The sequence below is a fragment of the Hemicordylus capensis genome, chromosome 1, assembly GCF_027244095.1.
Source record: "Hemicordylus capensis ecotype Gifberg chromosome 1, rHemCap1.1.pri, whole genome shotgun sequence".
Classification (NCBI taxonomy): domain Eukaryota; kingdom Metazoa; phylum Chordata; class Lepidosauria; order Squamata; family Cordylidae; genus Hemicordylus; species Hemicordylus capensis.
In genome coordinates, this window is record NC_069657.1 from 341,354,719 (window position 1) to 341,477,323 (window position 122,605).

A 122,605-nucleotide genomic window follows, 5' to 3' on the forward strand; every position below is an offset into this window, starting at 1 on the left:
TGACTGTTTAAAAACAGTTGCACTGGTTGCTGATATGTTTCCGTGCGAAATAGAAAGTGCTGCTTATTACCTTTAAAGCCAATGGCTTGAGTCCATGCTACCTTAGAGAGCATCTTCTCCTGTATGTCCCCCATTGCACATTGAGATCATCTGTAGGGGTGTGCACGGAACCAGGCCAGTTCAATCCGGCCCCCATCGAACGGCCTCGCAGAGGGCTTATGCACGTGTGGTGGCCGCTCGCTTGTATGGAGGCCCAAAAGGGCCAAAAAGGCTTTCATTACCGGCCACGGCGGTGATAAGAAAGGCCGGCGGGGGGAGAGGGAACCCGCGTGGACACATACACACCCCGCGGCTACAGCAAGCCCTTCGAAGGGGCTACAGGTACTTCCTTAACATTAAAAAAAAAAAATTAAAAAAAATGTGCGGATGTGCGGTTCCGGTCCAACGGAATGATGGGATGGTTCGGTTTGATCACAAACCTCCGGACCAGACCACCAGACCGGTTCCGCACATCCCTAGTCATCTGGAGAGGTCCGTCTTCAGTTATCACCAGTACGTCTGGTGGCAACTCGGAACCGGGCCTTTTCTATAGCTGCTCCTGGCCTATGGAATGCACTCCCGCCAGATATCTGCAGTTTAGGCTCACCGTCGGCCTTTAAAAGAACCCTAAAAACTTACTTGTTTAGCCTGGCCTTCCAAGGTTTTTTAATTGTTTTTTTAAAGTATTTTAATTGTTTTTAAATGTTTTTGAATTGTTTTTAAATTGTTTTACATTGTTTTGAGCACTGTGTTTCAAATGGTGTGTGTTTTGTGTCTTTTAAAACTTGTTGTACACTGCCCAAAGCCTTCAGAGGGGGGGGGTTATAAATGTAATAAAATAAATAAATAAATATGGACAGTTCACATATTCCCCAGTAAGAAGCAGTAGTGATGTCAGAATAAGCCAACATCTGCATATAGACCCTAAACATAGTTTGAAAAGACACTACTTTTTCATGGCAGCAGATGGCGCTGAATATACATAACATACTTTGACCATCATCTAAGCAACCCATTACATATCCTGTTGAAATTTGCACTGATGGAATAAATTAGTCTGGAAGAACCCCCACTCCCCTGGGACAAAAGAGTTCGTTTGAAACAGCCAGGGAACATTTGCAGGGGAAATTATGTGGCATGGAAGGGATGTGCAGTTCCATCCTAACCCCTAGAGGTCAGTGTAATCCAAGAAATGTACAGTACACTTATTTTGCTGCTAACCCTCTTTAAACTGCACTCCGATCTGAATGGAAAAGATTTTTCATTCAGCATATCAATTTGCAAATGGTATCAACCATTGTCTTAGATATTTTTGTGTTCTGAATATAATCCTAGATGTCATTTATATACTGAAAAGCTGCTCATACAGAACAGCTGTAGTCTAATGCATCAGTAAAGATGAATTCTTAGTCTTTTCAGTGTTGCAATTATTTCCATGACAACAACTAACTGGTTTCTCACACCATCTTTACACTGTGCGAGGATGAAGTATTCTTAAAAAAACAAAACAGAGCTATGTTTTTGATAAAATATAAATGAAGTCCCAAATTCATATGTTTTGAAGCTAACTAACCACGTTCAAATGACTTTGAAATACATATGATATGGAGAGAACAATTCATTTAAAAGCATAGCCTTGAGAAGAGAAATAGATTACTGATTTCTATGCTTGAAGGTTATTCCTTTGTTTTCTGAGTACTGAATTTCTTGTAAGTACATGCAGTTGCATAAAATGTACAACACACACACACACACACACACACACACACACAGAGTGAAGGGCGTTCTTTCATAGTCATGTCAGAAGGCATGATTGAAGTACAGTATTGACTCTTCAGAGACTTACAGTAATTTGCTTCAGTAAAGCCAACATCCTGTTGTGAAGTTTTCACCTACAAAATGTTTTCCCTTCGTTTCCCCCTACAATGTAAATCTTTCATTCCAAGGTAGAATGGGCAAAGATGATAAGACCCATAAAACTAAAACCACCACATATACTAAACAGCACAATCCTATAAAACTAAACAATATAAAACTAAAGACTAGATGTGTGCTTTGGAGGCACCGAATCCAAATAAGTTGCATTCTTGTGCAGGAGTTGCATGGGGGAGGCCTTTTTTGCACACTACTGTGCACTTCTGGTGTGGAGGGGCTCCTTTAAGGGAAACCAAGCTTCATACAGCTTGGTCTAGTGGTTAGAGTGCTGGACTAGGACCGGGGAGACCTGAGTTCAAATCCCCATTCAGCCATGATACTTGCTGGGTGACTCTGGGCCAGTCACTTCTCTCTCAGTCTAACCTACTTCACAGGGTTGCTGTGAGGAGAAACTCAAGTATGTAGTACACCGCTCTGGGCTCCTTGGAGGAAGAGCAGGATATAAATGTAAAATAAATAAATAATAAATAAATAAATACTGACCTGGCAACTATTGGGGGGGAATACTTCCTTCCTCCAACAGCCCTCCCCCCCACTCTCCCCCACCATTTCTAGAGGGTTCCTCCAAAACTCAAGAGAGACTTTTCAAGGGGCTGCTGTGGAAGGGGATATGAAGAAGTTGCCTTCTGTAAACTTGCTTGCACCTGTGCTTCTCTGGCTGCAAGCTACAAGGGGCACCATGTAGCTATAATCAAACAAAGGGGTACAAACATCCATGGGCTCCTGAGGAAGAGGGGGGTCCTCCAGCTGAGAAACTGTACTTTTGCCCCCTCTCAGGAGTTTGGCAGGAGCCCATCTGCACTTCTTGTCTCAGGGTCCACTACAACCTTACTATGCTCTTGCAAGCCGCTATTTTTATTCATCCCATATCAATAACATCTAGTAGGAATCTTAGTGAGGTATTTATATTTAGTAAGCAGTTGGCCGGAAATTGTTCTTCATTGTACATGTGATCATGTTGAGCAAAAGCAGAATCTTCCTATCTTCCTCTAAACATCATTTGACTTTATGAGCATCGCATCTAACACACATGTTCAACTGGAATTTTCTCAGAAGCAAGTCAGGTGTGGCTGAAAACATGCTAATGTCTGGTTTTCCCCAATTGTAATTTTAATTGTTTTCATTTCAGTTTAAATAGTGGTTGTTGTTATTAATATTAGTATTAGTATTAGTATTAGTATTAATTTATTTACACAGTCAGACAGGTGTTATTGACTGATTTGTTTTATCCAGACATCAAGTCCTTCCCAAGGACCTGGGATGGCTGAATTTTATTATCAATGTTGTTGCTGTTATTATAGATATTGTCGCAGAATATAGGCTGTTCCCAGTAAAGTTGCTTTTTGTAACTGGCTGATGATGATTTCTGTGGCCCCTATGGTGTTGAGGTGCTCTTCAAGTTGTTTTGGAATTGCACCTAGGGTGCCAATTACCACTGGGATTATTTTGGTCTTCTTCTGCCACAGCCTTTCAATTTCAATTTGTAGATCTTTGTATTTTGTGACTTTTTTCTATTTCTTTTTCTTCAATTCTGCTATCTCCTGGTATTGCTATGTCGATTATTTTAACTTGTTTTTCTTTCTTCTTGACTACAGTTATATCTGGTGTATTGTGTGGCAGATGTTTGTCTGTTTGTAGTCGGAAGTCCCATAATATTTTTGCATCTTCATTTTTGACAACTTTTTCATTTATATGGTCCCACCCATTTTTGGCTACAGGTAGCTTGTATTTTTTGCAGATGTTCCAGTGTATCATCCCTGCTACCTTGTCATGCCTTTGTTTGTAGTCTGTGCGATCTTTTTACAACAGCTGATTAGGTGGTCCACTGTTTCATCTGCTTCTTTACAAAGGCGGCACTTGCTGTTTGTTGTTGTTATTTTACATTATATATCCCGCTCTTCCTCCAAGAAGCCCAGAGCGGTGTACTATATACTTAAGTTTCTCCTCACAACAACCCTGTGAGGTAGGTTAGGCGGTTGGTTACATCTGTATGCAATGTTTTCTGTGCATAATGTGTATAAACACAAAACTCTTAATTGTGTTGCATATTCTAACATCAGTTCTTAACCTATTGCATGGATTTTATTTATATACTGTATACAGTACCTCTCCAAGTGGGAGAATATTTATTTTGAAGTTAGGTTCTGCTCTTAACAACACAAGGCATCTTAATGGAGTGCAGTAGGATTGTGGACCAGCCTCAAGTTGCCAGTTGTCAAGACGTCTCTACTTATTTATCCCAGCTGAGAATCCAGCAACTTGCATGTAATAACATATGCTGAGAGATTAGTGGTATCTCCTATACAAACGAGCTCTTTATTTGACAAAGGCATGCGCCTAAAAATAGGAAGTGGAATCTGGATATTTTGGGCGATGGATTAATAGGTCAGATTGTAACCAAGACAGTTTAATTCTAAATGGCCAGGCAGCGTTGCGCCTGATTGTCAAAGCTGAGTTTACATACAAATATCAAGTCCATATGGTACTCAAATTAATCTGTTTTCTGGATACTTTTTCTCAGTTAACTAATTAGATTCTTACAACTCTCCTTGCTAAGTGTATATATTAATGAATATAGTTTTTCCCCAAATTTATGCATGCCAATTACACATATGTGCTAAAATCAATAGGCTGCACTTGACAGAAGTAAAAGAAAAGAGTTCATCTTATGGTAGCAAGCATGGCTTGTCCCCTTTGCTAAGCAGGGTCTGCTCTGGTTGCATATGAATAGGAGACAACATGTGTGAGCACTGTAAGATATTCCCCTCCTTGGCATCTCCAAGATAATGCTGAGAGAGACTCCTGCCTGCAGCCTTGGAGAAGCTGCTGCCAGTCTGTGTGGACAATACTGAGCTAGATGGACCAATGGTCTGACTCAGTATGTGGCAGCTTCCTATGTTCCTAAAACTCTTTACTTCTGGTCCTGGGAATTCTTCCAAATTCCAAAAGCAGCTTGCCATGAGGTACAGAGGATGGTAGATACATGGTGGGGAGAGAGTCAAGAGCTTTGCTGGACAAATAGTTGTTTAGATCACTGTAGGACGACTCGTTAAAAAACATTCCTCTGAACTGAAAAGTCTACATGTCTATTTAAAATGTCAAAATACACCATTAATTCCTGACTTCTAATTAGGATGTGGTGTGATCCTAAGTATGATTATTCAGAAGCAAGTCTCACTGAGCTCAGTTAGATTTCGTTCTTAGCAGTACAGGTCCAGAAGGTTGGGGGCTGCTGGGCAAAGCATCCTCAGTGGGACCCCATAACCTGGAGGAACACACAAAATAAGAATCCTCCCATGCTGCCTCTGAACCTTTCAATACTTTGTGAAAAGTGGGAGGGGCAGCATCATTGGGATGTGACCCTCATGTCTTGGAGCCCTGGCGAAGAAAGGAAGCAGTGATACCAACACAGAAGAAAAGGGAGGAGCAAAATCTGATGATTGAATAGAGTTTCAAATTATGATGCACAAACACTATCCACTGTAGAAACAGTTAATGAAATGCCATCAAAATAGCTTGCAGGATGCCCTGTGGAACTGGGCCTGCTCTAGTAATTGTACATAGAAATCCAGCACCAGTTTTGTTCATATTATGGCCTGCCAGCAGGATTTATCTTTAGAATACCTTTTTGTGAGTGCATTTGGTACCGTACCTTTTCTTCTCAGTATGAATTCTGGAATATGGTCTCCAGCCTTTGGTTATCAAGAATCAAGCTGACAGCCCTCAGATACTTCTTTCTGGATGCAATCTGCTCGATTATATAATTAACCATGAGCTGCTATATTCTATCTGCAAGGCACAGAGTAGATTATGCTCTTCCTTTACTTACCTAACACTTTGTCAGCATCAGTGAGGAACATGTTAAATCCATGCAGAGACAGTAAATCGTGATAAATGACCTGTAATCGAAAAGGTGGTGGTTCTTTCATCTGAGGCAAGGTTGCTATAAATGGTTAGCTCAGCTGTAGCTATTTGTGACAGAGACAAACACCATATAGAAAAGTTTAGCCAAAGAAGTCAGGTACACTATCTTAAGGAGCAAACAACAAGGTAGCATAGATCTGTTCTTTCTTGAAATTGCATCAGCACCCCACCCCATATTTAGTACATCAGCCCCTTTGGAAGTATATCAGTCCTGAGTAACCTAAGCCCAAGCAGTCTATATTGTATCCATACAACAGAAACTACAGGAAAAGCCCCGATTCTAGAACTGGGTGTGTGTGTGTGTGTGTGTGTGTGTGTGTGAATCTTTTTTATATCTGCAGTAAATATCTTGCATTGCATTTTGGACGTCAGTCACTTAAGACAGAAACTGCAGAAAGGGCTGTTCATGATCATAGAACTTGGAGTTTTGAATACAGTGTCTATACCTGAATCTTATTCTTTGTATCTGCTGCTAATGCTTTGCATTGCATTTTGGACATCAGTCACTTAAAATCAATTTCTGAAATGAAAAATCATTCATGAGATTTTCCCATATTTGAGAGGCTTTTGTAACTTTCCCACAAAGGTCTGCTTCAGGCATTCGAATGCATGGGGGGAGGGATAGGAGCATGCCAGCTAGCCACGCCCCCCTGGAGCTGACATGCTCCATTCATGGCCATGCTCTGGCACTCTCCACACATTCAGCCCCTGATGGCAGAGGCAAGTGCTCAATGCAGGGAGAAGAGCTATAATTCACACATATTTTGTTTAGTTGTACAAATTCTGATTATTTCACATTACTGTAAAATATGTGGATTTTACTATTCACATTCTGAGAATATATATTCCAAACAATGTATTTTTCTGTGAAATGTTTTGTTGTAATAATATTCATATTATCAATTTCTAAGTTGTTTCTCTGTGTCTGTTGCAATCCTTGTCATAGCTCTGTGGTTAGAATGCTGAACTAGGAGTCAAGGTCACATCCCCACTCAGCCATGAAGTTCACTGGGTGAGTTGGTGTCAGTCACTAGCCCTATGCACACATTATGTTCAACAATATCACAGTCTGTGTACAGAGTACCCAGGTACAGAACTGTAAGCAGATACAAGCCCTGTTCAGGCATTCAAATGCAGAGCGTGTGAACACGAGCTCAGAGCTTGAAATGGAGCTGGAAATCCCACCCCCAATACTGACAATCATTCTCCCACTGGGTTCCTCACACTTAAGATGTTTGAAGAGGCGAACACCCCCAGCATGTTCATCCCCATTTCTGTGAGCAGCAGGCTGGAGCTGCTGATTCAGTGCCTGATGTCACCGAAGAACATTCCAAGGTGCTGTCAGGGCATCCTCCAATTGCACAAGAGTCATCCATCTTGACACGCTCCTCTACATGCACCCCCAAACCTCTGTTTAAACAGAGCTTAGGCACACGTGCACAGAAGCGATTCAGATGAATGCCCTCTCACGTGACTGGACACGCCAACAGAGCGTTGGAGACTTCCTTCAGTTATGTCAGGGTAGGCACAGTCTTGGCACATTCTCACTCTCTTCACAAACCCCCACTGAGGTTTTCTGGGACCAGTATTGTTGGAACTGGCCCAATGCCTGAATAGGGCTACATTATCTCAGCCTAATCTCCATTATTGGGTTGCTGTGGGGATAAAGTGGAGAAAAATGTGTGCTGCCCTAAGCACTTTGGGAGAATGAGCGTATGGAAAATGCAATAGAGACATTCTACATTTCACACCAGCACACTCTCATTTGCAGTTGTTTTTTTAAAAATGGTTATTGCTTTCCGCGTACTGGTCTTTTACATTGCTCAAGTGTTTCAGCCATGTTCTATCCAGATAAGTAATAATGATAAGAACTCAGTAACATGTTTTCTTATGTCTCACACATATTACTAGGGATGTACAAATAGATTTGGGTACAAATTGATGTGTACCCAAATCTAGCTGATCTGGGTTATTTGGAGACAAAACAAATCACTCCTGTGGTCCATTGGCTAGATTCGGGTACAAATCTAATTGTGCCTGATTTGATTTGATTTGAATCGAATCAAGATTTGGATTCCTCCTATTAATTCCCCCAGATTCCTAGCTTTCATTAAAAAAAAAAAAAAAAAGCTAAGCTCTAGCCCATGTAGAAGTGGAATTATGGAGCAAAATGTGTGCCCACTATTTCCCAAGTGTTTGGATTCTTTGTGTATAATAACTTTCCCTCAATGAATCCCTATGAGGATTCACTACACACCTTTATTTCTTCTATTCATTTTGACTGTCTTTGTACAGTGCCAACTGTCAACTGCCATGTGCCAACTACATCCCACTCCCACCTGCAAGGCATTGGGGTACTACTCAGTTTATGTTCTAGGATTTTTTCCCAAGTGTTTAGGCTCTTTGGTGTCTAATAACCTTTCCTCATAATGAATCCCTATGAGGATTCATTACACACCAAAGAGTCTAAACACCTCAAAAATTCCTATAATATAAACTGAGTACCCAGTGGCTTGTGGGTTGCGGGGTAGTTGGAACATGGGATGCCACTAATTCCCCACCCCCACCTGCAAAGCAATAGGGTTAAAATGAACAGAAGAAAGGAAGGTGTGTAATGAAGACACCAAAGAATCTAAACTCTTCAAAAATACCTTAAAAATATAAACTGAGTACTCTAGTGTGTTGCATGGGGGGGTGGAGGGTGTAGTTGACAGTTGACAGTTGGCAGTTGACAGTTGGCATTGTCTAATGGTAGTCAACATGAACAGAAGAAATGAAGGCATATACAGAATCCTCATAGGGATTCATTATGAGGAAAAGTTATCAGACACCAAAGAATCTAAGCATTTCAATATTCCTAAAAATTAAAATGAGTACCCCACTGCCTTGCAGATAGTGGGGGGGGGATATAGTTGGCACATGGCAGTTTACAGTTGGCACTGTCCAGTTATAGTCAAAATGAACAGAAGAAATGAAGGTATGCAATTAATCCTCCTAGGGATTCATTATGAGGAAATGTTATTATACACCAAAAATACAAACACTTGAAAAATAATGACTGCACATTGTGCTCCATAACTCCAATTCTACAAAGGCTAGAGCTTGGCTTTAAAAAAAAGAAAGAAATCTGGGTATCCGTTGTAGGGTTAGGATATGGCAACTTCGAATCCCCATTATTTCCTATGGTGGAAATGTTCAAAATCAGTAAAAACTAAAACAATTCATTAAATATTAATCAAGTGTCCCACTGCCCTGAAATTTGGGTGGTAGGTGGCACCCATAGGGACCTATGCACCACCCAAATCTGGTGCCCCTAGGACCTTGTTAAGTGGTCTAAATCCAAATCAAAGCAAAGCAAACAAATCAAATCTGGGGTGATTTGGACAGGGTAGATTTGGATACAAAACAAATCGGGGTATTTTGTTTTGGGCACAAATCAAATTTAAAAAATCAATTTGTGCACATCCCTATATATTACCAGTCATCCACAGACATGCACATCTGGCAATCACACACAGTAGTTTAATTGACTCTGGCTTCTAATAAACTTTTTTCCAGCAGATTTGATAAGGGGCTCATGAATACTTTTAAATACATTTGTTTCAAATTATTTGACACCTTTCTTATTATCAAGAAGAATCAAGCCATATTCAGCCATTTCTATTAGTGCACTCAGCTTGAGTAGTTAATTAATCCGAGTTGGTTTTACATTAATCAAAATTCAATAGAATAGAAATAATAAAGGCACCCCCACCCCACCCCAAAAACCCTTACTGTATCTACTATTTGCTAGGAAGACTGAGCTGAGGTGATGATTATACTAATTATCAAAGGATCTGTTTGGCTCTTCATCATAGTAATCGTTTAAAATGCATGTCTTTATCATTAATTGTGCTTCCAGTTGACATTCTAATTGTTTGCTCCCTGTTGGGAACCTGTTTTGAATGTGGCTGCAGGCACACTGGGAAAACGACAACTACCACTCCATTGGCCCCAGGACCAGATCCATTCATTCAACACCACAAGCCTCATCCAGCAAATAGTCATCACGAAGTCCAACTGAAAGCAACAAATTTGTTCCACTGCTAGTGCTTGGTCAATCTGGCCCCATCAGCCAAGTGCTGTTGTGGGACCTCCCTGCTTAGTGGTGAGGCAGCCAGGCCAGTGGTCACCATGTTTGTTTACCAATAATATAATTTGCTCATCCCTGATGCCGTGTCTAGTCACAGATGGGAAGGGATGAGTACATTGCATTACTGATAAGCAAAAAATGGCAGGTGCCAGCAGCACAACTGTGCTGGGCCATGGCTGCCACAAAGGAAAGCCCCCACAAGGAGAACCTTGTGGGGGAAGGGCTTGCTTTAGTGGCAGTGATAGTCAGAGGCGGTCTTACCCCTGCACTTCCAGGACGAAGTCCAGGGCCTCCACAGCCCCTGGGGGGCGGGCCACAAATCCCCTTTAGTCTGTCCAGGGTGGTGTGGTCACCTGGCCGAGCATGGTGATGCTTAATTTGCAGGGGTGGGGGGCTCCAAAAGGCCTTTAGTTCCAGGCTCCAAAATTACTTAAGTGTACCTCTGGTGACAGTGGCACCAGCTTAGTAGCAGCAGCTCAGACGGCTTTTCAGTAGCCATTTTGCTGGCACCTGCCACTTTGCTGACACCTGAGAGGAGAGCTGGTCTTGTGTTAGCAAGCATGACTTGACCCTTTTGCTAAGCAGAGTCCACCCTGGTTTGCATTTGAATGGAAGATTACATTTGAACACTGTAAGATGTTCTTAGGGGATGGGGCCAATCTGGGAAGAGCATCTGAGGTTCCAAGTAGGGATGGGTCCGGACCGGTCCGGAGGCCATTGTAAAGGCCTCCGGACTGTCTGGACCGGTTCAGACCTGGCCGGTCCAGTCCGGGTGGAGGGGGTTCCTTTAAGGGCGAGGAGGGTTTACTTACCCCTCCCGCCGCTTTGCCCCCTCCAGCGCTCGTATTTTCTGTAGAAATTGGGGCAGCAGGATACCTCCCTGCCGCCCCTTCTTGCTGCTCAATGCAAAAGGCTCCGACAAGCCTTCTGCGCATGCACACGCCCCGCGCAAGCTTCACGTCTCCCTGACGCCGGAGGCCCGGTCTACCCGGCGGCAGGGGGCGAGGCCGGGTAGACCGGGCCTCCGGCGTCGGGGAGACGTGAAGCTCGCGTGCGGCGTGAGCAGAAGGCTTGTCGGAGCCTTTTGCATTGAGCAGCAAGAAGGGGCGGCAGGGAGGTATCCTGCCGCCCCAATTTCTACAGTAAATACGAGCGCTGGAGGGGGACAAGTGGCGGGAGGGGTAAGTAAACCCTCCCTGCCCTTAAAGGAACCCCCTCCACAGTGCCGGACCGCAGCTGTGAGGTTCCGTGCACACCCCTAGTTCCAAGTTCCCTTCCTGGCATCTCCGGGATAGGGCTAAGAAAGACTCCTGCCTGCAACCTTGGAGAAGCTACTGCCTATCTCTTTAGACAACACTGAGCTAGATGGACCAATGGTCTGACTCAGTATATGGCAGCTCCCGATGTTCCTCTTTTCAACAGGAGGTCAAGAGCGTCAAAGAGCTTTTGCTCTCTTAGAACATAAGGACATCCTTACTGGATCAGGCCCAAGGCCATCTAGTCCAGCATCCTGTTTCACACAGTGGCTCACCAGACATCTCTGGGAAGCCCACAGGCAAGAGCTGAGGGCATGCCTGCTTTCCTACTGTTATTCCCCTGCAACTAGTATTTAGAGGCATCTTGCCTCGGAGGCTGGAGATGGCATATAGACTTCAGACTAGTAGCCACTGATAGGCCTGTCCTCCATGAATTTATCTAAGCCCTTCTTAAAGCCATCAAGGCTGTTGGTTGTCACCAAATCTTGTGGCAGAGAATTCCATAGGCTGATTATGCATTGTGTGAAAAAGTACTTCCTTTTTTTGGTCGTAAATTTATTGGCAATCAGTTTAATGGGATGACTCTGGGTTCTAGTGTTATGCAAGAGGAGAAAAATTATCTCTGTCTACTGTCTCCACACCATGCATAATTTTATAGACCTCTATCATGTCTTCTCTCAGTCATCTTTTTTCTAAACAAAAAGTGCCAGATGTTGTAGCTTTACCTTGTAAAGAAGGTGCTCCAGGCCCCTGGTTGCCCTCTTCTGCATCTTGGTTGCCCTCTTCTGCATCTTCTCCATTTCTAATGTCCTTTTTGACCAGAACTGTACACAGTATTCTAAATGTAGCCTTACCATCTATTTGTATAAGGTGTTGCTAGAACAGCCTCTTTGGGGGCTACAAACAGTACCCCACTATGTGATTTGGAACTGCAGGCTTGCAGTCTCCATCTTGCTTATGGGCTCATGGGATCATGACCTACACTCATGCCCATATTTGGCAAATTCTCAAGTCAGTTACTTAGCACAAGCAGCATGGGGTAACTTTACCGCAGGTCAAGTATGACGCATGACTGCAAGGTATTTCCAATAGCACCTCTTTAATTACATTATAGAGAAAGAGGCTGGCTGAGCAGACCTGAGTTAAGGAGAGGGACTATTTCTCAAGAAAACAGTAAAGCTCCCTCTTTTGGCATGAAGGATTAGTTTCACTAATTGTCTTCACAGGAATTCTGATAAGGTTGAGCACTCCCACCCTACTATTACTGCGTTAATGGTCTGGCGCGGACCAGCAGGAACAGTCGTTAGTTTCCGAAGAACTTTTATCTCCACACCTGGAAGGTCTTCCTGGTGCACCAGATAAGCCTTGAACTTGCCCATTTACTCCCGCCCATACAGGTTGCCCTAAACATTTCACTTTATTGTCCATTGAGATAACACCTACTAGCAATCAAATCAAGCAATATGAATTATATTGTAAACCATGGATGTCAGCCCCAACAGCAAGGAGGAGTATCCTGTGGATGGCCCAAAGGCACGATTTTGCCTATTTCTAGCCAAAACACCAACAAATGTTGTGTGTGTGTGTGAACACAATAGCATATGTGTTACCTATAGCTATGCTATCAGTGACAGCTTTTGCTGCAGCCTTGATTCCAGCTCAGATCCCAGCTTCTGATTTGGACCTGTCTCTAGACCCCAAACCATGCACCATGCTTGTCTGCCCTAGAGAATTGGGCCCGAAAGACCCGACCGCCTCTTGACTTTTTTTGGAATCAGACCCTATCCTGGTTCTCTGGCTTGCGTGAGTGGCACACTTGCCTCTTCTTTTCCCCACCTTCACGTCTTGTCCCTGCGAGCAGATCCACCAATGTCCGCTGCCCTGCAAGTGTGACAGGCACACCACTGGATATTGGATTAGGTATTACTAATTGCCTATCTTTCTAAATAACCTTCTCTTTAAGTCCAAAGCTGCTTTTCAGGCCCCTTTCTCTAGCCAACCCTGAGCTGATTTTGTTATAATTTGAACTTTAAGCTAAAACACCTCTAGGTAAGATTCCAAATTAGCATCATCAGTTAATATCTTCTTGCCTTCTTGCCTGTACCCCTAAATACCTAAATAAATCTGATTGTACCTTATTTCTGCCTCTTCATCATTTCCAGACCAAAACTTTGCACAAATTGATACTGTAACAGCCTGTTCACTATAGTCTCGCTAATTACCCACACAAGCCCAAAAGTAGCCTTGTGGTGGTCTGTTAACAAAGGGCATTATGATATTAGCAGTTTTATTTTCAATTCCTTTCCTAATTATACCAAGCATGGAAATGGCCTTTTTTTTTTTTTTTTGGTACAGCTGCAGCACATTGTGCCAACACTTCTAAAGAGCTGTCCACCTTGACCCAAAGTTCTCTCTCCTGGTCAGTCACTAACAGCTCAGACATTATCAGTATATATGTGAAACTGGGGTTTTTGCCCCATTATGCATCACTTTACACTTGCTAACAATGAACCACAGCTGCCATTTTGTTGCCCACTCACCCAGTTTGGAGAGATCCTTTTGCAAATTTGGCCACCTTGCTGCTTACCCCAACTTCTAGTTCATTATTGAATACATTAAAAAGCACCAGACCCATTAGAGATTAGGGATGTGCATGGAACCGTGGCAGGGAGGCTCAAAGGCAGCAGGGGTGCTGCTTTAAGTGTGGGGGAGGGTGCACTTAACCCTCTCACTGCTTTCCCCCCACCGCTTCCGCTTCCGTAACAGCTAATCGGGGTGGCAGCGTACCTCCCTGCCACCCTGTTGGTCAGATATGGCCGGAGGTTCCAGACCCGCCTCCGAGCCGGTTCTGTGCACATCCCTATTAGAGATCCTTATGGGACCCCACTTCTTACTTCCCTCCATTTAAAGAACTGTCCATTTATACCTACCCTGTTTCCTGTTTTTCAACCAGTTACCAATCTGCACATGAACCTGTCTCCTTATTCTGCGACTGCTAAGTTTTCTCAAGAGTCTTTGATGAGGAACTTTGTCGAAGGCTTTTTGAAAGTCCAAGTATACTGTGTCAACTGGATCACCTTTATCCATCTGCCTGTTGACACTCTCAAAGAACTCCAAAATGTTAGTGAGGCAAGATTTACCTTTGCAGAAACCATGCAGGTTCTCCTTCAGCATGCCCTGTTCTTCTATATGCTTTACAATTTTATCCTTGAGAATGCTGTCCATCAATTTTCCTGGTTCAGAGGTTAAGCTAACTGACATCTAATTTCCCAGAACTCCCCTGGATCCCTTTTTGAAAATTGGTGTTACATGTAGCTCCACACGTAGTTCATTCTGCAAACCCACAGAAGCTAACACAAAAAGGTCTTCAGTCTGGAAATACCCCAGACCTGAAACCCAGTTTGGTAGTGAGCGGGGGCTGAATTTCTCCATCATCACTGGTGCTCGGCACTACAATTCCCAGGAGACGGTGCAATGATTTATAGTTACATTGCACCATGTAACTAACATTACAAATGAGGAGAGAACCCTTGAAAAACCAATGAGTTTTTTCAGACTCTTGTTGGTAGTGTTCATGTTTAATGAACCATTTCTAACAGAGCAAGAATGGTTTGCCCATTGTTGAGAATTTTTAAAATATGTCCTTGTTGCTCTGCAGTTTTGTGATTCTAGTCCTTTTTGTACTCTGATCCTACCATAAATATGTACAGAAGTGTGAGAGGAAGGGCAATAGAGCTAATTTTGGAAGTATATACTTCGAACAGATGCTTGAATAAAGGCAATGCAATTTCTCTTCCTCTTTAGAGCTGTCAACTTTGTTTAATTGGTTCTGCTCTTCTCCCTTTAACAGCAGCCTGGCACTCAAAGCAGCTGGATCAAAGCAGAACTGCTTACAATATCCTGATGTTGCAAATTAAGGCTGCAAGCTTACTTGAAAGTAAGTCCAATTGAATTCAAGTAAAGGGAATAATTGGGCTGTAAGATAAACTGTAATAAACCTGAGCTGATCTAAAATTTTGTGAGCAGTCCTCATCTTGCAAGTGGAATGACTGCAAAAATGTCACTTCCTTGCCAGAAAGCTGAGCAAAAGATCCCCACGTTTGAATGTACTGTACAATATCCTCTTGGCTCTTAAATCAGTGAAAGACAGTTTGCTTCAGTGTAAAATGAATGCAACATACAGCAGCAGGAAGGGAGCTTTTGGCAATGTATAACTGGCCAGGCTGTGGGCAGTGATCCTTGGTATGGGGAAAGAGATATAACAGGTGTGTCCCTATGTTCATCTGTGCAATGTTGAGAGTATTGGAGTCAGAGAGAATGTGGGGGCTGGGGAGGGAGAGAGCTGTGAGTTGGCTGAAGGCGAAGCAATTTGGGGGTGCTGCATGCTGTTTCCCTTTGGGGAATCTGCTGCCTTGTAGGAGTGCCTACTATTGCAACCACTTATGTTCCACTTGTATTATCATAAGTCAAGCAAATATTTACAAAGCAGCTTCAGTCTCCACTGCGCGCTCTCTCTCTCTCTCATTCAAAGGCAACTGAATCCTGTAGCTGTGCAACTTCTCACTGTGGTGTTCTTGGCTAATCCATTCCTTGATCCAGGCTGGCTTTTGAATGGGGCTTCAGTTACTTGCATTGCAGTCCTGGAGTAGAGACAAAGCTAACACAAAGCCAGCAGCAAGAGCACTGAAAAGCAGTCTGCATGTGCCTCCCTGTACATAATATCTATTTCATTAAACTATTAATATTCCTGATTCCACTCCACTGCCTTGTCCTTGCATACCACAACTCTTTCCCTTGGATTCTACACTCACTACTCAGGGAAGTGGAAACTCATAACAATAGAATGCTAATGTAATAGAGGGCAGGTTCTCCTCCTCCTGAAGTATATTCTTAAGGTCTGCAATGAAAGGATGTAGGACTGCTCAGTGCTGCCTAAGAATCACACCTGTTGATTCCCCTGCTTCCTAATCTTGTGTGTGTGGGTCACTGGTGAAGGAAAAGCATTCTGCAACTGGGCTGCAATGTTTAATTGATTAATTAGGTTGACTTGATTTCAGCATAAGCTTCATCAGATGCATGAAGTGTTATTCTCAGTTGGCAGTTATATAGAAAGAGCTGTGTATACAGGTGAAACTCAAAAAATTAGAATATCTTGCAAAAGTTCATTAATTTCAGTAATGCAAATTAAAAGGTGAAACTGATATATGAGATAGACGCATTACATGCAAAGCGAGATAAGTCAAGCCTTAATTTGTTATAATTGTGATGATCATGGCGTACAGCTCATGAGAACCCCAAATCCACAATTCCAGAAAATAAGAATATTGTGAAAAGGTTCAACAGTCTAGGCTCCAGGTGTCCCACTCCAATCAGCTAATCAATCCATAACACCTGCAAAGGTGTTCCTGAGCCTTTAAATGGTCTCTCAGTCTGGTTCATTAGGAATCACAATCATGGGAAAGACTGCTGACTTGACAGTTGTGCAGAAAACCATCATTGACATCCTCCATAAGGAGGGAAAGCCTCAAAAGGTAATTGCAAAAGAAGTTGGATGTTCCCAAAGTGCTGTATCAAAGCACATTAATAGAAAGTTATGTGGAAGGGAAAAGTGTGGAAGAAAAAGGTGCACAAGCAGCAGGGATGACCTGGAGAGGATTGTCAGGAAAAGGCCATTCAAAAGTGTTGGGGACTTTCACAAGGAGTGGACTGAGGCTGGAGTTAGTGCATCAAGAGATACCACACACAGACATATCCTGGACATGGGCTTCAAATGTCGTATTCCTCTTGTCAAGCCGCTCCTGAACAACAAACAACGTCAGAAGCGTCTTACCTGGGCTCAAGAAAAAAAGAACTGGTTTGTTGCTCAGTGGTCCAAAGTCCTCTTTTCTGATGAGAGCAACTTTTGCATCTTATTTGGAAACCAAGGACCCAGAGTCTGGAGGAAGAATAGAGAGGCACACAATGCAAGATGCTTGAAGTCCAGTGTGAAGTTTCCACAGTCTGTGTTGATTTGGGGAGCCATGTCATCTGCTGGTGTTGGTCCACTGTGCTTCATTAAGTCCAAGGTCAGCGCAGCCGTCTATCAGGAGATTTTGGAGCACTTCATGCTTCCTTCCACAGACGAGCTGTATGGGGATGCTGACTTCATTTTCCAGCAGGACTTGGCACCTGCCCACACTGCCAAAAGTACCAAAACCTGGTTCAGTGACCATGGGATTATTGTGCTTGATTGGCCAGCAAACTCGCCTGACCTGAACCCCATAGAGAATCTATGGGGCATTGCCAAGAGAAGGATGAGAGACATGAGACCAAACAATGCAGAAGAGTTGAAGGCCGCTATTGAAGCATCCTGGTCTTCCATAACACCTCAGCAGTGCCACAGGCTGATAGCATCCATGCCACGCCGCATTGAGGCAGTAATTGCTGCAAAAGGGGCCCAAACCAAGTACTGAATACATATGCATGCTTATGCTTTTCAGAGGTCCGATATTGTTCTATTTACAATCCTTGTTTTATTGGTTTCATGTAATATTCTAATTTTCTGGGATTGTGGATTTGGGGTTCTCATGAGCTGTACGCCATGATCATCACAATTATAACAAATTAAGGCTTGACTTATCTCGCTTTGCATGTAATGCGTCTATCTCATATATCAGTTTCACCTGTATATGCACAATATGTGTGTGTGTATGTGTATATATATATATATATATACACACACACATACATACATACAACAGGGACGGAGAAAGAGGAAAAGAAAAATGGTACAGATGAGGTCAAAGGGGTAGAAGTGGTATTGTCAGTTACCATCATCATGCAAAGTTAAAATGTAAGGTATAAGTACAGTGATAATTCACAATGGCAATAATAGCAGATAAAGCATTCTTCCTTCCTGAGACAAGAACATGGTTTTCTATATTAGAGTCTGAGTGTTCAGACCCATAGCTGTGAACAAAGGGGGACTAAATGGTCATGGAATGCAAGAGGTACAGTGGGTGACTATTCTTATAGGAAGCTAAAAAGATAAGTATCAAGCTAATTTATATCAGAAATAACAAGTGATAATGTAGTCTTCATGGATGCACTAAGTTACTTAATGTATGTGTGAGATAGGAAACACCTGTTTTTTGTTTATGTCAAACAAATAGAGTCAAACCACCTGAAAAATTCTAATTTTTCACCACTGGAGTCTCCATTTGAAATTTCTTTGTTAAAGAATCCTAATTTTGGCATCAACAATAGGTATGCTGAGACACTGAAATGTTTTACTGGTTTCTGCATGTTGCTATTCATGATGTCTGATTTGTGTCTGTTTACCATTTTGTAAGGAAACTGATGTGTCTGCCCCATGTAGATCGCAGCAACCTATTGATGGCAGGTGATACTATCTATCATATTGGAGGATGAGCAAGCTACTGTGTGAAACAGGATGCTGGACTGGATGGGAACTGGGCCTGATCCAGCAGGGCTGTTCTTAATGAACCCCTCAAGGTTTAGCTGATGTTATTCATCCAGTAATGTTGCCTGAGTGGACATGGGGACGAAGTTGACATCTTGTCTAAGATGATGCCTACTATGACACCTACACAAGCATCTCTTAAAAAAACAAACAAATACATTCAAGATGAAACAGAAGTCAGTAAGGGTAGCACTGTAACCATCATAACAATTTCAAAATTAAAAGGTCTGGAAAAAGAAAGAAAAAATTGCCTAGTGTCAAAGTGACATCCAAGCTGATGAAGCAAGCAGTCTAGCAATGGGATGCTACCACTGAAGAGGCCCTTCGCCTGTTGTCACCCTGCCTCACCTCAGATGGTGGAGATACCAGAGCATGATCTCCAAAGATAATCCCAGTGGATGGGGAAAAGGACCCTTCAAGTACCCAAGCCTCAAACCATGTAGGGCTTTAAGGCACTCCTCTTTAAATGTATGTTCATTTAATCAATAAATAACCAACCCAAACACATATGGTTAACTACTGAGAGATAACTTGATTGGTATATTCCATGGTAATTCCTTGCTTCTAAGCAGAGACACAGTTAGGCATAGTGTTGGGGGCCCAGGTCAGTGTGCCCACTCTCCTAGACAGCTCCATGATTTCCCTAAGGGAAAAGAGGTCCACTTTTATATTTCTGGAATGGCTTGGCTTGGCCTAGAGTTCTGAAATTGGATGCAAATATAGAACAGGTTATCAGGACTCTGTGTATTGATTTTGAAGCAGATTGGTCAATTGAATGATTTTTAATGATTTTTTTTTTAAAAAACCAAAAAAGTCATAAGTGGCTTGTTTCATGGCAGAAAATCCAAAAACCTCTTGAACTGAAGCCCCTCCCCTCCACCCTTGGACCATGATTCCACCCCCATGTGGAAGAATTTTCTCATTGCCTTCATTTAAAAGTACAACATGCCCCCCCCTTTGGCCCAACCCTTTCCATTTCCAGAATGGCTGGGCTTAAGAGTTCTGAAATTGGGCACAGATGTAACCCAAGATGGGAGGACTCTGTGTATTTTTATTCCAAGGAACTAGATCAATTGTGTGATTTTTAATTTTCCCCCTACTGCAGTAAAGTGGTTCCGTTCTTACCTTAGTGGGCGTGTCCAGTTGGTATGCATTGAGGGCAGATGCTCTGACCCATGGCCACTTCTTTATGGAGTTCCCCAGGGTTCAGTTCTTGCCCCTGTCCTCTCTAACATCTATATGGAGCCGCTGGGTCAGGTAATTTCCCAGTTTGGTGGGGGGTGATTTCATCAATACGCTGATGATACTCAGCTTTATATTGCCATCCCAGACGACTCTGGGGATGCTGTTTCTGTGCTTACTCGATGCCTGGAAGTTGTTAAGATCTGGATGACTCAAAATAAGCTCAGACTAAATCCCACTAAGACTGAGCTGCTCTTATTTAGCCCTCGTACCCGCCAGCAGTTGGATCCAAACCTATTTTTGGATGGGGTGGCGCTGCCCTCAAAGGAGCTTGTCCGTGACTTGGGAGTTCTTTTGGACTCACGCCTCCTGCTTGAACAACAGGTGGAGGCTGTGGCTAGAAGTGCATTTGCCCAGATTCATCTGGTTCACCAATTATGCCCTTATCTTGATTGGCAGGCACTAACGACAGTGACTCATTCCCTTGTCATCTCTTGCTTAGATTACTATAACACACTTTACCTAGGGCTACCTTTGAAGACGATTGAGAAGCTTCAGTGGGTCCAGAATGCAGCAGCTTGCCTACTTATGGGTGCCAAAAGACATGATAGGGTAACATCTCTTCTGCAGTCGTTGCACTGGTTACCCATTCACTTCTGAATTCTGGTTCTTCAAAGTCCTGGTTCTTACCTTCGAAGCCTTGCGGGGCTTGGTGCCTGTTTACCTACAGGATTGCCTCTCCTATCCAGTTATGTCCCATCCTGTGAGATAATTTCCCTCATGGCCCTTTTGTTGGTTCCTGATTTTTGAGAAGTTCGGAGTTCTAGGACCCGCAAAAAGGGCTTTTTCGGTTGCTGCCCCACTTCTTTGAAACTCTCTTCCCCATTCAGATTTGTCTAGCCCCCTCTTTACTGGTCTTTAAATCCTTATTGAAGACCTTTCTTTTCTGCTGGGCATTTGCCCTGTAGTTCACTTTATTTCCTTTCCATTATATATTTTAGTTTAAAAATTTTAATGTAATTTTTGATTGTAATTTTTAATGTAACCTTATTTACATGTCATTGTATACTGACCAGAATCTTTGGAGTGGGTGGTATATTAAATGCTTCAACTAAACAAACAAACAAGCAAAGCTGCCAGAAAGAGTTTTCTCTATCTATAGAGTATGTCACACCTAGTGAAAGTAGATCTAACTGTTAAATTGTTGTTGTTTTACAAATGCACTATGCTCAAGTTGGTTTGTGATCCAAACGGTCTGCATGAGAACTGTGAAGCAAGGGGCATGTGTTGTGGTTTTAATTTTTCACCTTACGAATGCACTATATATCCAACTTGATTTTGTGTTTGAACTATGGAGCAAGGGGCACATGTTGTGTCCCAGTTAGTTTGTGAATGGTCAATATTATAAGCTGTGTGAATCCATTGGGGCTTGTGTAGTCTTTTGTGGGTTGGGTGGGAATGTACCCTGGCACCGATATTTGGATGTATGGTGAAAGATCAAGAAGATGTATGGATCCTTTTTGGGTTGTATAGTCTCCCCCCACCCCCTGACAATGCACGCTGGCCCAGACCTGTGGGTTTGTGGTGAAATGTATATATACAGAAAGGATGCTTATTTGGGGGTGGGGGGTGGGCAGGGGGCCTAAGCTGATTAGGTCTTCCATGGCCCAAAATTACCTAGCTGCACCCCTGCTTCTGAGAACAGTATGGCTGTTCCATAGCAGGCTGGAATGAGGCCCTAGAATGAGCATAAAATTGCACTTGTGCTCAGGGGCTGATCCACAGGGGATGCAAGGGTGCAGTTGCTAGGGATGTGCATGGAACCAATTTGGAGGCCATTTATGGGCCTCTGAACTTGTTCAAATGGCAGGCTGGTTCAAATGGCAGGCTGATTCAAATGATGGGGTGGGTGCATCTTTAAGGGTGGGGAGGATGCACTTATCCCTCCCTATGCTTCCTCCCCCCGCCAATGCTCCATTTTTCTAAAGTCCATCAGGTGGCAGCATACCTCTCAGCCACCCTGTTGCCCTCTTTATGGGAAGTAACCAGAAGTATCCGACACACCTGCATGCACCAGGCACAGGCACATGCACGTTGTGGGCAGGTGCGCATACAGTGGGCATGTGTGAGTGATGGGTGCACGCCCATGCCTGGCGTGAGCAGGTGCATCAGATACTTCTGGTTACTTACGGTAAAGGGAGCAACAAGGTGACAGGGAGGTATGCTGCCGCCCCGATGGACTTTAGAAAAATGGAGTGCCAGTGGGGGGAAAGTGGAGGGAGGGATAAGTGCACCCTCCCCCACCTTTAAAGATGCACCACCCCACCATCAAACCACCCCTGCCTGGTTTCGTGCGCATCCCTAGCAGTTCAAAATCCCTGTGAATTTGGATCCAGATAGGCAGTTCCTTGGCAACAGCAGAGTTAAAAAAAGGGGGGGGGTAACTTCATTTTGTGCTGCTAATCCTGTCCTCTCCTGGCAGCAGGAGCAGCCTGATGTGTTCTCCTGGGTCTTGTGCCCCTCCTTGGCTCTGGCCAGGCTGTGAATGTACTGCAATTTGCCACGAGGATGATGGAGTTGCTGGCTGTTGAGATTATCTTCCCCCAGGAAAGTGAAACATTAAAAAAAATACCCAACCCTTATCTGTTTGTTGTGTGTGTGTGAGAGAGATTTTTTCCCCTTGCTTAAGCCACTCTGTTTGTTCCCACCCACCCACATGAACTGTGTATGTGTATATCTATATCTAACAGTTTGTGAGTGAGAGAGATAGAGAGAGATATTGTTTTACACTTAAAAAGATCATTTTCAAAGTATAAGCCTCTAGAGAGGTCCGGTTACAGTTGCCACTGGCTCATCTGGTGGCAACCCTGGACTAGGCTTTCCCTGTGGCTGCCCCGGGGCTTTGGAATATGCTCCCCGCTGAAATAAGAGCATCTCCTTCTCTGTTTGTTTTCAGGAAGACCCTCAAGACTCACCTGTTCCTGCAGGCTTTTAATTATAACAATTAATTTTAAGTTGTTTTTATAATTGTTTTAATAATTTGTTTTTATGCTATTGTTTTTATTGTGCTTCTTGGATTTTAATCTGTGACTTGTATATTGTTTTAAATTTTGTACACCTCCTAGAGATTTATATATCAGGCGGTATAAAAATATGATAAATACATAAAATAAATAAGCCAGAACTGTTCTAATACAAAGTTGTAAGAAAAACCCTCTCCATCCCAACAATATAGCTTCTTGTGAAGAAATGTCAGTTCAAAAGTATTAAAACCTTTAAAAAGAATGAGAGAAGAAAAAATGCTCTAACAAAATGGATCTGTTTTTGTTCCTGCCTTTTGTTTCTGAAGATACTAAACTGCTTATAGCTTTAATCGGGTCTCTGTGTGGGGGTTTCTCTCTCTCTCTCTCTCTCTCTCTCTCTCTCTCTCTCTCTCTCTCTCTCTCTCTCTCTCCCCCACTCTCCCCCACCCCCATTAAAAATATTTATATGTTGCTTTTTTAGCAACCAAGTTATCAAGATGGCTTAAATAGCTAAATATGGAAAAATGGTTCTTGTTCAACATGCTTCCATTATAATCATTACTATTTTACTTTGTTTTGTGTTTGTAACAGTAGCTCATATATAAATAACTTACATATTGTCTTTTTAATAAGCTTGTAATGGACTAAAATACCCCAACTTCTTGAAAGTAGCTAAATTTGTTAAGCAATTCACAAATTGCTAAAATGAACATTAAATATTCCCCCCACTAAAAGTCTATTTTTATATACTTGCTTCAAAATAAGGTTTTGCAAATCAGATCACAAGAAACTCTTTTGTGTTTCTGCCTTGCCCATGAAATGCTTGGTTGTCTTTAAATCCTAAAAAATTGGGGTAACTCCATATATGACATTCTGCTGTCCTGTTTGAAATCAAATTGGTGGCTTTTCTTTCTGTAGTGTATAGACACATACTATACATTGTATATACACTGTAGTTTATAGACATACACATACTCATTTTGCTTAAATGAAATGTGGTTCATAGAGGAGATCAAACTGGGCTGCTTGCTGCTATGATAGGTGCTAAAAAAGCTATTTGAATTTGCTTCTGAGTTTACATGTTGAGGATTGGAGTGCATGTGGCTAAACGTCAATATAAAGATGTATATGTTATAGGCACATATTTTATTATAACACATATCCTGTTCTTCCTCCAAAGAGTTCAGGGTAGTGTACATAATCTTCCTCCACACCAGGGATTCTCAAACTTGGGTCCTCAGGTGTTATTGGACTTCAACTCCCATAATCCCCAGCCTCAGTGGCCTTTGGTTGGGGATTATGGGAGTTGAAGTCCAATAACACCTGAGGACCCAAGTTTGAGAATCACTGCTCCACACTTTTATCTTCACAGCAATCCTATGAGGCCAGTTTGGAGGAGAGAGAGAGAGGGAGTAATGGCAGGAGAGAGGGCATGCCCTCAACTACTGCCTGTAGGCTTCCAGAAGCATCTGGTGGGCCACTGTGTGAAACAGGATGCTGGACTAGATGGGCCTTGGGCCTGATCCAGCAGGGCTGTTCTTATGTAGAGTGTGTGTGTGTGTGTGTGTGTGTGTGTGTGTGTCTCACCTAAAGTCCTGCAGTGGGTTTCATGACTGATTGGGGAATGCAAGCCCTCCAATCCTAGTCTTAACACTCTAATCACTACACCACACTGGTTCTAAACTGAGTAGGTATTGATTGTAGGAGAAACCTGAAGCAGGAGAAAAAGGAGATTAATTTTTAGCAGTGAAGTAAACTAGTGGGTGGAAGAATCAGGGCTATTTTGCGCCCTATGCAAGGCTAAGTACTTGCACCCCCACCCCACCCCGCCCCCAGTTTCAACTTTGATTTTCAAAAACAGATGTTTTGGAGAGAGAAATGAAAAGCACAAAACTTGAAACTGCTAAATTTATTTTAAATTGCAAAAATAGGTAATATATCATTTTTTAATTATCTTTCTCAAAAACAAAAGAAAATATTTTGGTACACAAATCATTTAGATTGATTTGATACACTCTGCGCCCCTCTGAGGTCTGCACCCTAGGCGGCTGCCTAGTTGGCCTGTGGTAGCATCGGCCCTGGGGAGAGTGTTGAATACCTTTTAGAGAGCATGGAAGGATTTAATTATCGAAATGTGGGGAGGCTGTGGGCCTCAGGCAGGCCCTGTGGTCCCAAGTCCTGGATCTTTCAAATACCTAGCAACACCTCTGCAAGGGAGAGTGGCAGGATTATCCATACAAAATCTGGTATCCACAGGTATATTGTTCCGAATTTCTTCTAAAATTAATTTTTTAAAAATGCACTTTTCCCACAAGTGTGTTTTGGTGTAAAAAGTAGTGTATTCAGATCATTTAAATGGCAGGGCAAGGGACGCTGCAGAGATAAAGGGAATGAGAGAAGAGGAAAACAGAAAGTGGTGCAAGGAGGTTTTCCTCAATGGAAGGAGGTAGGAAGTGGGGTCCCCCAGGGATTGGTACTGAGACCAGTGCTCAAGGGAATGAGAGAGAATGAGGAGGGGAATGAAAGGGAATGGTGTGGGGGATGAAAGGGAATTAGAGGAGAGGAAGACAGAAAGTGGTGCAAGGAGGTTTTCCTCAATGGAGGGATGGAAGGTTTTCACAATGGAGGTAGGTAGGAAGAGGGGTCCCGCAGGGATCGGTACTGGGACCAGTGCTCTTTAACTTGTTCATAAATGATTTAGAAGTTGGGGAGAACAGCAAAGTGGCCAAATTTGCAGCTGACACTAAACTATTTGGGGGTAGTGAAATCCACAACTGATTGTGAGGAACTCCAAAAAGATCTCTCCAAACTGGCGGACTGGGCAACAAAATGGCAAATGTGGTTCAATGTAAGCAAGTGTAAAGTGATGCACATTGGGGCAAAAACCCCCAACTTCACATATATGCTGATGGGGTCTGAGCTGTCAGTGATTGACCAGATCTTAGGGTTGTGGTGGGCAGCTCATGGAAAGTGTTGTCTCAGTGCGCGGCAGCTATGGAATCATTGGGTGTGTGTGTGTCAAAAATAAAAATGCTAATATTATAATTTCTTTATACAAATCTATGGTGCAGCCGCATCTGGAGTACTGCATATAGCTTTGGTCACTGTATCTTAAGAATGATATTGCAGAACTGGAAAAGGTGCAGAAGAGGGCAACCAAAATGACCAGGGGCCTAGAGCACCTTCCTTACGAGGCTAGGCTACAGCATCTGGGACTCTTTACCTTGGAAAAGAGGCGACTAAGGGGAGAAATGATTGAAGTGTATAAAATTATGCATGGAGTGGAGAGGGTAGACAGAGAGAATTTTTTCTCCCTCTCTCACAACACTAGAACCAGGGGTCACCCAATGAAACTGAAGGTTGGGAAATTTAGGAGTGACAAGCGGAAGTATTTTTTCACACTGTGCAAAATTAATCTATGGAATTCCTTGCCATGGGGTGTGGTGATGGCCACCAGCTTGGATGGCTTTAAAAGGGGCTTAGACAGATTCATGGTGGACAGGTCCATCAATGGCTACTAGTCTGGTGGCTATAGGCCACCTCCAGCCTCAGAGGCCCTATGCCTCTCAACACCAGTTGCAGGGGAGCAACAGCAGGAGAGAGGGCATGCACCAGGGGCATAGCCACCATTGTGCAAAAGAGTTCAAAGAACCCAGGTTGCCAATAGTAGGAGCCACCGAAGAAGCCCCTAGGGGGGCGTGGCTCGGGCTCCGGAAGAGCCCCGAATGAATGCCCCTGCCCAGACTACCAGGAGCCAGCAAGCGCTTGCCGATCTAAGTGTCTATTCCCCTTTCTCTCCCTCAGGGAGGGAGAGAAAGGGAGAATAGATGCTTTCAGGCAGCAAGTGCTGCCTGAAATGAAAGGGAAGGGCTTGCTTGGGCTCTTCAGAGCGTGAGGCCATGCCCACTTTGCACGGTGGCCTCGAGCTCCGAAGAGCCCGTGAGCCTTTCCCTTTCATTTCAGGCAGTGCAAATGCTGCCTGAAAAATATCGGCAAGGGCTCGCTAGCTCCCGGTAGCGGGGGGGGGGGGGGGGCAGGGGCGAACGGATGTCAATAGAGGGGCTGCCGGGTGGGGCTGAACACAGGCTGCCACTTGGCTGGCTTCGCGCCTGGCATGCTCTCAGCTCTTGCCTGTGGGTTCCCCAGAGGCATCTGGTGGGCCACTGTGTGAAACAGGATGCTGGACTAGAAGGGCCTTGGGCCTGATCCAGCAGGGCTGTTCTTATGTTCCGTGACAGATGGTGGTGTAAGACTATGTGTAGCACCTCAAAGGTTCATTGGAATCCAATCTGGCCCACCACCAGATTTGAGTTTGACACTCCTGGCATAGTGTGTTTGCAAGAGAGAGAAAATCCAAGCCTCAATATTTTTATAAAGGGGGTTGGGGGGAATTCCTGTTGCACCCCCTGTAATTTCCTCTTGCATCCACACCTGCGCGTGCTTTAACAGCCACAAACAAACTCTGATCAGATTCTACTGGATGCGCCTCCCCCCAATCCTCTCGTTTGTCATTCCATGATGTTCACCCATTATCATAGTGATAATGACTAGAGCGCGTAAATCTTCCCTAACCCAGTAACGCGTTTAAAGATCCTCACTAACACGCCTCTGTCCGATCCCGCCCACAAACAGGTTGGGATTTACTAATCGACGGTAGAAAAGGGGAGAGGCAAAGCCATAACCAGAGAGCCAAACAAAACGTCCTTAGAGGCGGCAAGAGAGCTGCGGATCCGTCCCCAACTCCCTTATTGTCGCATATGGACTTGTGCAGCCGCGCCGTGCTTGAAGCCGGAAGGCAGGACGCTCCGTAATCCCTTTCCCTCTGGGGACGGGCAGGACGGATTTCATAGGAGCTCCTAAAGAAGCCACAGAGAGACGGAGCCCGAGTTCCCGCCTCCTTCATCTCCTCATCCATTCCCATCACCAGTGGCTGGCAGGCACACTATGAGCGGCTCCTTCCTGGTTGTTCGCTGCAAGCCTGCCTGCTTGGACGGCGAGCGGTGGAAGCTTGACGCTGCCGCCTGAGCCCGGCGAAGAGGCGCCAAGCCGGGGAAGGCGTTCTGCGAGCGCCGCTCGGCGCTGCTACTGCTGCTGGTTCTCCTCCAAAAGCAAAGGAAAGTGCCTGGTAAGTTCAGGGCGAGGCGGGGTGGGTGGTTCTCTGGGCTCGGCCGATCCAAAGTTTTGCCCTTCGCGGACCGGGCGAGTCGGATGCGGCGGGGCTCCAGGCGTGCGAGAGAGGGCGCCATAGAACAGAAAAGGGCCCCTCCTTGCTCGGTTGCGCTTACGCAAGCTCGCCGGTTCTCGGTGGGGCAGAAGTGCCTTCGCAGACCGCTTCGTGGCTCTGGCTCATCGCCCTTTTGGCCCGCAGAAGCGCACGCCCTGGCCTGGCAAGAAAGTGTTTGCCCATTGCCCCAGGCTTTTCTCCGTGCAATGCTTTAGTAACGCTTCCGAGCCTGCCCGCCTCAACGAGGGCAAAACAACTTGAGATTGTCCTGCTTTCCCAGAACTGGCGCCGGACGGCGTTTGGCATCAGAGCAAGCCACTTAAGGAGGAAGTTTGCCCCCACCGGCATCTCAAGAACACCCCCCCCCCCGGGGTGGGGTGTAGGGCTGATTTCACGCATCCCCATGATCCCGCCTTCATACCGTTTGTGCATAAAGTAAGGGCCCTGCAGAATCAGATCAAAGCTTCATCCAGTCCAGCGTCCTGTTTCACGCAGCTGCCAACCAGAGGCCTCTGAGAAGCCCTGAAGCGGGACTTCCAGGAAAATAGTTCTCTCCCATTGTTACTCCCTAACAGCTGATATACAGAGACATCCTTCCTCCAAATCTGGAGACAGCATGTAGCCATCTGACAAGTTCCAAGCACACGTGAATGCTGTTAAAGGCAGGATAAAAAGCAGAAGAAAGTCTGTTTTGAAATCAGCTGTACTTTCTAGCTGGCATAGGCATTATATTTGAATTGCAAGCGTTGGAAATGTGAATCCTAAGACTGCTCCCTACAACATCCACCTTAGTCAAACCCCACAGTTGTGCAACTCAGTTGGTGTGCTGGTAATCCACTAATCAGAGGTTGTTTGTTTTTTGCTGTAATCTCTTTTGGTGTAAAAATGGCTTTGCTAGATATCCTCATAATAACCCTATGAGGTGGGTTAGACCCAAAGCCACCCAGTGAGCCTCATAGCTTGACAGGCATGCTATTGTGTTTTTGTGAATGACAGTCTTCAGCATCTGACCTGGAAACCCTTATCAGCAGTGGCTACTTAGTGGCAAAAGAGAGGGACTCTGCACATGCTCAGAAGCACTCCTTTTATTTCATAAGTACACTAAAAGCAGATTTCAGATCAAAGCCCTGCTGAGACCAACTGATGACGTTATGTGTTGTAGTGGCTAAAAATGGGTACTGGAAAGTCCCTGGCTGTCACATTTTACCTTGACATAAGCTCACTAGGCAAATTGCTATTTCTCAACTTCCTTCCACTGCAATATGAGGATAATTATATTGTCTTACCTTTCCGGTCAGGATTACTGAGATAATGCACTTGGAGAGGGTTGAGCAGTCTAAGACCTATAGAACTGCTGTGTATTAATCATAGTAATGCTTATTGTTTAATGATTAGTGTGTTGTAGGGCTAACTTGTGAATTGAGACTGAGTCTCATACAGCCAAAGATAAACCCTGTTCACAGCTGTTCAGTGGGACATGGGGCTCTTGCATCCCAGCGAAAAATGCTCCTTGGCTGCCTGTGATATCATCTTCTATATGCAGTCTATGAAATCTTGAACCCCGCTAGTATAGGGCAGTGAGGATGGGCATTAAGGAGAGATCCTGATCCCACAGTATCCAGGTTTCCAAGGCTGATGGGAAAGATAACCTCCCCTTCATTGATTTACACCCACAAAATCATGTCCCATCTATCTGTCTGTATAGATTTCTACCATCGTTTTAGCTCTGAGAGAATGTTCCAGGTAGCTTTCTGGTGTGTCAGACAAAATAATGTTCCAGGAGAAAGGGCTAATAGCTCTCAATGGAGGTGTTATTCCCCGCAGGGTGGGGTGGCAGGGAGCAGAAACAACAACAAGCACTGACACATCCTCCTTCAGCCTCGAAGGTTAGTTGGTAACGGATAGGGAGAAGAAGAGAGAACATAATTATTTTGGCATGTTGGACTGTCACAGAAGAGTTCAGCTAGGATGAAGAATTGTGATTGCCAGTACCATAAATACTAATGTGATGAGTTCAGTTGGTCCGCCAACAGTGAGGCTTCTCAAGGAAGGCATCAGTTTGTTCATAGTACTCTTCAGAAATTGTTATAAAATGGGAGCTAAATTTTCCTAAAAGGAATGGTTCCAGGGGGGCTCAAGTCACCCTCTGCCTGGAAACTCTGAATTGTCATCCCAGAATGGAGCCGGTTCTGTTTACTGAGTGGTGAAGAAAGGCAGTCTGTTCCCCAATGATACTTCTTCCTCTGTATTATTTCTGCTCCATGATCCAACACTGAAATGACCTAAGCCACTACCCCTGTTTAGATGTTATATTGTACGTGTGTACAATTGTACCTGTTTTTTTGTACGAATGTTTGTACTTGCATACATTTTTAAACTTTAGCCTGAGTACTACAGATCCCTACAGATAGGAAGTGTACTGCTGTACATGTGTTCAACATAATGTGTTAATAACTGTACCTGTGTACAGATCTATACCTCTTTATAATGTGTACTTGTTGTACAAGTATTGGACATAACGTTTGAATAAGGCTCCTGTATGGTTGTAGTTAAGGCTTGTGTGTAGTCTCTGGTAATCTTTTCTTACATTTTCAAATCCTGCAGGGTGCTTCCAAGTATATGTTGAGGAGTTGGTGTCATTTGCTAGGATTACAGTTACATTATTCCTGGAGATTTAAAATGCTTCGGTGACATCTGGATGCGTATCCAATCTGTATGCAGGTTCTAATGAAGCAAGGATCTGCATTCCAGGGACAATAAAATGAATGATAAGCAACCCAGATTTTAAAAATTAGGTTTTTATTTTTTAATGTTATAATTACCTTAAGACAAGCAGGATACCGTCTTCAGGATTGTCAGATCCCCCAGATAATAGAACAGTCGACTTATCTGTTTAATACAAACAATCATGTTAAAGTTTACAGCTTGTTTCTTAAAACTAAGCAATGATCCTCTCTCAAAAACACTGAATTAAAACCTGCTTTTCTATGCAAAGGTATAATAATTGACGGGGGCAGAAGGCAACACCTACCTTCTAAGGCTAGGCAGTGTAAATATGAGACAATAGGTCATGTGTTGTATTCATTATTGTCACAAACTTTCCATATTTATGACCCTGTCAACCAAACAGTGTAGCCATTTACTCTCTGTCATAGAAAGACACTATTCTGCCCAATCATTAATAGCCTTTGCTCCCGGAAAGTTCTAGTCCCTGGACCACAGTTCAACATATTTCATTCTGTTTTCAACTAGAGAGACCTAATCTTCAAGAGATCTTGCTTAGTGTCCTGGCATACTCGTACAGTGAGAGCCAAAAAGTCCATTAAATTTGCAGTATTATATCTCTTCCTTGTCACCTTACCTCTGAGCAGATATAATTGTATAGAGTGAAAGGCATGTTGGCAACATGGCCGGAAACTTTGGATTATTCCCCTAGGTAATCTATAACTTCTGTTTACTGGCAAACTGATATGTTTTAATTGTTTCCACAACCAATTAATATCCCCTCTTCTTTGAGGTAGTATGTGAGTTTAAGAATAAGAAACTTCATTGACTTTCATTGTGAATGAAATCTGCCTTATTTCTTGGTGATTTAATTCCGGATTTAGATCAATCTGCCTTGATGTGCATGCAGGCATAAGCTTGTGTGCTGCACATAGACATTCCTTGCTGAATGTCTTGGGCCAAACATTTGTTCAGACTTTCCTTGGCAGTGCAGGGGAGGGAGTAGCTTGCTCAGCAAAGTATTGGTCATGTTTCGTTTTTCCCTTGTAAAGGTTGTAATGATAGCCTAACTTGCCCAGTAGAAATTCAAGCATTTATTCAATTCTGTGAAGAAATTCTGTAAGAACAGAGGAAGTCCATACTTCTTCTGTGTTGCCATAAAGCTCACAATCAGCTTCGATCATTCGCCTGCACATGGGCACTCCGTGCACCAGGCCATTACAGGGAACGAGAGCCTGCAAGCTCAAGCTCCTGTCACGTGACTTAGTGGAGGGAGGAGGCTGGGCAGGGATATGGGGACGAGTGTACAGGCCTCTCATGCCTCATAAGGATCTGGGGCAGTGCCTGGGAGTGCCTCTGCACCTGTACTTGCAACGGAACGGATCACGTCCAATGTATTTCTGAAAATAGATTTTTATTGCAGCCATTCAGAATTGTGTTTTCCTCAAACAATGAGATTATAGGGCTGTAATCTTCCAGTATGATCTTTTGGTGACCTGAAGCTTATCTCTCTCTGCTGGCTTAATGGATATCTTCACATGGCTACTATGTTTGATATCCCCCCGCCCCCACTTTCGCTGTCTCATAACCAGGCAGAAATTCAAGAAGCACAGTTTTTCTTGGCTTGGAACTGCAGCGATGCAAAAGAAAAGAAAAAAGATGTACCTTGAATTCCTGCTTGTTGTGCATTTGGAAAAGGCACAAGTATATTCTCTCTTTCTTAGCTGCTCCAGGTAATCACATTGACACAAGTTAGACCATAAGACGCTGCCTTATACCAAGTCAGACCATTGGTCTACCTGGCTCAGTATCATCTGCACTGTTCATGGCTCTCTAGAGTTTTAGCCTGGGGTCAAGCCCTGTGAGCCACCTAATGGTGCAGCGGGGAGGCAACATTCCTAGAGAGCAGGAGGCTGTTGGTTCGAATCCCCGTTGGTGTGTTCCCCAGAATATGGGGAAACTCCTGTATCGGGCAGCAGCAATACAGGAAGGTGCTGAAAAGCATCCTCTCATATTGTGCAGGAGATGGCAATAGTAAACCCCTCCTGTATTCTACCAAGAAAACCACATGGCTCTGTGGTCGCCAGGAGCCGACACAGACTCCATGGCAAAACCCTTCCTTTCCATGCCCTGTCTGGAGAAAATGGGGATTGAATTTAAGATTTTAAGCAAGCAGATTATGTGCTCAGCTACTGCCTATTGCCCCTTCCCATTGTCGTAGTTTACTTAGGAAAAGTTACTTTTTTCTTGAAAATTTTAAGCCAGTTCTTTGTCAAAGACTTTTCAGATAACTGGAGATCAATGAAAATATGCATTTCTTTTTAACTGGGAAGCAGAAAATGAATTTGCTTACTGTGGCTTTAATAATGAATGCTCAATTATTCTCTTAATAAATAATCATTGTTCTTGGTACTTTGTAGATTTAGACCACAGTTTGCACTCCAGCCTTGCTACAAAATGCAGAATCTTGTTACAAAGTGCTATTGGGTATTGTAATTTCCTGATAAACATTGTGAATGTGAAAATTCCACATGTGCAGCAACTTGTTAATCATATGTTCAAAGCCTGATACAGCCTATACAGTGTCTTCAGAATCTGCAAATGCTAAGATTATATGCGTTTGTTCTGTTCAGTACAGATGCCTTAGGGATCAAGCTTTCCCTCATTTCAGTTTTATTTGAATTGCTAATATTCCCTTTGAAATGGCTAGCTAACTCACGAGTATCTGTATATGTTTTGACATTAATGGCAAGCTGGAATCTAAGACACAAGCTCTTTAAAACATGAAAAGAATTTTCTCTCTAAATCCCATCCACCAAATATATTTTTAAGGCATAACAAAAACAAGTGCCCTTGTTTTTCTTAACTAAAACAAAGGGTGGGTGTTAATTTTTATGTGTTGCGTACAGGTGGTCCTCGTTATCTGCAGTCTTGTGGATTGTGGTTTTGCGAATCTGCAGTTGGGTCTAAGAGACCAGTTTCTATTCATGGTTTTGTTGTTTTGTTTTTCTAAAGGCAAAATTCACCTAGGTTCCTGTGTGGCCGGAAATGATTTCTGATGTCACTTCTGGCTGCCATTTTGGAGCACCGAGCCATTTTGTGGCTCTTTTTTTTACGTCCACAAAAACTTATGGAGGATTCATGGGTTTGGGGGGGCCTTGCTGGAGAGCTGGAGGCCTGGAGAGCAAGGTACTGTGCTTTACTCCTTTTATTTCTAGGTGGGGTTTCCCGCTCCCCCTCTAAAAATAGCTTAAGGAACCTAACTGCTGGATTCCCATAGGGGTAAAGTTTTGTTATTTGCAGTTTATATAGTCATGCCTATAGGCCAGAACAGAACCCCTGTGAATAATGAGGGCCACCAGCATTGAGTTATTTCACTCTAGTTTAATCTTGTTAAAGGAGCTCCAAACCCCAAAGCTATGCAAAATACACTATTTTCCGGAAGTACAATATCAGAACAAATAAGCTTTTAGAAATCTGATGTTAAACTATCTGTAGCTGTGTTGCTTTCACAACATAGGAGACAGTAGTCTCAATCCAGCAAGGAACAGCTATTCAAGGACAGCTGGTGGCAAAAGACCCTCTACATTTAGTTATCTGGTAAACCCCCCACCCCGCCATGCATGAATGTGTCATATGTTGCACAGCCGTTGCTGTGCTTATGGGTTCCTCTTTTCTCCCTCTCTTGCTAGGAAACCCCACTGCAGACATCTTCTTCCCACTGATCATCTGTTCAATGGGGGAAGGAGGTAAAGATCCTCAAGCATTGCTGTTTTCACAGACTTCTTGACTGATACAACAAAGTGTGTCAAATGTTGCAATGACAATTGGTTTTTTAAAACCCCAAAGCATTGAAAATGTCACAAGTTCTGTTTCAGCACTGACTTTAGAGTAAAAATAAGGCTGAGTATATATCTGCCTCGCTTGGCCTATGGCTGTCCATCAACTTACTTAGAGAAGAAAGGGTGGTTTGGGCTATTGGCAGTGAACATGTAGATCTGATACCAGAAAAGGCCTGTTAGTACAGCCATGTTTTCAAGACTTTTGTGGCAGTGGCCAACCTCTAGACCAACCCTACACTAGCACACTGGACCTTTATGTTTTGCAAGGGTGCGATTATTAGAAATCTTGCTTTCTTTCTGCAGCCATCTGTGCCGTGTTGAAACTATGTCTCTGAGGTTGCGGAACCCCCAGGGAGGTAATTTGGGGAGGCACAGGTGACTGGCTGCAGAGGGAAGGGGATGTCACCAAACATTGTGCCCACCCTGTTGCTTGAAGAAAACCCTGGTGCATCAGCACAGGGTTAATCTGGATGTCAGCCAGTATGTCTTGTTTATATCAAAATAACTCTTGTTTTGAAAAAAATGTATTACTGTGGTAGTTATTTGTAATGTTGCTTTGATGTATACTTAGAGTTTGCATTTGAAAATGATAAAGCAATGCTATTCTTTCTTTCATGGTTCACCTACAATGAGTCATCGAAATGTAATCATTTATGTTCTCTAGGATCTTTACACTATGGCCTGACTGAAACATGATGAGGCTGCGTTGAAAACATTTGCCTGTGTAGGTGTTTGACACAGCTGCCATCTCATGTAACAGATACTGCATGCACAGAGCCATTTGTTCACAGCTTTGTCACAGTAGCAGGTTGCCTTCTTGAACCCCAGATTGTTGGTGTGAAGCTTGTGATTAACCCAGTGCATGCAGTAAGCATCTGTAACAATGAGACAACCATTGCATGGGACACCTTATTTTTTATTTATTTTATTTATTCAAATAAACAAACAAACAAACAAATAAATGCTTTCCACTGTCCCATCTAAATCTAGTCTTAGTTTTCTGTGACTGTGCTCCAAATGTGTGCACTGATGCTATTTGACTTCTCATTAGTGATGCCCCTCTGACTTCCCCTTGGAAGGCAAGGGGATCCTGTAGTGGTGTACCCTGAATCCCAGCAGTTTTTCTTCATCTGCCATAAGAAAACTTGCCAATTTGGGATGCATCAAAAATGTTGACTGCTGACGCTCTATAGGTTGGTCATCTTGGCCTACACCACCCCTCCCTCAAGTTTCCTCTACAACTGAGAGTGTGCATTCATCCCCAAATCCTAGGGATCTGGAAATTATTTCTGGGATGTTTTGGTCCCCCAAAGCCAAGCTGCTTGAGTCTTTTGCATCCCATAAAGGAATTAATAAACACAATGGGCAGGGGCATACTAAGTTAGTTGTGGTAAGTAATGGGACTTAAGATAATCATGATTAACGTGTCTCATTGATTTTAATGGTGTTTAGTTATGACTAACTTAGTCTGCATCCTGTCCATTGAAAATTCTAACTATAAGATGCGAGTAGAATGTTCCATCTCAAAAAGTAGTGATTAACTAACTGAGACCGTGTTCTGATGACCATGGGAAGCACGGTTAAAGAGTTAACCATGATTGCCGAGCCCTGTGTGATTCCTCTGAGCATGCCATGAGAACCTGGAAATCCCAGTCAAACTGCTAGAGCTTAGAAGCATTTAAAAGGGATCGATCACAAGGATCAGATCCTTGTTATCGATCCAGGTTAAATGTTGTTTAACCACAATGGTTTGACAGGGATTGCCCAGGAATTCTGGGTTCTCGCATCACACTCCACTGGAGAAAAAGGGGCTTGGCGATCCTGATGAGCTCTTTAGCTGTGAGAATGTGCCCTGGGTAATTTCCAAAACAAAGGTGCAGAGTTCACTCTGAGTAGCTTTGCTTCCCCTTGTCTTGGCCAGAGTGGAGGGGAAATGTTCCTTCCCATACTGAATCATTGGAAAACTCCTAACTCGAAAAGTCTCACACCTACAAGCAAAGAACGATGAAAATGATTATTGGCAATATTTCTCACCGTTGCCCTCAGGAGCATTCATCAGAGACGTGGCAGATGTAGTGGCTGAATAAATGTAGAGTTTTAAATAAACAAGTCTAAAGTACACTGTGTTTCCTTTTAGACTTCCACTGCCTTGTGGGCTTTTATGTCATGATGTATATATTCTCCAACAGTAAAACTCAGGAACTTTTAATTCAAAAAAGTTCACAAATATTACTTCTTATGATAATATTCGGCATCATCACAGTTCAATGTCATTTGCAAGTTTCCTTTCTTGTCTCCTTTTTAGCAAACAGATAGAGAAAGTGGGGAAGCCAGCTTTAAGACCCATTCCATTCCTGCCTCTGCAGCCTCCTCCTTTACCTTTGATCACAGCCCTTTGTTTCTAGTCCATCAGCAGTTCTAACCAAGCTGATTAGAATTAGATTTAGGGAATGGCTTTTATAAGGCACTGAATCAAAAGCTTAACTGAAGTAGAATACAATATATCTACTACTTTCCTCGCTGCTGCTAATTTGATTGTCTCAGAAAAATGTGTCAGATTTGTCTGGGTAGATATGTCTTCTGGAAATCCATTTTTATTATCTCTGATGGTTTTGAAATCTCCTAGATATCTGGTGACTTTTCTTCCTCGGAGTAGAGTTGGCATCCTTACGGTATGTTGGAATTGCCAATACTTCTCTTTCATCTTTCACTCCCCCGCCCCCTGGTACTCTTCTATAGCTTCTGGTGTAGCATCTTACACTATCTTCTCATCCCAGATCTTCTGGTGAAAAACTAGACAGTTTGGCTATCTGCTTTTATCCCTGCTGAACAGGAATTTAACTTTTTAATATTATTATCATGGATATGCTGATATATGCAAACAAAAGTGCAAATCTATTTGCTGAATTGTGCTACTGATTGGTTTCTCCTATCCCCATTATCTATATGGATCACATTATGCTTTTTTTATCCATGCATTAGAAATGGTTCAGATTAACATCTACATACTGCCCTTTTCACTTAAAGAACACCTGTGTTTACCACAAGAAAGCATGACATAATTCTCCTCTGACTTTAGGTCTAACTAGACTTGATAGTGGGAGGTTCCATTGTTTATCAGGGTGGACATTAGATAGCCTGGGAATTACTGGTAGCTTCTTACCATCTGCAGTAGATCTCCCGATGTTTGGGTTTGCTTCTCCCTCCCCTCCCTTCCAGCCAACACTGCAGAGCTGATTGGCTACTAAATGGGGGGCATAGCTGAGTCACTTCTAATCTCTCTCTTTTGGGGTGCTCAGGGTTGCTTTACTTTTTCTCCCATTAATTTCTCTCCAGTTTCTTCCTCCACAAAGCAACCTCTCTTGCTTCTCTCCTGCCCTGCAACAAAATTCTCTCGAAAATCAGGGGTCTGTTAGAATCCCTTCTTTTGTTGAAGTACATTTTTGTTCAAGCCATCATTTTGCAACTGGTTCTGCTTCCCCAAGCTGCCATTTTGTGACTGTCTCCTCCAGCCAGCATTTCATGCGGCTCATTCCCAAGACTCCTAGGGTGGTGGTGGAGGAAAGTAGCTCCTGGAAGCCTTAAGCCTGTTCACTCCTGTTTTAGAACTCAGATTGTTGATGAAGAAGGGAATAGCCCAAGGGAGTTTGAACCCTTTTCTTTAATGCAGTTCTTGCTCTCCAAACTATTCCCTACTGTTTTCCCACCCCACCCCACTCCTTGACTGGGCTCTCAAATCAGAATTAAATACATCTGGGAGAATAAATATTGGGGGAAGTAGTTTGGGATGGTAAAAGTGTGAGCCAGAAAACCGTTCAGTACCTCCTGCCTACCTTGTCTGAGCTTTAAATGGCCGTGTACACACATACCCTCTTTAATAGTGTTTGTGTGCATGTTGTACCCCCATAATACTTAGTTAGGTTGTTAAACATTAGTGTTTACAGACTTATACTGTTCAGAGAAGACAAAGCTGTACAAGGCTACCTCTCCCTCTGAGTGCCCCACCATTCAAAAGCATTTGCATCCCCCCACCCACCGCCACTTAGGAATGAAATTGAGTGGATCAGAATTTCCTTGCTATCCATTATAGTCAATTTCACTATTCCTTCCACTTCTTCTGATCTAGAGGAAGATTCTGGAACTTGTCCCAGTTGCCCATTGCATTTGTATAAGCAACCAATACTGAATCAATGCTAGTGCCACAGTTTAACAATAAAGGGAAAATCCATACAAATAATCATCTGTGTGCACTGTGCAGTCTGGCAGGTGTTGAGCATGAGTGAAAGAAATTGCTTGACTTTATGAATGTTTGTACGTGAACTGAAGTCATTGGCAATTATATTGCTGAGAGAGATTGCTCTATAAGAACTCCAAAGCCAACACCATCATGATTTGGTCCTGCTTCAGAAGTAAAGTGTAATGAAAATAGGAAAGCATACATCTCTCCAAACTATGGATTTCAGGAAATGATCCTGTCTAAATGTAATTTCCCTGATTCTCTCTACTCTACTCTAACTGGCTTGAACAGTATAAAGAATCATGTTTAAATACAGACTCTGGAAAAAGACTCCCAGCTTCTTGTGATTCCTGATAGCAGATCAGTCCTGGGTATAGAAATAGCTGAATGTACTATAGATGACCATTTGCTAGAGGAGTTAAAGTGCAATGAAAGTAATGAAATTTCAGTTGTTTCACATGTATTAACCTGGGAAAATAAAATATAAGGTCATTCTCACTACCTGCTCTATCCAGGTAGGGCTACCCTAGCCTGGGAAGAGCCTGTTGTGAGAGTCCTGATCTTGGTGCTCTTGGTCCGGTTGACTCAGCCTTCCATCCTTCCGAGGTCGGTAAAATGAGTACCCAGAATGTTGGGGGCAATATGCTAAATCATTGTAAACCGCTTAGAGAGCTCCGGCTATAGAGCGGTATATAAATGTAAGTGCTATTGCTATTGCTATTACTATTGCTAAATGAACCAAGAACAGTACTAGTGAGCTCGCTTTTCTGTACCTACTAAAGTGGTTTCTAATGTTGAAGACTTTATAACTGAAGGTGCTTGTACAGTCTTGAATTTTAAAAATGAAAGTTGCAGTCTTTAACTTGTCAAAGTCTTTGAGCTATCAAGTTGTTGACGACATTCACTACTTGGCTCCAGTCTGCAAGATCTGTCTGTGCTTCCTGGGACACAAACGTGTATGTCCAAGTTCCAGTATTCTAAGGAAATTTTATTTTGCTTTGAATTTTTTGTTCTCTTTTCCCTCCCTGCCACCACTTTTTTTTTAAAGGAGAAAGGAGGATAAAGATGGTAAGTGGAAATAGCATAATATTAAAAATAACAGTAATCCTGCCTACATTTGTGAACTGCATCCTTGAAAATCAAAACTGCAAACAGAATACCAGAGAACTCCTTTAGGTGTTCCTAAAGACTTAGGCAATACTTCATTAACTTTTCAGTTTGTATCACACATTTAGGAATCCTCTCCATTGTGCAGAGGGATTGTACGACTTAGGTGCTGTTTGAAAAAGAACTTTAAAAAGACTTGACGAGCCCATGGAACTGAGTCTTGGAGAGGAGAGCTGGTCTTGTGGTAGCAAGCATGACTTGTCCCCATAGCTAAGCAGGGTCTGCCCTGGTTGCATATGAATGGGAGACTTGATGTGTGAGCACTGCAAGATATTCCCCTCAGGGGATGAACCCGCTCTGGGAAGAGTAGAAGGTTTCAAGTTCCCTCCCTGGCTTCTCCAAGATAGGGCTGAGAGAGATTCCTGCCTGCAACCTTGGAGAAGCCACTGCCAGCCTGTGAGGACAATACTGAGCTAGATAGACCAATGGTCTGACTCAGTATATGGCAGTTTCCTATGTTCCTAGTCTTGTAGTTCTCTGGACTGTAATTCTAATTCATATTTGGTATCTGATTTATGCCAAGGTAACATCTACATCCAAGATTGCTAGCTGCGGGTTCTAAGGCTGAACATAATGCAACAGGCATTTTTTATCCAAATCTTTTATAGTATTAGCTATATTTTTCAGCAATATCATTTATTTCAAGTTACTTAACAACTTGGGTTGTGTTGCCTTACCTTATTTGTTTCTTTTTTCTTTTCCTGTGTGACAGGAACAGAAACAACAAGAAAAATATTTGCTGGGCAACATATTTATTACTCTGAGCTGTCATGCGTCAAAAGCTGGAAGACTGCAACCAACGATCATGTTTTGTTTGCACATAGTGAGCAGTTTATTAAATAAGGTGGACCAAGGTCCTGGGTAGCAGTTGTGTGGTGTTGAACAGAATAGAGGCAGCTGGGACCCCACTGGCCTGCCTGCTTCCCTGATTGGCCCATCCGGGCCACGTGGAGGGGAGAGCAAGATGGTGGCCAGTGCCTGCCTCATGTGACAGGGGCACAACCCTGCACCCCGCCTCATCGTGCTGGCATAGCAACAGGGACCGGCATTGTCTGTGAAGACTCTTTTTTAAAAACATGTATGCATAAAAGAGAGGTTTGATTTATACACATTTCATGCTGAGATTTCCCTGATGTTTGCTCAGCAGAATTTGTCTTTCAAGTTCGTGGTAGTGCATAATGAGGAAGCAATTGCCTCCCTGTTACCAAAGGATGGCTCCTACCAGTTGAGGCCCCTGGCAAGCTGAGACTACAAAGAACTCAATTGTTGCTCACTACCCATGTTCAAAATTATGAATGAGCCTTTCCGAATCATGAACTGGCTTCGAAATAATGAGATGTATACAATAAAAATACATGGGGCTTCCCAAGCTTTTTGGGTGCAATTTCTGTATCCTCAGTTTCTTTATAACCATGCAGGATAGGACCGCGTGCCCCCCCCCAATTAAAAACTAAACAAAACTACAGTATAAGCTGTAATTCTTGGGACTTTGGTGAGACCCGGCAATCTCTGCCTTCTTCTTCAGTGAAGTGAAATACCATTGTTTGGGGTGTTTTTTTAAATTGTAACTAGTATGTTGTGGCTTTCACAGTCTTATTCTTTAAGGTTTGTTTACTGTCAAATTGACATTGAACATTCCTCAACAGTAAAATACAGAATGCCCAGGCTTCGCCCCCCACCCTTGCTTCTGTCCAAGCACAATCCAGCGTTTGAGTATCTCTGCATCAAAAGACAAAAACAAATAATGTCAGCTTTGAATCATATAACCCTTAAGTATAATGGCATCTTATCTATATATTTGAAAAGGTCTTTTCTCTTATGAGATTAAGGCTTTAAAAAAAATATCAGCCAGATGTTTTTCTACTGTGAGAAGAGCAAACATTAAAAATTCAGCAGCACTAGTATTCGCCTTTGCTCTTAATGCATGGTCTTTAAATGGCTTCTCAGGAGTGCTGGAATATAGTGAAAGCTCATGCTAATGAAGTCTCCAGAGGAGATGGAGTTCTTTGCTAATCTGCTATTAGGATTTCCTTTAGGCTGCCTTGAAAGATGGATTGTGTCTATTACTGATCTGGCCATGCTTAGGTAAACAGGTGGAAAGCTCGTCTCCTTTATTGGCAAGTTGCAGAAAGTAGCCATGGGCTTTTGAGCCTTTGAATGAACATGTGTCCCTTGCAATGTGTACAAAAATCCACATTGCAGAATCGGGTTATATTTACACTTCTCTCTCCTAGGTTAGATTCTTTTCATCCCTGGCTGTTTGTCTTGACGGAGTTTAAAAGCTTAAAAGGATTTATAGGTGAGGCTTGTTAGGTAGGTATATATCTTGAATAAATAATGATTTCTTTACCTTGTCTTGGCAGAATCTTGTGCATATTTGCAATTCTCCTGAAGAAACCTAGACCACTTCTGATTACTCATTCCATTCTGTTAGCATAAGGTTATTAATCCAAACAGGGCACCGAAATAGGGTACCGTGGAATATCTGCAATAGAATATGCTGTGGCTGTGAATAGGATTTTTTTTTTTTAGAGAAACAGACGGCCTCGTTCTCCTTATTCTCTTTCTGATGTTGCATTCACTTTTAATCCTTAAATAAAAGACTGATCCAGATTCCATTTTCTGTAGAGATTAATGGCTTTCAAGATTCTTACCACAAGTGGTAGAAGAAATCACTGTGAATATGAGATATTTTTACATGACAGGGGCTTGTTAGACTGACCAAGTGTAGTGTTGGGCTATAACAGGAGTGGCCAACTTGAGGCTGTTCAGCTATAGTTGGACTACAGCTCCCATCCTGTGGTGGTGTGTGTGTGGGGGGGGGGGGTGAGAGCTGTAGTCCTACAACAGCTGGAGAGCCTCAGGTTGGCCACTCCTGGACTAAAGTGTGCTGTCCAATTATATATCAGGCTAGCTTTATTTTTCCCTGCATTATTTTTCCCAAGATTTGCTGACGGTGGTGGCTCCTCTCCCTTCCACTTTCCTTATTGATGCCATGGTGGTGGCAGCACCTTTTCCTCCCCTTACCCTTGGAGCCTGGAAGAAGGAGGAGAAGCTGCTGCCACTGTTGTCACATCAGTATGGAAGTGGGGAGAGTTTCATCATTTTATAGGGCTCTCTAGGAGAAAGACCCTTTGAGGAGAGGGTGGGCAGGAGGATTCAGAGCTGCCAGGACTCTTTCACACCACTGCTGCTTTGTCTCCCCAGTGTCCCTGTTTTGCAGATGGGGTGGAAGGAGGGCAGTGGCAGCACAAGAGACTTGCAATGGTGCTGCCTTCAACTGGAACCCCGCCATATGGACCCTCACCTCAGGGGTTGGTGATGGGCCTTTGGGCCAGTGCCCAGTTTGGATGACCACTGATGGAATCCCCGAGAGTAGAGATGTTAGTGGGGAGTATTGGAAAGGGGTGTGGTCTGCACTTCCAGGTAGGCTGATAGCCTGATCTCATCCCCTCCTGCATTCTTTGTTGGGCAGGCTCTGTCCCAATGTACAGCATGCATTTCCAAGAGAGACTGCAACAGGCCCATGTACCTACCTGCCAGCCAGGGGTGTAGCTATAATTGAGCGGATGGGTTCAAAGAACCTGGACCTCCGAACTCCTGAGGACGCCCCCCACCCCCAGATCCACCCACCCTATTTTCTTCATTATCTCCCTCACCCCGAGGGGCTGGCAGAGAGAGGAGTGAACAGAGGCCCCCTCTCCCCTAGCTGTGCCCCTGCTGCCAGCCTACTCCATGTTCCCAGTGCTTTTCCAGTGGCTTGATCCCCAAAGTCAGGTTGTGCTCACAGGGTGCCTTCAGACCTACTGAAACCACCTCAGCCGCGCTTCCTCCGTAGATCTGCCCTTGAAATGTACAGTGAAGGGTAACGTTGAGCTGGCAGAAGGGCATACAGCAACTTATCTTCCACCAGTCCAACCCAGGCTCCCACTAATCATCCCCAGACTGAGGATTTTCAGCCCTAAGGTAAGTATATTGGGAGCTTTTTGACCACTGTGTGTTGTACCTCCCCACTGATAAATAGGATGAAAAGAGGGACACCCTTCTTAGCAAAGGGAACAATTCATGTTTTCTATTGCAAGACCAGCTTAATCCCCTATGGCTGCACTGTGGTGTGCGTGTCCATGTTGTGTTATGTATGTATGCATGATTGAATAAAAGAGACACCCAACTGGGGGGAAACAGTTTTCCTTCCCTTGCTTGGCATGTCATATAGATATTTTTTTCACATGATAGGAATGGTGTCTTAGAAAGGGAATTTTTTTAAAAAAATTATCCCTGCCACAACAGGGCAGCCATTTACCACATGTGCTTTCTGTTCGCTTTCTCCTCAACTCTCCCATCTACTTGCTGTGAAGCAGAATTGAAGGCTTTTTTTTTTTTTTGCCAGAAGTGGCAGGGGAGTTGGAGGAGAACCCTCCAATTCCTGCCAATAGAGACTCAAGAGATGTCTGGTGCAGTGGGCTTCTTTTTGCAGTTGCTAGCCTATAATGTATGCCCATGGTTGCAGATATGTTAGCGGTTTCATGACAGCCCTAAAAGCAGCCTTATGTTTTCTACCCACTGAGTTGGGTAGTTTATCTACCCAGAGAAGCTTTGGGGACCTGATTCATGGTGGTTGACACTCTGCATACATCACAATGGCTTTGGGTCAGACTCGGTAAAGCAGGACTGTACAACTTTGATGTTGAACTACAACTCCCATCCTTCCTGGTGGTTTGCTGCTGAGGATGAGTTGTAGTCCAGCAACAGCTGGAGGGCCAACATTGTGCAGCCATACAGTAAAGAAAGGAGGAGAAATAACAGCAAAGATATCTTCAAGTCTTTGAGCTCTCTTTAGTCTCAGACAATGTGTATGATCTAGCCAAAGTTTAAGCATACTTTCATTACATTAATTTCAGTGGGAAAGATGTGATTAACGCTCTCCTTTGACATTGATGGGAGTTAAAATGTGCTTCACTTCACTTACAACCACTTGGCTGTATTGTATGGTATGTAATTTTCTGCACAATTTCCTTATCTTATGGTTACCTCAATTCTGTCATTGCCACTTAAAGGTTTTCCTTGTATCTTGTTTTCTCTCCCCCCGCCCAATTCTCTTACTTTCTTTCTTCTCCTTTACTCATGGTTGTCTTCAGTAGAAGGGCTATACAGCCTGGCACATTTAGGAATCGAGAGAGAGAGAACATCCATCTTTTAAAAAACACAGTTGACATGGTAAAACAATTGCAGGGTAGATGATAAATCTGTCCATTATGTCTCTAGATGTGGGTTGATTGATGCTGTGTGTGAAGCCTTTACCCTTAATAACTTGAATGATAAATGCCAAAAGGAAATATGTAATGCAGAATTTATTGTGGCAACAGAGTAGGAAAATCACCTTTTAGTTCTAGTCCTCTCTCCTCAAGAACTGTTTCTTAACAGTGTATATGGAAGTCTAACATCCTTACAAATTAGGCTGTAAGTTATGGAGCCCACTTTAGATGAGACATCATAAACACAACAGAAACTTCTCCCATAAAGTAGATACCAGCTCTTTGGTTTCCAAGAGTCATTGTGTTAAGTGGAGATTGGTCAAGAACAATAAGCAGGGAGGAAGACCCTTTTTATGGAGAGTTATGGACCTCCCCATTGCACTCAAGCTTCTGTACTTCACATTCCTTACCCCTTTTGTGTCTTGTTGATTAGATTGTAAACTATTTGCTGAGAAGTTCTTAAAAAATTGCACATTTCTTGTTGAAATTGAAACTGTGGTTTCACAACTGATAACAGGGACAACTTTTACCTTTCCCAAGCTTTAAGTAAAAGGGACAGGCCTTCTCCACTGCTGCCCTGAGGCTTTGGAATGCGCTCCCTAGTGAAATAAGAGCCTCCCCGTCTCTGATAATTTTTACAGTCTTTAAAGATGCACCTGTTCACCCAGCTTGTAACTTATACTGTTTTGATTGTTTTTAATGTTTTAGAATATTGTTTTTAAAAAAATTAAATTGTCATTTTAAAACTGTTTTTTGTTTTGTGTTTAACTGTTTTAATGTTGCTTTTATTTTGTTGTTAATCACCCAGAGACGTAAGTTTTGGGCGGTATAAAAATGTGTTGAATGAATGAATAAATAGAGTTAACATCAAGAAAGGATTTTGCAACTTATTCTAGCCAAGTAATGCTGCAAAAACTCTGCTGCATGTATGAAATTGAGATTTCTCACTTAATCAAAGATTTGTCACTCATTATAAGCCTATTCACACATTATGTTCAACACTTGAACAATCTGTGTACAGTGTACACAGGTTAAGACCATCTGTACACAGGTACAGTTATTCACATACTGTATTGTGTTGAATATAGATACAGCAGTACAATTCCTATTTGTGTCCTGCAGCCCCATTCATATGTTATGTTGTACGGGTGTAGAAATATCTGTACACTTGTACATGTTTTTGTGTGAATGATTGTACCTGTGTTAAGTGAACCTGGGGTACAGCCTTCTCAAATGCATGGTCCACATAAACATGTTGTATTGCATTTATGTTCAGCATATCATGTGTATAAATGTATCTGTGTACAGATCTGTACCCAAATACATTATATACTCATATGAGTGTTTCACATAACTTGTGAATAGGGCTGCAAACAGGGCTCATATCTGAGGTCACTTTTTAAAATGAGTGCATGCACAATCGCTCAAACAAAATAAATGTACGTGTGTACAAACATTTGAATGCAGGAATGAGAGCTGTGTACAGCATGATGTCTGAATAGGGCTAGAAAGCCTTTCTAAGAATAGCCAAAGGCAGGTAGCCAAAGACACTTGACTGTACAATTCCATTCTCTCAGTTCAGGAGCAGTGAGATTCAAGCAAATGGTTGGACAGGCTTACTTTATGGAAAAATTTGAGACCCATGAAAAGTCAGCACTGTTTTTCTGTTTGTAATACATGTGTCATACCCATTCCCAACTGAGACAACCCATCCTTACATATACACCACTTATATACCCTGTTCACACACCACATGCTGTTCATATGCTCCATTTACATAGTGAAGGCACAGCTAGATGTGATACCAGGAGACACATTACAGGAACTCTGTGTTGGATAACAGCTGTGGGAGAACTCTGAATCCACCCAGCACCAAAAGAGACTTTTTCTCACACTCTGCTTACCCAGTAAAAATCCCCAAAGCTGTTACTTGCCTTCAGGACAAAATATACAAGGACGTGTGTAGTACCTAGTAGGGATTTGAACCAGGGTGGTTCGATGGTTTGAATTCGAACCAAACCAGCCATCAGGTTCGAACTGCAGGTTCGAATTCGAACCAAACTGGGGTTGGTTCGATACGAACCAGTTCAAACTGGTTTGAACTGGTTCAAACCTCCAAAAATGGGTGGGTGTCAAAAATGGGTGTCATTGAAAATCTTATATGCTGCCAAAGAATCTATACTCAGAATACTTCAGAAACAACAAAACCCAGTACCCCATGGGTTTGCAACCTATGGGGGTGGTTAGCACCCTCTGTTCACTACACCACCACTCACTCTGGGCCACCCCAGCACCCCACAAGTGGCTTTAAGGTTTTTCTCCATAGGGAAGAATGGAGGTTCAGCAGCCCCATAACTGCACTTGGGGGGTGCTGGGGTGGCCCAGAGCGAAGGTGCCAACCTCGCTGGGTTTTGTTGGGTACTGGGTTTTCTTGTTTCTGAAGTGTTCTGAGTGTAGATTCTTTGGTAGCATATAAGGTTTTCAATGACAAACCATGAATCCACTTTCATTGCTAACCTTAAAGAGACATAAACTTCAAAAGTCACTTAAAAATCAGCCCTTTGCCCAATTCCTTTCAAATAATTCTGATAGCTTCCTGGCCCCTCTTGGGCACTACCACCCACCACACTCTGCTCTAGGCCACCCCTTTGCCCCCGACATGAAGCTATACATTTGCTGCAATCCTCATTATACTCTATGAGGAATTCCAAAATAGTTTTAAAATTCACCAATAATCAGAGGAGTGTCCGATTGCTTTGGAGCTTTGTGGGTGGTAGGCACCCCTGGGTGTCTATCACCCACCCCTCTTTTGTGCCCCTAGGTGCTCCACAATAGGGGATATGGGCTGGTTTGGGTCCCATTATACCCTATGAGAAAAATAATTGAAAATATTTCAAATATTCATAAAAAATTATAGGGGTGTCCAATTGCATCGGGGTTTATGTGGTTTTTGGCACCCATGGGTGCTCCACAATAGGGAATAATGGTCTGGTTCAAGTTCCATTATACCCTATGAGAAAAAATATAAATAAATTTCAAAAATTCATAAAAAAATTGTACGAGTGTCCGATTGCTTTGGGGTTTGGGTGGCAGATACCCCTGGGTGCCAGCTACCACCCTACAAATTTCTGGAGGTCTGAACCAGTTCAAAACGGTTTGAATTCAAACTGAACCAGGGGGAGGTTCTAGCAAAATCAAAATCGAACCACCCCCTCCTGGTTCAAACCTGGTTCGAATTTGAACTGAACTGGGCAAACTGGTTTTGTGCACATCCCTAGTACCTAGGGAGCAAGAGGTTGCTGGTTTGAATCCCTGCTGGTATGTTTCCCAAACTATGGGAAATTCCTATATCGGGCAGCAGCGATATAGGAAGATGCTGAAAGGCATCATCTCATACTGTGTTGGAGATGGCAGTGGTAAGCCCCTCCTGTTTTCTACCAAAGAAAATCACAGGGCTCTGTGGGTGCAAGGAGTCAACACCGACTTGACGGCACAACTTTACTTTACTTTACTTTACATAGTACCTGCCTTTCTTCCAAACTGACCCCCTACCTCTGCAGTTCTGACCAGATTTGGGAGGAAGGGGGTATGGCTGAAATTAAGCTCTTTGGAGGGGGAGAGTGTAAGGTCTGACTATTGCTCTCCTGACATCATGTTGAGTTTTTCCCTCAGCATTATGCCTTTTCAGTTCTCTGAGCCTTCTATCAACAGAGAACACAACCTCTTTAGTTCCTGTTTTTGGTTCTGACAGTCAAATTCCTCACCACCTGGGATCTCAGTTGTGACATAAGGCTGCAGCTTCCTAAGTAAACATCAGCCATAGTCTCCAATTCAAAGGGGCTGGGGAGAGGAAGACTCTGTTGTGTTCTTCTTACCACAACACAATATACTTGCTTGCATTCTACTTCCTGCTAGACTTCATCATTTTGGGGTATTGACATCTTTGTGAAAACCTAACAAGAGAAAGTGAGCTAGGGACAGAAAACCCTTCTTGAATTGCTTAGCCTTGAGTTGTGTTGCTAGCAAACCAATGTGATATAAAGTACAGTTTGGGAACCACTGAGGACTATCGTGAAATGGAGAAGCAATTCTCCGTCCATAATCTTAAAACTTAAAGGGATTCATGAGGGCAATGTCGGTTCACCGGTTCCCTTTGAATTAGCATCCTATCAACCCACCCACTTCCCTGCTCTGCTCACATGTAATCACGTGTGCGAGGCAGTGAGCCAGAGCCAAGGCAGCCTTGTGATTCAGGTGAATTAAACATTCTCACCATTTAGCGGTTTGCAAATGGGAGCTGTGACGGCACTGCTACAGAGATAAGTGCTGCTTTCTTAATTACATGTCAAGTGGAAGACTGCCACTCAGCAGGCAACCTCACTTACAGAGGGACTTTCAAGAGCCAGAACTTTCAGCTGAAGACACTGAAGTGCATTAAGTTAGGTACTTGTGGATAGCAAGTGAGCGGTCTGTAGGAGAAAAAGAAGCATCATGATAACAAGCAGAATCATTCATTGAAGGATAACCAAGACACTAATTTATATATTGAGCTGGGCTCAGTGCAAAACCGACTAAACAAATAAACCAAAGCCCTTTACTACAACTTGAAGTAACCCCCCAAAGTGGTATAAGAATATATAAGGTGTTAGGATTCTGTATACAATGGATAGATTTAGCTAGAAATCTGATCAGAAACATGATTTGATAGCCTCTTATTTTCCTTTCATATGGTGGAATCTTGACAACCTAAGGTTTGTGTATCTATAGATACAAACACATATATTCACCTTAAATAGTTTATGCAGATCTTTACATTTCAGCTTTATCTCCAAGTGGATAGATTAGATTATCTGTTGTTACTTTGTTGTTTAATAATGTTAAATCTCTCAGCGGTTTTCTTAGATATATTTTGTGATTTTCTTATTATTATTCATGTTATTGAAGCTAATATATCTTACATTTGTCATTTGTATGATTTGAAAGTCTCCTGATATTTTCTGGATATTTTTTAATTTTTAAAAAGGTTTAAAATTACTGGCTGATATCCTGACTAAATTACTTTATGGAAATCTTATTGAAATTAAGTAGTCCTTTTTAAGAAAACTCCTGAGTAGTACCTGAGTAGTACTATTGAGTAACCTAGCCTGGATGTCAGCCACTGTTTTATTATTGTTGTTGTTGTTGTTGTTGTTGTTTACACAGTCAGACAGGTGTTATTGACTGGTTTGTTTTATCCAGACATTGAGTCCTTCCCAAGGACCTGGGATGGCTGAATTTTATTATCAATGTTGTTGCTGTTATTATTATAGATATTGTCACAGACTATAGGCTGTTCCCAGTAATATTGCTTTTTGTAATTGGCTGGTGGTGATTTCTGTGGCCCCTATGGTGTTGAGGTGCTCTTCAAGTTGTTTTGAAATTGCACCTAGGGTGCCAATTACCACTGGGATTATTTGGGTCTTTTTCTGCCACAGCCTTTCAATTTCAATTTGTAGATCTTTGTATTTTGTGACTTTTTTCTATTTCTTTTTCTTCTATTCTGCTATCCCCTGGTATTGTCGATTATTTTATGTCGATTATTTTAACTTGTTTTTCTTTCTTCTCGACTACAGTTATATCTGGTGTATTGTGTGGCAGATGTTTGTCTGTTTGTAGTTGGAAGTCCCATAATATTTTTGCATCTTCATTTTCTACAATTTTTTCAATTTTATGGCTACACAATTTTATTTCAATTTTATGGCTACACCCACCCATTTTTGGCTACAGGTAACTTGTATTTTTTCAGATGTACCAGTGTATCATCCCTGCTACCTTGTCATGCCTTTGTTTGTAGTCAGTCTGTGCGATCTTTTTACAACAGCTGATTAGGTGGTCCACTGTTTCATCTGCTTCTTTACAAAGGCGGCACTTGCTGTTTGTTGTGGATTTTTCGATTTTTGCTCTTATTGCATTTGTTCTTAGTGCTTGTTCTTGTGCAGCCAGTATTAAGCCCACTGTTTATTTCTTCAAGTTGCCATTCTTAAGCCATTGTGTATTATTATTATTATTATTATTATTATTATTATTATTATTATTTTAAGCATTACCATTTTTAAGTCTCTTACCTACTTCTGGATTCACAATTTTCTTACCTTTTTGCGATCAGATGCCATTTAATTGGTGCTTAATTACAATATGGAATATTAACATGGTTTTTGGGGTGCATGATAAACTATGACTATATCAGAGGGGTTTTTTTCATGCGAGAATGCATGTGTAAGAGGCCCCATTTGGAAAATTCAAGTTACCCCATCATGATATGCTGCTTTCCTGGGGTTTTAAATTAAAATCTTTCTGTTCCTTTCAAATGTTTCATTACTGCAATGAATACACAAAGGCCTAATCAAGAAGGTTTACAGAGAATAGAAATGTAAAGAGTACATGGTTTGAGCTGTGTTGTTTCTTGGTAGAGAAAAGGTTGGCAACAGGCTGTTTACATAATAGCAAAGACATGAAGCAAAAGGTCACACTAATGGGGATTTTGAAAACAGTCCGTGATGGGCATCCTAAAGATTTGATTTGTCAGGATCTCACTGCACGTGCTGCCGAGGGAAAGGACTTGTAAGCAGAGGGCTTGTATGACAATTTTGCCAGGATAGGAATTACATAATTTCTTTCCCTCATGGAAAATGTTGAAAATGTGCTATGTGTCCAGTGTCAGGGGCTACCATCATTGGGCAGCAACGGAGGATTCAGGGCTCTCAGAAGAGTCCAGTGCTGATCTCCAAGATCACCTCTATGCCCATAGCTTTCATATGGTAATGTTAAAGCAATTCAGAGATCACCCAGGTAGGAGAAGGCTCCTGAGGGCAGTTTGTTGAGGCCCCCCTGAAACCTGGAGCCTGCCTTGGAATACTACCTTTATATGACATTGTTATCAGATTGTTATACAGACTGAAATATGTGCATATTCTGGGGAAGAGCCAATGTTCAATGGGGTTACCTCATCAAGGACCTCTAAGTATACCTGTTGAGCAATTTTGTAAAATTGAATCAAATGTAGAGTGGCTCACAACTAATTATTTCAATCCCTCTAAATATCCTTTTAAAAAATCAGATTTTGTGATGTACTTTTTTCTTTGCTGTTAGAAGGTGCTATCTTTTAGACATCATGTCTTATAATGTGGCACACTCTGATGGCTCTACAAAATTGCTTCCATTCTGCAGTCATTTTACCAAGAGTACACAACCCAGCAGACATCCATGTATCTTATCACATTTTCTTCTACCATATGGGAGCCTCTGATGTAGTGTACAGCTGTATATGGTCTTACATGCTTCACTACTAGAATAAAAAATGTCACTAAAAGCAAACAAGCACAGTATCCATCAGATTAAACTGGATGCTGGAATAGTTATTTTGACCATTTGTAGATAAGTGCTGTCACTAGAAACGGTAGGATAGTTTATCAGTCCATTGCCACCTGTTTCTTGGAATACATTTAGAAAATATATTTACAGTATGGATCTTAAGCATACTGAGATATTCTCAGAAGGTCCTCACAACATTGCCATCATGGGTTGGAAACATGCTACTGGTATGTCTGTTGGTACATCCCATATCTAAACACAAATGTTCTGATGTATTAAGACTCAGGTGAGAGTTATTGCTCCTGCTCTTGTATTGGTCTCTCTTCTCCATAGCAGCTGGTAGTTTCTGCTTTTTCAATAGCACAAGTCCTCAGGTGTGTTCTCTGAACATTCTACATCGGGGTGGCCCACCTGAGGGTCTTCAGCTCTTGTTGGATGACAATTCCCAGCATCCCCTGCAGCTATTGCATTGGGGATTGTGACTTTGGTTTGGGGCAGTATATAAATGTATTAGATAGATAGATAGAGGGAGTTTTAGTCCAACGATAGCTAGAGACTGTCAGGTTGGCCATCATCCTTGTTCCACATGTTTCAATATCTTACTGGAAGGAAATGTTCTAGACATCTCCAAAGGAATACAGATCCACACCTAATTCCCTTTTTTCTTTTTTCTTTTTACCCCAGTCACTCCCCTCCCTTTTTGAGGATCAAAAATTACTCCTCGGCCCATGCCAGGTGCTTCTTCAGGATGTCAAGGGAATAATTAACAATTGCAGGAGATGCTTTCCATCTCAGAAGTAGCTGAGAATTCATTTATCCGTTGCTGTATATAACTACCAAAACTTCCCCTGTCTCTCAAGACCAAAATGGCCAGCATGGTATGAAGCACTTTCTGGGAAGGAAGAGATAAGTCATGCTTATACAGTATTAGATGGTCATGCTTAGATTGTAATTTTGTACACCTCCTTGAGATTTTAGGCAGTATATAAATTAATTAATTAAATAATATAGAATTTGCCATTGAGGTGTCCCTACAACTGTACCTGATTTTTTTCTTATTGATTCAGGCATTGCGAAATTGATAGGAAACACACACACTGACACACAGACACCTCCCCCGCCCCCACACACAGAATACCGGGTGATCTCATAAGCCTACTAGGAAGTAGGCTAAAAATCACTTGGTGGCTTAATCTGACAAAGTATAGAGAAGAACTGAGTAGTAAGTAAGAAAGGAAAAGATTGGCAAAGGAAAATAAAGGCATTATTCACTTCTAAATGCCAGGCTCTCCGGTGGCTCATTTCTTTCTGTATAAATTGTAATTTTCTCCTCTCCCAGAAGTATATGCAAATTTCCAGTCACAAAATCTTACTAAACATTACTAAATTCTTTTAACACAGGATGTCTCATACAATACAAAACAGATATACTGCATGCATATAATGTATAGCCATGGGTACCCTGCAACTTCAAAGATGCCACACTTTTTTAAAATAAATCCTGCATATGTTGTGCATATATAATTCACAGACCCAGAGCTAATTGTAGTTCCCAGCGCTGGGTGCACACAGTTAAAAAGTTATTTATTTACTTTTTATATGCAATGCTTGCTAATCCTGTCATGTGAAATAGTCCCGAATCTCCCTGAGCCAACATGGGGCAGGACACACACCAGTTTTGAGCATTTGGGATGGGAGACCCATGAATGCCCCCTTCGGGGGTGAGGCCATAGCTGTCTGTCTGCTGGAGAAGGTCCCAGATTCAATCTCCAAGTAGGACTGACCTAGATAGACCAATGGTCCGACTCCGTATAAAGCAGGTTCCTATGTTCCTATCCCTATGCCTGCATCAGACTTCCAATACAAAGTGTAAGTGTGTGTGTGTGTGTGTGTGTGTGTGTGTGTGTGTGTCTAAATAGATTGTGGTCCCCATGCAGCATGCTTCCACGTACTCCTCAAGCCTTATGTGCAGTGCTGTTTCTAGGGTACATATGCGCTTCCTCCTGTGTGCATTATTGCACGTTAATGTGTATATTGATGAATGTGTGTAAACACAGGAGTGACTCACAGGAGCTATTTGAAGTCTGACAAAAATGATGTATGAATAACCAGCCTTCAGTGCTGCTCCTGTTAGGGGCATAATGTATTCACAGCAGCAGGCCTTTAAAACAAAAGTGCTATCCAAGCTAGAGTGTCATCTGGTTTCCCTCTTTCCTGCATTTCTTTAATAAGGCTGTTGAACTAGTTTTGTATTGTTTCTTCACAGGAAGGGTTTCTCCCCTCAGGTCACTTCATATTCAATTTCTCTGTTTAGTGAGATCATATTCTTCAGTAACAATTGAATGACTATTTGTTGCAGATTAAATAGACTACTGTTGAATAATACCATAATCAGGGGATTAGTGTTCTCATTACTGTTAGCCAATTTAAGGGTTAGTTGTTGCTACGCTTGTTTAGACCCATGTCCTGATTCACATGTGTACCTTAGTTGCACTCTGTGACTGACACCTAAACCAGTTGTGGGGGGATTGCTCTTAAAGCAGAGAAATTACTTTAGTGCTAGGGAACCCATTTCCATTCTGTAGCACTCAGAGGCATCTTGCCTTTGAGGCAGGAAGTGGCCTATAGCCCTCCGACTAGTAGCCGGTGATAGACCTCTCCTCCACAAAGTTATCCAAATCCTTCAAAAAGCCATCCTGGTTGTTGGCTGTCACCACATCTTGTGGCAGATAATTCCACAGGTTGATTATGCGTTGTGTGGAAAAGTACCTCTGTTTGTTGGTCCTAGATTTCCTGGCAATCAATTTCATGGGATGACCCCTGGTTCTAGTGTTATGTGAGAGGGAGAAGAATTTCTCTTTCTCCACTTTCTTCACACCATGCATGATTTTATAGACCTCTATCATGTCTCCCAACATTCGTCTTTTTTCTAAACTAAATAGCCCCAGGTGTTGTAGCATTGCCTCATAAGAAAGGTGCTCTAGGGATCATCTTGGTTGCCCTCTTCTGTACATTTTCCAGTCCTACAGTGTCCTTTTTGAGATACAGTGGCCAGAACTGTACGCAGTACTCCCAAGTGTGGCCACACTATAAATTTTATAAGGGCACTATAATATTAGCAGTTTTATTTTCAATCCCCTTCCTAATGATCCCTACCATGGAATTGGCCTTTCTCACAGCTGCCACACTTTGAGTCGACACTTTCAACAAGCTGCCCACCATGACCCCAAGATCCCTCTCCCGGTCAGTCACTGACAGCTCAGATCCCATCATAGATACTTGAAGTTGGGGTTTTCCGTCCCAGTGTGCATCACTTTATACTTGCCAGCATTGAACTGCATTTGTCATTTTGTCACCCACTCACACAGTTTGGAGAGATCCTTCTGGAGCTCCTCACAATCCGCTTTGGATTTCACAACCCGAAAGAGTTTGGTATCATCTACAAATTTGGCCACATCGCTGCTTACCCCTACTTCTAGATCATTTATGAGTAAATTGAAAAACACCAGTACCAGTAGAGATCCCTGGGAGACCCCACTTCTTACTTTCCTCCATTGTGAAAACTCTCCATTTATCCCTACCCTCTGTTTCCTATCCTTCAACCAGTTAGCAGTCCACACATGTACTTGTCCCCTTATCTCATGACTGCTACGTTTTCTCAGGAGTCTTTGATGAGGAACTTTACCAAAAGCTTCTTGGAAGTCCAGGTATACTATGTCAACTGGATCACCTTGATCCACACACTTGTTGACACTTTCAAAGAACTCCAAAAGATTCACGAGGCAAGATTTACCTTTGCAGAAGCCATGCTGGTTCTCTCCCAGCAGGGCCTGTTCTTCTATGTGCTTTGCAATTTTATCCTTGAGGATGCTTTCCATCAATTTGCCTGGAATGGACGTTAAGCTAACCAGCCAATCTCCCAGATCTCTCCCAGATCGCCCCTGGATTCCTTTTTGAAAATTGGTATTACATTTGCTAATTTCCAGTCCTCCGGTACAGAGCCTGATTGCAGGGATAAGTTATATATTTTAGCAAGGAGGTCGGCAATTTCACACTTGAGTTCTTTGAGGACTCTTGGATAGATGCTATCTGGCCCTGGTGATTTGCTAGTTTTCAGTTTTTCCAGACAATTTAGAACATCATCTCTTGTCACTTCTATCTGACTTGGTTCTTTAGTTTCCATCCCTAAAAAGCCTCGTTTAGGAACAGGAATATGCTCAGTATTCTCTGCTGTGAAGACAGACGCAAACAGACTCTGCTAACTTGTCAAAGAGGCACTTTTTAATGTGGTGATTCTCTTTATTTACCAGGGGGAGAGTAAGTGGCCCTATCCACTACCAGCACAGTACCTCCAGTGACTGTTGCTGGTGTCTATCTTGTGTTTCTTTTTAGATTCTGAGCCCTTTGGGGACAGGGATCCATCTTATTTATTTATTTATTCTCTGTGTAAACCGCCCTGGGCCATTTTTGGAAGGGCGGTATAGAAATCGAATAAATAATAAAATAATAATAATAAATAAAAAAACTCATTTAGCTTCTCTGCAACCTCCATTTCCTTCTTAATAATCCCTTTCACTCCCTCATTGTATAATGGTCCAACCGCCTCCGTGGCAGGTTTCCTGCTTCTGATGTATTTAAAGAAGTTTTTGTTATTCCCCTTGATGCTTTTAGCTAAATGTTCCTCAAACTTTCTTTTTGCATCCCTTATTGTCACCTTGCATTTATTTTGCCAGAGTTCCTCTCTGTTCTCCTCATTTGGGCTGGCCTTTCAATTTTGGAAGGATGTCTTCTTCCCTTTTATGATTTCCTTGACTTTACCTGTTATCCATGCTGGCATCCTCCTGGACTTAGTGGTACGTTTCCTCCTACAATCTAACTGGGCTTCTAGTATTGTGGCTTTGAGTAAATTCCATGCATTCTGGAGTGAAGTGACTCTCTTGATTTTCCCTTTCATCTTTCTTTTCACCATACTCCTCATTTTGGAGAAGTTTCCTTTTCTAAAATTCAAAATGTCTGTGTTAGACTTCTTTTGTGATTCTCTCCCCGCGTGTATGCTGAATTTGATTGCACTATGGTCTCTGTTCCCTAAAGGGTCAATGACACTGACATCGCGCACCAGGTCCTGGGTACCACTCAGGATTAAGTCCAAGGTCGCCTTCCCTCTGGTTGTTTCCAAGACCAACTGTTCTAGGGCACAGTCATTAAGTGTATTTAGAAATTTGACCTTTCTGTCATTATCTGACTGTGAATTTACCCAGTCTGTGTGGGTAATTGAAGTCATCCATTATTACATCCCTGCCTCTCCTTGATGCCTCCCTGATTTTCTTCTGCAACTCCCAGTCACTGTCAGCATTTTGATCTGGAGAGCAATAGCATGTCCCTGATAGCACATTTCCTTTCAGGCCTTGCATTGTCACCCACAGGGTTTATGTGGAGGACTCCAATCCACCTAGGTTTTCCACCTTCTATCTCTTCTTTAAGATACAGTGGTACTCCACCTCCAAGGTGCCCTTCCCTTTCCTTTCTATAGAGTTTATATCCAGGGATAACAGTGTCCCACTGGTTCTCACCATGTTCCACCCGGTTTCCATTATGTCTGTGATATCTATTTCTTTGTTAGCAACCAAGCACTCTAGTTTGTCCATCTTGGCTCGTAGGCTTCTGGCATTGGCATATAAGCACCTATATGCTCAACCTCTTCCCTGGTGTCTGCTATCTTTATTTTGGCTCTTTGATCTCTTTGACCCGCTGGCAAAGTCTCCTGTCTGCACTTTATGTGGTTCTGCTCTGTCCTCTTCTGTTATATCTGAATCCCTTGCACCCTCACACTTTAAAGGATGGCATTTGCTGAATTGGATACTGCTCAGCTCCTTTTGGCTATTCCCCAGGTGTCATTTTAAAAACTGCTCTGCAACCTTTTTAATTTTAAGTGCCAGCAGTCTGGTTCCATCTTGGTTCAAGTGCAGCCCATCTCTTTTGTACAGGCCTTGCTTGCTCCAAAATGTATCCCAGTGCCTAACAAATCTAAACTCCTTTTCCTGGCACCAACGTCTCATCCACACATTGAAACCCCTCAGCTCTGCCTCATTCACTGTACCTGTGCGTGGAACAGGTAGCATTTCTGAGAATGCTACCTTGGGGGTCCTGGACTTCAATACGCTACCTATCCAACTAAATTTGGCTTCCAGGACCTCCTGACTACATTTCCCCATATCGTTGGTGCTGACATGCACCATGACAGCTCTCTTCTCCGCAGCACTGCCTAACAGCCTATCTAGATACTGTGTGATGTCAGTGACCTTTGCACCAAGCAGGTAAGTCACCATGCGGTCAACACGCAGGTCACAAACCCATCTCTCTGTACCTCTAATGATCAAATTGCCCACTACAAAGAGGCCTCCAGAGGAGTATCCCCTGTGTGAGAGGATGTGGGCTCATCTTCCACTGAAGAGGTCCCTTCTAAAGGAGCATTTATCTCTTCCTCAGACTGATGTCCTCCTTGCCTGAGACCTTCCTTGTCCCTGACAGCAGAGGAGTTACCAGCCCTTGAGTGGGTTGCCTCTACCACATCCCTGACAGTCTCGTCCGCATGCCTCTCTGAGCTTCTCCAGATCCACCACCTTGGTCTCGAGGGAATGAACTTGTCATGGGTTTGTGCACTGAGCACACACCCATAACTTCTGCCCATGGAGCAAATAGTCATACATGTGGCACTCTGTGCAGTACATGGGAAGTGCCCCCTCCTCTGCTGACTTTCTACCTTCATACTGGTTTTGTTTGCTGTTTACAATATCTAGAGATGGTTTATTAGAAGGATAGGTCTCAGCTGTAATGTTCATATATTTACCTGTCCAAGCAGCCCTTCTCAAGAATATGAGAGAGATCAGTAATTATATCAGGAGGTCTGTTTGGTCAATGACTGTAAATAAAATTACATTACATTACATATCAGGAGGCCGAGGATTGTTGTTTAATCCTAGTTATCTTTGGTGCAAGAGTCCTTTTGAGACTATGAGAGACTATGATCTCTGGTACAGCGTGGGTTCTTGTGTCACACTCCATGGGAGCACACTTGGCTTGGTGATCGTAGTTAATCCTTTAACTACAATTGTGCAGGTTGTAAGAACCAGCCCTGTGACTCTGTTAATGCAACCCAAGATTGCAGTTGCTTTTTTTCGCAGCTGCATCACACTGCTGGCTCATGTTGAACTTGTAGTCCATTGAGACACCTAGATGGTTTTCACACATACTACTGCCAAGCCAGTCTTACCCATCCTATATTTGTGCATTTAGTTCTTCTTTCTTTTATCACTGTTGAGCTTTATCTTGTTGGCTTTGGTTCAGTCTTCAGGCCAGTCAATACTCTGATTTATTTATTTTTGCACTGTATTATAAATTTTGCACTGTATTACTTTATAATACAGATCATATCACATAATACAGTGATATGATCTCTATCCAGCCAGGAGATTAGCATTGTGATTATCCTTTCCCCAATAAATAACTAAAATTTGATTCCAAAATTATGGAAGATGCCTCAAGAGTAGTTTTGGATGTAGTATTTGTGTGATAAACAAAAATGTGTGTCACTTGCTCAGTGTGTTTTATGCTTTCCTAGTAACACATTTCCCTCAAGGGAGATGAGCAAGCCAAGCCATCTCCCCCCTGCCCCCGCCACTGATAGCATAGGCATCTTCTCAAATATGATCTCTCATTTCATACATTACTGGGAAGCCTGAATCACTCATATAGCCTCTCTACACATATGTCACTATGGCTGGAGCTTCTGTCTATAGAGCAGAAGGGTCCCCGAAGGAGTTTAGGATGTAAGCAAACCTGAAGGAGTGAAGTGCCCTACATTCAATTGCACCAGACTAAAGTCATTAGAGATATCACAATACTTGTGATAGCTTTGGAATGCATAAATAAAATATTACATAGGAAGCAAACACACTGCCAGGAAGTGCCTTTTGTTCTCTTACTTGATATATGGCAAAGAATTGTCATCTCCCTTGATCTATTCCATTTCCTTCCTAATGAGCAAGCCAGCTTTAGAGGCTCATAAATATATCTGTCCAAGAGTAGGCATCTTTGTGTGTGTGTGTCTGTCTATCTGTCTGACTGAAACTCTCTGGGGAATCGATATCTATTTGTTTACCACCTAGTTATTCTACTTGTTTACTTTCTTTGTGTTTTAGTTACTGTATATATGATTCCAAGTAGTTTTCCACTTCTAAACTTTCATCAACATAATTCAATATCACCTGGATGTCTCTAGTACCTATTTGGACTACGTTCTACAGTATATAATTTGGTGGGACAAGAACACCATCCCAAATCTTAATTTCCAAAAGCTATACAGCTGTATCTCATTATCTGTGGGGGTTTTGTTCCAGCATATTACAGTGGGTAACGAAACTGTGGATAATGAGGTATTGAGTTTATGGGATCACGGGGTTTTTCTAGACTAAAAACAAACACATGCACCAGAAATGTGCCCCAAAATGGGCCAAATGAAGTGCCCTGCCATGTTCTGTGGACCTTCAGGAGTCGTAGGATGCTTCTGCCTAGGGTTGCAAATATTGTGTTGGCCAAAATTGGGACACTGAGGGGGGCCTGGGGCCACCTGGGGCAGGACATGCATTACTGCCTCCACCCCAGGTGGCAGCCGCAGGGCACACTTACCTGGTGGTGGCTGGCGACTGGCTGTTCCTGCTGTTGCTTGGTGGCAGCGGAGCAAGGACTGCGGTGAGAGCTCCTTCCACTTCTCAGTGGTGAAGTTTAGCACTAGGTAAGTTAGGCAATTAGGCAGGGACACACGCAGCAGGCACATGCGCACAAGCCTGAAATTGGCTTGGATCACCTCATTTGGGGGAGGAAGGCGGGCCAACACTTGGCCACCTTCTCCCAAGCCCCGCCTGCATTGCCTTGGGTGTGGTGAACACGCCCGCCCAGAGCAGCAGCCTGCTGTATGTGTCCCTGCCTAATTGCCTAGCCTACCTAGTGCTAAACTTCACCATTGGGAGGCGGGAGGAGCTCTCACCACAGTGCCTGCTCTGCTGCCATAGAGCGGCGGCTTTAAAAGTTTGGTTTTTTTAATTAAAAGTGGGAGAAGTTTGGGATGAGCATTTCCCCACTGTAATGTGGGAAAGTTGGCAACTCTACCTCCAATGCCAATTCCCAGGAAATCTGTGAAAAATTGCTTCTACATTTTAGAACAGGAAGCACTCTTTTGGATTACAGATTACCCTTGCAATATAAATCATTTTCAAGGGGAAGCATCCAAACTAAGTAGGTCTCATTGGCTAACATGCCCTGTAGCTTAACATGGGCGCTACAAAACCACCCATGTTGTTGCAGGGCTCTAAATCACCCAGTAATGATGCAGAACAAGAGCAGCACTGGTACTGCTGACTCTTGCATGATCACATGTCAAGTGTGACTTCGATTGAGATGAATGCAAGCAGTGTGCAACATGCTATTGCACAAGAGTTGGCAGTATTGTCCTCCTGTGCAGCACAATCACTGGGTGATTTGGAACTCTGCAGCAGTACAAGCAGTTCTGTACCACCCCCTATATGCTGCTGGACATGTCAGCCACTGAAATCAATAGGACTTACGTTAGTCATCATGGCTTGCTTGTATCATAGATTTCAGTGGTGCTTAGTTATACCTAGTTAGGCTGGATGCTGCCCAATAAATCTGTTATTGGTCAGGACTTGTTTAATAATTCCTGAACCTCAGGGTCAGCTTCAGGTTCTAGGGTACACTTATTCAAGTGCCTTTATGGGTTCCCAGAGCCCTAGTGGCAGGGCAGCAGGCAGAATGGCTTCATTTATGGTGGTTGTGCTGGCAGATGCTATCTTTCAAAACAACTGTAAGCCCCAAATTGGGATGATTTTCAAGTGCCTTTCCCATTGTAAATGGGCTTTCAGAGACTCCTGCATCAGCCCCAAGGGTGTTTTGCAATTTCTCTCAACATGGTGGCACAAAAGCCACCCTATCTTGGACCTCTTGAGGTCATCTAACTACCGAAAGACACTTTATCCTGGATATCTTGTTTCAAGGGCTCCGTGTGTGTCCATAGCCCTCACTAATTTTACAGGTTTTCATGTGGGGACTTTTTGTAAGCTGAGATAGGCCCTTGTTCTTGCTTAAAATAGAGAGCATTCTAGGGAGCAGAGGGAGGAAAGCAGCAACCTTGTGGCAAGAAGCAGGAAGGAAGACTGTTAATCAGGGATAATGAGGATTAACTGTTACTGAAGAAGCAAGCTCATGAGGAGATAAATGATAAAGCTTGCCATATTACAACCTCCACTTCTACTTGATGCCTGCTTGCTTTTATAATGTAGGACTAAACATTTTTAAAAAAACAAAAAATAAATAAAAAAATAAACCCAGTAAGACAGACATTGGTTTCTTCAGTGATTATGCAAATACACTGACATTTTACATATTCTTTGTCTGACATTTTGTAAATTGGATCTCATTTCATCACGACTCACTGGAAATACTATTGATAACTGCCACACATTGTACAGCAGCAACTGTGAAAAAACTGAAACAGGGCACAGTTGCTATGGAACAGTAACTCAGTCTCCCTCCCTCTTGGAGGTCCTCCATGTGGTAGCCTTTAGCCAAGGGGTTAATCTTTCTTATTCCGGCTATAGAGCTGCACTAACTTAACTGCTGTATCTATGCTGCTGCTATCTTGTGTCTTTTAAGCATAGTTTTTTTTATGTTGGCCTACTTCTCCATTATTGGTGCAGTGGTGCTGTCCCTACTTCACCCTCACAGACTACTGTCACAACAGCCATGAGGCAAGTCAGGCTGAGCACATATGTCTGAAGGTCACGTGTTGGGGAAAATTATGTACTATATTTTTCCAGATAGAAAATAAATGTGAGACTTTTGAATGAATACATAAATGAGCAAGGATGGTAAGCCATTGCTTCTTTCCACATGTATTCTACCCACACACCCAGACTGATATGGGGGGCTTTGCTCTAAGTCCTCCCCAACCACGGTCTGAAATACGGTTGGTAGCTACACATGACAGAGGTTTGCAGCAGTTGTGGGGATTCCTTCTCTTGTGAGGCCTGCCTAGCCCCAACACTGCTTGCCATTTGACAAACTGTGAAAACATGGTTGCTTCGGAGAGCTTGGGGCAAAGTGAAAAGCAATTTAGGGGGAGCTGGAGTGTAAATATTAAATTTATGAATTCATAAATAAACCTAGTAGTTTGGGAAGAACAATACTGATTTGCCCTGAATGTTTGCAAACTTGCAATTCTTTCCTATTTGCAAGCCACGTCTGATTGGCAATAAATAGCGGAGGAAAAACTAAATTAAGTTTTCCTGAGAATCCCGCTTGCAGAGCATTGATTATTAAAGCAGGTATCTTATCTTACTTTTGACAAACATGATGTCTCTTTGATCCAGGATAAAAACATAAAAACAGCCCAGCTGGATCAAGTCCAAGGCCTACCTAGCCCTGCATCCTGTTTCACACAGTGGTGCACCAGATATCTCTGGAAAGCCCACAAGTGAGAGGTAAGGACATTGTCAGGCTAGTTTCAAGGACCTGGGTAGGCAGTTCTCTCAATGGGGTTCGCCCCCCCCCCCAATCCAAGAACTCAAGATTGGGCAAGGACAGGCTGAGCCCAAGGTCTAGGGAAGCACAGGTGACAAGACTGCCTGCTTCCAGGCTTCAAGGGACTAGACTCAGCAGTAAAGTGAGCTGTTCTTCCAGCAAGTGCTACTTGCTTGTGTGAGGCTTATAAAGGCTCAGAGCCTAAAGCTGGTAGCTAGCCCATTAGTGTTAGCAGGGGCTGGTGGATCCCTTGCTTCAAGGAGCCCATTACTCCTGAGGAACCCTTTTTTGAGAGAAGGCAGGCTGAGAAGCCAGACGGGCACTTCTCCGTCGTTGCAACTCCACCCTCGTCCACTGGGATCGACGGGTGTGTGGACTGGGGCCCTCTTCAGTGTTGTACTCAAGGAGCAGGAACTTCCAATCAGTGGTCTCTCTAATTTTTTTCATCTCTGTGCGGAATGAGTTTTGTTCTGGGCGGCAGTATCAACACAGTGTGTGCACATGTGCATTCAGAATGGGGCCTTCCTTATTCAACCTGAGTGGGGTCTAAAATGAACTGAGCACACATCCAAAAACCTGTGAGCGTGCACATGTGTGCATGCCTTATAGGGGACACTGCTTCCAGTGCTGGGGTTGGGCTCCCCTCTGGCTCATAGGGAGCTTCACAGAGAGCCCCCTGGAGTTCTTGTACCTGTCCTCCCTCCGTCATTGAGATTGGGATTCTCAGGTTGAGATGTTGCTTTCCGGGGTGATCGTTGGAGGATGTTGGGCCCATCACTGGCGTGTGGAGCTGGGGGGGGATCTCCTGCAAGTAGGGTGATCTCGAGGAGCCCCTCAGTCTCAGGCTCTCCTCAGGTTGATCCAGCTGGATCATATCAGGCAGGCCCTCTCTTCTGCTGTTGTCCCCCTGTGATGGGTATAAAAGGCATCTTGCCTCTTAGGTTGGAGGTGGCCTATAGCCCTCAGACGTATCCACTGATAGACTTAAGAACATAAGAACAGCTCTGCTGGATCAGGCCCAAGGCCCGTCTAGTCCAGGATCCTGTTTCACACAGTGGCCCACTAGATGCCTCTGGAAGCCTACAGGCAGGAGTTGAGGGCATGCCCTCTCTCCTGCTGTTACTACCCTGCAACTGGTACTCAGAGGCATCGTGCCGTGAGGCAGGAGGTGACCTATAGGCCTCCGGCTAGTAGCCGTTGATAGACCTCTCCTCCACAAAGTTATCCAATCTCCTCTTAAAGCCATCCATGTTGTTGCTGTCACCACATCTTGTGGTAGAGAATTCCACAGGTTGATTATATGTTGTGTGAAAAAGTAATTCTGTTTGCTGGTCCTAAATTGCCTGGCAATCAATTTCATGGGATGACCCCTGGTTCTATTGTTATGTGAGAGGGAGAAGAATTTCTCTCTATCCACTTTCTCCACTCCACGCATGATTTTATAGATCTCTATCATGTGTCTCCGCAGTCGTCTTTTTTCTCAACTAAATAGCCCTGGTGTAGTAGCCTTGCCTCATAAGAAAGGTGCTCTAGGCCCATGATAATCTTCGTTGCCCTCTTCTGCACCCTTTTCCAGTTCTACAATGTCCTCCTTGAGATCTGGTGACCAGAACTGTTTGCAGTACTCAGAATGTGGCAATTTCACATTTGAGTCCTGTAAAGAATTTTCCCAGACAGTTTAGAATGTCATCTCTCCTCACCTCAACTCAGTATCTGCTCAATATCCTCTGCCATGAAAACAGATGCAAAGAACTCATTTAGCTTCTCTGCAGTCTCTCTAATCCCTTTCACCCCCTCATCATCTAATGGTCCAACCGCCTCCCAGGGTTCCTGCTTCTGATGTATTTAATGTTTTTGTTATTCCCCTTCGGTGCTTTTAACTAAATATTGCCAAACTCCTTTTTTGCACCAATTATTGCCTCCTTGTGTGTGTTTGGCCAGAGTTTGTGTTACTTTCTGTTCTTTTCATTTGGGCAGGCCTTCCAATTTCTGAAGAAATTCTTTTCCCCCTTATAGCTTCCTTGATTTTACTTGTTAGCCATACTGAAATCCTCCTGGACTTGGTGGTACCTGTCCTGCTTTTTGGCATACATTCTAACTGAGCTTCTATTATTGTGTTTTTAAACAAACTCCATGCAATCTGGAGCGAAGTGACTATCCTGACTTCCCCTCTCGGTTTTTCTTTTCAGCAAACTCCTCACTTTAGAGGTTCCCTCTTCTGAAATTCAAAGTGTCTGTGATAGACTTCCTTGGCAATCCTCTCCTTGCAGTTATGCTGAATTTGATCACACTATGTTCACAGTTCTCTAAAGGTTCCACGAAACTGACTTTTTTCACTAGGTGCTGTGCACCACTCAGGATTAAGTTGCCTTTTCTCTGGTTGGTTCCAAGACCAACTGTTCTAGGGCACAGTCATTCAGCGTCTCTAGAAATTTGGCCTCTTTGTCATTTCTTGAATGTGAATTTACCCAGTTTATGTGTGGGTAATTGAAGTCACCCATTATTACAGCTCTGTCTCTCTTTGACACCTCCCTGATTTCCTTTTGCAACTCCCAATCACTGCAGCATTTTGATCAGAAGGGTGATAGCACGTTGCTACATTTCCTTTCAGGCCTTGTATTGTCACCCACAGAGTTTCTGTGGAAGACTCTACTCTTCCTAGGTTTTCTAGCTTGTTGGATTGTATCCCTTCTTTAACATAAAGTGCTACTCTACCCTAGATTTGCCCCTCCCTGTCCTTTCTATAAACACAGTTCTACCATGTTTCCGTTATGCCCACTATATCTGTTTTCATTGGCAACCGAGCACTCTCGCTCACCCATCTTGGCTCTGGCATTGGCATATAAGCACCTATACATTAAACCACCAGGTAAGAGATTCAGCGTATAGGCGCTTATATGCCAATATAACCAGGTGCTTGCTATCTTTCTTATGGCCATTTGATCTCTTTGACCAGCTAGCACATCCTTCTGTCTGCTCTACCTGGTTCTATGCTGTCCCCTTATACTCTATCTATCTATCTGTTTAATACATTTCTATACCACCCCAAACACAAGTTCTCTGGGCACTTGACAAAACAATTAAAAAGCCAATAAAAGATTAAAACATTTCTACAGTTAAAATTAAAAAGTTAAAACTATTAAAACAGTATCTAATTAAAAGTCTGGGTGAACAAATGTGTCTTGACTGCCCTTTCAAAAGTTGTAAGAGATGGAGAGGCTCTTATTTCAGCAGGAAGTGTGTTCCAAAGCCTCGGGACAGCAATGGAGAAGGCCTGTCCCCAAGTAGCCATCAGAAGAGCTGGTGGCAACTGCAGACAAAGCTCTCCAAATGATCTCAATGGACGGTGTGGTTCATATCGAAGAAGACGTTCTCTTAAATACCCAGGGCCCAAGCTGTTTAGGGCTTTATAGGTTATAACCAAAACCTTGTACTCTGCCTGGAAACTTACCGGCAGCCAGTGTAGATGTTTTAAGATAGGAGTGATATGGTCTCTCTGAGTTGACCCAGAGACCAATGTGGCCGCCGCATTCTGGACTAACTGCAGTTTCCGTACTACGTACAAAGGCAGCCCCACATAGAGCGCATTGCAGTAGTCAAGTCTGGAGGTGACCAGCAGATATACTACTGTTCTGAGGTAATTTATCTCAAGAAATGTACACAGCTGGCATATCAGCCAAAGGCACCTCTGGTAAATGATAAAAGGCACCTCTGGCCACTGCCTCAACCTGGGACACCAGGGAGAGTTTTGTGTCCAGAAGCACCCCCAGACTGCGTACCTCTTCCATCTGGGGAAGTGTGACCCCATCCAGAACAGGCAGATCAGAATCATCTTCTGAGTTCCAACCCCACACAATAAGTACCTCCATCTTATCTGGATTCAGTCTTAGCTTGTTACCTCGCATCCTTCCCATCACTGCCTCCAGGCAGGCATTTAGGGAGGTTATGCCTTCTCCTGATGATGTTGACATGGAGAAATAGATTTGGGTGTCATCAGCATACTGATAACACCCTGCACCAAATCTCCTGATGATCTCTCCTAGTGGTTTCATAGAGATGTTAAACAACATCGGAGACAATATGGAGCCCAGAGGAACACCATACTGAAGTTCAATTTTTGAAGAACAGTCCCCGAGATACGCCATCTGGAATCTGCCCAAGAGATAAGAGTGGAGCCACTGCAAAGCAGTGCCTCCCACCCCCAGAAGGATACTATGGTCGATAGTATTGAAACCTCCCTACTAGACAGTTTTAGCCACATCGGGCAAGCGTCAAGAGAAAGGCCACATAGCTCCAAAGCTTGTCCACATCCTCACGATCTTTCACAAACTGAAACTGATCCAGCCTAACCACATAAGAGGAGTCGCTGGACACCTCCGATTCAGACACTGCAGTAATTGTGGGGTCTAAATCCAAGTCGGCCCGCATACGAGAGATTTTATCCACAAAGAAATGATTGGACACATCACATCAGGTAATAGATGGTTCCAAATTCTGATTCAAGGGAGGAGGGGCACTCACTAGCCCTCTCACAACCCTGGACAACTCTGCCGGATGTGAACTTGCGGATGCAATACAGGCTGAAAAGAATCGCTTCTTTGCTGCCCATATTGCCAGAACATAGATCTTCCCTGCAGGGAAGAGCCACTCCTGGCTGTGCTGCGAAAGCAGAACCAGCTTTAGTTTCGCTCCTGAAAGGGCTGCGCGGCCCCTTTGGGAGTTGGAGTCTAGCTCCCGAATGGAGCCTCAAGGCTCCGTTCGGGAGCCAGACCACATCCCCCTGTCTGACTTCAGATGTGAGGGCATGGCTAGCTCCCACATCTGACATCAGATGTGGGGGGCGGGGTCAGTGGGGCCACCCCTGCAGCTGCACACGGACTGCTGGCGATCAGGCTCCGCGTCTGCTTCAGTATGCTACCTATCAGCCTAAATTTGGTTTCCAGGTCCTCCCGACTACATTTCCCAACATTATTGGTGCCGGTGTGCACCATGACTCTTCCCCAGCACTGTCTAATAGCCTGCCTAGAAACCGTGTGGCATCTACAACTTTTGCACCCGGCAGGCGAATTACTGTGCAGTCTATACGCAGGCCACAGACCCATCGCTCTATACCCCTAAAGATGAAATTGCCCATTACTAGAAGGCCCCCACCTCCCGAAGGAGTATCCTCTGTGTGCAAGGATATGGTCTCGTCATTCATGGAATGGGTCCCTACTAAGGCAGCATTTCCCTCTTCCTCGGAATGATGTCTAAGGATGTTGTGAGATGCCCTTTTTGCCCATTCTGTCTTGGTTATTTCTCCAGAGGACCATAAAGGATAACATGATGTCAATTAGGTTCAATTACATACAAAAGAATGATTTTGGAATATGTTGTCAGCTGGCTTGGGGAGTTTTGATGTAATAAGAATTCTGTGCAATTGGATCTTCTTCAAGAGCAGAGGTGAGCTAAGGGGAATTCTGCATGAATGTGTCATAGAGCAAGACAGATTCTTTATCCCTCAGAGAGGGTGAACTACGTTAGAATCAGATACAGCATAGCCTGTTCATATTTTCCTAATTTTTAACTTAAGTGCGACAGATCTGGTGATAAGTGATTAAGGGACCAGCATTAATGCATGTCAGAAGTTTGTTAGGATATGCCAGTTGGTACTTGCTGTGAGGCCACCTAATGGTGCCGTGGGGAAATGACTTGACTAGCAAGCCAGAGGTTGCCAGTTTGAATTCTTGCTGGTATGTTTCCCAGACTATGGGAAACACCTGTATCGAGGAAGATGCTGAAAAGCATCATCTCATACTGCGTGGGAGGGGGCAATGGTAAACCCCTCCTGTATTCTACCAAAGACAACCATAGGGCTCTGTGGTTGCCAGGAGTCTACACTGACTCAACGGCACACTTTACCTTTACTTGTTGTCAGAGTCAGTGTGGTGCAGTGGCCAGAATGTACGATTTGGACTTGGGTTCAAAATGTTACTGGACCATAAAGCTCATTGGTTCATCTTGTACCAGTAATTGCCTCGCAGGGTTGTTGTGAGGATAAAATGGGGGGAAACCTATATCTAAGGTTTTTGGAGGAGTGGAATGCAAATGTGATATAATTCTGCTAAGCTTTCAATAAGCAGCACAGGTAGTTGCAAGCAAGGGGGTGTCTTCTTTCTTCTATTCATTCTTTTGAATGAAAGTGTAAATAAATCAGTTGCTAATTTCACATTTGTAAAAGGTGCTGATTGCTGGAATTATGGATGATACAGAACATAGGTTGCCATCTCTTTGGCTTCCAGTAATTGTAATACCTACTTAAGGCACAGGTGTATCTTCTTTAGAAGTGAAGATAATGATTTCTGTAGCATAAATGAATATGCTGATATGAAGCAGGTGTTGTTTATATCCATGATGGGTTTGGTACCAGGATCCATACACTTAATTTCGCTAGCACTGGAATAATGCAGCGGACTGGGGATTGGGAGTAGAAATGATTTATTACATATCAATCCACAAGGGACTAGAAATGCTAAATGTGTTGGTTCACAAATGGAATGGAATGCCGAGTCAGCAGTTTTGCAGGTGTGGTTATTTGCAAAAGTGTTTGTTTCTCAGACTTAGGCCTCCATAAGATAAGCATATTGTCGGGGAAGAGCTTCTATAGGAGACAGAACCCCCAATTGCAACCTGATCTGCTGACACATTTTATGGTTGTGTCAGAATGTGCTGAACAATAAGCATCCTGAAGTCATGGCCCTGTAGTGGCACTAAAGGAGAAGGTAAAGGTAAAGTGTGCCATCAAGTCAATTTTGACTCTTGGTGCCCACAAAGCCCTGTGGTTTTCTTTGGTAGAATACAGGAGGGGTTTACCATTGCCTCCTCCTGCGCAGTATGAGAGGATGCCATTCAGCATCTTCCTATATTGCTGCTGCCCAATATAGTACCAGCGGGGATTCTAACTGGCAACCTTCTGCTTGTCAGTCAAGCATTTCCCCACTGTGCCACTTAAGGTGACTATAAAGGAGAAGCAGGAAAGCATGAATCACAAATTTTATGCTAACTCTTGTCAACAAAGAGGCACTTTTTAGAAGGGGTGTCTGAAATGAGGTGATATAGGAGATTTAAAAGGTCAAGATATATGTGAGTATATCTCACATACTTTTGAGTTCCTGTAGATAAGAACTGAAGCAACTCATGGTGTTAGACCAGATCCTAATACCCCATAGACTGCAATTCTTCCAGACACACATTTAAGATAAATCCCCCCCCAGGCCTAAATAAGTTCCAAAGTATAATTTGTATAATTAAAACCCTAGATTCTGCCAAAGTAACTATCATGGCTTTTAGAAAGCATGTGAAGACTTGGCTTTTTACTCAGGCTTTTATGTGATTGTCTCCATTGCTGAATGGTATAGTCTTTGAATATTTATTTATTCAATTTCTATACTGCCCTTCCAAAAATGGCTCATTGTAGTTTACACAGAGAAACAACAAATAAAAAAGAGGGATCCCTGTCCCCAAAGGACTCACAGTCTAAAAAAGAAAAGAAACATAAGACACACACCAGCAACAGTCACTGGAGATACTGTGCTGGGGGTGGATAGGGCCAGTTACTCTCCCCCTGCTAACTAAAGAGAATCACCACGTTAAAAGGTGCCTCTTTGCCAAGTTAGCAGGGGTTGTATGGTTATTTTTATGTATGTATTTAAAGATTTTTTAAATTAGATCTGTTTTTATATTTTAGCATAATATTTTAATAATGTGATATTTTAAAGTCCCATTTTAATTTTTTCTATGTAAACTGCCTTGCGATTATTTTTAATGAAAGGTGGTATATAAATTTAACAAATAAATAAATAAATAAATATTTCTGGCTTTCCAGCACATCTGCCCCATCCAGAATGCACATATCCAGGACTATCTGTGATACCCTATCCAAGGATGTGCAATAGAATCTGAAGAAATTAATTGATTCTACCCCATAGCAGCTTTCTAGTTAACTGCCTAACAAGACATTCAGTACTTCATAGGAGCTTGTTGTTTGCAATGCGATTAACTACAGAGTTGCAGAAGCAGGTTTCCCACAAGGTATAAGAGTTGATAATGGCTAACAGAAATGCCTAATGAGAGAGGTTGTCATGAGTGCAGCAAAATGTGGTTCCCATCCAGACCAAGGAATCTGCAAATGTGCAGCACATGTTTCATGGGTGGGGAGACTTTCAGAGATCTCTCCTTTCCTCTGACGTCCCCTGTGACTCCCAAATATATGTCCCCGAAGGTCTGCACAACCCTCATAGTTGTATTTCTAGAAGCCAAAAAGTCCTTTGGAGAGAAGCGAGAGCAACAAAAATATTACCTCTCCCCCATCTGTGCATCATCGGCTGACCTTTGCAGCAACCTTTCTGCAAGGGCACAACTCTTGCTCTGCACTTGTAATGCTGTGAAACATGTTGACCACTGACTTTACACTCTCTCTCTCTCTCTCTCTCTCTCTCTCTCTCTCTCTCTCTCTCTCTCTCTCTCTCCCCCACACACACAAATTTATTGCAGTACTTCTGGAGAACATATTTCATTATGGTTTAATAGTTATGTTTAGTATTTCTTTTTCTTACCATCATCTGCAACTTAATGTTTCCATAAAAGAAATATATCAGTCTGACTTTTGTAATTTGGACCCACTTTTCTCAGACTGAGTATCTATCTTTTGTCAGTGATCTAAACATTAACTTCTAGGCAATTTGATGCTCATCTGTTACGAGATTGTGCTAACAAGTTTTAGTGATGATCCAAATATAATATCACTAGACATTTACAGTTCAATTTTGAATGTGTGTGCTTTTGAATCTGAAGAAAATTTAATTATGAAAAGTTGACTTTGCGAATTGAGCCACCTGGATTTATTTACATTAAACAAAAGGATTTATATTAGTTTGAAGTTATATAAAGGCAATTATTTACTGTTCTGTAAAGCAAACTCTGGGTTCTACTAAAAGTGTTGGCCTACATCCCAACTAGAGTTAGATGATTCATAACTCTAGGTGTTTTGTAGTGTTCAGTGATGTTGCTCAACTGCTAGCAGAACAGCTTCTCTGGAACCCATACAGAGTTATGCAACATGTCAGCACAAGGACTAGTCTGGAACAGAGATTCCTTGTATTGTCCACTGTCATTGTACCACACATTATACTAGCTCAGGGGTTTCAACCTGTGATACTCCAGATGTTGCTGAACTACAACTCCCATCATCCCCAGCTACAATTCACTGTGACTAGAGATGATGAGAGTTGTAGTGCATCAGCTTCTGGAATACCAAAAGTTGGGAACCCCAGCACTAGTTCTCTGGGACCCATACAGAGTTGTACAACATGTCAGCATTTTCTAGTCTGGATGGAGGCATGCAACATGTCAGCAACACTAATCCGGATGGAAGCCACTGAAGGCAGACACATGTGTACCATGCCCTTTCCCTCTCTGAAGTTGGGTGAAACTTGGAAAGGGAAACAAACAGACAGGAGAAGACAAGGGGGTAAATTGTATACTCCAATAAAATATACGGCTGTCCCTATAACAAGAGGAGTCCAGGGAGTGAAGGAATGATTTGCAGTCCTTCTTTTCACTATATTCAGAACTCCTTGCTTCATCTCCAATTTTTATGCTCGCATTCCATCAAATTCTTTTTGCAGATTAAAGAGGGTTTTTAAAAAATCAGTTAGTTTAACTGAAAATACACATTTATATGTAAGGATTTTTTTAGAAATTCCACTATTTTACTTCATTTTCAATGGAGTATACATAAGATTTCACAGTATGAAGGAGTGTGTGTATCACCCCCCCCTTAAGATGTTTAAGACTGATTGGTATAAGGTGTAGAAGGCAAGGTGATTTAGGAGTTGCTAGGGTAATTTCTTTCTTAAGTAGGATGACAAGGTATATTTGCTTTGGGAAAGCATCCAAACCTATACACAGCATAATAACCAGCAGGAAAACAAGTTTTTCATATCCCCATCCTACTACTTTTAAGAAACTACACACTTTCTTTAAAAGCCTTATAATAGCTGAAGAAGATTAGGGGAGACCAGTCTTTCCTTGATATTTGTGGTGGGTGACATGCTACACAACCTTCCATTTGTGTTGTAATGGAAAAGCACTCATGCACAAAGTGCAAAAATTGCACCAATGCAATTGCACGATGGATGTCCTTTGGAAATAATGGCCATCCATTGCACAACTGCATTTGTGCAATTTTTGCATTTTATGCAAGAGTGCTCATGCGCAATGGTGCACACATTTAAATTGTGAACAGAATGCTGCACAGTGTGCCAGCCAGTGATTTTCTTCTGTTAACAATGCAGTAGAAGCCAACATGTATTTGTATTTATTTATATACTGCTTTTTAAGAAAAACAGTTCACAAAATGCTTTATATAGGAAAAGAATAAGATTATTCCCTGTCCCAAAAAGACTCACAGTCTGAGTGAACGAACACACGCACTCTGCTCATTCACTCAGTCTCGCTCTAACAGCAGCCGCTGCCACTGAAAAAACACTCTGCTGGTGTTTGGATGGGAACAGTTACTCCTCCCCTGATAAATATAAGAGAGTCACCATTTTAAAAGCTGCCTCTTTGCTTAGTTAATAGGGAATCTCTCTTCTTTTGATTGGGTTCCTAACATGGAGGAGAGCTGGTCTTGAGGTAGCACACATGACTTGTCCCCTTTGCTAAGCAGGGTCCACCTTGGTTGCATATGAATGGGAGGCTACATGCGTGAGTACTGTAAGATATTCCTGTTGGGGGATATGGGGCCACTCTGGGAAGAGCATCTGCATGCAGAAGGTTCCAAATTCCCTCCCTGGCTTCTCCAAGATAGGGCTGAGAGAGATTCCTGCCTGCAACCTTGGAGAAGCTGCTGCCAGTCTGTGAAGACAATACTGAGCTAGATGAACTAATAGTCTGACTTGGTGTATGGCAGCTTCCTGTTGTTCCTATGTTCCTAATGGATTGTGGAATACTGTGGACATAATTTATCTTGATTCCATAAAAGCATCTGATAAAGTTTCCCATGATGCTTTGATTAGCAAACTGTTCAAATGTGGGCTAGATAATATTGTCAGGTAGATTCAAAACTGGTTGGAAACCCATACTCAACTTATCAGTGGCTCTTTCATCACAGTGGACTGCTGAAGGGCTCTGGCCCGGGCTGATAGTCTTCAGGCACATCTGCATGTGTGACTTGAGAAATGATGGTGACCTCAACCATTTTCACCAGACGTTAAACCTGAAATAAATATTTGACTTTATTTTAACTATTGATCTATGTACTTACCTGGATTGAAGGACAAAGACAGTTGTTACAATATCCTTACAAAAACAGTGCTTGATGAGTCATAGCCACAAAATAACTATGGTACTTTTAGCAACCTGCACCTGTTCAGTGAACTTCTGTGCCAACATATCTCTTCTGTTAAAGTTTACATTTTGAGTTCTCTTTATTTTTGCATTGATTGTTGACATTTGTTTAATTTTTTTTAAATAAGTCACTTTGAATTTTTAAAAAATATAATATTTATCAATCAGTTTTGCATATCTTTTTAAAGAAAGAGGGGGGAAGGAACCAACAAACCAGTTTCACGAACAAAAGTAGCAACAATGCAATTAGATGTTAAAAATCTTACAGTTAGAGATGATATCTGTCATGCACAAGAAATCAGAAAAATAAAAATGGAATAAAAGGGCCTTTTCCTATTTCAGAAAGAGAGAGCATTCTTCCAAAATGTAAAATGTCTCCTAGAACCATGAAGAAAATCTGTCTCTGTCTCTGTCTCTGTCTCTGTCTCTCTCTCTCTCTCTCTCTCTCTCTCTCTCTCTCTCTCACACACACACACACACACACACACACACACACACACACACACACATTCACTCATTTACACACACACACGATCTCAGTACCCTATTAAAACAACCTGAGTTGGAAAGACCCACACATCTCTACCTCAAAATTTGAAGTTGTTATGTCTCCTTGGATCCTCCAGTTCCAGATCTTGCATGTGTAGAGGAGTGGGTGTCTGCAAGTGCAAAATCCATGAATGGCATGAATTAGTGCTTATGTGTAATTATCCCTCATTGTTTCAAAAAGACAACATGATTTGCTCTGGCTGAAAAGACTCAGCCAAATGTACTGACTGTGTCTGTTCAGCTAGATGAAATATTGTTCATTTTTTGAAACCAGGAGGTGTTAATTGCATGTTACATGCAAATGTGTGTAAGAGTCTTTGCCCTCTCATCCCAGTTTTTTAAAAGGAAAGTTACTTTGCAAGGGGGATTTAGAGCACATAAGCGGGGAGCATCGTCAACCCTTTCCCTTGCCACCATTTTTCCACTCCAAATCAGAACTCCACATCGAGAAGAGCAGCTGTGTAGGGTGGGGGGGAACATGAAGGTAATCTCTGAAGAATAAAGTGGTAGTGTACTAACCACAGTCTCATCTGTAGTTTCACTCAAACTCCGGTCAGTGTGTGTACATCTCAGATGTGTCACTTCAACTGGAATCAGCAAATTAGTCCAAGACAGAAGACCTATTGGTTGCTTAGTAAGACTGCCAGGTAAGAAACAAGCACTGGGCCCTCGAGAGGGAAGAGAAGGGAAAACTAAAGCAACTGCTGCATCCTTAGCAAGACACATCTGTGTGATTTGCTGACATCTGTTGCAATTAGGGAAGAGATTGGAAAGAGCATCACCTGCCCCAGATACCAAGTTCACAGCGTTTCCAGCAAGGTGAAAATCTACTTGAGTTCATTCCGAGGACCTTTTTGTAACTGTGCTGTATGTCACCTCACCAATCCCCTGTGACACTTGCAGAGGAGAATTATAACTAACAAAGGAAGCAATGGACTATAAGGAAGCTAAAGTCACTGGCTGACATCCAGAGCAAGGATGTCCTTATGGTTCTCCCATTTTAGCTGCACATCGCTCAGCATGATGCAATGAGTCTTGCATGGAACCAATAACTCTTTTAACCAGAAGAGAGGTAATACAAATATGGCATGATCTGATAGTAAGATTGGAAACTAGAGATTGTGCCAGCATCTGGAATGGGAAGGTCCACAAACCTGGCTTTTGTGGATCTGTGCTTCCCCCCCCACCCCAGCCCAGACCATTTGCAAAGACCAGCTGAAGGAACAGCAAGATGACTCCACTTCTTTGCAGTCTCTCAGACTCAGAAAAATCTGGTACTTTGATCCTCTCTACAACTGCATATTGGTCTGTCCAGTACTGGGAAAATGCTCAGTAAATGTAGGAAATTTCTCCATTTCTAAGGAGAAAAGGAAACACTATTCTAACAAAAAAGGCTGATACCAGCAAAGAAAATTGCCAATGTGAATGAAATCAGGATTGCATCATGGAATTGCTTGTGGACTTTTTGATTAAATTGGGGGATCTCTTTAGATTGCCACACTGTGAAATGTGATGAAATTGACTTTCTGATCTGCATCTCTGTCTGGTGCCTGTCTGTTGCACACATGAAATAAATTATTAATATGTAGAGCTGCCCTCACTCCGTTAGTTTTTAAAACTCCAGTAACAGTCAGAGAAATCTTTCCTTTAGCTAAATGTTAATGGAAACCATACAGTGCAAAGTGTTGCATAATGTATTTTTGAGAGCCAGTAAATTCCATGTGAACCAAATAATCAAAATTGAGGAAATAACATAGCTTTTGATAATGCCTCCTTTCCTGCCTAATGTTGGTTTTAAGCTTTCTCTCTTAGTTTCATCCTAAAACTATTTGGGATATTTCCCCCCCTTTAAAATCACTCTTGTGGCAGTTAAATCTCCCACACTGGTGTGATCAATCTTCTGCATAAGCATTCCAAATGGCCCAGGAAACAATGGTGCCAGTGTTTTCAGCAGAGAGAGAGAGGACTGTGAAGGCAAGAGCAGGTTCTGAAGAAGCTGCCTAGCACATAGGGCATGGAGGATGCTGAAGGGAGAAAGGAACGAGGCAGGAATCCTAGGAGGCTTGGCCAAAAGACAGGTCAGCTAAAGAGAGCGAGACAAAGCAGTAGGCTAAAAACAAGGGAGCTGAAGAAACTAAGATGGATTCATGTGATCACCATGATCCTCCAGTTCCCAGGAAGGGTGTACTCCTGGCTGGCATGTCATACAAACCCTCCAAAGTCCAGTTCCCAAGCATCCCACCTGACATGTGTACAATGTTTTCTACCCATTTATAATCATCACTTTAAGTTGGGAGGAGAATGTAAGGCCAATGAAGGCTGAAACTGGACTTCGGCAGGTTCAAATGACACAACCGCCATGAATGTACACTCCCTGGGAACTGGACTTCCCAGTGATCTTCTGAAGCTTTCCTATGGGTGGTTGAGCGAACGAGTTACAGAAAGGAGCCAGCAAAAGGTAGAACTGAGGCAAAATGCCTCAAGATCCTAGGAACAAGGGAGGCAGTGCACTATTGGCTAGAAGGAAACAGAGAAGCAAGGGAAGACTGGAGAGCTGGGACCAAGGGAACAAGTAGATCATAGAACTGCTAGGGTTACTGACTAGTCCTAGGTTTGCCTGCTAGTCTCTTATCGGCTTGACAGTTGCATCTCTTAAAGGAGTTGCATAGAAGTGGGGGTGTTCTGTTGTTACTCCAATGCTGTGGCCTGATCACCCTAAAGGACCTGTTGTGGGAGGGGGAAGCAGCTATGATGGAGGTGAGAGCTGAATTGCATATCCTGATTGAAATAAGCAGCCAGTTCCTTGACTGCTGGGCTCGTAATGTAATTTAATATAACTGTAAAAGTCCCATGGGTATGAATCGTTCTCCCTCCCTCCCTCCCTCCTTTTTTTCCCTCCTCAGAAGTTGCTTTTCTTAGTTCTTTCTGCATTTTGCATTTTAACTACATATGAAAAATAAATGAAGACACTTTCCTGAATTGATCTAAGGATAGCTACCACTGCAGTAAAAAATGTTCTCAAATATATTAATTTATGAAAATGGATGAAACTGCTTTTCAAATGGTCTGCAAGGTAATGCTTGACTAATGTCCTTATAACAGGAAGTTGGTTATAGGTGTCGAGTGTTAGAGGCAGACAAAAAGACAGACCTAACCATCAGTCTATTATTTATTTCTGTATTTATTAATACTGTCTTTGTCCCTCTCCACCTTCAAAAGATAAGCAAACATTGCTCTTTTCTAGGAGGTATTTGCCCTGCCAGACCACTGAAGTTACTGCTATGTTTTTAATGACTGCTCATTGTTATTGGGCTGCCTGTTCAACTCTTGCCTGGTGTTTATTGCTGTTGTATTGTTGTTATGCTTTTTGTATTGTTTCAGTGTGAACTGCTTTGGGGGCTCTGCTTGGATTACTATAGAGCTGTAAGAAATAATTTCATTCATGGAATCATACAGCAGGTCACATGTAATGTGGTACCTGAGGGCCGCACACGCCCTGCCCTGCCTTCCATGCCCTCACTGCATTTGTACATCATGATATGGTTGTGACATATGAACCCACCAATCTTGGCAAATGTGACCTACTTGCTGCAGGAAACCCGAGATCCATAATTGAGATCTGAAGTGAGTGACAAATCTCAGGTTCACTGCAGCAAGTAGGTCACAATATGCTGAGATTAGTGGGTTAGCACATCATGACCAACCCCAGCATATAGTGAATTACAAATGCATTAAGTATATGTGCAGGGATGTGGTCCCAGCACTGTGGGAGCTTGCCCAAACTTCAGGTGCCACATGTGAACCCAGGTGGGGTTCAGGTGCCACGTGTGAACCTACCCAAAGAATTCATCTGGTCAAACTCCTTGCTTGATTCAAGAAATCCAGAACTAGAGCATCCTCCAACAGATGGCTATCTGGCAACTGCTTGAAGATCTCCATTGAGGGAGAGCCCATCAGGGGTATCACTAGATACTGAAAATATTTGGGCCCCATGCCCACATATTTGGGCCCCAGTCCCGTTAGAGTGTTCCCTCTAAGGTGTGTGTGTGTGTGTGTGTGTGTATATATATATATACACGCACACAAGCTCGTTGATGCCCAAGTACAGGAGCACACTGGCAAGCCCTGTCTCCATAACTCTCACACCACATACCAACCATGAGTACAGCATTTGTCTCTTGAGACAAACACTGTATTTGCGGTGGGTAGGGGATGGGGATAGAGTGCTTGGGTGGAAGGGTGGGACTATCTGGTGTGCTGCCTCCTCCAACCTGCCACATGTTCAGGTTGAGTGCCTAAATGGGGTTCTTTTAAAAAAATCAGCATTTCCCTCACTCCAATGAATGGGTCTGGTAAACCCCTGACTACCTATTGTCTGTCTTCTTTTTCTCCAAAAGACAGATAGGGCAATTTGATGCAGTCTACTATATGCAAAATCATTTCATGTGATTTGTTTTACAAATAACCTGGTTTTCAGCCAGGTATGGTTCCCAAAGCAGTTTAACCTTGATATTCAGCATCCTGAAGCGTCCACCCTTCAAGCAGCTGTGGGGACACAGTGAGAGCCTGCATGCTGCTCCATTGCATTCTGAATTAGGATGCAATTGCACAAGTGCACTAGAGCACTAATATTTCAGAGTGCTCTAGAAGTGCTCTGTAGAAGCACAAACATGTCCTTGCCTTAAGGCACATGTTTGCACTTTTATAGAGCACTGTAAGGGAGGTCTGTGAAATATTAATGCTCTTGCACTCATGATTCAGAGCACCAGAGCAGTGCATGGGCACTCACTGCATCCTTGCAGCTGTTTGAAGCATGGACACTTCAGTAGTCAGGATCTCAGCCTCTGTCTTTACTAGGGCTGCCCAACTTTGGCTCTCCAGCTGGTTTTGGGTGACAACTCTCATCAACCCCAGGCATAGTGGCCAACAGTCGGGGATTATGTGAGTTGTAGTACATCAGCAGCAGGAAGGCCAAGGTTGTGCAGGCCTGATCTATACAAAAGAACAAGAAAATTATGGTTATGGTGGCGTGGTAGTGGTGGGGACATTCTCTTAAGTCCCCTAGTGGTTGGTGGGGTAGTCCAGCTTCTTCCCTGTGCAGGGCAGAAAGAGTTGCAACCTAACCCCAGTGGGTAAAGAGCCAACCCGCACAAATAGCCCCTCCATGTTCTAGGTGTGGGCTGCAACCTTAAGATGAAATCCAGTGGTCCAAGGGGACAGTTAGGATGGCTTCCTCCATAATTGCCTTTGAGTGCATTTATGTGCCTATAGAAATCAACAGGTATTCTGCCATTCAAGTCAATGCTGTGAAATTGCAGCAGTTCCACACTCCCATTGGAAAAAGTGCAGCCAACTGCAGAAAATAACTTGTTTGGCAATGATGGACCATTGGTCTTGCCCTAGCATGACAAATCTTTTGTTAATGAAACAAGAGTATTTCCGAACAAAACCAATACTGGTAGCCCAAACAGTACTGATTATCTGAAGCAGCTTAGACTGGAGAGTAACACAGAGTCTGCCATATGCATTTTACAGCCCTACTTTTAAAGAAAGCCACCAAAATGTGTAAAGAGCAAAGAAAAGTAAATCTGCTTTTATTTGGTTTCTGTACATTTTTGTTTGTAAGTTCAAAACTAGGTTTTCAGTAGGGACTTCAAGGGAACTATAAACCCACACCTCCTTCCTAGCTCATATTAGAATTTGTGGGAAATATAAAGAGAAGGGAAACAAAAATGCATAAAAGCCACAAGAACTGTTCTCCATTTCTGTTCCTGGATCTTCACCTAACTTCCGTTTGATGTTTCCTGTTGTGGAATATCTAACCCAGTGAAGTTATACTGACTTATATGTAAACAGATTATTAAAAGCTGCCTATTTTACATATTTGAGCATATTTGTATATTCTTAATCATGGGTTCCCAATGGTGCATCCCTGGAAGGTGTTAGACTACAACTCCCATCATCCGCAGCCACAGTGGCCAAAGGCCATGTGGCTGAGTATGATGGAAGTTGTAATGCAACAACTACAACTTCTGGGGACCTCTGTTCTACAGTAGCATACCGTATTTTTATTGCCTTGCAAATGAACCCACAAAAGTTACTAGCCCACGTATTTTAGCTTGCCAGCCACATATGCCTTTATTAATCATTTGTGGAATACTGAAAACATGGTGGATTGATTCTTTCAATTTGCAAAGGCTTCAAAGGTGATTCTTATTTGGAAGAGGTGAGCAGGCAAGTGGCCATTTCTAAGCCTGCCTTAACCAGTATCTTTCCACATGTGAGGCTGGATTTATCATTCTGCACCTCAGCATCTGCAGTTCTCCTTAGCCAAAAACAAGAATATTGGCTCAGAAGTAAAGTTTCCTATTCCAGATGAAGGATAACAGTGGATACTACCCTTGTTTTTATTTTACTTTTTGTTGTTGGTATTCTCAAGAGCTTTGTGGCAAGAGTACAGGGTTCTTTGTAACTTATTTTTCTTCGCAGATGCCCTTCAGAACACAAAACCTGCAGAGATCTGGTCTGTCTCAGTGTTGAGTTACAGAAGGATTTACTGATTATGCAGATCTCTCTCCTCATTTTTCCTTCCTGGATTTAGTTGATAAAATGCAATGCTATGAAAACCAACCCGTCGAAGCTGAGCAGCACATTAGTAATATGAGAAATTAATTTGCATCATTATGAAATGTTTAGAGCTGAGGAAAAAAGTGTTAAAGATCATATGGCAGGTAGAGTAGGTGGAACTATCAACAACAACATATCCTGAGCTGTTATTGTGGCATCGCTTAGCATGGGTCCAGTTGGTTTGTTCCAACTTCATGAAGCTTGGGAGCTCCTAGTTAGTTTTCTAGAAGGCTGCAAAGAATGTTACCACTCAGGGAATGCTGGCAAGTTTTTGACTCCAACCAGCTTACTATGCATTCTGGTGCAAAGTTGCAAACTCTATATTTTATGAATTTATTTATCTTTGTAATATTTCTATGCGAATGTTCTGCAGACAAACAGCCCCCAAACTGGTAAACAATAAAATCTAATAGAACAATCAAAATAAATCATGACCAAGCAAACTAACAAATAAGAGCCAACGCCAACAATACAGTTTACAAGAAAAGAAATAGCAATAGTCCAGAGAGACGAAGAGCAGCAGAATAAAGTCAGCCTAATTGAAAAGCCCAGCAAGAGAGTAGCTTCCACCACCTTGGACATAGGAAACTGCCTTATACTGAGCCAGATCCTTGGTTCCTTTACCTCAGGATCTGTCTACGCTGGCTGGCAGAGGCTCTCCAGGATTTAAGAGAGAGCCCCAGCTTTCCCTGGAGACACCAATAATGAACCTGGGCTCTCTTCTGCATGCAAAGCATGCCACTCACTCAGCTGTAGCCACTACTCAGCTGTAGTGCCATCCCCCACTACAGGGGGTGAGAAAATAAGCCAAGTGGGCCTCTCAGGAGGGGTTCCACATACCTTGTGCTGAGTACCTACTAGTGGTAGGAAACAGAGCAGAGCCTTCACCAGCTTACCGCAGTGTGTGGGCGGACTCCTGGAGTAAGGGGATCCTTCCACCCTTTGAATTGGGTCAGGAAGCAAATCAAGATCCCATGCAGCTCAAAATAAACTGAAATCGCATGTTCTGAATACCAAACTCCTGCTAGTTGACTTGTGGCAGCATTACACCACCTATGGTTCTGAACATTTTCCAAAGGCAGTGCAGAGTGCACTGCAAGAGACCAGTCTGGACGTGACACATGCAGCCAGATCTAGGTGGCCTCCAGGAAGGGCTTCAACTGGTACAAAACTGGTGAAGTTGTGCTAAGGTTCACTTGGCCCTCGCCACACTTTGTCCTTTCATTAGATTGGCATTGTGGTGGGATACATTAGTATGATAGTTGCTGAATGCCAATAAACAATAGTATGTACTGTATATTCTTTGCTTCTTCCTTTTAAACCTGAAGGATCTGTGGCTCCGTTTGGCTGAATGAGTTATGGACCCATGCCCTGCCTCCTTCCCTCTTTTCTCATACACAGCTTCCCTCTCAGTGAGGTTGTACTAACCCTGGCTAAAGGCTGAGGCAAAAAGAGGTTAAGCAGGGCAGAAGCGCCAGGATCAAGAGCTGTTCTGGTGTACCGCACGAGCAGCCTAACCGAGGCTACTCATGGGAATAGCTTTAGTGTCCTGAGATGAGAATCAGTAAACTTTGACTAACAGTTGCTCTCCAAACCACAGTCAAAGCCATTTTGAAATGGGGGCATCATGGATGGTTTGTTGGGACATTCAAATTGGCAAAGGCATTGGTTGCCCCTCCCCCTTGTGTCCTTGCAGTGTTATTCAGTGTGCACAACATTAATCCGGAAGCCAGCCAGCAACTGCAGGTGCTTCTAGCTCCATATCAGGACTGTGCCCAGGATAAAAGGTTACATCACTCTCCCTCCCCAATGCTGCTGTCACAATCTGGATTGTGCCCCCTACCTCTACATTTTATAAAACAAGCATGCAGGGCCAGGCAATATGTTTAAAGTTGCATCTAGTTTGTCCCAAGACTACAGTTTTATCGGGAAGCTGTCCAGCAGGCATTTTCTAGACAGGAAGATATAAATAGGTGGCAAGCAAACATGCATGCATAATTAAGTGGGTTCTTATCTGTATTATGTATGTATGTATTGGTTTATTTCGGCCCAAGGCCAGCATAAATACCAGCGGAAAAAGAAACAACAGGAGTAAATACATAAAATAGATAAAATACATATCTGTATTATAGAAATGCAGTTATAGGGAAAGGCAAACCACACTGACAAGTTCATTTGAAAGAAATATAGGGATAACTCCTCATGCAGCAATGGAGGTGCAATTCACTACAAATTATGGGATATGATTAGAATGGGGACAGAAGGATGAAGTAAAGGGGGGAGTGAACGATAGAGAAGAGTAGCGCTATAAATTTCAATGGAGCAAAGAGAAGAAACATAATTACAAAGTCAAGTGAGGGCTAATAGACAAAATTAAATGGTGAAATTAATGCCAGGAAGGAAGGAAGACACTATAATTAAAGTAATTAAGTATAAAATCACATGCCAATGTTCTATAATAAGTATCTCAGCAAGCACCTTGTAAAGTAAATGAGAGAGGACATTGAGAGGGCGGATGCAAGAGAGATGTGGATTTTCCTGTGGGATAAATACAGAAAATAATAAATTTTTCAAGTCTAACATGTTGGAGCAGGAGAAGAGGGGAATGGTTTATAGGTGTTAGAGGGATAATTAGAGGAGGAACTTTGAAAGATGTCTTCCATGAACAGATTGATTATCTGAAATGGATCCTCCACACCAAAAAAAGAATAGTATATTTTTAATGATAAATGAGAAGGGAGTGCCTATGTTTACCAATCTGAAACATGGGAGAGAAGTTAATGCTCAAAGCACAGAGATGGGTCCTCATAATACAGCTATACAGATGAACCGCTGATGCATCAAATTGTACAAATATTCTATATTGTTGATAAACACATCTGTGTGTTTATTATCTCCTCAATTACTTTACCAACACATGCAGGAAGAGATACCATTAGAAAGCTGAAAGGGTCAGGAAGAAGCTCAGCTCACAAAATGCACATCCTTCTAGAAACAATGGGCAGCAGCATCCAGACTACTTAATCATGACTAAGCACCACTGAAATTAATGGGACTCAAGTTAGTCATGACTAACTTGAGTCCCATTAATTCCATTGGACTTAGTCATGAATAACACTCCAGATGCCATAAGTTATCAACACAGAAAAGATGTTCTAAATCAGGGCTGCTCAGCTTCAGCCCTCCTGCAGATGTTGGCTTACAATTCCCATAATCCCTGGCTATTGGCCACTGTGCCTGGGGATTATGGAAGCTGTAGTCCAAAAATGGATGGGAGGGCCTAAGTTGAGCAGGCCTGCCCTAATGCAGTGTGAAGGACTATTGTGACAGCAGCAGTCAGCAAACCAGGGCAACACAACTTGGGCCCTCCTGTAGATGTTGGACTACAACTGCCATCATTCCTGACTACTGGATACTCTGGCAGGGGGTGATGGGAGTTGTAGTTCAAGGACAGCTGGAGAGCCAACATTGTGCAGCCCTAAGATAGACTAATGCTCCTTCCCCTCTCCTGCTTGCACATTTGAAAATCTTCCAAGCTTAAACTGGAAAATTGTGTAATGCCACTGAATAGTGTCTCCTGCAATCAGCACGTTATTGGTCCGTTTCAAAATCTAGAAAGTATTTTAGGAATGTGGTCTGTTTTTAAGTATACATTTTAAAGAGTTCAGTCAGTGTCACTTCCCAAAATACCTCTTTATCATCTTGCCCCTTCCAGAAGGGATGTTAATAAGAACCTATTCTAAATAATTTACTTCCAAAAAAAACTCTACAGCCAGTATATGATGCTGATAAGAATTCAGATCCAAACAGAGTCCATTTCGGAGTTCATTCTGTGTATGAAAGCTGAAGCACATTATGGTTGCCTTGGAGATGTAGAAAAACAACCACTCCATAGCAAATCATCCCCATTTGGCTATAATTTATAGAGTACTTGCCGCATGGTTCAGGACCATCTTGTTGTTCTTTCTTGCACTGAAAAGAGTCCAGAGGGAGCAGGGCTGTCATAGGTCCCTTGCACCTCATTCTACAGCCTACCTAGTGGGCCCTCTGAGCCTAATTTCAGTACAAAGGTTGCTGTAGCTTGGTACTTTGAAGAGCCAAGTAGGACAGAGCTTTTTCCTCTGTCCTTCTTGCATAGAATGCTGCAGTTGCTTTTGCAGGCTGCCCAGAAGTATCCAGATGTGAAAGAAGATTTATGCACTGAGAAGCAGAAACTGTCTGGAGATGCTCTCTTCCAATTACACGGATTCTGAACAGGCACAATAATGACGAGTTTGCTTTGGGGCGGGGGAGAAGTTACAAATCAGATTTATGTTGAGTCACCCTGACCTGAGACAGATTTTTCTGTTGATTACTTCATTTAAATCATTAAAGCAGACAACTTTATGGAGATAACAGAGCCTGTGTGTTAACAGAATGCATAAGAAGAAAGTTTATATCTGATGAGTACTTGTGCAGCATGTGGGAAAACAAATGACAAAACTTAGCAAAGGCTGTGTTGAGACAGAACTAATCTAATAAAGTGTAAGTGCACGTCATGGAAAGACTTTCATAAAAATGGAGACAAGTTATCTGGAAATACAACTCAGGGTTTCTGTGAAAATGCTTCAGCCAGGGTTGAATTTTCACTTCAGCTTTGGGCTACAGAAATGTTACAGCCAGGAGACCATTACTAAGTCCATTTCACGCTAACAAGCAGTGCTTGTGTTCTCCACATGACCATGTACCTGGGTGCAGAATTGCAAGGATAAATTTTGGAGTGAACTAACTCACTACACAGACACCCAAACCCATTTCAGTTATTGTAGCCACCCTCTTTTATCCTGCTGCAGTTATATGGCTGCAGCTGTTATAAGGAAGTTTCTCCATGTAGTTGTATAACCGATGGAAGTACAACATTGTGAGCAGAAAACAATAAATTTGATCTAGTTAGTTTTGCACATGCTAACTTAAGAGTTAGTCCCGTGGACTTTACTTCTGAGCAATTATGCTTAGGATCACAATGTTAGTTCCTGCAGAACAGAGCACAGCTGTGAATTATTGCATGTTGCATGTGACTCACTTCCTATTTCCCTCTCTCTCTCTCTCTCTCTCTCTCTCTCTCACTCACACACACACACACACTCAATCATAGGTTTCTGAAGTTCTGTAGACAGTGGAAATTGCAGGTACTAAAGTTGAGTGCTACTTTTTGGGACACTTCATGCATTATATTTTTAGGTGTACAACTAAAAGTATTAAATGTGAATGCAACAGATATGTATGTAACATATAGGTAAAGTTGTGCTGTTGAGTCGGTGTTGACTCCTGGTGACCACAGAGCTATGTGGTTTTCTTTGGTAGAATGCAGGAGGGGTTTACCATTACCATCTCCCACGTAGTATGAGATGATGCCTTTCAGCACCTTCCTATATCTCTGCTGCCCGATATAGGAGTTTGGGAAACACACCAGCGGGGATTCGAACCATCAGCCTCCTGCTCTCTAGGCAGGTTACTTCCCCACTGCACCATTAGGTGGCCTAACATATCTTAGATGCAGGTACATGCATCTAAAAGTAGTGATAGGCTGTCCTTGTTTATCATGCAGTCAGTGGGCTGGTTCAGATGTCATATGAAGTCAATATTAAATCTTGGCTTCATGAGACATCCTTGAGCCTCAGGAAAAGCATTTCTTTTTCCCCTGTCAACATGAGCCTCAGAAGAATTCTGTTTCCCATTGTGGTTAGAAATAAGTCAGGACTGGTCGCGATGTCCAAACCAACATATCCTGAATTATTCTGTCCAAAGTTGCACCATTAACCACAATCTGAACCCATCTTCAAACCTTGGGTTAAGATCATGGTTTATTTTGCAACTTTGGATAGGTTCAGACATCATGACCAATTCTGGTTTCTTTCTAACCGGCAGCATTCCAACAGGGTTGATTTTGATTTAAATCACAATTTAAATCGCTTCACCAGAGGGCTGTATTTTAATTATTTAAATCACTAGTCAGAAAGATTCAATTTAATCATCGTTTTCTAGTAAAAGTGCATCCTTGCTATCTAATACAATGCATATTCAGATAGGTGTAGGTTTCATTTTTAAAAGGTAGATACACAATATAATAGGTAGACAATTCTCATTATGCTGGTTTATTCTAGGGATGTGCAAACCAGTTTGAATTTGAACCGGTTCAAATTTGAACTGGTTTGGTATGATGGTTGAAATTTGAACTGAACCAGCCATCAGGTTCGAGCTGCAGGTTCAAATTCAAACCGAACTGGGGAGTTTGGTTTGAACCTCCAAAAGTGGGTGGGGTGGTAGTTGGCACTCATGGGTGCCTACCACCCAACCCCCAAAACAATCGGACACTCGTACAATTTTTTTTTAATGAATTTTTGAAAAAAATGTTTTTTCCCCTCATAGGCTATAATGGGACTCGAACCAGCCCATTATTCCCTATTGTGGATCACCCATGGATCTCAACTACCACCCAAACCCTGAAGCAATCGGACACTCCTATGATTTTTTATGAATATTTGAAATTTTAATTATTTTTCTCATAGGGTATTATGGGACACCAACCAGCCCATTATCCCCTATTATTGAGCACCTTGGGGCACAAAAGTGGGGTGAGTGGTAGGCACTTCCATGCCCCTCTTGGGAACTACCACCCATCACACTCTGCTCTAAGCCACCCCTTTCCCCCCGACGTGAAATGATACATTTGCTGGAATCCTCATTATTCCCCATGAGGAATTCAAAAATACTTTTAAAATTCACCAATAATCGGAGGAGTGTCTGATTGCCTTGGGGTTTGGTGGGTGGTAGGCACCCTTGTGTGCCTACCACCCACCCCACTTTTGTGCCCCAAGGTGCTCCACAATAGGGGATAATGGGCTGGTTGGAGTCCCATTTTACCCCATGAAAAAAATAATTAAAAATATTTCAAATATTCATTTTAAAAAATCATAGGAGTGTCTGATTGCTTGGGGGTTTGGGTGGTAGACACCCATGGGTGCCAACTACCACTCCACCCACTTTTGGAGGTTTGAACCAGTTCAAACCAGTTCAGAACGGTTCGAATTTGAACCAAAGGGGGGGGGTTTCGAGCCAACCCAAAACCAAATTTCCCCCTCCCAGTTCGTACCCGGTTTGAATTTGAACCGAACCAGGTGAACCGGTTTTGTGCACATCCCTAGTTTATTTGGGCAACCAGGCTTTGCAATTTTTTAAATTTTTTTTTGGTTACACTGTTTGCATTTTGCACTTATTCCTGTCTTACCCACAGGTACAGTAATTTCACTGAAGTTTTCCCAAATGGGGTCTCTTTTAAAGCCTGCTGCCATAACATGCATTTCTCTTCTACAGTGGAGGATACACTCAGAAAAGCTTTCCTCAAGACTGCATGAATACGTCCTGTTCACTTTTGCTTTCCCTTTCTGTTCCCCTCCTCTATCCCTTGCATTTATGTCTAGCTTCCTCCTCCTTGCTCAGATCTACTCCATCCCCCCAAATCCTCTATTCATTTATTGACCTTCTTTGTCTTTGCACAAAGAGAAAGAGAAGGACAAGGGCTTGACTATGTGTTCTGCAAGACTGTACACCACCTGCAGAATAAGAATGACCAGGTCTGTTCTCTCATCCCCATATACCGCTCCTAACATATTCATAGAACTACAAGTTGTGATTATTATCCTTGATGATACCTTTGACCTAGGTTCTTTACTTTTTAATATTAAAATCAGATTTAAATCAAAAATCTGACTTAAAATGATGAATAAAAATCTATTTTTTTTAATCAACCCTACTTTCCAACTACTTCTCCTGGAAGTAGAATTCTTCCAAGGTTTGCAGAGGCAAGGGAAGATAAAGCACATTCTCCCAGGGCTCAGGGACATTGAACAAAGCCCAAACTTAATCTCGGCTCCACATGACATCTGAAAGGCCCACTGGTGTGATATTTTGAGATTTAGAATAGTACTCGGGTTTCATCTCCAAAGAATCTTGTGCAACCACAAATATATATAATGAACAACAATTGCAGCATTTACAGTCAGAAATACAAAAATGAATTCTTCATATTGCAGCAGGTATCTTGCTTGCTCACATTACTCAAGGTGCCACTACTGGATATCACTTACTGAGAAGCAAAGGCAAGAGAGGGCTATTTACCTCTATGTCCTGCTTGATGGTCACTGTGAGCAACAGCATGCTAGATTAGATAGTTCCCTGACAAAATCGCAAAGTGCTCTGATAATAGTTTTACTGGATCAACTATCAGCAGGATAGGATAACAAGCTCTCCAGCTGGGCTGGTCTCTTCTTCAGGTACGTGTTCCTATCGGGCCCCTGCCTGTCTTGGAGATATGCCTAGCAGACATGCTTGTAATGAGAATTTTATTCTAGGGCTAGTAAGGAACTTGTACAGCAATACAAGAAAAACATGGAAAGATTTTGTGGTTTGATCATTTGTCTCATAAATATCGTAATGGTTATCACTTAAGCCAGGGCAGTAAATTAGAAGTTCTGTAGCATATAATTTTGCCACCGTGGAGGAGGCTATTGATAGTCTTTAGTCATTCATTAGCAAACTAGAGGAATCAGGATGCAAGTCAAGGATGTTGCATCTCTGATGCAGGCATGCAGTAAGCTTTGGTAGATACTGAGGCTATTCTCACGATCGGCTGAAATTAGGCTAAGGGAGCCTAGCCTGATTCCGGCCAATTGTGTGCTGCAATGGGAGCCGCGCAACTCCCGGAAGCAAACCTGCCAAAGTGCCCCTCCCCTTAGCTGAGGTTAACGGAGAGAGTGCTCTGTTAACCTTGTCTTTTTGATTGTGTATTGCTGTGGCGCGGCTCCGTGCCATGGCAACACATGAGGAGACCCCTGGGCTACGGGGTCTCTCCAGCATGCCCCGCGCACTTGCATGGGGCATCCAGGAACCTCCGGGGGCCACATGGCCCCGATCCCCGCAGCCCCCACCGGCTCCATGACGGAGCCAGCGGTCGTGTGGGCGGCTGATCCGGCCACCTAGGGCTGCAGTTGTGATTGTGCGGAGAGCGGGCTAAGCCCACTCTCTCCGCAAACCCCTTAAGGCGGGTCTCACTGATCGTGAGACTTGCTTCACTGTATGGCTCTATACTTGTAGGAGTTAAAGTGATGGGATGTGGTTGTCAGGCTTTTTGCATTTGGTTATTGGCTAAGCATGTGGCATTTTGCAAATCATTAATATGTTTCTATGAATCACATTGCCCAATAATGCTTAGGAAAGGATTCACACAATGCCTCAAGATTGTGATGAAAGATTACTGTGCAAATAATCTTGACACAATAGGTTTTGAGCAGTCCTGATTGTAACCTAAAACTTCTTTAAAATAGCCCTGTTAAACCTAGGAGATGACCTGCTAGGGCTGGTGTGAGATCAGAAGGGGAAGCCAGGTGCAGACTTCTTGTCTTTGCCCTGCTGGTATGAATATGTGCCATCATAGGAAGATTTAGTTTCTGCATGGTGAAAGACAGTATAAGTTCCCTAGCTTTGACTGGAGGAAATTGATATTGCCCAGCCTCTGTAATCTTGTTTGCTGTGGGTCGCTGTTCATGTACAAAAACAGTTTGTTCCAGAACAAGCAAGGCAGGCTCACAGATATTGTTGCTGCTGCTAACTATATAAAAATATTTAGAAATTAGGCCAGAATAAGTAGGTATCAATTTCTCTTGGGTCTAATGTAGCTCTAACACCCAATTTAGATGCAATGAAACTAGGGGGATATTCTGACAATCAGCAAAAAATCGGGCTAGCCTCTGCTAGCCCGATTTTTGCCGATCGTCAGAACCACCGGGCTCGGCTGCGAGCCCAGTAGTTCTGGAGCGGGTAACCCGCTCAAGAACCCCTGCCCCAAAACCAGGTTTGCGGAGTGAGCGCTCCACAAACCTGGTTTTTAGAATCGTGAGTAGCCGCGGTGTGGCTTCGTGCAGCGCCTACTCATGAGTAGACCCTGGGAGGAGAGGCGAAAAGGCACCTCCCAGCTCCGGGGGTCTCCCCAGTAAGCCCCGCACGCTCACACACAGCATACTGGGGCTTCCGGGGGCCATGTGGCCCCCGAGCTCCCCAGCCCCCGCCAGCTCCGTCGGAGCCGGCAATCGTATGGGCGGCTGATCCGGCAGCCCAGGGCTCCCTCCCTGCTCGTGAGTGGGGAGAGCGGGCTTAGCCCGCTGTTCCCTCTCACCGCCCCAAACCGGGTCTCACGGATCGTGAGACCCAGTCCTAGGTGTTACAGTTACAATTAAATTGGTATTTAGTGCCACCCAAAAGAGCTGACATATGGGAGAACTCCATGTGGCTGCTATAACACTAAAATCCCCTGCCCCACATATAGTACCTGCATGCCAGCTAGGCCTTAGCTGGGCATGGCATCACCTAGGAAAGAACCTTTTAAATGTTACAGCAGCGGAATGGAAGACTGCCATTGTTATGGGCATTTCATATGCTGCTGCATTCAACAGGAATCACATAAGGGATGCCATTTAGAGCGGGTGCCCCTCCCCGAGGTTTCAGGAAACTATAATAACCACTAGCTTACATTCTGCACAGTGAGCTGCCAATCTAAGGGAGAGGAATGCCCGCTTTTTCTGGTCCACTCCCCCCGCCACCTGCATCTTTGGGAATGATGGGAGTACTGTTGTGAATGTGTCAGCACACTCCTTAGTAGACACGGAGCCTCTCCACTTTGGAAGCAGCAGGGATCGGGTGTACACTAGATCAGAAACAGCAAGCATGCTTCTCCCTTGGGTCGGTGGCTCTCTGTGCGGAATGTAAGGCACTGACTGCTCCTGTTACAAGTCAGTAGGCCCATCTGTACTTGGTGTGCACACCAAAAGGCTACAGACATGCATACTCTCGCACAGAGAGGGAGAGAGTAGGGGAAGAGTGGGTTTGACCTGGGTTGATTACACTGCTGTATTACATGGGCTTTATATTAAAAAGAAAAATAATAATCACCACCAGTGTTCCTCACATACTCTCCTCTTTTGCAATTAGGTTTGAATATATCATAGGTAACATAGGAAGCTGCCTTAGACCAAGTCAGACAATTGGTCTGTCTACCTTTGTATTGTCAACCCTGACTGACAGCAGCTCTCCAGGGTTTCAGGCAGGTGTTGTTCTCCCGGCCCTACCAAGAATAGCACCTTGGACCTTCTGCATGCAAAGCAGAAGCTCAACCCCATCTCCCTTATACAAGAATGAGTTACTAAACTAGAGAATCTTAACCCCCCTGCGCACACGCATGCGCGCACACACATGCGCACACACACACACACACACAGAGAGAGAAACTGATGAAATCTAGCCCTCCACATACATAAACATCAAGTTCTCTTTGAGGGGTTAGGAACAGTACACTCTTTGTAATAAAGAGAGAATGTTCCCATCCTTTCTAAAACAATCTAAAAATGGCAAGCAGTGATGCCTTTCCTTTCCGCATCCTGCGTAGAGTGGAAGCAACTAGGCTGGATGACATTTCCCAAGGAACTGTTTCCTTCCCCAAGCGAACTATTAATGTGCATTTGCATGCATCTCTACCCAGAAATATCATGTTCTTGTGTGTTTAAGCCTTAAATTCAGAGGGGAGCATGGAGAGAGAGGTTTGATAACAAGCTCTGTCATAATGGAGGGAGAAGAGAAGGCACACTGGGATTAACACCTTCATTAGAGATCCCATTACTTCCATCCACTATGAACATTTTTTTAACCCTAGTTGGACCATAATGATGATGCTGAAGAGACTGTTTTCTTTTGTTGCATGTTGAAAATGAACACTTCTTTGTGCCTGTGACTCTTTTTGCCCATTTAGGCTGGCACTGAGGAAATGTTGCTGACAGATAGCTGATCTTTGGGGGGATATTGGGCTCTCTCACTCTCCTTATTGCTGGCAATATTTGACTCAAGTGTATGAGCCATGGCTGGGTCAAAATGATCTGAACTTAATAGGAGCTATTAAGCTATTATTAACTAGTCTCCCAAGAATAGTTAGTGACAGTGAAAGCAGAAGTTTATATTTCAGTACAAAATGTTTATAGGTTTATCTTGATCAGGTTGCAAATACATCTTACACTGTGATGTAAATACTTTTTTCATAGATCTAAAACAAAAACCAATGTTTCTTAGCAGCAATCAAGGACTGAGACTACTTTTCTATGACTCTCAATTAGGCAGTGAAAATTTATAGTTTTTAAAAAGAAAATTCCTACCCTGAGTTACCTCAATGTGTTTTCTGTATATACCAAAAGCTTTAAAACCCAAAGCTCTTTATTAATTAATTACAATTGACTTGTGATTTTAGAGATGGTAACTATGTGTTAGGGTAACTATGGTAACGGTGTGTCCTCCTACCCCTCCCCAAGTCCTGCTATGCTGCCTCATCATGGCGGGAAGGGGTGTTCCTGGGAGGAATGAGTGAAGTACATTGGGAGATATACTCCCAGCAGGGTCACCCAAAGTGCAAAGGTCATCCCAGCTTCCCAGCTAAAGCAAGCAGGCACCGATATTGCGCAGCAGCGATATAGGAAGGTGCTGGAGGCAGACGATCACTTCAGTGACAACAACAAAGGCACCATTTCATACTGCACGGGAGAAAACCACCCGGATAGACAAAATGGAATGATTGTCGATGTAGTGCTTGATGATGGGCCCCTCAGGTCGGATGGCACTCAACATGCTACTGAGAAAGAGCTGAGGATCTCTCAGAGTACCAATGGTGTTTATGATGCGGTTAGACTAAAGCCTTTTGGACGTCTAGCAGCTGATGTTGCCATGCAAGAAAAGAAAATCTGAAGCTGCAAAGACAGAATTACAATGGGAACGTGGAACGTAAGAAGCATGAATATGGGAAAGCCTGACACAGTGAAAGATGAAATGAATCGACTACAGATTGACATCTTGGGCATCAGTGATTTAAAATGGACTGGAATGGGACACTTTCAGTCAGAAAATTATATTGTTTACTACTCAGGACACGAAAACCAAAGGAGGAACGGTGTTGCTTTCATAGGAAGGATATCACAATGACAGTACTTGGGTACAATGCAGTTAGTGACCGACTAATATCAATTAGATTTCGTGGACAACCCTTTAACTTGAGAGTTCTTCAAGTCTATGCCCCAATGACCAATGCAGAAGAAGAGGAAGTTGATGAGTTTTATGCTCAAGTTCAGTGTGAAATTGACAGAGCATGCAAGCAAGATGTGATGCTGGTGATTGGAGACTGGAATGCCAAAACTGGAAAAGGTAAGGAGGAAAACACAGTTGGCCTATATGGCCTAGGAAATGGAAACGAAGCAGGAGAATGACTTATTAGTTTCTGCCAAAGCCAATGATCTCTTCATTGCTAACACATTCTTCAAACAACCAAAGCGGCACCTATACACATGGACATCACCAGATGGAGTACACAGAAATCAAATTAATTACATTATTGTTGCAAGGAGGTGGAAGAACTCAATTATAACAGCAAAGACATGGCTGGGGGCCAACTGTGGAAAAGATCACGAACTGCTCATGTGAAAGTTACAAGTCAAACTAAAGTGGAAAAACAAAGCTATCTAGCTTCCATGGTATTATCTTGAAAAAGTACCCACCATTTTCAAAGAGAACACCAGGAACCACTTTCTGAACCTTACTGATAGGGAACCAGAGGAACTGTGGAATGAAATGAAAGAAGTTAAGGATGAATGTGAAAAGAGACTGCCAAAGGTTGGTTTCACAGCCACAATCCACCCCTGCAGGGGTGATGGACCTATTAGGATGGTCTGTCCAAAAAGGCTGCTGGACCCAGTTGCTTTCCTCACCAGCCACTTTGCTGCCTTTGCCCACACCTGCCACAGCCAGGCTCCAGAAATGATTGGAAAGTCCACCCTGCAGTTACTTAAAGAACAGAACAGGACTTCTCCCTCTCCCCTTCTTGATCTCACAAACCATGCAAAAGATTTTTTTTGGATTGCAGAGGAAAAACATATTTTGGTGTTAATATGTCAAAAAAATCATGTCCCCATGGTGTGCCATTAGATCTCACTATCACAACAATACTGGGAACACCTTATTCATACAGCTGTACTATTCTGGGAAACTCTTATTCATATAACACAAAACAATTGGATCTTCCCCCCGCTGTGAAATGCATGAAGTTTTCTGCAGCTTTATCACTATGACATACATTTGAAATAAAGCTTTCTTTTTACAGCTCTTTCAGATTGTGGAGGAAGGTTTTGTTTCAGCCTAAAACACTCCATGAAATGGTCCTCTAAGACAGGACAGTAAGGTAGAATGTCAGTGTTCTGAGTGGTAAACCTAACCACAGAAACTACAAAACACACACACAAAACACTATTCACACAAACATGAAGACTTGCAGGAAGTATATGGCTGCTTCTCTTTGTCCTATTCATTGATGCTGAGAGGCTTCTATTATGTCCAAGTCTGTGTTGGTGACTGGAAAATAAATGAAAAGCAAAGAGTTTTTAAAAAAAGTGAAATAGATTCTTGAGATAAAGTTTCGGCAGTGGTGTGTTGAAACCTCTGACATTTACTAAGGTACAAGTGGTTTCAATGCTCCCCTCAGCCGACTGACATTTCAGTTTTCAAAAGGCAACCTACCTTACTCTGTTAAATAACAAGATTACTTCATGTTCTGACACCAGACTGTAGAAACTAAGGCTCTTCTTTTTACTCTGTGCTTTTCAGCAGATGTTGCTATGAGGAAAGGAGTCAGAGATGACTGATGTGGAGCCTGTGGTCACTGATTTTGCAGCATCGGGAAGAGCAGGCCGCCGAAATGCCTTACCAGATATTCTGGGTTCTTCTGCTGGGGCTGGGACATCAGACCTGCCTCACAAATTAGCTGAGCTCTCTATGTCAGAAGGTAATACACAAGGTTCTTGGAAACTAAAACCCCATTCAGATGTTGTGGCCTGTTCCCACAATCATTAGTATCTAGGTTTAATGTGGGTTATCAACATTAGTGTATGAGCCCACACCAAGGTGGTTTATGGCCCAAGATGAATCTGAGGTTCCCATCTTGGCATGGGTTCATGCCATCACACTACTCTAGGTAACCCACATTAAACCTAGATTCAAAGGACAGTGTGAACCAGGCCTTTTGCATGAGTGTACAGATCTCTGTACACTCATACATGTTTTTGTGTAAATGACTGTACCATGCTTGCTAAGGGCTTTACTATTTGCTAACTCAACTTTATATACTGCTGGAGAGTCTCAGTGACTGCCTATGTACGATGTCAGAGAGCCTCTATAGCTGCCCAGTTCATCTGTCTCTGGAGAGAAAAAAGCAGTACGCTAGCCTTCATAATTTGTACATGCTTTTCCCTACACAGGAAAATTAGCATGCATTGAGGCCATTCACAAAATCCCAGCTCTCCTCAACCATGTAGGGCAGGTTTTTCCTAGGCTAAAAGTGAGGTAGGAGGGCACACATGCACCTTCCTACCCCACTTCCCAATTGTGTGGCCGAACAGGCTGCTGACAGCCATTTTAATAATAGAGGCTGGGGGCAGGAGCGATCTGGCCTCAGGGATTTCCAGAATGCACCACACTGCTCACACAGTGTATTGTGGGATTCCTGGAGGCTGGGCTTCATTCCCCCAGTGTCATTCTGGGGCTTCATGCCCACAGCTGTGAATTCAACAGCTGCGCCCATTCCTTGAAGACGCTGACCTCAAAACAGTGGTGCATCAGCTGGTAACCTCCAGGCTTGACTATTGCAATGCACTCTACGTTGGGATGCCTTTGTACGTAGTTCAAAAACTTCAGTTAGTTCAGAATGCGGCAGCCAGATTGGTCTCTGGGGCACCTCGGAGAGACCATATTATGCCTGTTTTGAAACAGTTAAACTGGCTGCCGATATGTTTCCAGGAAAAATGCAAAGTACTGGTTATTACCTTTAAAGCCCTGAACGGCTTAGGTCTGAGTTATCTTAGAGAGCGCCTTCTTCTACATGATCCCCACCACACGTTAAGGTCATCTGAGGAGGTCCGTCTCTCGTTACTGCTGGTTTGTCTGGTGGTGACTCAGAGGCGGGACTTCTCTCTAGCTGCCCCGGGGCTGTGGAATGCACTCCCAGCAGAAATTCGTAATCTTAATTCCTTACTGACCTTCAAGAGAGCCCTTAAAACCTATCTGTTTGGCCTGGCCTTCCTGGGTTTTTAATACTGTTGCAAATTGTTTTTAACTGCTGTAAATGTTCACCCTAGTTCTCCAGGGTTTTAAACTGTTTAAATGTTTTAATTGTTAATTAGTTTTATGCTGTTTTTATAGTTTTGTTTTTAACTGTTAATTGATTTTAATTGTTTTGTTTTGATCTAAACTGCCCTGAGCCATTTTTGGAAGGGCGGTATATGAATGAATGAATGAATGAATGAAATATGCCAAACACTGGAGGACTTACCAGGTAGCAGGCGTGGATTACACAGCAATAGCACAGGTAGAAGTTCCACAGGAACTGAGGCCCAGGTGGTGGTCTGAGGTCAAAATCAGCCTCCAGATCACCATGCTGCTCACTGCATGTGGGTATGCATGTGGTGCAATTTGCGAGGCACCGGAGGTCGTGTGGGGAAAGGTAGGAATGATCCTGCCTTCCGCCTTGCCTTTGCCAACGCAACCCAAAGTGGTCATGTAAACAACCTTAATATCAGTCATTCAAACCTTACTATAGGATTCCATACATGTTCTGAATGCAGTGTAGCTTCATGTTATTCAAAATGCTGTTTATTCAAACTCCTAATGATCTTTTTTTTTTTTTACCTAGCCATTCCATGTACATCTAATATGTTGTCTCTCATGTACATATCTCTTTAGATGAAGGAGCTGAAGGCGGAGAAGCATCATCATCTGACACCACAATGGAAAATCAAGAAGCAGAAGGGAAAAGCATGGATTCCTAATGTCCACAAATTAATTGTTTGGTGATGATCACAAACAGATTCGCTCCCAGTGTGTGCAGGACTCTGCAATATACAATACTTGTAGCTGGGTGACATGAATGAGAGGCTACTGAAGGGCTTCAGTGATGTTGCCTGGTCCACCAAATAGCAAACTCTTTGCCTGTAGATCACAGTCAATGAATATTTGCAGAATGTACATAAGGTTTAGAATGGTTTGCGGTCATCCCTTTGAATAGTAAAAATCAGTGGTTCCCAAGCTTTGATGGGTAGTTACCTCTCCTGAGACCACAGACCAGATTGCAAGGCCTTTGTACAATGCTGTGTCACCCCAACAGTTAAGCAGCACACAAAAGAGAGGCCTGGAACAGAGAGAGGTTAATGCACAGAGAACTACATGGTAAAGCCAGGAAGGTTCTCAAGTACCCCTGGGGTACACAGACCACAGTTTGGGGACCACCGGTGTAAATAATTAAATACAACCAAACACCCACCAATGTTAAGTTAGTATAAAACTGCTGGCTGATATGCAGAGTATCTCTGGGTATGTGCTACAGAGGGAAGGCAATTTCCCGCAATCTCCTCTTTCTTCTGAAAAGAAAACATGTCTCGAAAACATGTCTAAGGTTCGCACCACCCTTAGGGACATATTTTTGAGAAGTACAGTGGGCTTTGGAGGGAAGAAGAGATTGCTGAAAATTGCCCCTTTTTCATAGTCGATGTCAGCCACTGTGATTATTTCTTTGGGGTAGGGGGTTTGGTTTACTTTTTAAAAGTTACAAAAATTGCTAACTCCAGAGCTAGTGGTGCAGTACACCGACGTAACATAGGTAGGAGTTCACATTGCTGTGGTCAGAGGGTCTGTTCAGTGGTTCTTAGTTTTACAGAAATAAGTCATAGTATGTGTGAGATACCGTGTTGGAGAAGGAGAACACACAGCTTTGAAAGAACAATATATTTTTAAAAGGTTCCAAAATGGAAGGGCATTGATGCAAGAGAAGGGAGGGATAGCCTTGCTGGTGTCCACCACTTCCTTTGTTTAAGAGGTTCGTGAGAACACTGTTGCACCACCCAACAGTAGAATGAGCATCCTCTAAAGATGTGAAAAATAAATGATTCATTAGCCCTATTCACAAGATATGTCCGACACACGCTCAATAAGTGTACAGTATACACAGGTACAGATCTGTACATAGTATTCACACATTATGTTGAGCACAGGTACAGTAGTACCTTCCTCTGTACCATATATTTGAGGGGCCTGTATCCAGGTTCACTTTTAAAATGAACACAGGTACAGTCATTCACACAAACACACGTATGAGTGTACAGCCATCTGTACACTTGTACAGCATAATGTCCGAATAGGGCTGTTGTGGTCACAAAATGGGCACAGTCCCTGACTCTCTCACAAAATCATGTTCCACACAGCAGTGACAATTTGTGTGCTGGCTGGTGGCAGTCGTGCATTTTTCCAGCAAGAGAATATTTCCCACTGGGAAAATGGGATATCCCTGATCCCCTGTAATAACTGCACATCTATTGTGCTAGTATCTGGAAAGGCCTTCCTTATTGAGTAAGCTTTTCTTTCCCCTCACACCATCCCCCACAGACATCAAAGTATACTTCCCCAGGATCTGAATCTAAATAAAGCCCAGTGAATTTTTTACATAGCAGGATGATTGATCTTTAAAGGAAATAGAATGTCACATGTTGATGACCTCATAAAGCCCTTTTGAGGTTTGCACTCTGTGCAGAGATGTACCAGAGTGTAAAGAAAACTGAGAAATGCATTTTCTTCATCCCTTCAAAATGTCAAGATGCATTGGGATCATCTAAGATACTGAAACTCTTCCGAGTGTATCCGGTGCTTCCCTTTCTCAAATCTAACTTCTTCAGTGATCTCAAAATTCTGCTTATCCATATTTCCAAAGTAAATTAATGGCATTTGTAACTTATTTTAATTTGTTTTATTTCAGCATGAGAAATGATATTGGTTACCATCTTTTTTTGGTGTATTGTGTCTTTCCTCGCTTTGCAATGCCCAGAACACAAGCTTTTCATTTGAGTTCAAGTGTGGGTTTATTGCTTCATCACCCAGTTAAAGCATTTTCTTTCCAATAGATTTTGCCTGTACCAAAGGATTGATCCATGTTTTGTAATAAAGGTTGTATTATTTAAAATATGCTGCACCTGTTATTATTTGACCCCAATTCCAATTCTATGAACTCTTGCACCAAGATCAAAACATTTTGGAAGGGATGCAATGACCACTTCATCAGCCAAAAGCTTTGGTTTTGCTCTGACATTGCAAGCTGACTCAGGATATCGCAATGGCAAAACAGTATGGGCAAGTCAACTGTGCCAAGAAGAGATTGCCAGGTGGAGTGTATCAGCATCATACAATACTGTGATATAGCATATAATATTCCTCACCCTTCCAGTGTTCCCTCTAACAAGAATTCCCAGATGTTGTTGACTGCAACTCCAGAATCCCCAAACAAAAGCCTTTGCAACTGGGGATTCTGGGAATTGTAGTGAGCAACATCTGGGAATCCCTGTTAGAAGGAACACTGCACCCTTCCCTGCATCTTAAAGGCAATTTGACTCTTATCTAGTAGAAATCTACACATTAGATAAGTAACATTTGCCTGTTTAATTTATTTACTTATCATATTTGTATACCAACCACTACCAAAGTTTCTAAGTGTTTTACAGCAATAAAAACAAACCAAGAAAATTAAAACATATAAAAATATCAAATTAAAATACCCATAGAAACTACCAGTTAGCTAAAAAGCTTCCCGAAGAGATGTGTCTAGTTGCTTCAAGCCAGCTAGGATGGAGCAACTCTAATCTCAGCAGGAGGTATGTTCCACAGCTCTGGGGCAGCTACAGAGAAGGTTCGCAAGTCTGAGCTCATCCATGACTTGATCATGGATGAAGGAGCCAACCTGGTGTGCATTACAGAGACATAGTCGGGAGAGGCTAGTGCCCAGTTTGGTCCCAGCTCCTCCCAGCGGGTTACTCTGTCATGGAGTAGGTGAGGATGTGAGCGGGAAGGTGGGGTGTCTTTGGTCTATAAGAATACCATTTCCCTTACCAACATCCCTGTCAAGGAATTGTCCTATATCGAGTGTTTGTACCTAAGTCTTAAGGACCAAGGATAAATTGGAACTTCTGTTGGTGTACCAACCACGCAGCTGTCCAACAGAGTCCGTAACTGAGCTGATGGACCTGATTGTGGAGTTGGCATTGGAGTGGCCCATGTTGTTGGTGGTGGGGGACATCTGTGTACCATTTTGGGACTGGGTTGTCAGGAGAGGCTCAGGAGTTCATAGCGGCCATGATGATATCCAAAGGTGTTTCTGGACTGACACATGATGTGGATCACACACTCAATTTCGTCTTTTGTTCTGATCAGGGTGATGTTCTGTGGGTGAGGATTCCTGTCATCTCCCCATTGTTATGGATGGATCACCATCTGGTTGAGGTAGGACTTGCAACTACAACCCATCTCTGCAGGGGTGAAGGACCCATTAGGTTGGTCCGGCCAAGAAGGTTATTGGATCCAATAGGATTCCAAGAAGCCTTGGAAGGGTTTCAAGCTGGCTCTGCTGGTGATTCTGTCAATGCTCTGGTACAAATATGGAATAATGAACTTACTAGGGTGGTAGACACAATCGCTCCTAAGCCTCCTCTATGACCTGCTTTAAAGTCAGCCCCGTGGTACTCAGAAGAGCTATGGGAGCTGAAGCAGCAAGGTAGATGACTAGAGTGCATGTGGAGGAAGACTTGCTGCTAATCCGACAGATTGCAACACAGAGCACATTTGAAGATCTATGCTCTGGCAGTGCAGGTGGTGAAGAAGCAGTTCTTTTCTGCTGGCATTGCTTCTGCAAATTCATGTCCAGCTGAGTTGTCTAGGGTTGTTAGGGGGTCAGTTCACACCCCCTCCACCTTGAATTTGAACTTGGAAACATCTGTCTGCGATGTCTGGGTTAACTTTTTGTGGATAAAATCTCTTGTATTTGTGTCAACTTAGACACCACAGTTATTGCAAAGTCTGTTGTAGAGGTGTCCAGCAACTCCTCTTGTCGGATTGAATTGGTTCACTTTCAGTTTGTTACTCCTGAGGATGTGGACAAACTGCTTCAGACTGTACGTCCCACCACCTGCTCTCTTGATCCTTCTCCAACTTGTCTTATTTCATCTGTAATCATATTATCCGAGATAGTCTGGTAAATCTTATAAATGCTTCTCTGAAGGAGGAAAGGATGCCTCCTTGTCTTAAGGAGGCTATTATTAGACCATATTGAAGAAACCTGCAATGGACCCCTCAGAGTTATCTAATTACAGGCCTGTTTCTAATCTTCCATGGTTGAGAAAGGTGATTGAATGGGTGGTGGCCGCTCAGCTCCAGGCAGTTTTGGATGACACAGATTATGCAGACCCATTTCAAACTGGCTATAGGGTTGAAACTGCCTTGGTTGGCCTGATGGATGATTTCCAATTGGCTATCAACAGAGGGAGTATGACTCTGATCCTTTTGGATCTCTCAATTTATTGGAGTGTTGAACAGTAGTTCAATTCCTACCTCTCTGGCAGATTCCAGATGTTGTTACTTGGAGACTATTGCTCTACAAAGGGAGAGCTAAAGTGTGGAGTTCCACAAGGTTCCATACTGTCTCCAATGCTTTTTAACATCTACATGAAACCGCTGGGAGAGATCATCAGGAGGTTTGGTGCAGGTTGTTATCAATATGCTAATGACACCCAGATCTATTTCTCCATACAAAATTTATCAGGAAATAGCATAACCCCCCTAAATGCCTGCCCGGAGGCGATAATGGGCTGGATGGGGGATAACAAACTCAAGTTGAATCCAAATAAAATGGAAGTACTGAATATAGGGGGTCGGGGACCCGAGAGATGGTTTAGATTGGCCTGTTCTGGATGGGATTATGCCCCCGCCCCCGAAAGATAAGGTATGTAGCCTGGGAGTGCTCCTGGATCCAATACTCTCTCTGGTTTCTCAGACTGAGGCAGAGGCCAGGGGCATGTTTTATCAGCTTCTACTGATATGCCAGCTATGTCCATTTCTGGAGACAAATGACCTTAAAGCTTGACTACTGTAGTGCACTCTACATGGGACTGCCTTTGTACGTAGTTCAGAAACTACAATTGGTACATAATGCAGCAGCCAGATTGGTCTCTGGGTTTACCCGAAGGGACCTTATAACACCAATTTTGAAAGAAATGCACTTGCTGCCAATACATTTCCAAATGAAATACAAAATGTTGGTTATTACCTATAAAGTTTCAATGGCTTGGGTCCAGGGTATTTAAGAGAGTGCCTTCTCTGTCATGAACCCTGTCACCTATTAAGATCATCTGCAGATGACTGATTACAGTTGCCACCGACTCATTTGGTGGCAACTTGGGACCAGGCCATCTCTGTGGCTGCCCCAGGGCTTTGGAATGTGCTCCCTGCTGAAATAAGAGCATTCTCCTCCTGAAATCTGCCCAAGAGATAGGAGCTGAAGTACTGCAAAGCAGTGCCCCCAACCGGAAATGGTTGGTCATCAATGGCCATCATCTCCCCTATGAGGCTGGGTGAGGTGATGTGGGGACCATTCCTGCCCGATGAGGATTGTGTCCATCACTTGACTGGCAGAGTGCCCTGCTCTTGTCAGCTGTGAGAGAGGGACAGTCTGGCTGTACTCCCAGCCATCAAGCCCCTGCCCTCCACCCCTGCCATGGAAGCAGCTTCCCTGGCAGGACAGCACCCCGCACTACCAGCCTCCATATGGGGCAGCAGCACTGATGGTGCGCCTGGACCTGGCTCAGCGGCAGAAGGCTCCTCCAATAGGAGAGTCTTTGCACCACCACCTTGCCTGGGGCAAAGAATTTGCCAGTGGGGACCTGTGGGACCCCATGTCATCTTCTCTGCCCCCCACCCCACCCCAGCCTCCCACACCAGCTGGGACACCTCAGCCTGCCACCCTGCTGCAAGCCTTCGAGCTCGCCACATGGTGCTCAGACAACCCTGGGGTCTTCTTTTTAAAAATCTAGAAAAAAATTTTTAAAAAACTGGGGGGTGGGTATCTAAAAAATTTAAGACCCTATCCAATAAACCCTAATTATCCAACCACAACAACACCACAGTACAATGGGGGACAACTAACAGGAACCAGCAAAAACAAGGAACAACCTGCAAAGAAAAGCACAGAAAAAATACTGCCCCCAAACCCAACCAAGACGGCCCTATTGAATGAAAACTAAGGACAAAGGGGACACCAAAAAGGAATTACTTACCCCTCCTCGCCATCCTGAAGAGGCTTCTGCCCCACACACTGGTCAGGAAAAGAAACTCTGACCACTCTGGCAGGCTGGCAGCACACTCAGCTGGGGCGGGGGGCAGGGCAGGTGAGCCACCTTCCAGCTACAAACCAATTAAAAGAGAAAAACTGAATAAAATAAAATGCTGCTGGAAGAACAGTCCACAAAAAGGAGGTGCTGTGGGGGAAATGGGGTGTTGGGGGATCCAAAAAATGGGGCTAGAGTGGTCTCAGGCCAAAGGCCTGTGCCCCGCTACCCACCAGCAGTGGCTAGAGCTGGGCTAAAGCAGGAGGAGACCACTCAAATCCAAAAGGGACAGCAGCCACACAGTCAGGCAGCACCACAAACCACCACAGCCAGAAAAGCAGCAGCAGAAAGCAAGCAAGCAGCTAGCGCGCCCCCCCCTCCTCTCAGCAAAGAGTGAATTTATTTAATTTGATTGATTGATTGATTGATTGACTGATTGATTGATTACACTTTTATACCACCACAACTCATGTCTCTGGGTGGTTCACAATGATAAAACATTTAGAAACACATATAAAAACACATGAAAACAATTAAAAACTAACAATTTAAAGGTTACTCGCAGAATTAAAAACCAATTAATAAGCTGGAAAAGCCTGAGTAAAAAGATGGGTTTTTAAGCATTTTTTAAAAATGTCAGAGATGCAGAGGATCATATCTCAATAGGGAGCGCATTCCATAGTCCCGGGGCAGTAACTGAGAAGGCCCATCTCCATGTGGCCACCAGACGAACTGGTGGCAACTGGAGACGGACCTCCACAGATGACCGCAATGGATGGTGGGGCTCATAATGAAGAAGACATTCTCTCAAATACCCAGGGCCTAAGCTGTTTGGGGCTTTATATAAATATAAATACTAGCACTTTGTATTTTGCCCAGAAACCTATAGACAGCCAGTGTAACTCCATCAGCAGAGGCGTAACATGGTCTCTCCGAGATGACCCAGAGACCAACCTGGCTGCTGCATTCTGAACCAACTGAAGTTTCCAGACTACGTACAAAGGCAGCCCCACATAGAGCGCATTACAAAAGTCAAGTCTAGAAGTTTACCAACTTATGTACCACTGTTTTGAGGTTGTTCATCTCGAGAAATGGGCGCAGCTGGCGTATCAGCCAAAGCTGATAGAAAGCACCCCTGGCTACCGCCTCAACCTGAGAAACCAGGGAGAGGTGTGAATCCAGAAGTACTCCCAGACTGCAAACCTGTTCCTTTTGTGGAAGTATGACTCCATCTAGAACAGGCAGATCAAAATTGTCTCTGGAGTTCTGACTCCACACAATAAGTACCTCCGTCTTATCTGGATTCAGCTTCGGTTTATTCTCCCTCATCCAGCCCATAACTGCTTCCAAGCAGGCATTTAGGGAGGATATGCCAGCTCCTGAAGAAGTTGACATGGAGAAATAGATCTGGGTGTCATCAGCATACTGTTAACATGCAGCTCCAAATCCTCTGATGATCTCTCCCAGCGGTTTCATGTAGATGTTAAAAAGCATTGGAGAAAGTATGGAGCCTTGAGGGACACCATACTTAAGCTCAGATCTCAAAGAGCAACAGTCTCCAGTTGACACCATTTGGAATCTGTCTGAGAGGTAGGAGCGGAACCACTGTAAAACAGTGCCTCCCACCCCCAACACCCTCAGACGTTCCAGAAAGATACTATGGTTGATAGTATCGAACGCCGCCAAGAGATCCAAAAGGACCAACAGAGTCACACTTCCTCTGTCAATTGCCAATTGGAGATCATCCATCAGGCCAACCAAAGCAGCCTCCACCCCATAGCCCGCCCGAAAAACAGTTTGAAATGGGTCTAGATAATCGGTTTCCTCCAAGACCATCTGGAACTGAGAGGCCACCACCCTCTCAATCACCTTGCCCAGCCATGGGAGGTTGGAAACAGGCCTATCATTGCTCAACTCTGAGGGATCTAACTCAGGCTTCTTTAGAAGAGGTCTAATAATTGCCTCCTTGAGACAAGGAGGTATCCTGCCCTCCCTCAGAGAATTCCAAGCCCAGAGTCTTGGCTTTAAGTAGAATAATCTCCCTCCTTTGGGAGCCCCCACCCTTGCCCTCCTCAGGACCAATAGGGTGCCAGTTCTGCAGGACTGGCAGCACTGCAGAATCTACCAGAGAGACAGAGACATCTGAACAATCAGGGAAGCAGGATCTCAGCAAATCACAGCAAGTGACACAGTGTCACAAAATGGCCACTAGCACCCAAAATGGAGGCAAGAGCCTTCCAACAGGTTCGAAATGAACCTGGCTCTGTTTTGTTCCAATTTGGACTACCATTGCAATAGGAATGCCCTGCTTGGTCCAAGGTCGAACCTTCGAACAGATCCGGTTCGAATTTGAACCAGTTTGCACATCCCCACTCCTGAGCTGCTCCCAACAATTCAGTCCCAACGTGAACATTGAGGTCACCCACCACCATCAACGTGGGTGTCTCCAGTGCTAACTCTGCAACTAAATCCAATAACTCAGTTAGGGATTCTGTTGGGCAACGGGGTGATTGGTACCCCAACAGAAGTTCCATTCTATCCCTGGCCCCAAGACTCAAATACACACACTCAACATAGTGGGTGTTCTGACAGGGATCCTGGTAAATGATATATTGTTCTTATAAATCACAACCATTCCATCTCCCCACCCAAGTCCTCTCACCATCTCCACAACAGAATATCCCATAGGGAAAAGCTGGGACCAAACTGGGCCTCTAGCCTCTCCCAACCAGGTCTCTGTAATGCACGTCAGATCAGCTCCCGCATCCACAAACAAATAATGGATAATTTCCTATTTATTTTGGAATGACCTGGCATTGCAGAGCAGCAAGTTGAGGTTCTGGGGGTAGTTGGCACTGCTCCCAAAGGTCAAAGAGCTGACAGGCCAGCTGGAAGGGGAAACAGCTATTAAGTTTCTGTTTTCCCTTCCCCTGCAACAGCCTGCTGACCTGCCAATGCTCTTTCTTCTGTGCCCCACCACCACTGGAATAGCTGCCCCCTGCTGAGGAACCACTCACCCCACCTCTCCATCCCCTAATAAGCTAAGACACATCCTTCAGTCAGACAAAGAGGCAGGCCCAAGACCAGCTACAAGTCTTTCAAAAGAATATTACTGCCCCTAGCCACCCAAGGCCCAGCCACCTTGTTAATACGGAGCAGCAAATAACATATCAATTAGAACAGAATAATAGAATTTTTAAAAAACTTAATAGAATTTTCCCACTTGTTAATGCAGGCTTATCATTGGTTTGCACCCCAGCTGGGAGCTAGTATTTGCATATGATGCTTGCAGTGACACCTAGCAGTTAGGGCAAGGAATCCCTCCTGGGCAATGCTTCAGTCCCCTGCATGCACTGCCACAGGTCAGAAATAATTCGCACAATACTATTTGTACTGCTCTGCTCTGTCTGCAGTTTCACTATTCAGTTTTTTAAAAGGGTGACAGAGAGAACACCACGTGCCTTTTGCTGTCCTAATAATACCTTTCCAAAATACACTATGAAAGGTTACAGTTCATCAAGTGTTGCGGGGAAAAATCCCTCTAGAATCTAGCCTTCCTGTTTGATTCAGCCACTTGCGTTCATCCTTCTATCACTTGGATAGAGGATGGGGCGTCTTGCCAGAACCAAAGAGGATTAGGCTCAATTCTCGCCGATATACTTCTTGTCTTAACTGAATGGAGCCAAACAACAAGGGTGCGTTGCTCAAAGAAAGCGCTTTTATTTCATGTCATGAAAGGCACGAGTATCATCAGAGCGCATCTGGGTGATACTGCGCCGAGTCATACAGCGGGTAAGTTTTTATAGGTTTCAAACATACATGCATATCAATAAGGCAATTAATACACGTTATTAGTTATCAAACTTACATATTCCAGAGGTGCCATCTAGAGCCTGAGAAGATGAGTTACTACCTGGCTTTTATGACAACTTTAATCCCTATGCTATCTCTTCGTACTAGCAAGACCCTCTTTCTGCTGACTGAGGAATTTAGCTAATGCCGTGTGTTTGACCACTCCTGGTACCTGTTGTCTCTGGTGGGCCTCTCAACCCACATTCTTGAGAGGGGGGCCTCTTGCTCTTAACTCTGGCCTCCGAGAGGCTTCTCAACTCTGAATAACCTGCTAGCTTTATATTCCATTATATTCCATTATACTTTTGAGTTATACTTTGATACACACTTTTATATACTTATTTGTAGGCCTGGATTAAACAATTCATTATCAGTCCCCCCTTTGACCCTGTCCCGCATCGGGAGCATAGGGTCACTCATTCGCATATGCTTCATTCACATATACCTTGCGCAGCCTGGCTTTCTGCTGCTCAGTCAGTGTTCTCATGGGGATTTGGGGAAATTGCCCATTCAGATTTTGAGGCCACATTTTCCACAAGTTACATATGCATTGAAAGCAGCAGCATACACTTAATATAACTATAGTTAAAGCAGTAAGCGTTACAATGAGTCCTTTGAGCCAATTCAGGTTTGGTAGCCATCCGGTTAACCAATTCCACAATCCAGGAGCATCTCCCTTTTGTACCTGAGACAGCTCATTACTGATGGACTCCATGTGTTTAATAGAACCTGAGATATTGACTTTATAATCAGAAATGTAGGAACAGCACTCTTGTTTCAAAAGGCCACATATACGATTTTTAGAGGCCAAAACAAAGTCCAGGGCTAGGCGGTTCTGTATGGCAAACTGTCGGACTTCAGACAGCTCTTGCTTAATAAGGCCAAGGGCATTAGCAGTTTCATTTATGAATTCCTGTAAGGCTGCGGACACGCGGTGTATACCATCATAATTTGCTCCAGTTCCATACATTAAAAAGATAGAGCGCATCCAGGCCTCTCCAGTGCTTTTGGGGGCTAAACTACGGTAGTTACGTAGTGAGCCAGAAGGAAAGGACTGGAGAATTCTCACTCCAGGGACCACCCATCCCAAATAGCAAATACCTGAGGCATTGTTGGGCAAGGTTGCATATGCGCGCTGCCCACAGATCCACCAAAGAGCTACATAATACTTGAAAAGTATTGTGTCTTCGGTGAAGGCTGAGATGAAGGGATCCCCTGTGGTAGAAAAGGTGTGACTTCCAGTGCGGGTTCCTGGGTTACAGGTTTGATTTCTAGAAGTCTGCCATAGCATGGAATAGATCTGGCAAAATGCTCCAACAAATGGTTTTGAGATTGAGAATAGATATGAGTGATCATACCACTTGCCTTCCCACTGCAGGCTGTTGTTGGCTGTGGCCCAGTAATAGTTACACTTAGATCTGCCTAGTGATGGCCCATTCCCTTTTAATATTTGACAGATTTCGCCTGGTGGGGTATAGGCTAAAGCTATATATTTCAGAAGAGCTAGGGTGACGTAACCAGGGCACCTTAACTTTCTCCCACCACTCTGGTTGCATGTAAGTCTGGTTTGTAAGGGGGAGGGGAATAAGAGGTAGCCCACCCCCATGGTATACTGGAAGTCATGAACAAATCCAGCATTCGGATCTGTTTAAGCGTTCTGCAAGATGTCCACACAGAGTAAAGTGATTCTTGGGGGCCCATGTTCCATAGGTCTCAGAACAAACAGCAAGGATTCCTATTACACTAAGAGTTCCCATGGCCAGTGCCTATTATCCCAAAAGGCCGGGACTCTATACCAGGTGCCTGTTTCCTTCAAGCAGAGGAAGGCTTCAGAGTCTACGTCCTTTCCCCAAATTAGTATTACTTCCTCGGTTTCCCTGCCATAGTAAACGCTTCCCCACTTGAAAACCCAAAAGATAGACAGAACACTTTCCCAAATGTCTAAAGTGGTGGTTTCTAAATTGGCTTCAAAATTGGCATCAAACAGAACTATGGTAGGGGCTAGGTCAATGGCTGGAGTTACTGACAGATAGTTTTGCCAGCAAGGGTAGAGTGGATTCATTCCCAGCCTGTTTCTTGCACTAGTAAGAGAGCCAATATTACATCAGTGTTAAACAGTACATAAAATCTACAACTTGGTTGTCCTCTGCTTCTGGGACTAGCTCTTTCCAGGCAGCTAGCCCTGCGTTGCTCCCACGGTGTCTGAATCGATTTCCCACTCGTCCTCTGTGTTTCTCTAGAGTCTCAGGACTGGGACTCAGGACTGGGACTCGACCACCTGGTGGTAGTTCATCTGCTTCTGGGGTGGCTTCCCTGCGTTGCTCCCTCGAGGCTGGAGTTTGGTCTCCAGGTAGTGCTGCACTTGCTTCTGTTGGGTGGTAATTTCAGCCTTGCCCCCGAAAACCTTTCACTGTGGTTTCAGAGATGTCCTCCTCTGATGCTCTTTTACATCAGTCAAGTCTCCTTCCTCCAAGAATGACGCCTCTCCCATTGAAGTATGGGTAAAGTTTCATTAACCTGCAGATAAATAGGATCTGCATCATGGCCTTTTCCTCAAACACAAGACAGGGCAGCCGATGGATGTTCCGTCATCATTGGCCTGGACTGGGAATGTAGATGGGGAACCCCCCTCAGGCAGCAGCGAGCCTTCCCTTTCACTTGACCACTGCTTTGGTCTTTAACAGAGAGACATCCCTCTCAGGAAAGACAGTTCAAGGCAATCCTGCTTATGTTAGAAATATAAAAGACAGATGCATGAATTACCAATTTCCCTCCCCTGGGTAGGGACAGCATGCTGAGACTGAGTCCCCGAGTAGCCCAATACAATAAATAACCCTGAGGCTATTTTCAACTTGATCCTTTGGCATTTTCTTTCCAATTTGTTTTTGTTTTCCTACTTGCCCTCTTTTCTCCCCCCCCCCCCCCCGAAGTTCAAAACAGGGGATAATGTCCTCATTTGGGGCTTGTGACAACTGCTGTGGCTATGCCACAGGAAGAAAAGGCTTCACCTGATGAGCAATCCTGAGCAGGAGGCAAAAACAATAAAAATCAAAAGGGAAAATAATAATGTTCACGTTCACCCCCCCTTGTGGGTTTGTGACTGAAAAGGCATTAAAATCTGACAGGTCAAACATAGTCTTGCAGAGGAGCGAAGCCTGTGATAAACACAATTTATTATCAAATCTCTAATCAGAAGCTGTGAAAACAGGGTATGGGTTTTACGATAACACACAAAAGCTTAATCCCTTTTAAGCTGGGAGGTTTTCCAGGAAAATGCAAACCAGTCCTTTGGAACTCTCTGCTACTTGGTATAAATAGAGCAAGACAATATTTTATTTCTTCTTCTGTGGCTCATAAAGATTTTCGAGGACCAGCCATGTGTGAAGGGCACTCTATTAAGATTTTGTGTAGGGAAAGTCCAGTTCGATGGTTGGGCATGGCCCTCATGATCAGGGGTCCCAGAGCTTGGCTGAAAGGAAGTAAAGTCTTAGGCTGACAGGAAACCTTGTCGCTCTGTTCTTTACAATAAGGTACCTCATATCTGGGCACCAGTTTATGGACTAATTTCTTAAAACTGTAGCTGCATCAGTTTTCCCACAGAGGTAGGCTTCAATCTTTCCTAGAGAATTACAGACTATAACTAAAATAAATTCATAACCTCAACGTGATGACAACTGGGTTAAGTCCAGCTGGAGGCTGACAAAGGGTCCTCATGTAGCTTTCAAAGCCACTGATTGTTTTTACAGGTTTGGATCCATTGCATGAATTATACATTTCACATTTTGGCTGCAGTAAGAAGAGACATGGTGGTAAGATTTGGGATGAAACCGATCTTTAAAAAGCAACATATGCATAGCATCTCTTTCCACACACTCCCATCCATGATAGGTATGTAGGGAAGGGATGCTAACTGGAAGTACAGGTGGCCAATCCTGTTCTTCCAGATCGGGTTTTAGTGCAAACAACACTCTGCCTCACTCCATGATCCATCGTTTCTCATCTTCTGGGGTCTGACAAATCTGCAAGCCGCAGTTCAGGAGGAGTGGGCACTCTTGTTTCTTTAAAGTTATCATGTCTGTTCTTTTAAACAAGTCCACATTTTGTCACAAAATTGAGTACAATTCCAAAAACATGTCTACAATCGGTCTATATTCACCTCCCCCCCCCACCTTGCCAATTTACAAGCCTTTTCAACTGCTTTTAGCTCTGTTGTCAACTTTTAATACTCCAAAAGTATTACAAACAGCATATCCAGCCTGCGGATAACCTGATAAGTCTCTGAGGCAAGTCAGAATTTTGTCAAAACAAAACAATACAAAACCACATACACAGACACACACATATGCACACAAATGAACAAACAAACAAACAAACATTCTGTAAAATCTGAAAATCTGCTCTTGGATTGAGTGCATCATACAAAGCAACCCCCTTCTGCCTCCCTTTTGCTCCCAGCCCCCCTTGGGGTCCTCCGACCCCCCTTTCATACTGGATTTTGCCCTGCTGCATGACACTAGCTGTTCTACATCTTGCCAATTAGGTTAATGTGTATTGAAGATTGTTTGAAATCTCCGGTGCACCAGTTCTGCCTCATCTCGCAAGCGCAGGGTGTTTTGCTGCTACAGAACCAAGTCTGCTGCAGCAAAAGGGAAATGACTGGAGTTCCCTCCTCAAAAGAAGTCATTCGAGATGTCTGGTTTCCTAATGCTTGTTCAAGGACAGTGGAAACTACCTTAGTTGCTGTTTCTAGGTGAGAAGGAGACTGCTGCTCATGCATGAGTTTGCTCTGATGGGGATTTTCCATGAGATCTCCTCCTAAGACAGCTGCTCCTGCTACTCCAAAGGAGAGCCTTAACCTGGTGTGGGAGGGAGATCCTAAATCTAGCCAGGGCTGGATGTTTACACCTACTCCATCCATCACAGCACCAGCTACAGAAAGGGGAAGAGGTGCGGGAGGAATAGTACTACGTCTCCACCCATCCTCCTGTGCGGAAAAAACAGAAAGGAGGGAGTGGAGTGGTGGCCACCTTTATTTACTGATAGGACTGGAAGATGGACTGGAAAACTGCCCTGCCCTCTTCTCGGCAGCATCTGCCCAGACCTATCAGTAACCCATTTGCCCAGGCTGTGGGACCTCCAGGAACCCTCGCAAATAGCTGAGACGATCATGCTCAAATGACTCTGTCACTGGTCACTATCTTGCAGGAATCTCAAGGTAAATCCTGGCCATACGGAGGTACAAAGAGTGACCATCCGAACCCGTGACAGTCCCACAGTCCCTATCAAATTCTTCCAGCTTTTTTTTTTTTAAACGTGCACACCTAGGGAATTCCTGGAACTGGCCCTTTGCTCTGTCGCTTCCCCATCCTTCCCAAGGATCCCTCCCAAGGAATCCTTCCCAAAGGTACCTTAAACCCGTAGAGCACGCACCTGATTCTCAATGTGGAATCTTGGAAGCTGTCCTTTTCGCCTTACCCAACCCAGGGGGTCCCACTGAGTCCCAGCAATGGTGAACTCACCGTTTGGTACCAGCTGGTTGTCCCTGGATCCCTCTGGGCTCAGGCAGACAGGGTGGACAGTCCCATCTGATTGGGGTGCCAGGAAATTGTTGCGGGGAAAAATCCCTTTAGAAGCTAGCCTTCCTGTTTGATTCAGCCACTTGCGTTCATCCTTCTATCACTTGGATAGAGGATGGGGCGTCTTGCCAGAACCAAAGAGGATTAGGCTCAATTCTCGCCAATATACTTGTTGTCTTAACTGAATGGAGCCAAACAACAAGGGTGCGTTGCTCAAAGAAAGCGCTTTTATTTCATGTCATGAAAGGCACGAGTATCATCAGAGCGCATCTGGGTGATCCTGCGCCGAGTCATACAGCGGGTAAGTTTTTATAGGTTTCAAACATACATGCATATCAATAAGGCAATTAATACACGTTATTAGTTATCAAACTTACATATTCCAGAGGTGCCATCTAGAGCCTGAGAAGATGAGTTACTACCTGGCTTTTATGACAACTTTAATCCCTATGCTATCTCTTCGTACTAGCAAGACCCTCTTTCTGCTGACTGAGGAATTTAGCTAATGCCGTGTGTTTGACCACTCCTGGTACCTGTTGTCTCTGGTGGGCCTCTCAACCCACATTCTTGAGAGGGGGCCCTCTTGCTCTTAACTCTGGCCTCCGAGAGGCTTCTCAACTCTGAATAACCTGCTAGCTTTATATTCCATTATATTCCATTATACTTTTGAGTTATACTTTGATACACACTTTTATACACTTATTTGTAGGCCTGGATTAAACAATTCATTATCACAAGTAACCCCATGCAAGTTCATCTAACATCCCAAATGTCAGTAGTCATGTGTACACATCTTTGTCAAGGCTAAGTGTTATGAACTGGGGTATACAAATATGATGCCTCCATAAATTTGAAGTAATCAGACTCTTGCAATCTGCTACTTTCTTATTCCAGAGTTCATAAATATCTTAAGAATTCAAGATGTGGTTATGCGTGGCAGAGAAGACCATGTATTACTCACTACAAGCACCAGGTGGCACTCTGCACCCATTCGAATTGAATCATCAGATCGGTCACCGTGAAGAGAGTGGTCTCTTCCACACACTCTGCTGAAATGGACAGGGTTTGCACTAGCTGAGCTTTTGAGGATCAGAAGCTACATTAGAGATGGGCACATTAACACACTAGTGCTGCTACTCCCCGCAACCCTGAGGCTCATATGTGCAAAGATCATCATCACAGGACAACATACATGGAAGAAAACACTTGGTTTGCGTGACACACATATAAAGAGGAGATATACTAACTATATTAAATAAAGCACACATGCTGGATTGCCCACAGATGCTTTTTATATCTAGACAGATATCTTCCAGTATTTCGTCTGCCTTATTAAGGAACTGATAGTTCTAAATTTGATTTCTCAACATTTGACAAAGATTAAATCGGCAATAACACAGGTTAGGCTTGTATGCAAAAGCAGACAGTGATCTAAAAATAATTAAGAATAATGCAAGCATCAGAGGTCCATAGATGAACCAATTTTTTCTGGTCTGGGGTGTCTAGAGTTTAAAACAAGTTAATGCAGAGGCCAAAAGAAAGCAATTTAGTATTTTTGCTTTCAGTTCCTGCAAAAGGCAAACTTTGGGCAAAACTAAAAATCATGTTATGTGCTTGGATGAATCCTGTACTTGACCTTCCTACCGCCCCGCCCCCCCCCCCCCGCCCGAGCAAGCAGCCATAGGGAGCCCTGATCCTGATTGGGACCATAGTGTAGAAGGAGGGAAGTTACCTCTTTCCCGTCTGTGCTGTTTTTGCCTCTGAACATTGTTTCCTGAAGTTGCTATTTGGCCCCCAAAGTGGCTGCTTGCTGCAAATAGCAGTTTCAAGGGACAAATTTCAGGTAGAAAACAGCATGGGGGGGGGGGAAGGGTTGTTGTTGTTGTTGTTTATTCTATTTCTATACCACCCTTCCAAAAATGGCTCAGGGTGGTTTACACAGAGAAATAATAAATAAATATTATGGAAGCCCATCCCCTGAACCATGGGGCCAATCTGGATCAGAGACTTCTGCAGCTGCATTTATGTTTTTCTGCTGTTGTTTAAAGACTAGAATTCAAAGCACAGGATTCACCCACACATACATTGCAAAATCCAATATGATTAAGCTTGCCTTGCAGTAGCAACATGAATTGTCCCCTTTGCTAAGCAGTGTTTGCCTTGGCTTGCATTTGGATGGATGAGGGGGAGGGGGCCATACTTTGGATTCAGAAAATCCGAAGTTCAATCCAAGGTAGGGCTGGGAAAACTCTGTTGTGAAACCTTGGGGTGAGTAAACCATACAGAGCCAAATCAACCAATGGTCTGACTTAGTTTGCCCCTCTGACTACAGAGGAATCCACAGATAACAGATTTTTAGAGTTGTCACACAAGGACTAATATTCTGTTTCACAAGTCAAATATTAGATTTAATCTCAAAGTTAACTATACCTAGTTATACTAGGTGTGTCTATTCAGAAAACAATTGCAACTGTTCGAGAAAATGTTTTCCAGACAAGTAAGTCCCCTCCCCCCAGATATATACCCAAGTAGCCTTCCTTTGCTCCCCTCCACTTCTTTCTTCCTTTAGATTAAGGATGACCAAAGTTCTTTTGGGGTTTTTTTTACTCCTTTCTGCAGTTATTGTTCTGGGAACCATATAGCTATCCAACATTTGCATGGAGAGTCACCCTCTTTTGCTAAAGTGCTAGCAATAAGAATTTTACAGATGGTGAGCACAAGTATTCAGTAGCATCATCTTTAATTTGGGGATAGGATTTTTATTTTATTTTTTGCTTATTTTAAAAAAAAAATTGTCCCACCAGATCTATTGTCCCACCAGATCTATGTCCCAACAGATCTATTCACTTCACTGTGCAGGTCCACATGTAACACGGAACCTACTTTTCAAATGGGTAACCAACTTGTCTGTGAATGTCTGAACCCATGCCCCCCAAAAGGAACCCGAGGTTCACTTGGGGACTCCAACCAAGTTGTGTAACCAAAATGTGAAGCTGTGCTTGCCAAACCAAGTGTTGCTCCCATGGAGATATGCATATTGGCCACATTCAGACATAATGCAGAACTGAAGGTCCTATGGACCTGCCATTCCTCCCTCCCCCATATATGCTAACCTGTCTGTGTTCTAACGTCACGGCCAGGACCCGAACTGCAGAAAGGGAGACTGCAGGGAAGAGGGGGAACTGGCTGCTGGGCTTCCTCCTTTGCATGAATCTCTTTGCAGGAATCTCTCTCAGCCCTATCTTGGAGAAGCCAGAGAGGGAACTTGAAACCTTATACTCTTCCCAGAGCAGCTTCATCCCCTGAGGGGAAGATTTGATCAAGACCTTCTTGAGCATCAACCGACATCAACCTCCAGACATTACTGAAAGCAATCTGGAGATGTTAATGGCTTGATATTTTAGAGTAGAGTAGAGTAGAGTAGAGTAGAAAAAGTCTGTTTTATTCCGGGGATGGGGGTGATCGTCAGTCCGAGTTGGTAACCTAAATGCAATACAGTTGTGCTCTATCCTATCTTCTTCTATAGCTGTAGGCAGATCACAAGATGAGAAGTCATTTATGGCATACTGGGAGAAGACGGGAGTTAGACCGCAAGGGCAAACATTTCTTTTCTCAGCAGGAGCATTTGCAACTCTTAGGATCATTACTACAGAGTCCAGCCTGACTTTACTGCTTTGATGCAGGTTTACTTTTTGTATGCCTTCAGGAATGGGCCATTCCTCGGAGTGGTTGAGCTAGCACATAAAACTCTTATGGCGAGATATACTAGAGCAGGGATTCTCAACATTGGGTCCCCAGATGTTATTGGACTTCAAATCCCATCATCCCTAGCCCCAGTGGCCTTTGGTTGGGGATTATGGGAGTTGAAGTCCAAAAACATCTGGCAACCCAACGTTGAGAATCCCTGTACTAGAGTATTCTGAAATGCCAGTGTAGAAGAGATATTCTAATGGAGTTGAGGGCAGATGTGGACCGAGGTGTTACTCTGCAATTACATAATTATTAAGATTGTTTTAGAGGAAGAAAATTGACACAGGTTGTGGGATTGTAAAGAAACCATTGTAGAACACAGTGACAGTGCTATGGTAAGTTTCTATGGGAAGTTACTGCTAGTTTCAAAGCAGGTTTTCTCCCTGTGTAACTTGTTGAGAGAAAGTCATTCATCAGTTTTATTATTTGTATCCATCACTTCTATAACACGAATACTTATTAATCTTCACAATGCTCATATGAGATAGATCATGAACAGTATCTAGAGACACTTAGTCATGACTAAGCACTGGCTAAATCAGTGAGATGTTAGTCATGACTAGCTTACATCCCTCTATTTAAACAGCTGACATCCAGACTAAGTTATTCAATAATACTTCTTGGGAGTTACTCTAAAGAACTAATTGATTTCAATAGGGCTTCTGTGAAGTAATTTAGTTAAGATATCAGCCAATGGGATTTAGTCACAAATAATTTTCTTGGGACACAACCCTATGATTCCTTGAGGCTGTTCTCACGATCAGCCTAGTCCAAGCTAGACTGCTCGTGTGGAGTGCTGGGATCCACGGGGACTCCGGAACTCCTGCCCAGCCTAACCCCACTCCTAAACCCATCTCTTAGCTGAGGCTAAGGAAGCAAGCAATCCCTAACCCGGCTGTCATGGACCCTGAGGAGACAAAGAGATGGGCACCTAGAGTGCCCATGTGATGAGGGAGTCCTCCAAGGCACCATGCTCATTGTGTGGCACCTTATGTGATATCTGGAGGCCTGGGAAATGTCCTGGCCTCTGCGGAACCATGCTGCTGGGAGCAGAGCAGACTTCCCTTAGGCAGTGAGTATATCTTTATTAGCACAGTCAGGAATTTGCTTAGGCAATGGGAGGTCTGAGATCATTTTAGTCAAGGATGGGTTTCTATTTGGCTCCAGGGCCAGGCATATTTGCATATATCATTGCATATGCATATTTGCATATGTTAATCCAGGCATATTTGCATATATCTTTTAAAAGAGACTTGAAATTGTCATGGTCTTCAAATGTACTTCCCTATAAGACTTTCATGGCTGGCTTATTTGTTATACAGTATCTGATTCTCATTGTGCTATATAGCATACCCCCCAAAAGCAAGTATAATTGCTTACAAAGCGAGAAGGGAGAAAACCACAGCTGCATGGTCTCTTCCTCAGAGTGTGTACATAACTGATCTGCTGTCCAATGGAGCAGATTGTGTCCCCTCCAGGAAACCGAGACCGAAGCAGGAATGCCGCACTCAGATTGCTGGTCACTAGATAGGCCTCCTACCCAAGTCTAGCTTTTACTCCCTTGACTGAGATAATCTGCATTCTCATACATTAAGGCAGTTCACAGGATTATAATTAGGATAGGAAGGATAAGTGCCCTACTGTTGTTCAGTAATGGTGCATGCTCCCATTTGGTGATAATGTGCAAGGGAAACAGCAAGATCAGAGAAGGAGGGAGAGAGGAAATGGGCCAGAATTTCTGTCCTACCCAGCTCTCATACCCACCACTTTACTGAGCTATGAGGAATCGCTGTCCGACCTGGCTCCTCCATTTCTCTCCGAGAATCACTTCTCCCCCCTCCAATCTTTCCGTCTCCTTTGCACACAGTCACAAAAAGGGAGTCCACACAGCTCTCCAACTAAGGTAGGATTTAATTATAATCATGTGAACCACCTTACTGACTGTGTTCTCAGAATCAGAGCAATTGTCTATACATTTCTGAAATAAATGGGGATTCATTCCTCACAAGTTTTCAAGGGCGACAGCAGCTGATATGAAGATACTGGGTAGCCTTTTGAGTCTATGTAATTTCACCAAATCAGATAGTTAAGCAACCAGGATTTGGGGGGTAGGCCATTTCCAAACAGGTTTAGGATGCTTATCACAGTAGCAGGATTAAGAGAAAGACAGAATTCTGCAACCATTTCTCGTGTCTTGATAGTTTTAGATAACAGAATTATGTGGAAACTGACAGGCTCCTACTCAGTGTCTGTTTTATAACTGTTTCCCATGTGAACACAAATAAAAATTATGCAGGATTAACTAAGGCTTTATTCAGAAGCAACTCAATTTTTAATTCTTCTCCTTTCCCTCCTTTTTATGTCACTCTCAAGTCCCTACAGGATTCCCATTGGGCACAATGTCCAAACAAAACACCCAATAAAAATTACTAGATAGAATCAACCAGTCTGTCCATGCTCCATTCTGTATTAATTATACATTTTGTGGCTGGTCAATTGCATTCATTTCCTCTCTTTTAGAGATGAAGATATTTACAGTATGATCCTGTCCCCAAAGTTACAGCCATTGGATCACTAACTATTCCACTACACTAGCACAGAAGATTCTGTGCCAGCGGAATATTGCTGGGGCAAGGAGAAAATTTGGTTTGTCGGGGCATGGGAGGAGCACAGTTCAGTTCAGACTTGTGCTTGCTCATTATTATGCCCTAACAATGGGATAACAGTCTGCCTATTTAAGAAGCAGCATACATAAGAACATTCCCACTGAAATAAATGACAACCCCACCCCACTCCAGCTACACTGGAGTGTAGGTATTCATGCCAACTCAATAGCCAATCACAGCATAATACCAGGAACATAAGCACCCCAACAAGGGAACATAGATCACACACCAAGTTGTATGGCATAGGACATCTCCCCCCCCCCCATTGCCACAGAATGGTATATGTTGGTGAAAGGGAACACCTTACCCAAGCAACAAATAGCCAAGGCCATCAACAAATAGGAAGGAGGGCAGATAAATAACACATTTCTTCTCAGAACTCCATCAAGTACTCTTTTGTAGGACTCCAGATATGCAAACACTCACCAGCAACCTCAGCTCCCCATCTGCAACTGGGACTGAAAGACAAGGCACCTTGGACAGGTGAAAGGGCGGACTCCCCGGGAGGAGTTAATTTCTCAGAGTCTGAAAACCCTCCATTCCTAAGTGC

At 43.3% G+C, this 122,605-nt stretch overlaps 1 protein-coding gene across 1 annotated transcript; it reads left to right on the forward strand.

Annotated features, from left to right (window-relative positions):
- The first annotated feature begins 45,115 nt into the window (after nt 1–45,115).
- PKIB (cAMP-dependent protein kinase inhibitor beta) lies at nt 45,116–102,025 on the forward strand. Its single transcript, XM_053283918.1, has 3 exons — nt 45,116–45,138; nt 97,633–97,807; nt 99,760–102,025. The coding sequence occupies exons 2-3, from the start codon at nt 97,660–97,662 to the stop codon at nt 99,843–99,845; spliced, it is 234 nt and encodes a 77-aa protein (XP_053139893.1). The 5' UTR covers nt 45,116–45,138; nt 97,633–97,659; the 3' UTR covers nt 99,846–102,025.
- The last annotated feature ends 20,580 nt before the right edge of the window (nt 102,026–122,605 follow it).

Bases quoted from the DNA above. Each gene is read 5' to 3' on its own strand.
- PKIB (XM_053283918.1), top strand. From the start codon at position 97,660: ATGACTGATGTGGAGCCTGTGGTCACTGATTTTGCAGCATCGGGAAGA. The intron at 97,808-99,759 runs GTAATACACAAG...ATATCTCTTTAG, and splicing joins TGAGCTCTCTATGTCAGAAG to ATGAAGGAGCTGAAGGCGGA.